General features: G+C 39.5%; 5 protein-coding genes across 5 annotated transcripts in view; 4 read left to right on the top strand and 1 right to left on the bottom strand.

Moving 5' to 3' along the window:
* Positions 1-32,774, top strand: part of cax1 (cation/H+ exchanger protein 1) — a gene marked incomplete at both ends in the record, with an annotated part of 39,104 nt that extends 6,330 nt beyond the window's left edge. The window contains 17 exons of the mRNA XM_079552200.1: positions 876-984; positions 1,059-1,175; positions 1,247-1,308; positions 3,223-3,402; positions 5,637-5,822; positions 6,938-7,037; positions 9,400-9,541; positions 9,602-9,785; positions 13,147-13,246; positions 13,314-13,432; positions 13,499-13,536; positions 17,095-17,333; positions 25,760-25,893; positions 27,051-27,145; positions 28,483-28,561; positions 28,647-28,755; positions 32,692-32,774. Coding sequence (XP_079408326.1) covers positions 876-984; positions 1,059-1,175; positions 1,247-1,308; positions 3,223-3,402; positions 5,637-5,822; positions 6,938-7,037; positions 9,400-9,541; positions 9,602-9,785; positions 13,147-13,246; positions 13,314-13,432; positions 13,499-13,536; positions 17,095-17,333; positions 25,760-25,893; positions 27,051-27,145; positions 28,483-28,561; positions 28,647-28,755; positions 32,692-32,774 — 2,076 coding nt within the window. The remainder of the gene's footprint in view (positions 1-875; positions 985-1,058; positions 1,176-1,246; positions 1,309-3,222; positions 3,403-5,636; positions 5,823-6,937; positions 7,038-9,399; positions 9,542-9,601; positions 9,786-13,146; positions 13,247-13,313; positions 13,433-13,498; positions 13,537-17,094; positions 17,334-25,759; positions 25,894-27,050; positions 27,146-28,482; positions 28,562-28,646; positions 28,756-32,691) is intronic.
* LOC306959946 (uncharacterized protein) lies at positions 11,216-12,797 on the top strand (the record flags this gene model as incomplete). Its single annotated transcript, XM_079552201.1, has 3 exons — positions 11,216-11,235; positions 11,434-11,537; positions 11,895-12,797. The coding sequence occupies 3 exons, from the start codon at positions 11,216-11,218 to the stop codon at positions 12,764-12,766; spliced, it is 996 nt and encodes a 331-aa protein (XP_079408327.1). The 3' UTR covers positions 12,767-12,797.
* Positions 32,775-37,743: 4,969 nt separating the features above from the next.
* klhdc10 (kelch domain containing 10) lies at positions 37,744-50,455 on the bottom strand (the record flags this gene model as incomplete). The annotated part of the gene is made up of 9 exons (XM_079552512.1): positions 50,213-50,455; positions 45,660-45,881; positions 43,546-43,700; positions 43,309-43,457; positions 41,657-41,741; positions 39,675-39,741; positions 39,557-39,604; positions 39,339-39,478; positions 37,744-37,953 (listed from the first exon to the last, which is right to left on the bottom strand). The coding sequence occupies exons 1-9, from the start codon at positions 50,304-50,306 to the stop codon at positions 37,744-37,746; spliced, it is 1,170 nt and encodes a 389-aa protein (XP_079408638.1). The 5' UTR covers positions 50,307-50,455.
* Positions 50,456-52,869: 2,414 nt separating this feature from the next.
* Positions 52,870-68,018, top strand: zc3hc1 (zinc finger, C3HC-type containing 1). The gene is made up of 10 exons (XM_079551779.1): positions 52,870-53,022; positions 55,394-55,484; positions 57,738-57,888; positions 57,970-58,053; positions 58,124-58,251; positions 58,336-58,475; positions 60,843-61,089; positions 62,684-62,863; positions 65,719-65,928; positions 67,365-68,018. The coding sequence occupies exons 1-10, from the start codon at positions 52,889-52,891 to the stop codon at positions 67,425-67,427; spliced, it is 1,428 nt and encodes a 475-aa protein (XP_079407905.1). The 5' UTR covers positions 52,870-52,888; the 3' UTR covers positions 67,428-68,018.
* A 397-nt stretch (positions 68,019-68,415) lies between these two features.
* ube2h (ubiquitin-conjugating enzyme E2H) lies at positions 68,416-126,045 on the top strand. The gene is made up of 7 exons (XM_079552544.1): positions 68,416-68,684; positions 106,657-106,733; positions 108,588-108,662; positions 108,746-108,785; positions 112,448-112,500; positions 122,081-122,209; positions 125,670-126,045. The coding sequence occupies exons 1-7, from the start codon at positions 68,632-68,634 to the stop codon at positions 125,792-125,794; spliced, it is 552 nt and encodes a 183-aa protein (XP_079408670.1). The 5' UTR covers positions 68,416-68,631; the 3' UTR covers positions 125,795-126,045.
* The last annotated feature ends 18,134 nt before the right edge of the window (positions 126,046-144,179 follow it).

Here is a 144,179-nt window from a genome sequence, read left to right as displayed (position 1 = left end):
AAATGATTATGTTAAAATGTATTCATGGTCAGTGGCTCGTCTACATTTATTTGTTCTGTAACATCAACCCGCCCAGAGACTAGGTGGAAAATAGCACTTATGCCATAATCTCGTACAATCTTTCCTTTTTAGTCAATGTTAAATTGCGCACCCACTGTCCCTGTATATTTAAATACAAATACAAATACCATACTATGATAATGATGTGTTGGCGAGGGCGGGTGGACATTGAGGATCAGGAAAGGTGGTCCTGTAGGATTTTCACTTCAAACTTTCAAACTTTGATCATTTTGAGTTGAATTTCTGAATCTTTCTTTACAAAGTCGAACACTGGGTACAAGTGGAGGATATTTCTTGGAAACACTGATTGTAATTGTTAGTTTATTTAGCATCTCGAAAGGCCATGGAAGAGAAACATGTAAGAAAATGACTCCATTCACACCTCGTTTCAAACCTCGTTCTCCTTCAAAGTGGAGCCGGGGATGAAACTCTTTATGTTTTCAGAGAAACTCATCACGTTTCTCAGAAAAAATAAAGAGACTTGTTTACGTGTAAAAGCTACAGAAACAGAAGGTGAAGAACAAAACAGACGTGTAACTTCACAGAGCTCTTCTCAGATCCTCCTGGTGCATAAAACTCCTGCCTCCTCATTATTCATGACAATAATCACCAAAACACGCAGAATGAATGAATGGTTTATTTTGGTTGATTGATGCTTTTAAATCAATACAATTTCCAGACAGGAACAAAAACTATCAACAATCACAAGTGTGTAAAAGATCCCAAACTATTAAATACTAATAATAAAAGATGGATAAACATATCCTTTATTTTAAAATGTCAGTGACGGCATAATGAGCATTGTTCCTTTTTAGTTTGGTTTCAGGAAATGGATGGGAAATGTGACGGAGAGACCGATCGAAGTTCAGTCCGACATCGACAAGGAGCTGCATTCAGACCTGAGCACTGTCCGGCTCCAAGAAGGTTTTCACTTCTGTTCCAATTTAAACAAATATATGTGTTATTTTCTTACACTGTGTTAAACGTTTGTGTCTCAGGCTCACCGGTCACTTGTGGGAACATTTTTTATGTCATTTTCTTCGGATGGTGGATTTCTTTAATCTACTTCCTCATTTGTCCCGTGATGTTTCTCACAGTCGTCGGGGGAGTTTACGGTCTGTTGCGTCTGAACGGTTTCATTTACTTTATGCTTCTGTTTAAATGTGCTTCTTTGTTTGTTGTTTAGGGAAACTCTGTTGGAAAATGGGCTGTTACTTTTTATGGCCGTTTGGCAAGTCGATCGAAAAGGTACTGACAGGTTTTGTGTTAATCATGTTACTAACTAACTAAGGCGGGTTAAATGCAGGGGTGGACTGGCCATATGTCCTGTATTCTGGAAGAGCACAGAAGGGCCACCGGTCTGGCCTCTCACTTTACCTTACCCCCGGACGTAACCGAGCTTAACTCCCGCCTGAACCGAGAGCATCTTTTTCCTCACGTCATCAGAATTTTTTTCCATCATTTTTTCGTTGGGTATTCAACTCATTTTTTGTCACATTTTTGTCATTTTTTGTCACATTTTTGTCATTTTTTGTCACATTTTTGTCATTTTTTTGGTCATTTTTTAGTCATTTTTTTGGTCATTTTTTTGTCACATTTTTGTCACTTTTTTGTCACTTTTTCGTCAATTTTTTGTCACTTTTTTGTCACTTTATTACATTTTTGTCACATTTTTGTCCTTTTTTTGTCTGATTTTTGTTATTTTTTGGTCAATTTTTTTTCACTTTTTTGTCACATTTTTGTCATTTTTTTTGTCATTTTTTGTCTTTTTTTTTGTCACATTTTTGTCACATTTTTGTCATTTTTTTGTCACATTTTTTGTCATTTTTTTGTCATTTTTTGTCATTTTTTTTGTCACATTTTTGTCACTTTTTTGTCACTTTTTTGTCTTTTTTTGTCACTTTTTTTGTCATTTTTTTGTCATTTTTTTGTCATTTTTTTGTCATTTTTTTGTCATTTTTTCGTCACATTTTGGTCATTTTTTGGTCATTTTTTGGTCACATTTTTTGTCATTTTTTTGTCACATTTTTGTCATTTTTTTGTCATTTTTTGTCACATTTTTGTCATTTTTTTGTCACATTTTTTGTCACATTTTTTTCACATTTTTGTCATTTTTTTGTCATTTTTTGTCACATTTTTGTCATTTTTTTGTCATTTTTTTTGTCACATTTTTTGTCATTTTTTGTCAATTTTTTGTCATTTTTTCGTCATTTCTTTTGTCATTTTTGTGACATTTTTGCCACTTTTTCATAAATGTTTTCTCACTTTTTTGTCACATTTCCATCATTGTTTTCGTCTCAGTTTTGTTGCTATTTTCACAGCTTTTTTCCAGAAGCTTTTGGACTGGGGTAAAGCCAAACTGGAGAAAATGTGCTCAGTTCAGGTGGGAGTTAACGGGTTTAAAGAAAAGCATCCCAAAACAAAAATGTGCTGGAAAAGCAACAAAAAAGTGACAAAAACACAACAAAATGTGACGAAAACGTGACGACAAAGCAATGAAAAAACAACAATAACATGAAAAAAAACCCTGAAAAACAAGACACGAAAACAGGCCAAAAGAAGCTTTTAGATTTGGGCAAAGCTGAACTGGAGAAAATGCTCTCGGTTAAGGCGGGGGATCAGAGGTTAACATGTGTCTTTGTGGAAGTGTCACATTTACGCTAATTTGGGCCAGACTGACCAGAGTCCAGGGCTGTTTTTCAGTCCCAGTCCGGCCCCTGGTTAAATGTCTTGCTCAGTGGCACAATTTGTGTGACGAAAGAACCCCCCCCCCCCCCCACACACACACACACACACACACACGTTTTTATCTGCGCCGTGAGTGCTCAGAGGAACTCACTACTGCCACCTCAGGTCTTATGTGTAACTGCAGCTTCTATGTTAAGCTCGTGCATGACGGCACTTCAGACCCGAATTAACACCTTTTTGAGTGACAGTTCATCATTTCAGAAGCAGTTGTTTTGAACAGGTCTGAGCTCATTCTACACATCAGGACAAGGCTGGAACATGTGGGGGGAGGAAAATACAGAATTTTAACATTTTTAAACTCCGTATAGTCTCTTTAACATGCACTGTCCCTACAAAATAAACCCCCAAAAAAGAGAAAGACCAAAAAATATGGTTACAACCAAATTGCAAGTAGTAAAGTGTTTGTGATTTCAGGCAGGAAATGTGATGAAAACGGCCTTGGCCAAAGCTCCGAGGTGTGACATCATCCATGAGGACAGAGACTTGGACGACAACAAAGACCAGAGCAGAGCGAAAGACTCGTCTCCTCTCATGGCGTCCTCTGTGGAGATCCCTGTCCCAGAACCACCAGCCCGGCGGATCTCAAGACACTGGGTAAAACGTCTCCCTTTTGCTGTTTTTAAGACTGACCAAACGTGAACCATCTGTTGTAGCCCCTCCTTCAGCTCAGGTCCTCTCACTTCAGCTGTTAGCGCTTGTGGTTAGCGCTCGTGGTTAGCGCTCGTGGATAAGCGCTCGTGGTTAGCGCTCGTGGTTAGCGCTCGTGGTTAGCGCTCGTGCGTCACAGGTAGAAGGTCCGGGTTCGGTTCCCACCTGGACGGGGCCTTTCTGTGTGGAGTCTGCATGTTCTCCCGGTTTCCCCTGCCACTAAAAACCAGAGATGGGAGAGTCGAGTCTAGTCAGAAAAGGCAGGAGGAAATGTGTTTCTTTGGATGCATTAAAAGTTTTCTAAAGACAGTGAAGAGGAGGAGATTTACGGACAGGAAAACGTTTGAAACAATGGGCTGGACCTACAGCGCAGACGGAGCCTCCAGAACCACCATGTCAGAGCTGATTCATCTACAGGAATCTTGGGGCTTTTCCATGTTTTAAGGCGTTCACACAAAGTTTACAGCATTTAGAGGTTATTTTACACATCCACACAGCCCAGTGACAGCGGGACTGAAGGCTACACGGGATCTACTGTGAGCAGGGGCGAATCCAAGTATACAGGGGCTGGGGCAGTACAGGGGAACCAGAAAAACGGCCAGAAACTAACAAAAATAAAAATGTTATTTGATATTTATCTTTCAGACTGCAAGGAAAAGCAGCTCATGTTTAAAAGACTCTGTTTCCTTTTTTTTTTTTTACTCGGTCCACCCAGGCCCCCTTCCTTAAAATGCTGTGCTATATATATTTTGAATTTTGTGTCGAAATATTATTATTAAATATTAATTTGACTTTAAATCCAAAACCATGAGATTTTAAAAAGTTTGATTTCAGCCTAAATTCAAAATCGCTGTATCTTGAGAAAGCACTTGTTATTTTCAAGATTAAACAAATTTTGAAAAGTCGACACGCTGGCGTTTGTGACTTGAGGAGACTTGTCGGTTAAAGCAAGACTTGACTTGACTTGACCCCATGACCGATTGACTTGGACTTGCATTTAGTGACTATAGGGCAGGATGAATGAGAGTTTTTTTTTTCAGAGTGCATATTACTTTTTATATTTCAGGATTTTTGACATCCAGAGTGTTGCCGATACCTGGAGATATTTTGATTGTAATTCATAGAGTTCTTATGTTTGAAGAGTTTCATGTCTATGGTATCAGCTAGCCTGCATTAAAAACAGTCTGACCCGCTCCACCAGGGGCGGACTGGCCACATGTCCATTCTGGAAGAGCACAGAAGGGCCACCAGTCCCGCCTCAACCAAGCTTTACCCAAATCGAAAAGCTAAAAATAAATTAAAATAGCGAGAAAAAGAGGATGAAAGCATGAGGAAAACAGGGAGAAAAAAACACAACAAAAAATGTGACAAAAATGTGACAAAAATTCAACAAAAATGTGGCAAAAATTTAACCAAAAAGTGACAAAAAATGTCACAAAAATGAAAAAGAAAAAAAAAACATACAAAAGGTGACACAACACAGCAACAGCGCGAGGAAAAAGGTCAGTTTTGTGGGACTTAGCTTTCAAATGAGGTGTTAAACAGCCAAAAGAGGACAGAATGCATTTGGTTTAGGCGGGTGGTAAGAGGTTAAAACATGTATTTGTGGAAGTGTCACAATTACGCTAATTTGGGCCAGGCTGGTCAGAGTCCAGGGCTGTTCTTCAGTCCCAGTCCGGCCCTGGGCTCCACAGAGCACCTGAGGCAAATCACTTATAACACCAGACTAACCATATAATGTCTGTGTCCATAGAGTCATTTTAACCATTTACATTTAAAAGAACTTATATTTGAGCAGCTTCAGCTTCGTGGTTGTATAAGCTACACGGCGGCGGAGTGATCTGCTAGAAAATAGTCCCTCAAAATGCGATCATTCATGTGATGCAGGTCAGTTATATTCCAAACATGATTCTATCGACACAGACATTTATATGGTTAGTCTGGTGTTATAAGTGACTCAGGTGCTCTGTGGAGCGGGTCACACTGTTTTTAATGCAGGCTAGCTGATACCATAGAAATGTGCTAGCCTTGCACTAGCCTAGCGCCACGAAACTCTTCAAACATAAGAACTGCGTGAATTACAAAAAATATCTCCATAAATCAGCAACACTCTGGATAACTAGTATAGGTACTTCTTTCATGTTTAATTCTGTCCTATTTGTTTGTGTTTTTGACCCCAGTGTCACCCAGGTACCTATGTGTGGCTCCTGTCGGGATATCCCGTGCTGGTGCTGGTGCATTTCCTGGCCTGTGTGATCTCTTGGCTGCTCGTCTTCACCATCCCCGTCGCCAAACTCAGCGCCCGGACCGTCACCACTGTCCTCCTCATGGCACCGGACGACATACTAATAAGCAAGCTGGACAAAGTGAGTATAATGATAATGATCAACAACAACAAAAACTTTCATCCATGGGGTTTTAAACTGGTCTTAAACTTTTGATAGAGACTGTAAATGGCTTAGTATGAGGCTAATATTATTACCATATTACCGTAAATTCTCTAATACTGGCCTGTAATCCATTAGCGGCCGGGTCTCCGACAGGGGCCGGGTCTCCGACAGGGGCCGGGTCTCTAACAGAGTCTCTAAAACAGGCCGGGGCTTTTATTAGAAACTATAGCAGTAGAAATATTCCCCATGTTAGGAATTTGTCTCATACTGGTGTAAATGAAAACTCAGGTGCAGGAAGTAACAAACGGAACCCGGGCCGAGGGGGACGCTGCGGAGGAGCTGATCCAAGCGTAACTTTGACACAGATTTAGCCACTTTTCAAACCTCCTGTGACCATATTTGGAAACAGGGCAAATGTTGTGTGACCCTCCAGGGTTTTAATAAAGTCTCCATCGCGTCTTCAAAGCACGTCCAGCTGCTCCGTGTGCAGGTCAGTCCCACGCCTCAAAATAACTCCTCCCATCAGCGCGAGCGTCTCGTCTTCTCTCGGGTCAGTCTCATGATCGATCACAAACACAAACGCTCTGTCTAAACTCGCCTTTTACACAAGATAACAACAAATAATCCGGTCCACGGTAAAAACGAAACAGAAACCTGCAGTGACATTGATGTCAAAGCTCCGCTAACAGCAACGAAACACTTCCTGTTGTCCCGACAAAATAAAAGGCGTCAATGTTCCAGCCGCTGGGAGAGGGTTTGAAATGTTCATTAATAAATGAACCTAATATTTTAGGTGCAAATGGACACAAATCTCGTTTTTCTTCGTTTTCCTGGTCGTCCGTTTTGCTCAAATAGAAATAAAGGCCTGTCTCTAATCGTGGCCTGGTTCCAATAAAGGCCTGGTCCTGATGCCCTTGAGTAAATAAAGGCCCCAACTTATATTAGAGCATTTACGGTAATTCAGCTGTATATTGTATTTCCTTTCTTCTTAGACCAGAAAGGATTAGTTTGATCCCAACATTGTGTGTAAATGTGACCGATCCTTTGTTTTCATCTACACAACACTCTCTTTGTTTTTCGGTTCGTTACAGACGTTATCGTGTGAGACCAGAGTCGTCTTGTGTTGTAACAAGGCCATGAACATTCACTACTACAAGTACACGGTCCAAGGAATCAACATATTTGCCCTCAGTATCCTTTGACTCCAATATTTGATAGTTTTTTTCTAATAAGACCTGTTTTTAATACCCTTGGACACACACTGATGTTTGTGTGGTCACTAATAATTAACGAGGTCACGATCCAATGCAGTCTTTGTGCCAGTTTTGACAACATATTTTAGTTTAGTTTTAGTCTTTTGACAAAAATGTGATTTAATTTTAGTCAAGATTTAGTCAAAAAAAACATTTTCAATTTTAGTCTAGTTTTAGTCGACTAAAACTAAGACTAATTGAGTGGACTTTGCATTGATAATATTGATTCTAATCATGTTTAATGTTGTTCCTCTGCTTCATGGAGCTGCTCCACATGAACAAAGCTCAGAGCTGATCCTTTAACAGAGGATTTACATGATCTGAGGCTCTTTCAGACGCTCAATAGAAGTTTGGATGATTTTAGTCTCTCCTTTTCAGTTTTATTTAGTCTTATTTTAGTCGACTTAAATATCTGGACATTTTAGTCACAGTTTTAGTCTCATGAACAACTTTTAATTTAGTTTTAGTCCAATTTTAGTCGTCAAAAATATCACTTTGACTAAAATTAAGACTGAATATTTTAGTCGACGAAATTAACACTGGTGTACACATGTCCAGCAGAGGGCACTGACATAATAAGAGCTCAGGATATGAACAACACATGATATAACCACGTGGTAGATGGACAGTCTGCCCCAGGGCGGCTGTGGCTTCAATAACAGCTTACCACCACCGAGTGTGGAGTGAATGAATAATGACTACTATATAACACAGGCTTGTAAAGGGCAATACAAGTGTGAGCCGTTGTGATTAATGAAGCTACAGTCAAAGTTGGGGCTTTGACCAAATCACAGCTGATTATGTTTCATTTATAATAATATTTATATTTTTCATTTATATATAAAAAAAGGAGCTGAATTTTGGCCCAAAATGAGTTTGACACCCCTGCTTTAAACCAAGTCCAATCCCAGGCGATATTAAACTACATGCAGTGATGTAGAGCCAGTAACTCAATCAAGCACCTGAGCAATAGCAATGAATCTGAGTGAAGTCTGCGAAGCTTCTCTTGTTCACAGGATGGAAACACCGGCCATTCTCAGTAATACAGCAGCTTGTGACAAAACGACTGCTCATTGGGCTTCTCTTTACTTCGGGAAAAACATTCCTCCGATGATGTTCCACTGCCGTCACATGACTCGAGTCAGACTTGAGTTGCAATTTTCGGGACTTGAGACTTACTTGACCAAAGCTCCAGAGACTTGAGACTTGGACTTGAGGCCAATGACTCTCAATGACTCGCTGTGACTTTATAGTTATTATTTATTTCAGTGAAACTGGTGAAAGAACAAGATTCATTGCGTAAAAGTGGTGCATCCATATTTACATGTGGTAATTAGCCACTTGCTTTTTCCCGACGGAGCGTCTAATACAGCGCGAAAAGGCAGGAGGAAATGTGTTTCTTTGGATGCATTAAACGTTTTCTACAGTGAGTGAAGAGGTGAAGATTCATAGAAATTTATTAAGGAAAAGAACATTTTCGAAACAATGGACTGAAGCTCCAGCGCAGACGGAGCCTCCAGAACGATGATGTGTAAGAGCTGATTAATGACAGAAATCTTGTGGCTTTATGGTGTTTTAAGGCGTTCTCTCGAAAGTTATAGCATTTAGATTCTATTTTCTGCATCCGCACACAGCCCAGTGACAGCGGGACTGAAGGTGGAATCTACTTTGAGCAGGGGCGAATCCGAGTATACAGGGGCTGGGGCATCACAGGGGAACCACTGACAGAAAAACTGCCAGAAACTAACAAAAATAAAAAATATTATTTTAAATTTATCTCTCCGACTGCAGGGAAAAGCAGCTCATGTTTAAAAGACTCTATTACCATTTTCTCTATGTAGTCCCCCCGGGCCCCCTTCCTTAAAATGCTGTCCCAGTTATTTTGTACATAGACTGGAGCATTTAAAATATATATATATTGAATTTTGTAGTGATTTGAATATTAATTAGACTTTAAATCCAAATCCATTATATTTTTACAAAATACAACTGCCGTTTTTTCACTTCTACTGAACAATCTGCTGTGAGAAAATATCCATATGGGCCCGATTTACACTTGACTTTATTTATGTGATAAATAAGTTCATATTCCACCAGAAAATGGCTAAAAAGAGGGAAAATGGTGTTTCTCTAAAGATTCTTTTTTCCCCCTCGGTGAAGCCACGCCCCCTTCTATGACGAGATGCGTCTGTATTCGATGGTTGTCATGGGAACCTGCTTGCCATCCCAAACTCCGGCTCCTAGACGTAGATCTCGTCCACATCAGCCGTGTTATTGTGCTTAAGCCTGTGCCCGACCAGACCTGCTCCCTCTGGTCATCACCAGCCTGGTGATCGGCTACACGGACAACGACCACGTGTACTTCAGCGCGGAGACCAAGTTCGCCACCGCCATCACCGCCATCATTCCTCTGTCCTACTTCATCGGCATGGGCATCGCCAGGTGAGCTCCCTGATGCTGTGTGAAACGTCGGCGCAGTGTTTGACTTCGTTTGCCCGTCAGTATTTCAGCGCAGAGTAACTTCGCCGTGGGGGCCGTGGTCAATGCCACGTTCGGCTCCATCACAGAGATGACCTTCTACATCACGGGGCTGTTACAAGGCCACAAAGCAGCCACTAAGTGTTACGAGGAGATCGTGAAGGCGGCGCTCACCGGCACGTTACTGGGCTGCATCCTCTTCATACCCGTGAGTCGACTTTTCCCTCAACATCCTGGTACTTTACAATAGGTATTTGAAGTAATACAAGTCATATAAGTGCGACGTCTGTGGCTAAATTCATAATATCATTATAGAGTTCGGGAATGTGAAGTCATATCGCTAAGCATTATGGGATTAGCAGCCATTGTAAACTAATGGAGATTTTAAAAGTTAAAATACTGGAGTTATTGTTCACATTAAAACACTTGGACCACAGTGAGTTAGATGTTTTTACCAACAGTAACTCAGCAGCTTTTTTCTCCACTTTTTATACTGTTTTTAGCTAAGGTTAGTCTATGGAAATGCATGCTGCAAAGATGGCGGATCTCCATGGTAACTGTGGACATTCCCGAACTCTATTACAATTTATACCATAGATACAGACGGCATCTCTGGAATCGCCCATATATGGTCATGTTTGAAAACAGTTAAGGGGGAAAACAATTTTGAAAAAATCGAAACTTTCTCTAATTATTCAAAAACTACTTTAACAAATGCAGAATTATGAATATAGTTTCTACTAAATAAAGATACAAAGACATTGAGACGAGCAAAGTGGTTCAACAGCCCATAAATACAAAAATAATGGAGAATGCCAACTTGATGCTTCATGTTAGCATCGGGCTAATGCTAATGGTTGGCTAGCGTTAGCTACAACTGCCGTTTTTTCACTTCTACTGAACAATCTGCTGTGAGAAAATATCCATATGGACCCGATTTACACTTGACTGAAGCCACGCCCCTTCTATGACGAGATGCCGTCTTTATCTGGGTGAATACTCGATTCTGATTGGCCGGTGGGTTGAATCGCGTTCTATTGCAGGTGACATCACAGCGTTCTAAAGGCCTATACTATTATGTAGAGGAAAAATAACTTTGTTTTTGAGGAAATATTTGGTCTTGTACAGAGAGATCATGGACCCAGTGACTGAAATTAATGATATATTTTAAAATTCATATATTTTCTTTTTAGCTACGGGCGGCGCCATGAATTGTGCCCGCCCCTTTTCTCCTATCAGTTAACATGGGACTGGAGAAGTCAATATAAAATCAGTTACTACACGAAAACAAAGCCGATTTTAGGCCGTGCAGAGAAACGGTGCAGTGTTGACCTGTCGGAGCAAGTGAACGTTGGTCATTTTACACAAATCAATCGACTAAACATCAGATTTTAGCGGCGGACATTTTCCCTCGTTCTCCGTTTATACTTTGCGCTCGACTGTCAATACAACGGAAGTGCAGAGAAAAAGCAAAAAGAGGCAAAAGTGGGCGGGGCGGAATAAGGGGAATGTCACTCCACTGCAGCTGTTTCCATAGTAACGATAAACAATTGAGCTGGAACTAGCTTCAGTTAAAACAGCTTAAAAAGTGAAATAACTCCTGCCTGGGACTTTAAAAGAAAAATCAAACAGGCCCCAATGAACAGTTTCAGTTTGTGGTAAATGATCCTGACTTCATACAGCGCTTTCCCACCTCCATTACCCACTCACCCATTCACACTCTCATTCATGCACCAATGTACACAGACACTGTAGGCAAGGTGGGTGAAGTGTCTTGCCCAAGGACAATGACAGTGTGCACCTTCAGGAGGCGGGGTTTGAGTCCCGACCTTCCGATCGTGAGGCGGCCCGACTAGTTTACATCGGGGTTGGACTAGTTTGGACTGGTTTAGATCAGGTTTGGACTGGTTTAGATCAAGTTTGGACTGGTTTAGATCAAGTTTGGACTGGTTTAGATCAGGTTTGGACTTGTTTTTGATCAAGTTTGGACTGGTTTGGACTGGTTTGGACTGGTTTAGATCAGGTTTGGACTGGTTTAGATCAGGTTTGGACTGGTTTAGATCAAGTTTGGACTGGTTTAGATCAAGTTTGGACTGGTTTAGATCAAGTTTGGACTGGTTTAGATCAAGTTTGGACTGGTTTAGATCAAGTTTGGACTGGTTTAGATCAAGTTTGGACTGGTTTAGATCAGGCTTGGACGGGTTTAGATCAGGTTTGGACTGGTTTAGATCAGGATTGGACTGGTTTAGATCAAGTTTGGACTGGTTTAGATCAGGATTGGACTGTTTTAGATCAGGTTTGGACTGGTTTAAATCAGGTTTGGACTGGTTTAGATCAAGTTTGGACTGGTTTAGATCAGGTTTGGACTGGTTTAGATCCAGTTTGGACTGGTTTAGTTCAAGTTTGGACTGGTTTAGATCAAGTTTGGACGGGTTTAGATCAGGTTTGGACTGGTTTAGATCAAGTTTGGTCTGGTTTAGATCAAGTTTGGACTGGTTTAGATCAAGTTTGGTCTGGTTTAGTTCAAGTTTGGACTGGTTTAGATCAGGTTTGGACTGGTTTAGATCAAGTTTGGTCTGGTTTAGATCAAGTTTGGACTGGTTTAGATCAAGTTTGGTCTGGTTTAGATCAGGTCTGGACTGTTTTAGATCAAGTTTGGACTGTTTTAGATCAGGCTTGGACTGGTTTAGTTCAAGTTTGGACTGGTTTAGATCAAGTTTGGACGGGTTTAGATCAGGTTTGGACTGGTTTAGATCAAGTTTGGTCTGGTTTAGATCAAGTTTGGACTGGTTTAGATCAAGTTTGGTCTGGTTTAGATCAGGTCTGGACTGTTTTAGATCAAGTTTGGACTGTTTTAGATCAGGCTTGGACTGGTTTAGATCAAGTTTGGACTGGTTTAGATCAAGTTTGGACTGTTTTAGATCAGGCTTGGACTGGTTTAGATCAGGCTTGGACTGGTTTAGATCAAGTTTGGACTGTTTTAGATCAGGCTTGGACTGGTTTAGATCAAGTTTGGACTGTTTTAGATCAGGCTTGGACTGGTTTAGATCAAGTTTGGACTGTTTTAGATCAGGCTTGGACTGGTTTAGATCAGGCTTGGACTGGTTTAGATCAGGCTTGGACTGGTTTAGATCAAGTTTGGATTGGTTTAGATCAGGTCTGGACTGGTTTAGGTCAGGTTTGGACTAGTTTGTGATGGTTTCGACCATGTTTGGACTGGTTTAGATCAGGCTTGAACTGGTTTGTGTCGTTTTCGCCCAGGATTGAACTGGTTTAGATCAGGCTTGGACTGGTTCAGACTGGTTTGGACTGGTTTAGATCAGGTAACCAAAATATCTATTTCTAGGGGGGGTGTAGCGGGTAACATTAAAGGTTAGGAAAGCGAAAAAAGCAGCAACAATTAGGTCAAAACTGGAGAAAATGCACCCAATTTGGCGGGAGGGAAGAGGTTAAGAATAAAGAAAAAACAACTTTCTGAACCCACTGTGGCAATTTAACGATAAAGTGCCGGAAATGGTGATAATAATTCCTTTGTTTTCGTTTTCTCTTGTGTTTCTGTGAGTGTGTAGGGAATCTGCATGATCATCGGAGGCATAAAGCACCGGGAGCAGCGGTTCAACAGCCGCTCGGCCGGAGTGAGCTCCGCCCTGCTCTTCATCTCTATCGGAGGTACAGTACGCAACATCAAACACCATCGACTTTAATCAAACATACATCCACGTGTTCCTCCGTTCAGGCGTGTTTGCTCCGACGCTGTTCTCGAAGACCTTTGGAAACCTGGTTTGTGAAAGCTGCACGAGTGTTCCAGGAAACACCAGCGTCCCCTTCATCTGCAAAGACTGTCACTACGACTCTGTAAGGTCACTTTGAGCTTTCGGAAAGACTGTACGCTGAGTGAAATGATTGTCCTTTCCTAAACAGAGTCAAACAGATCCACAGCTGATTCTGTCCCACATTGAGTAAGTGCACTTTATATATATAGTTCTATGTATAGTTCTGTCACAGAAGGACACCAGCTGCATAGCCGTGGGAAGATGTTTTAGTTAGGGGGCGCTGAGGGACAAAATTTACCCCCAAAATACTTTTTCTGTGCATAAATCCTATTGATTAACCTCTTAACTCCCGCCTGAACCGAGAGCATTTTCTCCAGTTCAGCTTTACCCAAATCCTGTCGGCCAGTGTAACGCCTCATTTGAAAGACCTACAAAACTAAATGGATCTTTTTCCGAACGTCAGATTTTTTTTCATCACTTTTTTTGTTGGGCAGTCGACTCATTTTTGTCAAATTTTTGTGACTTTTCTGTGACTTTTTCGTCAAATTATTCGCATTTTTTTTGTCAAATTCTTTTCACTTTTTTGTCAATTTTTTGTCAATTTTTCGTCAAATTTTTCTCACTTTTTTGTCAATTTTTTGTCAATTTCTTCTCAATTTTTCGTCAAATTTTTGTAATTTTTTCGTCACATTTTTGTAATTTTTTGTAATTTTTTTGTCACTTTTTGGTCAAATTATTTGCATTTTTTTGTCAAATTTTTGTGAATTTTTTTGTCAATATTTTGTCACTTTTTCGTCCATTTTTTGTACATTTTTTGTCACTTTTTCGTCAAATTATTTGCATTTTTTTTGTCAAATTTTTGTCAATTTTTGTCAAATTTCTGTCCATTTTTGTCATTTTTTGTCAATTTTTTGTCACTTTCTCACCAATGTTTTCTCACTTTTTTCACATTTTCATCCTTGTTTTCGTCTCAGTTTTGTTGCTATTTTCACACCTTTTTCCCAGAAGCTTTTGGATTGGGGTAAAGCTGGAGAAAATGTGCTCGGTTCAGGGCCCTCAGCACCCTGGGTTCCCACGGCCTTGACCGGCTGGATTTTACCGAGCTAATAGGTAGTAGCCTCTCATTTGTTCAGTAGTTATGGGCCCCTAAATGCTGTTCACTGGCTTCCTGAATGAGCATTGTCCCTCTGATCGCACAGGCATGTTATCTTGTCTTGGGAGATTTGATTCATCAAACTCACAAAAATCCATCTGCTCGGGTTCAGTGGTTAACGTGAACTTTACAAAAGAAGCTACCGAGCTCCAGTTACTGCACCAAATACAGTTACGAGAGCCTTTACACAAGCCAAGTCTAGTTACACAAAATGAAACATGTCGATTTTCTAAGCGGATAAAAAGGGGAACTATATTGTGAGGCGTAATAACTCCTGGAGCACTTTGACGTCCGCGCATTAATCTCGTCAAAGTGCGCCAGGTGTTATTACGCCTGAGCGACGCACAAAGACCAGACCAGGTCTAAGCTCAGGTAAGAAAGGTCTGAAACCATCAAATTATAGCCCCTAAGTCAGAGGTGTCAAAACATCCGGCCCGCGGGCCAGACGATTTAATGCGGCCCCGGCCCTGCAGAGCTTAAATTCCAGAGTATGTAGGAAAAAAGTAAGCATCGAGCCCATTACCTGTGCGGAGTTATGCATTTTTAAAGAAACACCAGAATGCTAATTCTAGCCACTAGGGGGAAAGAGTTCCACACGTGTCCAGCAGAGGGCACTGACATAATACAAGCTCAGGATATGAACAACACATTTTTTGCCACTTGGTAAATGGACAGTCTGCCCCAGGGCGGCTGTGGCTTCAATAACAGCTCACCACCACTGAGTGTGGAGTGAATGAATAATGACTATGTAGTCCTTTGAGGAACTTGTGACACACATTATTATTCATTTATTGGCTGTGGGAGCTGAAGTTCGGGCCCTCGACCCAAAAAGAGTTTGACACCCCTGCTCTAAGTTCTTTTCTTCTTCTTCTTTAAAGTTATTGGTGTTATTGGAGTGCAGACAAAACAAAAGCACATGTCACCCCCTACTGTACAGTGTCCAACAACATAGTGTCCAAATAAAGACATTTAAGGAGGAAAAAAAACAATTAATCCAAATGATCCATCACATTTCCCTTAAGCCACATGGATCATTTGCTACTGTAGCTTAAGTTTCTACTAAATGAAGCAAAAGCACAAACTGCCTTCATTTAATCTGTTTCCTGAGTTTCCTCTTTAACACTGACTGTGACTGAGCTGTGGTGACAACAACATTTTGTTACTTTTATAAAGTTTGGCTTGTGCAGAATCTTATTTATTTGTATTATTAAATGTGCTCCTGTCAGTCAACAGTCGAGCATGAATCACTGAGGGTGGGGCTGAGGGGGGTGGGGGGATTGTGGGACGGCACATAGCTCCTAATCACCGGTCAGTTAGCATCAGAGGTCCCTATGCTAAAGTGGCTATGATAGTTAGCATCAGAGGTCCCTATGCTAAAGTGGCTATGATAGTTAGCATCAGAGGTCCCTATGCTAAAGTGGCTATGATAGTTAGCACCAGAGGTCCCTATGCTAAAGTGGCTATGATAGTTAGCACCAGAGGTCCCTATGCTAAAGTGCCTATGATAGTTAGCACCAGAGGTCCCTATGCTAAAGTGGCTATGATAGTTAGCACCAGAGGTCCCTATGCTAAAGTGCCTATGATAGTTAGCACCAGAGGTCCCTATGCTAAAGTGGCTATGATAGTTAGCACCAGAGGTCCCTATGCTAAAGTGCCTATGATAGTTAGCACCAGAGGTCCCTATGCTAAAGTGGCTATGATAGTTAGCACCAGAGGTCCCTATGCTAAAGTGCCTATGATAGTTAGCATCAGAGGTCCCTATGCTAAAGTGGCTATGATAGTTAGCACCAGAGGTCCCTATGCTAAAGTGGCTATGATAGTTAGCACCAGAGGTCCCTATGCTAAAGTGGCTATGATAGTTAGCATCAGATGTCCCTATGCTAAAGTGGCTATGATAGTTAGCATCAGAGGTCTCTATGCTAAAGTGGCTAAAGTTAGCATCAGAGGTCCCTATGCTAAAGTGGCTATGATAGTTAGCATCAGAGGTCCCTATGCTAAAGTGGCTAAAGTTAGCATCGAGGCTCCTTTTCCTAACTCCTTCCTAACTGACAGCCCAATTTGGACGCTTCTTATCATGGCGGACGCTGACGCACATCCGGTTTGGCGTAAGAGCTCTTACCAATCTGCTCGTTTTGGACGGGGCCAAAAAGGCCTGTTCCTTAAAGGGACTATACAGAGTTTAAACATGTTCAGATTAAGTATTTTCCTACATGTTCCAACCATGTCCTAGTGTGTAGAATGAGCTCAGACCTGTTCACCACAACTGCCTCTAAAGTGCCGTCATGCACGAGCTTAATATAGAAGCTGCAGTTACACATATGACCTGAGGTGGCAGTAGTGAGCATAAAATGGCGAACTTGCATCAGAGATTAAACCAGTGGTTCCCAACCTTGTAACAACTAAAAGTACTGTCTATTAACTTTAAATTCACCTAAACCTAACACTGGCTTAAACAGTCCTTTTTCATGTGAAGTCGATGAAAACGCTTGGTCCTATTTTGCTCATTATAAACCCCGGTCGTGTCCTCGTTAGTGCCTGACGGCTTTAAGTGACTCGTTGATTCCTGACCTTTGACCCCTGTGACGCGGCAGACCTCTTGTGTACACCATCGCGGTGCTGCTGCCGGCGGCGTACCTCATCGGGCTGATCTTCACCCTCAAGACCCACTCCCACATCTACGACATCCACATCAGCGACATCCAGGGGGGCCCCGCACACGGTCAGTACCAGCAGGAGGCGCTCTCCCCCCGCCTCTCCGCCGCCGGGCCGCTCCTCGCTGCCGACTCGTGCATTAACGCCAGCGCTGTAGCCAGCCGCCGCGCCGGGACGGGTGTGACGGGTGTGACAGGCGTGACAGGTGTGTGGGGTCTGCATGTGTGTTGGACGGAGCACTGACCGCCTGCTGCCTGCTCTAACCGCGTGCATGTCGGTCACCGGAGGAGCCGTCCCGTTGGGGTAAAGTAGAGCCCATAGATGTGTGTATAGAACCTGCAGTGACCGCTCTGGAGTTCTATATAACGCTATGGGAGAGCCTGTGCATGAGCTCTGAGGACGGTGCATTCAAAGAGCGTTCACATTCACTTTAAGTCTGTCGATGGGATTATGTTGCAGTTAGAGATTGAGTTGGTGAGTCAAATCGATTCATATTTTCAGGTCATAATTGAAATCACGATTATGCAAACGATTATTAAAGGAACAGGCCACCGTTTTTCCATCCTGAGATATGTTCTTACCTGAGCTGTGACGAGTTCTTTAGGACCTGTCTGATCTTCAGTCACGTAAACACAGCGCAGACGGCGTTAGCATTTAGCCTCTCCCTCTCTCCTCTATAGCTCCAAAACAGGTCAAGATAGAAGCTACCGAGCTCTTCCACGTTTTCCCTATTTAAATATGGTTACGTGAAGTGTTTTACTACAAAGTATAATTACACAAAATTAAACAATGTGGATTTTCTAAGCGGATAAAAGGGGGGACTATATTGTAAGGCGTAATAATACCAGGGGTAGTTAGAAATCCGCGCAGTGATCTTCACTTTACTGTGCGGACGCCAAATTACTCCTGGTATTATTACGCCTTACAATATATATATAACCATATTTAAATCGGGAAAACGTGGAAGAGCTTGGTAGCTTCTATCTTGACCTGTTTTGGAGCTATAGAGGAGAGAGGGAGAGGCTAAATGCTAACGCCGTCTGCGCTGTGTTTACGTGACTGAAGATCAGACAGGTCCTAAAGAACTCGTCAAAGCTCAGGTAAGAACATATCTCAGTATGGAAAAACGGTGGCCTGTTCCTTTAAGAGCTTAATCACCTGGCTTTGATATTGGAGATTCTTCAATCTGGAACTGTTGGGACGCTGTGAGTTCTTTTTTTTGTTATTTAAGTATTTATTTGATTTTTAACATAATCAAAGCAAAAAAAACAAAACAAAAACAGCACAGACTGAACAAAACAGCAAAAGTATACATCACAAAAATAAATGCAGACTTTAAAGTGTCTGACCTTTCAAATAAGACATAAACACATCCCATACTTGAAAATAAGACTCCTTCCGATTCTGTAGCTTGGCAATTAATAACTCGTATGATGTAGTATCTGTCATGGATTTAACCCATTCCCTATAGAGAGGAGCTTCTGGATTTTTCCATTTGCGGAGAATCACTCTCGCAGCTAAGATGAAACCTGTTTGGACCAGTGCAAGTTTACTCTTAGATATATTCGGTAAACAGGATCTGTCACCTAACAGGCAAAGTTGAGCAGACTCAGGGATAGGTGTACCTAGCCATCTCCGTATTGTTGAAATAATTGCTCTCCAAAATGGCTGAACCACTGGACAATCCCACATAGCGTGAATAAATGTGCCTTCGTGACGGTTACATTTCCAGCATAGATTATTCTGAAGGATGCCCATTTTAAAAAGTCTTGTGGGTGTGTAATAAAAACGATGGAGTATCTTATAATGAGTGAGCTTTCCTCGAGCCTCTCTAGTAAACCATCCCATAGAGGAAATTATTGTAAGCCACGTGTCTTTATCGATGTCCAAACTCAGATCTCTCTGCCAAACAAGTCTCAGACTCTCACTTTTGTCATGCACTTCTCTAAATGACATTTTATAGAACATAGAGGCTGATTGGCATTTTCGGGGCAGTTTAAAATAAGTCTGTACCACATTGTCCTGTTCTGATAGTTGTTTAATTAATTTGCTCAAAACACTTCTTAATTGTAGATATTTCCAAAATTCTGATTTATCTACCAGGTCAAATTGTGATTTGAGATCTTGGTAAGATTTAAATATTTTATTCTCAACAAGATCTGCTATATTTGTAATGCCCTTCGACTGCCAGGACCCCCAAAAAATAACTTTTCCCCCCTACTTTTATTGCTGGGTTATTCCAAAGTGAAGAATACATTTGTTTGTAAGGTGAAATCCTCAATAACTTGTGAAATTTAGTCCAGACGTTTTTAGAGTGCTGTATAATTGGATTAAACTCCTGGCCTCTCTTTGAGAGTCTTTGGGACAGAACCTCAAATGAACTAAACGGGGCAGTAATTTCTTGTTCAATAGTCAACCATCCTAAATCAGAACCCTCACTTTTGCAGTGCTGCGCAAGTTTACTCATTTCAAAGGCCATGTTATACAGTTCAACATTTGGTAATGAGAGCCCGCCATCCCTTCTTGTTATGTACAGCTTCTGCAACTTTATCCTTGGTTTCTTGCCATTCCACAAATAATCTTTCACCATTTGGTTATATTGCTTAAAATACTCTCCAGGTATTGAGATAGGAAGCATCATTGACAGATAGTTGAATTGCGGGGAAATAACCATTTTCACGGTGTTTATCTTTCCCCATAGGGTTAAGTTCAACTTTTTCCACTTTTCCAGGCTATTCTTGATTTTAGTAAGGAGGGGAGTCATATTAGCCTGCATTATATCTGATAAGTTGGCACATAATTTTACCCCTAAATACTTCATACCAGACGAAATCCACTTAAAATGACCAGCACCAACCATTGCAGGATGACATACTTTAGATACAGCCATAGCCTCTGATTTATGCCAATTAACCTTATAGCCAGAAATTTGAGAGAATAAATCAACCTTATCAAGAAGAGCCTGGGTAGAGGATGCCGGGTCAGACACCAAACAAAGAATATCATCGGCATAAAGAAAAAGTTTATGTTCTCTCCCACCTGCTACTACTCCTTTAATACTCTCCTCCTTCCTTATTGCTGCAGCTAATGGCTCGATAACCAGTGTAAATAAGATTGGAGACATTGGATCACCCTGTTTTGTACCTCGAAATAGCCTAAAAAAGGGTGAAATCAGACCATTTGTCACCACAGCTGCACTTGGTTTTTCATAAATAACCTCAATCCAACGCAAAAAATCCTTCCCAAATCCAAATTTTTCCAGAACACATAATAAAAACTTCCACTCGACTCGATCAAAAGCCTTCTCGGCGTCAAGGGAGAAGGCGGCCACGGGTACATCTTTTTCATGGTTTTGCCAAAACAAGTGAAGCAGTCTCCTAAGATTGTCAGAAGAGGACCTCCCTTTAACAAAACCCACCTGATCAGAATGAACAAGCAAAGGTAAAACTTTTTCCAGTCTCACTGATAAAATTTTTGTAAGAATTTTACAATCGACATTCACTAAGCTAACTGGGCGGAAGCTACCAGGATCTAATGGGTCCTTATCTTTCTTAAGAATCAATGAAATGAGGGCTTCATGGAAAGTGTCAGGGAGACATCCAAGCGCTGCCGCCTCACTATAGAGCTCAGTTAAAATAGGTGCCAAAACATCTAAATTATATTTATAATATTCTATCGGGAGTCCATCAATCCCTGGAGACTTTCCCACTTTCATGGCCTGAACTGCTGACCTAACTTCCGCTTCAGTTATTGGTGCATCTATTACCTCAGCTTGCTGTGTAGACAGATGGGGGAGGTCAAGCTGAGCTAAAAAGTCTTGCACTTTTCGAGTGTCGATTTGCGTATCTGAGGAGTAAAGGTTTGAATAGAACTTCTGAAAAGAGTTATTGATTTCACGTGCTTTCGTTACTACTTCCCCTTGTTCATTCCTGATCCCCGGGATAACAAAAGATGCCTCTTGTTGTTTCAATTGTCTTGCCAAAAGCTTACTTGCTTTTTCCCCATTCTCAAAGAAATTTGCTCTTGTCCTAAACAGAGCATATTCTGCTTTCTTGTTATAAATTTCATTCAAATCGATTTTCAATTTACAAACTTCTTTTAATAATGACTCACTATAGTTTAAAGATAAGCGTGTTTCTTTATCTTTCAGCTGAGATTCTAGAAATATCAGTTTTGCTCTTTCAACCTTTTTCTTCCTGCTTGAGTATGCAATAATTTTCCCCCGAATAAAAGCTTTAGATGCATCCCAGACAGTGCTGAATTTCTCGGTGGATCCTGTATTAATCTGGAAAAAGGATTTAATGTTTTCATTTAACATCTCTGTAAATTCTGGGTTTTGAAATAAAGAAGTATTTAGTCTCCATCTACTGCTCTTAGTTGGCTCCTCCCCAATGATCATATCCAGTACCACAGTTGCATGATCTGTAAGCGCAATGGCCCCAATCTTACAATCCACACAGGAATCACTCATACTAGTTGAAATTAAAAAATAGTCAATTCTTGAGGCCGATTTGTGTTTGTGGGAAAAAAAGGTAAATTGTTTTTCCCTGGGGTTAATAAGCCTCCATATATCCACCAAGCCAAGATCTTCAAGTAGCTGATGAATTGCCTGCCTATCCCTAGGGACCCGTTTGATAAAAGTGGATTTATCCAAAACGCCATCTTGAACTTGATTAAAGTCCCCACCCAATAATATTTTCCCCTCACCAAGCGCTCCCAAAATGCTATTAATTTTGTGAAAAAAGTTGGCATCTTCAGAGTTAGGTGCGTAAATATTACATAAATTTACTCTACTCCCGTTAATTTTAGCTTCAACACAAATGATCCTTCCTGCCTCATCCTTATGCTGGTTTAATATTTCAAAATTCAACCTCTTGTGTACCAAGATTACAACGCCTCGTTTTTGGCTATTAAAACAGCTGTAAAACACGTGGCCTACCCACATACATTTGAGCTTAGCCACTTCAGTATCTGTTAAATGCACTTCCTGGAGATACGCTATGTCTGTCTTTTGGGTTTTAAGATAACTGAGACATTTCTTTCTTTTAACAGGGTTTGACAAACCATTTACATTCCAAGTAACCACTCTGAGGTTTTTAGCCATTGTACCTCTTTTTATCAATCCGCTGAGTGTTAAGAAGTGCAAATATCTCAACATAATCATCAATAGAAGTCACAATACAATAGTAGCATGCTGTAATAGAACTTAAGTCTGTGCAAAACAACCAAACAACCCAACATGAACACCTGAACACACACAAATAAAAAAAGAACTGTGTGGATAATCTGAGATGGTCAACCCCCCACCCACACACTCCCAAAAAAATAAAAACAACCAACCATCTCATCCACCCCCACTCTCTATGGTCCGTGAGGCGCAACCACGGATAACCTCCACAAATCCCCCCAACCCCCAAATCCCCTAAATCAAAATTTTACTTCCTACTGTCTATATCAACTTTCGATCCCCTTCAAAAAATAAAACCACAAGGTGCTTTGGAATTCAAAACAAAATGTAACAGCTGTAATAATAATAATAATAATAATAATACTAAGAAGAAAAGGCAATATTCAAAAAAATAAATAAATATATATATGTATATATATATATATAATAATAATAATACAGAAACGCACCGGGAGTACCTTGCTCCAAAAAAGTACCTTGTGTATCCCCTCTCGTGTTCAGTTCAGAGTCATGTTCAGATCCAATGTTCCTTCAGGAATAACGGAATAAATTCCGCTCCAGTCCGGGCTGTTCCCTATGGAAGAGCGTGTAGGTTTTGCTCGCTTGACCTACAGTCTGTTAACAAACTCCCTCGCCTTACGGGGATCTTCAAAACTTAGCCTTTCTTTTTGCCATGTAAAACGGAGAACAGCAGGGTAAGCCAGCGTAAATCTTACATCCAACTGGTGAAGCTTCTTCCTGACGTCAGTAAACAGTTTCCTCTTCTCCACCACATCCCTGGTAAAGTCAGGGAAAAAGGAGATCCTGCTGCCGTTCCATAGAATTCCCTCTCCGCCTCGAGAAAGTTGTCTTGCGGCCGCAAGAACTCTCTCCTTCTCCAAGTAGTTGTGAAAGCGCATGACGAAAGGCCTCGGTGGTTTGCCCTCATCCGGTAGCGGACCCGAGGTGCGGTGTACACGCTGGAGCTCCGTCTCCGATAAGTCAATGCCAAGTGCCTCTGAAATGATGGTTCGCACAAGCTCCCTCGGTTTACCGTTCTCCAACTGCTCTTTGATCCCCACAAGACGAACATTTACTCGTCTGTCTCTGTTCTCCATATCTTGTACAGTTCTCCTAAGTTCCTCATATTGACGAGTCTGCTCCCTGGAAGCCTTATCCAGCCGCTCGTTATCTCTTTCCAGATCCATGATGAGTGCATCGGCTTGCTCCAAACGGTCAAATAGCATGGAGACATCCGTTCCCATTTTAGCCTGAGTGGCTTTAACAGCTGAAACATCTGCCTGCACATCTTGTAGAATGCTGCTCACCTGAGCCATTTCACGCATAGCCTTTTCCAAAGTAGACTGCAACTCCGCAATTGCATCCATTGCCACGGGTTTAGAGGGACCCGCGTCTGGTCCGCACTCGTCTTCGGTAGTTAGCATGCTACTGCTAGCCGCACTAGCATTAGCAGCCGCCTGCTTTGCTGCATGCCTCGTTGTAGTCGACATTGTGCCGTCTTTCCCACAAAATCCAGTTGCAACGATGCTCTCACCAAGTGAGATGGCTACTGTGTAGTAGAAAGTAAGGTCTCACTCCAAAAACTTAGGGAAAAATGGGTAATTTGTCGGGAGGTCTGCTCAGGCGGCCATCTCGGTCAGCGGTCACACGTGACTCCCGACGCTGTGAGTTCTAAGCCAATAACTCCCGCCTGAACCGATCTTTTTCCTCACGTCATCAGATTTTTTTTTCCATCATTTTCTTGTTGGATATTCAACTCATTTTTGTCACTTTTTGTCACATTTTTGTCCATTTTTTTATCATTTTTTTGTCTTTTTTGTCACATTTTTCATCAGTTTCTTGTGACATTTTTGCCACTCTTTCATCCACGTTTTCTCACTTTTTTGTCACATTACCATCATTGTTTTCGTCTCAGTTTTGTCACTATTTCCACAACTTTTTTCCAGAAGCTTTTGGATTGGGGTAAAGCCAAACTGGAGAAAATGTGCTCGGTTCAGGCGGGAGGTAAGGGGTTAAAAGAAAAGCATCCAAAAACAAAAACGCGCTGGAAAGGCAACAAAAATGTGACGAAAACGTGACGACAAAGAAATGAAAAAAGCGATGAAAAAACAACATGAAAAAGCAACAAAAACACAACAAAAATGCAGCAACAACGTGACAAAAAGTGACCATCACTTTTCTAGATTTTATCTTTCAAATGAGGCGTTACAGTGTCGCTCTCCAGCCAAGAAGCTTTTAGATTTGGGCAAAGCCGAACTGGAGAAAATGCTCTGGGTTAAGGCGGGGGGTCAGAGGTTCACATGTGTATTTGGGCCAGACTGACCAGAGTCCAGGGCTGTTTCTCAGTCCCAGTCGCCCCTGCACAGCTCCTCCAATCAACCACTTGAGTTTTCTGATGAGTGCTTTCTCCAGACCAACATAACCTTGATAAGTTCTTCCTCCTCCACCTCTTCCAAGAAACAAGAAAAGGCAGATTTTTTTTAGATGAAATTAGCTAAAAACATATATTGTATTGTTGAAAAGAAGTTACATGATGCATCCTTGAAGGTCTGATGGAACAAGAGCACGTCACATTGTAGGGATTCTGTTTACCATTGAGGACAAAGAAAATGACGAGCAGTTTTAATTGTTGAAAAGAGCACCAGAAGAATTTATAAGAATGAAAAGTCGGACGTTTGAGCTCAAAAGTGAGGACAAAGCCACAGTGGATGTTGGTCTCCCACAGCGGCTGTTTGGCGGCAAGTCTAAATGAATGACTACACAAAAAAATAAATAAGAAAAAACAATTATGCTTCAGACTTAGACTTACTCATACTATACAATATAATATAGATAATTGATGTAGTTTAAGCTAAATTAATATATAAAATAAAGAAATAAAGTAAAAATCATGAAATCAACTGGAGTTTTATTCATAGGGTGCTAAACTTAAACCTTGACAAAATAATCATAATCTATGTGCAGATATACCGTACCCGTGTTTTGTATTAAACAAAAAATAGTGTAGCAGTGTATTTTTCTTGATTTTCCAAAGGTTTAAGGCACAGCAATTAAAATGTATGATTAATTGAGCAAATCAAACAAACTCATGCGTTCAATGAACAGAGAAAAAAAGTGCTGCTGCAACATTTTCTTTTCGATTCAGTATCCGGATGCAACATAATCAAATTGACGTCATGAATGGGTTTGAATACTTTCTGAATGCACCATACGGGGTGGAGCTTTACAGGCGGCTCTCGTCCCTCCAGGAGTTTCCCATCGTAGCAACGGTTTTGGAGAATTAGTCGTTTGAACTGCTTTGTTCAGAAATGTTCTAAACAAGGCTGTGTGACTACTTGTTGAAAACCTTTGCTACTTTCGAGAGGTAAGTCTCGTCTCCTGTTTCTGTCCGTCCTCTGATGGCTTCTTTCCCCCAGGAGACCCTGTCGTCCACTGGCCGCGCTGGAGAGCTCTGGCTGTGCTGATCACGGCCACTGTGCTCATGGCCTGCTGCGCCGACCTCAGCATCGAGAACATCGAGCCCATGCTCACACACTCCACCATCTCACAGGTATCGAGATAACTATACCTTAAAGAGGGGGTATTCTGCTTTTTTCAGTCCCACAGCACCAGTCTATATCACACTACAATGATGACAAACCTTCTGTTGGTCTGTAAATGCAGTAAATTAGAATAACTGCCTTGTATAAAATGTCTCTCTCAAAATGGCTGTAGTGAATGTCTTGAAATAGGCCTCTGTCTCTTTAACCCCCTTAACTCATTGACGAAAACAATGATGGAAATGTGAGAAAAAAGTGACACAAAAGTGACACAAAATTGACGAAAAAGTGACAAAAATGTGACAAAAAAATTACAAAAATTTGATAAAAATTTGACCCAAAAAATGACAAAAATTTGAGAAAAAATGACAAAAAAGTGACAAAAATGACGAAAACAATGATGGAAATGTGAGAAAAAAGTGACGAAAAATTTATGAAAAAGTGGCAAAAAATGTCACAAGAAATTGACGAAAAATTGACGAAAAAGTGACAAGAATTTGACAAAAAAAATTACAAAATTATGACAAAAATTCGATAAAAATGTGACAAAAATTGATTAAAAAAATGGAAGAAAAAATGACAAAAAATGTGACAAAAAATGAATTGAATACCAAACAAAAAAAAATGATGGAAAAAAAATCTGATGACGTGAGGGAAAAGATCCTTTCGCTTCAGGCGGGAGTTAAGAGCTCACGAACCTCTGAGCCTTTAGACACGCCCCCTCCACACGCTGTCTGTGGCATCAGTGGGGAGGGGGTTCTGCTGAGGAGCAGTGGTCGGTTACTCGGCTGGTGACCAAAGCTCGGAGGCGTCTCCAGGAGGTGGGGGCGTTCCTAGGAGGACTCAGGCAAACCTATCCCTAAAATGGCCGCCATCAGAGTTTTTACAGATTACTCAGAAATACGTGAATGTGCCAAGGCAACACTTCAGGCATGTTTTTAATGAGGGAGTGACAGAATAACATGATGGAAAGCTTGAAAAAGTCAATTTTGCTTAAAATACGACTCAGGCAGTGGTTTTTGAGTCGAAAACGAAGGCAACAATACCTGGTGGTGCAAATACGTACAGCAGTGCAAGTAACAGGTGGAGGAAACCATGTGGTGCTACAGGGTGCGTTTTGTTGTTCATCTGTTTTGTTGCTTGATTTTACTCTACATTCTGTCCACAGTATTTTATTGGAGTCACGCTGCTGGCCATGGTTCCTGAGCTGCCTGAGATCGTCAACGGGATTCAGTTTGCCCTGCAGAACAACATCAGCTTGAGGTCTGAACTTTTAGTAAAAAACTTTAGGGCTGCGCAACTTTTTTTGCATAAAGAGGACGAGTGTAATGTCAGAACATAGGCAGCGTTCACGTGACATCACAACATCCTAAAGAGGCTATAGTTAAACATTGAGGTGGAGCAACTGACCCCTAACCCCTCATTCACTACATAGGCCCGCACTATATTGTCACTGATTCTGTTGGCGATTCGGACACAAGCCACGACTTTCTCCGCGCTGCCGCTGCAGATATGTCTTTTTTTTTCCTTTTTTTTTAAATCTGAATTTATTTATTGTTACAAAAGTTTATTTTATGAAACAGAACGACTGTTTTGGCACTTTTACAGGCGTTACTATCATCACAAAAAAAGGGGGGAAAAAAAATATATCACCCCAGCGTGAGCTCAGAGTAGTTCAGAGCCCGGTGTCCGATGCGGCAGCAGATTGAGTGACGACATCTGCTAAAAGTTCACTAAACTCCGGGAATAAAGTATTTCTGTGATAAAAACCAAACTCAGAGACAGTGGAATATTTATGGATAAATACGAGTCAGATACGCTTTTACTTCACATGGATTTTACATGAATGACTTGGATTATTCGAGAGGAAGCTGTCGGTCATTTAACAGCTCCAGCTAAAGGTTAGCAGCTAACGTTAGCATGAAGCTATCGGTCATTTAACAGCTCCAGCTAAAGGTTAGCATGAAGCTGTCGGTCATTTAACAGCTCCAGCTAAAGGTTAGCATGAAGCTGTCGGTCATTTAACAGCTCCAGCTAAAGGTTAGCAGCTAACGTTAGCATGAAGCTGTCGGTCATTTAACAGCTCCAGCTAAAGGTTAGCAGCTAACGTTAGCATGAAGCTGTCGGTCATTTAACAGCTCCAGCTAAAGGTTAGCGGCTAACGTTAGCATGAAGCTACTGGTCATTTAACAGCTCAAGCTAAAGGTTAGCAGCTAACATTAGCATCTTTTCACCGTAACCGTTTATATTTAGGTCGTTTATTCATGAGAAACACAGACACTCGACTGAAACAGCTGATTTACTTCAGTCGTGTTTAGTTCACAGACCTGTCTCTGTCAGGCTCTTCTCCCACTCTCGCAATGCATTGTGGTTTATATTGACCCGTTTAGCGACCATCGATGCTCACTACTTTTCCAGATGCATTGTGGGAAATTTCGAGTGCACTATTTTGCCCTCTGTCCCTTTGTCTTTTCTGTCAGTTTAGGATTTACTCTCACGGACAATTAATGAGTAAACAAACGCAACATGCTACGACACCTAAACAAAGTATGATAAGGCCCCTTTAGGCTCTAACTGTGCTGGTCTCTTTTCTCTTTCAGCCTGGAAGTCGGCAGCTGCATCGCGGTGCAGGTTTGCATGATTCAGATTCCACTGCTCATTCTCTTCAACGCTTTTTATGTGAGTCAGAAAAGACACAGCAGTTTTATTCTAAATCCTTTGGCTCGATTTCACAGAGATTTGTAATTTGTGTGTTGTTTTCCAGGATGTGGGATTCGTGCTTCTGTTCAGCGACATTCACCTTTGGGCGAGCATTTTCAGCGTCATCCTCGGCAACTACATCTTCATGGACGGGAAATGTGACTATTTTCAGGGTGAGTTCCAGAAATGGAGCGTTGTCGGTTTCCCAGAGAACAATTCTGAGATGGAGGGAAGGTTGAGATTGATTTATTTTTAATGTCAAAACGCATTAACCTCTGAACTCCTGCCGGAACCGAGCACGTTTTCTCCAGTTTGGCCAAAATGGCGACAAAAAGGAGACAGAAAAGTGAGGAAAATGTGGCAACAACGTGAGGAAGAAAATCTGTTGGATGAGTTTTGCTGGCCTTTAGACTCTGGAGAAACTTGGCTAACCTCTTAAACCGAGCACATTTTCTCCATTTTCAGCTTTACTCAAATCTTGAAGTTTCTCGACTGGACGGTGAACAGCCTATGGGCCTATATGCCTCATTTGAAAGCTAAGACGCCCCAGTTAACCGGTCGTCACGTTTTTGTCACATTTGGGCCATGTTTTTGTCATATTTTTGTTCCATTTTTGTCACATTTTTTAAAAAAATTTTGTTCCATTTTTTTGTTCCATTTTTTTTGTATTTTTGCCAAGTTTTTGCTAAATTTTTGCCATGTTTTTGTCATGGTTTTTGTCACATTTTATTTATTAATTTTGCATTTTTGCCAACATTTTTTTGGGTATTTTTGTCGTATTTTGAAGTTCCATTTTTCCATATTTTTGTTGCATTTTTGTCACATTTTTTTATTTTTGTTCCATTTTTGTTACCATACCAACTTTATTTATAAAGCACTTTAAGAACTGTACAGTGGCCAAAGTGCCGCACACAGAAACAGATACAAATATTTACAGTAAAAAAATATGAGGAAAAAAGTGCAACAACAACAGCAGCAACATCAATTGTTCCGTTTTTTCATATTTTTGTTGCATTTTTGTCATGGTTTTGTCACTTTTTTTTTTTTTTTTGTTGCATTTTTGTTCCATTTTTTTTTTAGATGGAGGAAGGTTGAGATTGATTTATATCTAATGTTAAAATGCATTAACCTCTGAACTCCTGCCGGAACCGAGCACGTTTTCTCCAGTTTGGCCAAAATAGCGACAAAAAGGAGACAGAAAAGTGAGGAAAATGTGGCAACGTGATGAAAAATAACCTAAAAATCAATGAAAAGAAAAGATCAAATATGTGACGACAACATGGCAGCAACGTGAGGGAAAAGATTTGTTAGATGGGTTTTGCCTGTAGGCTTTAGATTTGGGTAAAGCTGAACTGGAGAAACTTGACTAACCTCTTAAACCGAGCACATTTTCTCCATTTTCAGCTTTACTCAAATCTTAAAGTTTCTCGACTGGACGGTGAACAGCCTATGGGCCTATATGCCTCATTTGAAAGCTAAGACGCCCAAGTTACGTCGTCACGTTTTTGTTGTATTTTTGTTCCATTTTTTCATATTTTTGTCACTTTTTTTTTGTATTTTTGTTGCATTTTTGCCAAGTTTTTGCTAAATTTTTGCCATGTTTTTGTCATATTTTTGTTGCATTTGTCATTTTTTTTGTTTGTATTTTTGTTCCATTTTTGTTCAATTTTTTCATATTTTTGTGCCATTTTTTTTAGTATTTTTGTTACATTTTTGCCAAGTTTTTGTCATATTTTTGTGTATTTTTGTTACATTTTTGTTGTATTTTTGTTTAATTTTTTCCATGTTTTTGTTGCATTTTTGCCAAGTTTTTGCTAAATTTTTGCCATGTTTTTGTCACATTTTTGTCACATTTTTGTTGCATTTGTAAAAAAAAAATGTATTTTTGTTCCATTTTTGTTCAATTTTTTCATATTTTTGTGCCATTTTTTAAAGTATTTTTGTTGCATTTTTGTCAATTTTTTTTGTATTTTTGTTACATTTTTGCCAAGTTTTTGCTAAATGTTTGCCATATATTTGTCACATTTTTGTCACATTTTTTTTTAGTATTTTTGTCGCATTTTTGTTGCTTTGTTGCGTTTTCATCCATTTTCATGTCTCGTTTTCATCATTATTATCGTTCTTATTTTCAAGAATCTTTTAGAAAACGCCAACTGTAGAAGATGTGCTCGGTCCAGGTGGGAGTTAAGGGTTCAGGTGGGAGTTATGGGGTTCAGGTGGGAGTTATGGGGTTCAGGTGGGAGTTAAAGGGTTCAGGTGGGAGTTATGGGGTTAACTAAACTAAAGAGTCTGTTTTCACATTTAAAAAAGCATCACGTGTGCCATGAATGACCGAGAGAGAGTGAGGATTTTGTGCTGCAAACCCCAAATTGTTTTGGGATTTTAGGGTCTCATCAACCGAGAAAGAACTAACCCAATCCACACGAAACAAAAACTGGGACCAAGTTAATTCCGTGTCTTAATTCTGTCTGAAAATGGTGTAATTATTCAAACACACATACACGATTATGTGTTGAATAAGCTTTAAAATGGCTAGATGCAAGTTGGCCATTTTGTGCTCACTACTGCCACATCAGGTCAAAGGTGTAACTGCGCTTCGGACCCGAATTAACACCTTTCTGAGTGACGGTGCAGGATTTTAGAGGCAGGTCTGAGCTCATTCTACACATTAGGACATGCCTGGAACATGTAGGGGGATGAAAACACAAACTTTTAACAATTTTAAACTCTGTATCTTCCCTTTAAGCCATGATTGATATTGCAAGTTTGTGGACCAAGTCGCTAACAAACATTAAAGAAGCACTGGCTCCCGTCCTCCATCCGTTATTTTGATCTGACCAAACAAAAAAGTTGCCACAAAAAAGGGTCACACACCGTAATATTTAGCTGTAGCGCCTTTAGCTTTGATTAACTTTGAACCCAACCATAACATCCATGTGAAATGATGATTTGTTGTTTTCATATTTTTGTCCATGTTTTTGTCATATTTTTGTTTCATTTTTGTCACTTTTTTTGTATTTTTGTCGCATTTTTTTTGTATTTTTGTTGCATTTTTGCCAAGTTTTTGCTAAATTTTTGCCATATTTTTGTTGCATTTTTGTTCCATTTTTGTTCAATTTTTTCATATTTTTGTGCCATTTTTTTGTATTTTTGTTGCATTTTTGCCAAGTTTTTTTCATATTTTTGTCCATTTTTTTAGTATTTTTGTTTCATTTTTGTCACATTTTTTTGTATTTTTGCCTAGTTTTTGCTAAATTTTTGCCATGTTTTTGTCATATTTTTGTTGCATTTGTCAATTTTTTTTGTATTTTTGTCGCATTTTTGCCAAGTTTTTGCTAAATTTTTGCCATATTTTTGTTGCATTTGTCAAATTTTTTTTGTATTTTTGTTCCATTTTTGTTCAATTTTTTCATATTTTTGTCCATTTTTTTAGTATTTTTGTTTCATTTTTGTCACATTTTTTTGTATTTTGCCTAGTTTTTGCTAAATTTTTGCCATATTTTTGTTGCATTTGTCAAATTTTTGTCGCATTTTTGCCAAGTTTTTGCTAAATTTTTGCCATATTTTTGTTGCATTTGTCAAATTTTTTTTGTATTTTTGTTCCATTTTTGTTCCATTTTTTCATATTTTTGTTCAATTTTTTCATATTTTTGTGCCATTTTTTTTGTATTTTTGTTGCATTTTTGCCAAGTTTTTGTCATATTTTTGTCCATTTTTTTTGTTTGTTTTTTCATATTTTTGTTACATTTTTGTCGTATTTTTGTTTAAATTTTTCCATGTTTTTGTTGCATTTTTGCCAAGTTTTTGCTAAATGTTTGTCATATATTTGTTGCATTTTTGTGAGTCTGTTTTCACATTTGAAAAAGCATCACGTGTGCCATGAACGACCGAGAGTGAGTGAGGTTTTTGTGCTGCAAACCCCAAATTGTTTTCCAGGTTTCCAAGAGTCAGTGTTTTGGGATTTTAGCGTCTCATCAACCGAGAATGACCTAACCCAATCCACACGAAACAAACAAACAAGTTACTTCCACGTCTCCTCTGTCTTTGATTAACTTTGAAACCAACCATAACATCCATATGAAATGATTCTGATGATTTGTTGTTTTCAGGCACTGCTCTCGTCGTGGTTTACCTCATCCTCATGGCTCTGTACTTCTTCGCTCCGTCTCCGCGCTCCTGTCCGTCCACTTGAAGACAAAGTGCCGGGACTTTTATAACACACATTAATAAGCGTTTTGTGTTGACGTTATTGCATTTAATACTATTTTGCTATTTAATTTTTGGCTGTGATGGTGTATTGTACGTTGTATTGGGAAAATAAAGTCATAGATTGTTGACCTTTCAATAATTTTAGCCACACTATTGTACTTTTTATTGAAGAGGAAACTCGAAAATCAGAGAATTCACTCAGACACCAAAGAACAAGTAAAGAAGGTCCTATCGTATTGAAGAATTCTAGACCAATTTTGTCCACAAGGGGTCGGTAAAGATCACGAAGTTGGCCATTTGAATTGACAGTTCACACCCACTGCCCGTGTGAATGGAGTGTGTGAGTGAGTGGGCGGGTGGTGGTCGAAGAGCCCGATGGCGCAGACTGGTAGCCTCCCTTCCATCAGTCTACCCCAGGGCAGGTGAGCCGCTGAAGTAGCTCGCCACCTCAGAGTGTGGAGTCAATGAGTAGCAAGTGTAAGCCTTTAGACTAGTATTATTTTAGTGAAACAAAACCACAAAGTATTTCTTTTGGAGAAATGTGTCCTCTGCATTTGGCCCAAATCCTCGACCCTAGAATAATTTTAACCATTGTGCATTTAAAATAACTTATATCTGAGCAGCAGCTTCGTGGTTGTATAAGCTACGCGGCGGCGGAGTGATCTGCGAGAAAATAGTCCCTCAAAATGCGATCGTTCATGTGATGCAGGTCAGTTATATTCCAAACATGACTCTATGGACACAGACATGTATATGGTTAATCTGGTGTTATAAGTGATTTACCTCAGGTGCTCTGTGGAGCGGGTCACACTGTTTTTAATGCAGGCTAGCTGATACCATAGACATGCACTAGCCTTGCACTAGCCTTGCACCACGGAACTCTTCAAATATAAGAACTGCATGAATTAGAAAAAAAAAATATCTCCAGAAATCAGCAACACTCTGGATAACTAGGAAATGAGGCCCTGTGTGAAACATCCTGAAATATCCCTTAAACTGAGCTAATTTTCTCCAGTTCGGCAACAGTGTAATGACTCATTTGAAAGCTAAGGCCTCCACACTGCAAAAAGTATTAAACTAGATCAGTATAAACATCTCAATCTGAGCACAATAATCCAAATTTTAGTTGTTTTGACTAGTTAAGAAGTTGTTGTGCATTTGTCCTGGATTATTTAACTTGTTCTGAGATGTTTCTGACTCGTTTCGATACATTTCGTCCTTATTTCAGGTCATTTTCTTTGCCAATGGGGAAAGAAAATTGTTCTTATCTCATTGGCGATTTTACTTTCTTATTTCCAGCGAGATTTACCCTAGAACTGGTGTGAAATGTCCTCAAACAAGCAAAGGAAACTCGGTCCGATCAGGAAAAGTGTCGAAATGAGTGAAAACCGCTGGACGCTTTTTCCAAGAAGCTTTTAAATTTGGATAAAAGCCAAACTGCAGAAAGCGAGGGTTAAATCCCGAATAATCTTAGCTCAGTCGGCCACTTTAGGGGGGTATGAATGACCAGCTCAAAGGGGACACACACAAAAGCTGGGAACCCCTGCACTGGAAACCAACTGTGAAATACAGAAGTGTTTTTAAAGGCGTTTAAAAGTAACATTTATTTGTACAAATGGCAGTAAAACAACTCAAAGAAACAAAACATGTCATGCGTCCTTTCACAACTTTCAACTGTTTCAAGAAGTGTTTTTTTTAAATATATTCTCACATTCACACCCCTCAGAGCGGTTTCCAGCTAAAAAGGGGTGATTATCTCCGGGATTACTGGGCCACATGAAAGAAACACTTACATGATGTGGTAAAAGTATTCCCCGTCAACTAAGGTCAAAGTGTCGCCGATTACGGAAGGTTTTGTGATTCTAACTCCGCAAAACCTCAGCATTTTCTGTCGTTTCATTCATAAAATCACATCATCGAATACTAGAACATGTCATGAACCCACTGATTATGAAAGGATTTAAGTAACCAGTGATGAAAACCTGTCAAAGACCGTGTAGGAGGCGGAGGGAATCACAAAACATACAAGATTATTATGATTTTCAATAAATTACTTACATTTTCACGTGGTTTGTGCTGCTTTAATGTCTCGATCCGGCCCTTCGTCTCAAGCATGCGATGGAGCTCCCGTAATGCAGCACTCAAAGTTCACCCCTAAGCACAAACTTCCACGTCTGAAGCGTCAAAGTCAAGGCCGTGGGAAGCCAGGGTGCTGAGGGCGCTGCAGCACCCACTGGTGGATAGATATTAACCCCTTAACTCCCACCTGAAACGAGCACATTTTCTCCAGCTTTACCCCAGTCCAAAAGCTTCTGGAAAAAAGGTGTGAAAATAGCAACAAAACTGAGACGAAAACAAGGATGAAAATGTGAAAAAAGCGAGAAAACCTTGACGAAAAAGTGACGAAAAAGTGACAAAAAATTTACAAAAAATGACAAAAAACTGACGAAAAATTTAGAAAAAAATGGACGAAAAAGTGATAAGAATTTGACAAAAAAATGCAAATAATTTGACGAAAAATTTGACGAAAATGGACAAAAATTTGACTAAAAAGTTACAAAAATTTGACAAAAAAGTGATAAGAATTTGACAAAAAAATGCAAATAATTTGACGAAAAAGTGCCAAAAAAAATGACGAAAAAGTGACAAAAAAATAGGAAAAAATGACGAAAAAGTGAACAAATTTTGAATAATTTGATGAAAAAGTGACAAAAAAGCCACGAAAATTTGACATAATTGAGTCGACTGCCCAACAAAAAAAGTGCTGAAAAAAAATATGACGTGAGGAAAAAGATCCATTTAGTTTTGTAGGTCTTTCAAATGAGGCGTTACACTGGCCTACAGGATTTGGGTAAAGCTGAACTGGAGAAAATGCTCTCGGTTCAGGCGGGAGTTGAGAGGTTAATAAATAGGATTTATGCACAGAACAGTACATTTTGTCCCTCAGCGCCCCCTCACTAAAACATCTTCCCACGGCTCTGGTCAAAGTCAATTAAAATCCGTGCACAATAAGCCGTACGCGCGTCACATTTGTGCCTCATTTAAATACGATTTTTGTTTTGCTTCTAAAAACACATTTCTTAATAAATCAAACATTTAAAAAAAAGGACAGAATATTTTCACTCATGATGGCACTCTCTGAAAGGCTTAACCCCCACCGTAACCGGGCACGTTTTCTCTAGATCAGCACTACCCAAATCTAAAGCTTCTTGATCTAAGAGCTCACAGTATAAATACAGACGGCATAGAAGGGGGCGTGGCTTCGCCGAGGGGGAAAATAGAATCTTTTGGGAAACTCAATTTTCCCTCTTTTTAGCCATTTTCTGGTGGAATATGAACTTATTTATCACATAAATAAAGTCAAGTATAAATCGGGCCCATATGGATATTTTCTCACAGCAGATTGTTCAGTAGAAGCGAAAAAACGGCAGTTGTAGCTCGTGCTAGCTAACCGTCAGCATTAGCCCAATGCTAACATGTAGCATCAGGTTAGCTGTTGAACCACTTTGCTCCTCCCCATGTCTTTGTATCTTTATTTAGTAGAAACTATCGTCATAATTCAGCGTTTGTTAAAGTAGTTTTTGAATAATTAGAGAAAATTTAATTTTTTTCAAAATTGTTTTCCCCCTTAACTGTTTTCAAACATGACCTTATATGGGCGATTCCAGAGATGCCGTCTGTATCTATTGGTTTGAGTCTTTAGTGGGCGGGACTTAGAGATGAGGAAGGAGTTGAAGAGTCAAATTGAAGAACTTTGATTGGTCCCTTGCAACGTTTGCTGATGAACCAGGATTTGGTTTTCAATTTTTTAGTTCTGTGTGTGTTTTTCGCTGCGAATTTCAGTCTCTGAATTTCTACTGTTGAATTTAAGGGCTTGATTTTTTTAAACATTGAATATTTTTAAGGGTGATTTTTTTTTTCCATTTAAATTTAGAGTGAAAAATGTGCTGTAGAAACTGTTGAATTTGAAATATTTAAAAACAATGCAGTGCGTATTATCAATGTGATTTTTTTTACATTTTGAATTTTAAAGCAGTACTAAGTAACTCTTCCCCCTACAGGCCATAAGCGCAACTGCAGGTGTCGTAGCAAGTTACGATTTTTTAACTTATTAATCGTCTTGGAGAGTAAATACTACACTGACAGGAAAGGCGAAGGGAGAGAGGGTCACTGTGCATCCAATTATACAATGGAAATATTTTTTTTCACTCAAACTTGGCTGTAAATACTGTTTAAAGTGACGCTAGCCCACAGTTAGCTTTGCCTGCTAGCATGTTAGCTTCTTCTTCGTGATTCCATTAGTGTGTATTGCTTTCTCTGGTCCGGTGGCAGTCAAGTTGCAAACATGGTTTTCTGGCCAGAGACACCAGGGGGCGATGAAAGACCCTCCAATCATCCCATACACACTTGTTTCACCCCCACAGGGACTACGGAGAGGATTTATTAAGGTAAACACGTTACTTAGTACTGCTTTAAACACTTTGAATTATGTGTTGAATATTCAGGGTCTGAAATTCAACATTTGGAGTTGAGCTAAAAACATTTAAAATTCACATTCTGATGACACACAAAAAAAATCTTCCATAGTTTTACCCTGGTCAATAAAGGCTGTGAGCTCTCTTTTAGAAGTGGAGAAAACGTGCCCGGTTACAGTGAGGGTTAAGAAGTTAAGGCTATGTTTCATGACACTGTGAGGAATGGCATTGGAAAGTGGGCTGGGTTAAATGAATTCACATTACTTACTATCTGCTATCATCACCACTACAACAGTCAAACGACCCAGAGAAAGGCATTCTTTTTGGTTTTAAGGCAGGATATGTTGGAGAAATGGAGTGGGGTAATTTCATAATGAGAGATGTGCTCCGTCAAACATTCTTCTTCGTCCTATTGCGAGTCCATCCCTTTTGTTTTGACTCCTTTGTTTGTTTTAACGTCCGAGCTTGTGCGTGGGCCTATTTCAAGCGTTCGATGAGTTCCTGTGTGAGGCCCAGGTTGAGCAGTTGCATCGTGGGAAGCGTCGTCAGGTGGGGAAAGGCTTTGAGCAGCTTCTCCCAGCACAGCTCCAACAGACTGGGAACTGTCAGCCATATTTTAAACAAAGAACCAGTTCTCTTGTTCTCGTGGATGTCCACCACTCCGCCGTGAATGTACATACAGCCGGCCTGAGGAAAGAAAAAAGAGAGGAGAGACTCACTATGATGGGTTTGGGAATGTGAAAGGTCTAAGCCTGGGTTATAAAATGCAGTATGATTGAGAGTCGCTGTTCTTCTACATGTTTTTGATACTTGCTGCTTTTAAAGATACTTTGTTTTTGATACCGATACCTGAAAGATACTTTTTCTGATGCCTAAAATATTTGCCATCTTCAACCAGAAAACAGACCAATGTGTGGAAGATCTGCACGTTCACAATATCGGGTTCATCTCCAATAGGCTGCGTTCACGTGACATCACAACATTCTAAAGAGCCCATAGTGTAACATTGAGGTGGAGCAACTGACGGTAAACTATGGTAACTGCAGTAACTGACAAAATGCATATTTTTCTGTGTTTGTTTTTTGGCTCATATCTCAGTCATTACTGGCGGAATCCACATGAAACAAAAACTGTCTCCTCTGTCAGCACATATGAACTAATGTCCAATTATTTTCTCTGAAAAAAAAGAAAAAGTGGTGACAATAAGCTGCCATTCTGGTCCACAGTCTTGTCACATCCCGGTTATATTACTGTAACTCACTCCTTTTTGGTCTCCCCCAAAAATCACTCCACAAACTTCAGCTCGTCCAAAACTCCGACGCCCGAATAATCACCAGAACTCCGTCCAATCATCACAACAGCCCAGTTCTTCAGCAGCTCCACTGGCTCCACATCAAACATGGCATTCAATACAAGATCCTTCTCCTCACCTTCAAATCTCTGAATAACCTGGCCCCTCCTTATCTCACTGAGCTCCTTCATGTGCCTCCTCCCTCCTCACCCTCCGGTCCTCCTCTGCCCCTCAGCTGTCTGTACCTACTGCCCACTTAGCCCCCATGGGTGCTCGAGCTTTTAGCCGATCAGCCCCAAACCTCTGGAACTCACTCCCCGCTAAACTCCGTCAAACGACCTCTCTGCCCCTTGTTAAATCTCGCCTCAAAACCCACTTATTTAAAGTTAGCTACTTACTTTGATATGTTTTATTTTGTTATGATTTTATCAATGTAGCTCATGTAAGGTGACCTTGGGTGTTTTGAAAGGCGCCGACAAATAAAATGTATTATTATTATAAGTTTACAATATTGGGTTCATCTCCAAAATGTGTAAAACTGGGGAATAATTGGGGGGGGGAAATGTGTTCAAAAATTGGGGAAAATGTAGCAAATATTGGGAAAAAAAAAAAAAAAAAGAGGGAAAAATAGAAAGAAAAAAGATTGGCAAAAATAATAGTGATTTGATAATGATTTGATACCAGTAGTACCTACACTTTTCTGATATACTGGTATCGTTTAACCTACAGAGTCACCGTCTTCACTTTTTGATCTAAGGGTCACCGGTTTCCTTCCACTCACCGGGGTGACGGCTGCGCAGTGGAAGTAAGCTGGCTCGGGCATCACTGCTGGAAGTTTCATCCACTGGAACGTGTGAAGGTTGATGTTCCACAAATCGGCTAAAATCACTTCCCCGTTGTAGCCTCCACATATAAACACATCTATGAAAAACAAAGGGAGCCTGTTACGAGCAACACACTCAGCAAGCGACAATGTGACACTTTGGTGATTTTACTCACTATTCTGAATCTGCACACAGCTATGGCATCTCCTCGGAGCTGGATATCCTGTGAAAATGCATTTAAATCACTGAATAAATGATGAACTAAGTATTCACTACCATCTCTGCACACGTACCTATTTTGTCGTGAGGTTTTGTCGCAATCTCCTCCCACGAATTGGTCTCTAAATTATAAGCGTGAATCTAGAAGATGTGAGAAACAAACATGGAAATGAAGCAGAGGTTTTAGGTTAGTTTTATAAATTATTCAAGGAAACTGTTTCGATAACCTTAGGCAATGTCACAAGATTTATTTACGTCCAGTGTTGCCAACGTAGAACCCTGATATTCTGTTCTCACGGAGGCAGTTCCAGACCTTAGCTGCATGAAACTGAAACGCAGCCTCACCATGTTTCGTCCTGACTCTGGGAACCACCAGGAGACCCCCAGTGGCTTTAACATGTCAGAGATGTACTCTGGTGTCTGACCCTGAGGGGACTTGTACACAAGCCCTATTTTAAAGTCTATTTCATGAGGATGTGAGACAGGCCTCAACTCTGACAATGTTCAAATCCAGGCTGAAAACAGTTTTTTTTTGCCCGTGTATATGACTGAAAGTATTTTATCTGCACTCTTGCCTCTTACTGTAATTGATTAATTCTATGTTGATGTTTTTTATTGATTGTATTTGTTTTCTTATATTTATGCAACTGTGAAGCACTTTGAATTGCCTTGTGTATGTATTGTGCTCTACAAATAAACTTGCCTTGCCCTATTCTCTGAGTGACAGGAAGCCAGTGCAGAGACCGGAGCACTGGACTAATGTGGTCGTATTTCCTGGTTCTGGTCAGGACTCGAGCTGAAACATTTTGGATAAACTGCAGTTTTCTAACAGCTGATTTAGAGAGGACAGGCCGTTACAACAGTCTAACCGGCTGGACACAAACACATGAATTAATCTCTCCAAATCTGGTTTACTATGTTTTTATTTAGCCATGTTGCTTTAGGTGGTAACAGGCCGCTGATGTAATTGACTTATATGACTGTTCAAATTCAGGTCTGAGTCCATGATTCTAACTTGATTTTCTAGTTCTAGTGTGAGAGCCTCAAGATGACCAATGACAACCTGTCTGTGTTTTTGTGGGCCAAAATGATCTCCATTTTATGTATTTAACTGGAGGAAGTTGTTTTGCGTCCACACACTAATCTGATACAATGACACAGTGTATCAGTTGGGCTTTAAAGAGGGGGTATTCTGCTTTTTTCAGTCCCATAGCACCAGTCTATATCACACTACAATGATGACAAACCTTCTGTTGGTCTGTCAATGCAGTAAATTAGAATAAATGCCTTGTATAAAATGTCTCAAAATGGCTGTTGTGAATGTCTTGAAATAGGCCTCTGTCTCTTTAAGAACCTCTGAGCCTTTAGACACGCCCCCTCCACACGCTGTCTGTGGCATCAGTGGGGAGGGGGTTCTGCTGAGGAGCAGTGGTCGGTTACTCGGCTGGTGACGAAAGCTCGGAGGCGTCTCCAGGAGGTGGGGGCGTTCCTAGGAGGACTCAGGCAAACCTATCCCTAAAATGGCCGCCATCAGAGTTTTTACAGATTACTCAAAAATACGTGAATGTGCCAAGGCAACACTTCAGCCATGTTTTTAATGAGGGAGTGACAGAATAACATGATGGAAAGCTTGGAAAAGTCCATTTTGCATAATACCCCCCCTTTAAATGTTTTGTTCATATCTCAATATCAATACGATAACGATATATATCTTTCAACCCGAGCCAGTGTAATTATTTATTGTGTGTAAATTTTGTAACAAATACTTTAACTGAAGGCTCCAAACTGATTAAAACTAATCATGATTTGGTTTGATGACCTTTGGTTTTGCATAAAAGGCGACGGGGAACATGTGGATGACATCTGGACGTTCTATAGTCCTACAGTGGGAAAGCAAAAGTACTGTTGTTGGTGAGGTTGGATAAATATAGCTGATGCCTCGGTTTGTGGATTATCTGCTTGAACATTTCGTAAGATTTTTGTTAAGGAATACTCGCTGCTGTAAATATTTACGAGAGGAACATTATATCATTAAGAATCTAAAACCCAAACATACCTTGTCTAAAGGGTAAGACGTCCAGGTTGTGCCTCCTCCCAAAAGATAAATTCTCTGTCCGTCATGTGCTATTTCATGCCTGTACCTAAAACACAACAACACATCAACACTGACATCAACGGGTGAAGGCAAAACGCACCGAACAGACTTGTTTTAAGATTAATTGTTAAAACGATATGTAATAAAAGTATATAAAAGGTTTTTATGTTTTTCTAATCATTAGTTTGATGGGAAACCGCCTGTGGTAAGAATGAAGCCACATTCAATCTTCATCAACATGATTTCTGCGTTTATGTGCTACGATATTTAAAACTGTCCTGAGAAAAGCTTCTGTTGTGACAGAGACTTAAGTCGTACTCTGACTAGTCTCGTCTCATTGACGTAAAACTCAAAACCGTCTGGTCATGTTTCGGTCCCCACAGTCGGACTGGGCGATGTGGCCAAACAATTCAATCTCGATTATTTGACTCAGTTTGGACGATTACGATTTTAATGGATTTTATTGGATATAAACTTAAAAAGGTCTCCTGATCTTTTATATGAAGAAAACTGCTCAGAGTCCTGCTCATTAATATTTCATAATGTAGACACAATAGGCGGCGTTCACGATTTAGAATGTGATGATGTCATGATGTCAGGTGGAGGGCGGGGCCAATACAACTCTATAGATACAGACGGCATCTCGTCATAGAAGGGGGTGTGGCATCGCCGAGGGGGAAAAAGAATCTTTAGAGAAACACAATTTTTCCCTCTTTTTTGCTATTTTCTGGTAGAAAATGAACTTATTTATCACATAAATAAAGTCAAGTGTAAATCGGGCCCAGTTAGCCCGAGCTAACCGCTAGCATTAGCCCGATGTAGCATCAAGTTAGCATTCTCCGTTATTCATGTATATATGGGCTGTTGAACCACTTTGCTCCTCTCCATGTCTTTGTGTCTTTATTTAGTAGAAAACTATATTCATAATTCAGCGTTTGTTAAAGTAGTTTTTGAATAATTAGAGAAAATATACATTTTTTCAAAATTGTTTTCCCCCTGTATCTATGGCGGATCTCCATGGTAACTGTGGAATTTCCCGAACTCTATTAGGCCCATCAAGATAAGATAAGATAAGCCTTTATTAAAAAATATATGTATTTCTTAAATATTCCTTGTCTGCTCTCAAAGGTAAAACCTCTTAATAAGCCATGGATTTTTCAAAAGTGTTTTAGTTTTCTCGTCTTCATGCCTCTGCTGTGATTGACGACCGTCTCCATGGAGACTCAGAGGAAAGGGGCGGAGTTAAATGGGTGTTCCGCTCACAGCAGAGTGCGAGAAAGGCACAGGAGCAGACCGGAGGAAAGTCTGTTCTAGCGGAGGAAAACTCCACCGCGTCCTCTTAAAACACAACACTTTACAATAGAGCCATTTTCCAAATCGTCTGTGTTTAAAACCATGAATTCATTGAACTCATTGGATTTATCGCCCAGCCCTTCCCCACAGACTTATTTTCAGCTCGTCATTGTTATGTTATTATCATAAAAAAAAGATGCGTCAACAAAATGATATCGTCTTCGTTGATGAAAAAAAACCACTGCAGCTGATCCACTATTATTCTGCATGTGAGCAAACAGTTGGTAAACGCCCCCCTTTAGAATGACATGACGCATTACCGCTCCTCTGGAAAGTCATCTGGAGGATTGTTGGGTTTGAGATAGATCCACTCCCTCGTGGTCAGGTCTAGTCTGTGCAAATCCGTGTTGTAATTGTATCCCGTCGTTCCACCGAACACGAACAGAAACCCGTTTATAATGACCATCGCCTGGAAAGAAAGTCACAAACATCGCATTCAAATGACCTGAGGCGAATTACAGGAACATACTGGGCTTAAAGTCGTAAGACGCTCCAACCTGTCCGTAGATTCTGCTGGGCTTCTTCCCCCGACAGTTGAGCAGTGACCAGCGTTTGTACTTAACGTTGCAAACATGGACGTCATTGCTGTTGTTTTCACCAAAAGGGATTCCGGTGCCGCCGAACACGAGGAGATTGTTCCCGTGCAACACAGCTGAAAGTACAACGACCAAGCTCCCTTTATATTAAAACAATACTGGTGTGAGATGTTTAGTGTAGGGATGCACCGATACCGATACCGATACCAGTGTCAGACCGATACCACACGCTTGTACTCATACTCGTACTCATTCCTGAGGTCCCGATAGATACAGACGGCATCTCGTCATAGAAGGGGGCGTGGCTTCGCCGAGGGGGAAAATAGAATCTTTAGAGAAACACAATTTGTCACTCTTTTTAGCCATTTTCTGGTGGAATATCAACTTATTTATCACATAAATAAAGTCAAGTGTAAATCAGGCCCATATGGATATTTTCTCACAGCAGATTGTTCAGTAGAAGTGAAAAAACGGCAGTTGTAGTTAGCATTAGCCCGATGCTAACATGTAGCATCATGTTAGCATTCTCCGTTCTTCATGTATTTATGGGCTGTTGAACCACTTTGCTCCTCCCCATGTCTTTTTATTATTATTTAGTAGAAACTATATTCATAATTCAGCATTTGTTAAAGTAGTTTTTGAATAATTAGAGAAAGTTTACATTTTTTCAAAATTGTTTTCCCCCTTAACTGTTTTCAAAAAGGACCATATATGGGCGATTCCAGAGATGCCGTCTGTATCTATACTAGAAACCGATACCATTTGACGTGTGGGCAGCGCACCTACGAGGCGAACCTACGAGGCGCAGCTACGAGGCGCTGCTCTCAGCTGAGGAGAGAAGAAGCAACAAACTGGAGAATTGTTTAGTGGAAATGGTGGAAATCCAGCGCTACTTCAGCTCGGAGTCTGAGGTCTTCAGGTCAAAACCTGCTCATGGTTCCTCGGACCCTTTACAAAACCCGAGGAGACGGGTCTTTCAAAGCCGTCGCACCCCGTCTCTGGAATGAACTTCCTCTGTCATTGCGTTCCCTCGATTCTGTGGAGACTTTTAAAAAGCAACTTAAGACTCATCTGTTTAAAAAGGCTTTCGAGAGCAAATAGAGCTGCCTCTTTGAAAACATATTTTTTACTGTCTTTTGCTGTTTGTTTTAGTTGCTGTCCACTGTAAAGCACTTTGTGACCTCTGTCTGTGAAAAGCGCTATATAAATAAAGATTACTTACTTCACTTACTTTACTTACTTTACTTTACTTACTTTACTTAAATACAATAATCCACATAGAGCTGACTTTATTACAGACTGCGTTCTCTAAACCAGAGTCTGAGCTGGATTTAACCAGAGCTTAATGTTGTTAGTGCTGCAGCGTCTGCAGTGTTTACAACATACAGGCTAACGATGCTAACTCACGGCTAGCAGTTTTGGCCATTCTGACGCCGTTTTATGCCCAGGGGTTTATTCATCTGAAAAACTAACCCAGCGACTAAAAAGTCCTCAGAAAATCCACATTAAAGACATACAGCATGTTTATATTGAGAGAAAATGAGCTGCAGCAGAACAATGAAAACGCTGTAGCTACTCGCTAAGTTGCTACAAACACATGAGAAAATCTACAGGAGCTGAAGTAAAGACGAAAAGAGACCATTTAAGTCACATCTCAATACTATTGTCAAATAAAAACACATAAATGAATAAAGCTCAGGCATTGGGAGCTTTAGGACATGGGCTTTTCTGTCTATGATGGACAGAGACATAAAAATTAGATTGAATGAAAATAAAAATAAATAAATGGCATCAGCACAATTCTAATATAACTGCTCTTAAATGTGTCGCCTACTTTACTTAAGGAAATGTACATGAGTAAAATAACTAATTACAAACCAATCTGCTGTGGAAATAGTAAGAACGTTGAAGAAAATGCCTTGTACTCGTATCGGTATTCGGTATCGGCGAGTACTTAAATCAAAGCACTCGTATCGGTTTTAGAAACAGTGGTATCGGTGCATCCCTAGTTTAGTGTGAACAAAATTGGATATTTTTCATAGTCATTCAAGCGACTGCATCGTAAGTCGTGTTACCTGACATAGACGCCAGCTCCGTGGGCATATATCCCTCCGTCTGAATCTGCTGCCAGCGTCCAGTGGCGAAGTGGTACCTCCACAGCTCCCTGAACAACGGATAGTCTTCGTTCTCCGAGCCTCCGGACTCATCGTAGTCGGGGTTGTATCCTCCAAATACATAAAGGTTGGTGTTGTCGGCCACGCATCGATGCCCACTCCGCGCACTTGGAGTACGAGGACCTGGAGACACGAGCCATCCATCATTCAACATAATAAACAGGGGGTGGATATTTAGTTCGTTTACGCAATTGTGCCGTAACTTGCTCCTAATTCGACAATTCGTATCACATGATTAAATCTTCCTGTTTTCTTGATGATTATTGCCAGATTTTCAGTTTTTCATGACACAAATTAGGGCTAGAGCCAGAGATGTCGTTAAGGTTAGGGTTAAAATTAGGGTTATTGATATTTTCTGACAAAAAGATTAGCACTAACCACGGTATATGTCGAGCATAGTAGGGGCGGGCCATATTGTAACGCACATCGCTATCGTGATATGATTTTTGGATAGCGTTGTAATTTTTGATATCATTGTCGCCTGAGCACATTACTCCCATTCTGTCCTCTGTACATACCAGTAGGGCTGTGCAATTAATCGAAATTCGATTACGATTTCGATTACAACAGTAAGCGATTACAAAATTAGCATAATCGCAAAAAATCGATTATTATTAATTTTTTTTCCAATTTTTTTTTATTTTTTTTTGCAAAGCAGACTTGTTATTTCACAGCGCTGGGATTATTTTCCCTTCGCTTTTCCCGTGCCACGGCTCATGCTTTTGTCTGGATTTTTTTTAATTTTTTTGCTTGATTTTTGTCTTTTTTCTGCTGGATTTTTGTCACTTTTTTGATGGATTTTTGTCATTTTTTTGATGGATTTTTGTCATTTTTTTGATGGATTTTTGTCATTTTTTTTGATGGATTTTTTTCACTTTTTTGATGGATTTTTGTAATTTTTTTGATGGATTTTTGTCATTTTTTTGCTTGATTTTTGTCTTTTTTCTGCTGGATTTTTGTCATTTTTTTGATGGATTTTTGTCATTTTTTGATGGATTTTTGTCATTTTTTTTGCTTGATTTTTGTCATTTTTTTGCTTGATTTTTGTCTTTTTTTTGCTTGATTTTTGTCTTTTTTCTGCTGGATTTTTGTCATTTTTTTGCTGGATTTTTGTCACTTTTTTGATGGATTTTTGTCATTTTTTGCTGGATTTTTGTCACTTTTTTGATGGATTTTTGTCATTTTTTTAATGGATTTTTGTCACTTTTTTGCTGGATTTTTTTAAAGGCAACAAATAATCGTTTGAATAATCGTGATTTCAATTATGACAAAAATAATCGTGATTATTATTTTTTCAATAATCGAGCAGCCCTACATACCAGTTCCCTTTCGAATCAAGTTTAAAATTCTGCTGATTGTTTTTAAATGCCTACATTCGCTGGCACCTAAGTCAGGGGTGTCCAAAGTGCTTGGTCTCTTGCTGTATCGGTGCACATCGCCAGAGATGGACCTTTTTATCTGAAATGTAATAATTCTATACAATTCTAACCGAACAACTAACATTTTACTGTGAGACTGAGCTGGCATGAAGGTTTTAAGCTTAAATAGAGGTGGGGCACAATTTAAACCTCTGCTAGTCGAAGGTTTTGCGGCACTAACTACCGATCTACGGCCCTTCACCCCGTGTACGCGTCAATATGCGGCCCCCCAAAAAAGTTTGGACACCCCTGGGCTAAGTATCTTTCAGAACTGTTGCAGCTCTACTGTCCTTCCAGAGCTCTGAGGTCTGACCAGCTCTACTGTCCTTCAGGAGCTCTGAGGTCAGACAGGCTCTACTGTCCTTCCAGAGCTCTGAGGTCAGATCAGCTCTACTGTCCTTCCAGAGCTCTGAGGTCAGACCAGCTCTACTGTCCTTCCAGAGCTCTGAGGTCAGATCAGCTCTACTGTCCTTCCAGAGCTCTGAGGTCAGACCAGCTCTACTGTCCTTCCAGAGCTCTGAGGCCTGACCAGCTCTACTGTCCTTCCAGAGCTCTGAGGTCAGACCAGCTCTACTGTCCTTCCAGAGCTCTGAGGTCTGACCAGCTCTACTGTCCTTCCAGAGCTCTGAGGTCAGACCAGCTCTACTGTCCTTCCAGAGCTCTGAGGTCTGACCAGCTCTACTGTCCTTCCTCTGAGGTCAGACCAGCTCTACTGTCCTTCCAGAGCTCTGAGGTCAGACCAGCTCTACTGTCCTTCCAGAGCTCTGAGGTCTGACCAGCTCTACTGTCCTTCCAGAGCTCTGAGGTCTGACCAGCTCGACTGTCCTTCCAGAGCTCTGAGGTCTGACCAGCTCTACTGTCCTTCCAGAGCTCTGAGGTCTGACCAGCTCTACTGTCCTTCAGGAGCTCTGAGGTCAGACCAGCTCCTTCTGTCTGTGTGTCCAGAGGTGACCGAGGCTTCTCAGTGACGGCCCCTAAACTTTGGAACCGCCTCCTCTACATGTGTGCTCGGCTCAGTCTGTAGAGGAGTTTAAAACCAAATTAAAAATCATCTTTTTGCTTTGGCCTTCGGTTCCATGTGGACCAGACACAGTTTGTGCCTTTATATCTGACCTGTGTTTAAGTTTTATTGTGTTTATTGTACATATTGTTACTGTTCTTGTCCAGCACTTTGGTCGACTATGGTTGTTTTTAAATGTGCTTTATAAATAACATTGACATTGACAGTGTGGACACGATATAATTTATGTTACGCTCAGCTCCATCAGAGCAGCATAAACATGGACTGTAGAACACGGGGACAGGTGCTCAAAAAGCAGGGCTGAAACAACGGATTAATCGACGACTAATCGATTATTGAAAGAGTCGACGACTATTTTAGTAATAGATGAATCGTTTTCTGGCTCACACAGACTCAAATAGAGCAAAAATTAAACGAAAATGTTGTATTTTTGATGAAAACTTACTTTGAGATTAATAGTTAGGGTCTGTAGTGTTTTGTACATTGTATATTTCATGAATTGTCTGTGTCTCATCCAGTCAGAAGCAGAATTAGCACTAAAAGCCTCAAAGAAACATTCACTTTAAAGGAACAGGCCACCGTTTTTACATACTGAGATATGTTCTTACCTGAGCTGTGACGAGTTCTTTAGGACCTGTCTGATCTTCAGTCACGTAAACACAGCGCAGACGGCGTTAGCATTTAGCCTCTCCCTCTCTCCTCTATAGCTCCAAAACAGGTCAAGATAGAAGCTACCAAGCTCTTCCACGTTTTCCCTATTTAAATATGGTTACGTGAAGTGTTCCACTACAAAGGATAATTACACACAATTAAACAATGTGGATTTTCTAAGCGGATAAAAGGGGGGACTATATTGTAAGGCGTAATAATACCAGGAGTAGTTTGGCATCCGCACAATAAAGTGAAGATTACTGCGTGGATTTCAAACTACTCCTGGTATTATTACACCTTACAATATAGTTCCCCCTTTTAGCTTCTATCTTGACCTGTTTTGGAGCTATAGAGGAGAGAGGGAGAGGCTAAATGCTAACGCCGTCTGCGCTGTGTTTACGTGACTGAAGATCAGACAGGTCCTAAAGAACTCGTCAAAGCTCAGGTAAGAACATATCTCAGTATGTAAAAACGGTGGCCTGTTCCTTTAAGCTAAGCGATTAATCGATTACAAAATAATCGCTAGTTGCAGCCCTATTAAAAAGTGAAATTAAGGATCATGTAAACTACTTGAGTAGATCAGATTTGCGAGGAAATTAGTCGCTGTTAAAAAGAAAAAAATATCACTGAATGAATCTTCCCAGTCGGCGTAAGGCTGGGATTTTGAAGTCATTTGTCCATTGTCAATTATATCGTCAAATATATCGTTATCGTGGTATTTCTTGTCTATACCATGATATAGATTTTACGCCATATCGTCCTGTCCTAGTAAAGTGAATATTACCACATGATACAGCAAAATAGCCAGTCCCTGACAAATATTAACCCACAAGGACAAAAGTCGGTGTACATTGGTGTATGATTGTGAATGGATGAGTGGTTCCTTGATGTAAAGTCAATATATAAGTTGAGATCATTTACCATTTAGCTTTGATATCAATCTGACACAACACGATTTTTGACGATACATTAGTTTATTTTTAAATTGAGGATTGAATGTTCCCATGACTGATACTTTCACGTTAGGCTTGATTGGCGGACATGACATTGATTCAATATTCAACATTTGGCTATGTGGTTCTGCTGTCATTAATCCTCCTCTTTGGTCTGATGGAAAGCGAGGAGCTTGGATGTAATAGCGTGCACAATCTATAAACATATCAACCCAGTGAGAATATATCTACTTTAAGATCAGTTACACCAACAAGCAGAGCAAACGTCTAAGCTAGCTCTTAGCTGTGTAGCAAAGCAGCACTAGCAACATTTGCAGTGCAGCACAAACTCTAAAATAAACCCTGCAATCTTAAATGTCTCTGTTTAAAGATAGAGACGAAAACATTTTGTGCATGTTCTTCGTCGGGTACCTGCTAGTTCTGCTCGGGGAAGTGTCGGCCTGCCTGACAGTTTCTCAAACGTGTTGAGCAGCTGCGGACTCCTGTCACCGAGAGCGCGCGACATCCTCCTCCCCGGCACAACAACGGCACGACAGAAAAGCGATACGTAAAAGGACGACCTAAGTGCTCATAAAACATCATAAAACATTTCGGCTTCGCCTTTTCGGGACGGTCGACATGTTGTTGCCGTGGTGGTGAGGCTCCGGGGCCAATCACATGAGCGGTTCTAGGGAGAGAGGGGCGGGGCTACGTGCGTGACGTCACCGACGGAGATCAGCAGTTCCGCCCGGTGCCGGAAGAAAAGATTATATAAAAATATATAAATAAAATAATTAAATATTAAATTAAATTAAATTATATTAAATTATTATTGAACATCAGTGTAATATCATACACATATCTATATATAATATGTTCATGTTCAAGTAACATAGAATCAGCAAAACAAGACGGTGGATTGGCTTGTTGCACGGTATGGCTATGCTAGTTCCTCTGACCTGAAGTTGTGAGCGCCAGTACTTCCTGTCTGTATTCTTTTCCTATAGAGATGAGCTCGGACCTCGGATAATAATCATATTTTCTAAAGATTACATGGTGGGCGAGTTGGTGAGTTTCTGGTAGATGATCATTTACTGTGTGTTCAAATCTTAATGTAGGATGTAACGAGTTCCGAGGAGACACCTGTGATCATAAAGGATTGATAGCTTATCTTGAAGCTAAAGGCTAACATGCTATAAAAAATGGACTAAAAATATATAGCGCTAAAAAAAATGTAAGTATTAATTTATATTTGAGGCACTATTTCAATTTGTATAATGCATGAAATTAATGTTAGCCTTTAGCTTTAAGACAAACTCACTGATCCTTATAAACATAGACGTCTCCTCCACAGAAATATTTACTCTGTGCAGCAACTCGTTCACCTGCAGGAAGTGATCGTCTACCAGGAACTCACCGTCCACCACAGAATCTTTAGGAAATCCGATGATTCGAACGGGTCTAAGCTAATCTTAATGGTAATTAATACAAACAGGAAGTACTAGCGCCCACAACTTCAGCTCAGAGGAACTAGCGTAGCCACATTGTGCAACAAGCCAATTTAGGCCAAGTAGGTTTTTAAATCTCATTTTTTTAATGTAACCATGAGGGTGTTTTTTCACTCCATTTCATTTTGTGGATATTTTACTTGTAGAAGAAGAAGAAGATCTTTATTCATATAGTGCCTTTCACAGACATAGTCACAAAGCGCTTTACATGAGACAATGTTTTGTCTAATTAAATGTATTATATATGTTTCATCTGAAGAGAAAGGTGGTCGTATCAAAGAAAAAAAAGAAATCTACTTGAAAATCTCATGGATGCATTGACGTAATTGGGTTATTTAGTTATTTTTTGTGTATTATTGGAAAATGGACACAACTCAACTTATATAGCACTTTCTCATCAGGCCCAAAGCGTTTTATAGGAAGGAACCAGTCACCCATTCACTCTCTCATACACCAACGGACGCAGGCACGAGCTAGGTGGGTAAAGTGTCTTGCCCAAAGACACAATGACAGTAGGCACCTTCAGGAGCCGGGATTCGAACCCCTGACCTTCCGATCGTGAGACAACTTGCTCCACCAACTATATAAGAAAATATATACAGTTAAAGACATGCTGGATGGATAGATCTATAATCGATCGATCAATAGATGTGTCCACTGGCATTTGTACAAGTTGCGTTCAACATTCTACTGAGCTGAGTAGGGTTAGGGTTAGGGTGGAGCAACTGAACATGCTATGACAGTAACTATGGTAAGTATGGTCACTGTGGTAACTGGCGAATTGCAGATGCTTTTGTCTTAGTTTTTGGTTAATATAACTGGAAGAATCAGCATGAAACAAAAACTGTTTCAAAGTTCATTGTCTCCACTGTCAGCACATGAGCGCGATGTTGTTCAGTAGAAAGGACTTTCAGACATAAAAATAATATGTCAGGTTTGTGCCCCTGCCCTCCACCTTATTTTATTTTATTTTGTTTTGTTTTGTTTTGTTTTGTTTTGTTTTGTTTTGTTTTGTTTTGTTTTGTTTTGTTTTGTTTTGTTTTGTTTTGTTTTGTTTTGTTTTATTTTATTTTATTTTATTTTATTTTATTTTATTTTATTTTATTTTATTTTATTTTATTTTATTTTATTTTATTTTATTTTGTTTTGTTTTGTTTTGTTTTGTTTTGTTTTATTTTATTTTATTTTATTTTATTTATTTATTTTTGTTTTATTTTGTTTCGTTTCGTTTTATTTTGTTTTGTTTTGTTTTATTTTATTTTATTTTGTTTTGTTTTGTTTTATTTTGTTTCGTTTCGTTTCGTTTTATTTTATTTTATTTTATTTTATTTTATTTTATTTTATTTGGTTTTATTTTATTTTATTTTATTTTATTTTATTTTATTTTATTTTATTTTATTTTATTTTATTTTATTTTATTTTGTTTTATTTTGTTTTAATTTATTTTGTTTTGTTTTGTTTTGTTTTGTTTTGTTTTGTTTTGTTTCATTTCATTTCATTTTTTATAGTTTATTTTCTTAGGTTTCCCTCCAAGCGGAACCACTTATCTCGGGACCAGTTTCCGCGGGGCATCTTGTGGAGGGGCACATTTTGGCTGAACATGGCGGCTCTCGGAGGCAACCGTGTCGAGCGCCTCGGCAACTCCAATCTTCACAAGTCTTCTCTCGCTTCTCCGGAGAAAGTGCGTGAACTTCTAAATGAAGGGGTCTCATCGACGGAAAACACGACCTGCAGGTGACGATAAATGTGTTTTTATATTCCGCTTTAAATCCTTGTGTGCAGTTTGCATCCTTACTTGGCGTCTCGGCACCACGCAGCTCATTACAAAACCAGATCAGAATGTACGAAATGTGAAAGACGACATTAATCACTCCTCAGGTGGACAGAATGTTTGCAAATGTTAATACGAAATACAGTGATTTTGTTCTCTTTTCAACATAGTAATTTGAGCACCATTTATTTACTTTCACACATTGTCTGCTTTATCTGATAACATTAAAACTAAACGACTTCACTTGTTTTCATTGTAGAAGATTGATTTGATGACCCGGATGCCTGAGAATTATCTACATCGTTTTATTGTTTTGTTTTTGAAGTAGCTTAATGTGTTTTACATTACAGTTTACAACGACACATGTGCAGACGTTACTGCTTTTAACCTCTTAACCCCCACCGGAACCGCGCACATTTTCTCCAGTTTGGCTTTACCCAAATGTAAAAGAGTTTTGAAAAAAGTGCTAAAATAAAGACGAAAAAACGAGGATGAAAATGCAACAAAAAAGAGACTAAAGCATGACAAAAATGTGGCCCAAACGCAGCAACGACCAGACCAAAAAGTTACGATCACTTTTATAGGTCTTAGCTTTCAAATAAGCCATTACCATTGTAGATCAGGGGTTGGCAACGTCAGGCCCGGGGGCCAGATCTGGCCCTCCAGCATAGAAGCTTTGGCCCACAAGGTGATTTTGAGAATTAACTTTACACAAATCAGAGACATCAGGCCTGTTAAAGGAACAGGCCACGGTTTTTACATACTGAGATATGTTCTTACCTGAGCTTAGACGAGTTCTTTAGGACCTGTCTGGTCTTCACGCGTGTCCTCAGTCACGTAAACACAGCACAGACGGCGTTAGCATTTAGCCTCTCCCTCTCTCCTCTATAGCTCCAAAACAGGTCAAGATAGAAGCTACCAAGCTCTTCCACGTTTCCCCTGTTTAAAGCTACACCGTGTAGAATTTTACCCAAAAAATAAAATTGAAATACAATCTTTTCTTTTATGACAGATATTTTCAGCATTGAAAAAGACCTCAAACAAACATGTGATTTTGCTGTGAGCGGCTCAGCTCTCCTAAGACATGACATAACTTTACCGGGAGTGGGTGCGTCTCCAGCTCGTTTCCATGGAGATGTCGACTAAAGTCAGCCGAATTTGAGATTTAAACAGGTTCGGTTCCCATCCAAATCCATTCTTTGATTTCTGACTGAAGAAATAGCATTTTCTGTGTTCAGCTGGTCATTAGGAGCATGTTTTGTACTGATGGCAACAGTATAGTCCAAAATGTTACGCAGTGTGCCTTTTAAATATGGTTACGTGAAGTGTTCCACTACAAAGTATAATTACACAAAATTAAACAATGTGGATTTTCTAAGCGGATAAAAGGGGGGACTATATTGTAAGGCGTAATAATACCAGGAGTAGTTCGAAATCCGCGCAGTAATCTTCACTTTATTTTGACGCTGAACTACTCCTGGTATTATTATGCCTTACAATGTAGTCCCCCCTTTTATCCGCTTAGAAAATCCACATTGTTTAATTTTTTGTATACTTTTGTCATGTAACACTTCACGTAACCATATGTAAATAGGGAAAACATGGAAGAGCTTGGTAGCTTCTATCTTGACCTCGTTTGGAGCTATAGAGGAGAGGAGGCTAAATGAAAAAACGCGGCAGCAACGCGGTAAGAAAGTCACGATCAGTTCTCAGCTTTCAAATGAGGCTGGCCTGGCCTATCGCTGTAAAAAGTAAACTTTGGATTTAGGTGAAAATGCGCTCCGCTATGGCCTAGTCCAAAAGCTTTTAGATTTGGGTAAAGAAAATGCACTTGGTTCTGGCGAGCGGGAAGAGGATATAAAAAGGTGCTTGAGTCTCTGAGTTTCACCCTCATTTCTGACGGGCAAATCTTAATTTTATCATTTTAATTCTGTTTTATTCACCGGAACAATCCCTTTGAGATTTCCGATTCTTGTTCAAGGGAGCAGTGTTAATTTCGTCGACTAAAATATTTAGTCTTCATTTTAGTCAAAGTGATATTTTTGCTGACTAAAATAGGATTAAAACTAAATTAAAACTTTCTCATGAGACTAAAACTATGACTAAAATGTCACAATGGCACATACTCATTGTCATGGAGAGCGAGCATGTAAGCTCAGAAAGCTCAGAAATGGCTTATGTGACCCAACCCTCTCCCGCTCTCCCCTACCTCAAAGAAACCTATGCAGACTGGAAACCTGTTCATCCAACTGCACTTTTATCTCGACGTGTGTTTCTCTCCTGTAAAATGTCGTCTTTCACTTGTGTAATTCTTGCTTTGTTTATCTCATCCAGGCCACAGGAAGAGTCTAAGGTCGAGAGCAGCCAAACACCGTGCGAAGCTATGAACAAAGAAGCCTTTTTCTCGAGAGTGGAGTCCTATTCAATATCCTTTATGCACCAACTCAAAACTTGCTTCCCCCACACATTTACGATACGATGTGCTTTATTAATCCCGAGGGAAATTCAGTTCATCCGCTGCACACGCGTCAAGTCACACATACAAACATCAGATTTAAAATAACTAGGACAGTGCAGAGAATAAATATATCCTCCAGCTCAGGGGGTGGTCTCTGTCGTCCATCACAGAGAGCAGCTTCTCCAGGGTTCTCTTCTCCGAGACTGACACTACAGAGTCCTGATCGGCCCCAATCACAGAGGAGGCCTTTCTGAGTCTCTGAGTGTCCCTCTGTCTGATGTTTCCCCCACAACACACAACACCATAGAAAAGAGCACTGGACACGACTGCCTGGTAGAACAGTGGAAGCACTTTCTTACAGATCTTAACCCCTTAACTCCCACCTGAACTGAGCACATTTTCTCCAGTTTGGCTTTACCCCAGTCCAAAAGCTTCTGGAAAAAAGGTGAGAAAATAGCGACAGAACTGAGACGAAAACAATGAAGATGATGTGACAAAAAACTGAGAAAAAACTGACAAAAATTTTACAAAAATGACAAAGTGACTAGGGCTGAAACGACTAATCGATTATTGAAATAGTCGACAACTATTTTAGTGATCGATTAATCGTTTTCTGGTTCACACAGGCTAAAATGGAGCAAAAATTACTTTAAAAATGTAGTATTTTTGATGAAAACCTACTTTGATTGTATATTTAGGGTCTGTAGTGTTTTGTACATTGTAAATTTCATGAATAGAGCCTTCAAAAAACATTTCCCTTTAGTTTACTCCATCAACACATCCTCAAGCAGCGCCATTTAAGCTATAATGTGATAAAAAAAAATAGAAAAAATAATAATTTCCTACACCATTCACAGCCAATCGATTAATCGTAAAAATAATCGATTACAAATAATTGTTAGTTGCAGCCCTAAAAGTGACAAAAAAATGACGAAAAATTTACAAAAAATGATGAAAAAGTGGCAAAAATGTCACAAATTAAAAAAAAATTGGCAATTTCCCCCCCCCCCAAAAAAATGATGAAAAATTGACCCCAAAAAAATGATGAAAAGATGATAAAGTGGCAAAACTGTGACAAAAAATGTACAAAAATTTGACAACAAAAGGACAAATGTGACAAAAAGTGACAAAAAAATGTACTATTTGACAAAAAATTTACAAAAATGAGTTGAAAACCCCCCAAAAAATGATGGGAAAAAAAATCTGATGACGTGAGGAAAAAGATCCATTTAGATGAGTTTTGTAGGTCTTTCAAGTGAGGCGTTACACTGGCCTACAGGATTTGGGTAAAGCTGAACTGGAGAAAATGCTCTCGGTTCAGGCGGGAGTTAAGAGGTTAAGAGGCTCCTCATCCACCTGCAGCCCAAGATATTTATAGGAGGTCACAGCCTCAATCTCCTCGCCATTCATGGTCAGGGGCGGACTGGCCATATGTCCGTTCTGGAAGAGCACAGAGGGGCCACCGGTCCCGCCTCAACCGAGCTTTACCCAAATCTAAAAGCTAAAAAGAAAAGCATCAAAAGAGCGAGAAAAAGAGGATGAAAACGTGAGAAAAACACGGACAAAAAATGATAGAAAAAATATGACACAAATGTGGCGACGTGACGAGAAGTTTCCATCACTTTTGTGGGTCTTAGCTTTCAAATGAGGCGTTACATTGTTGCTCTTCAGTCGAGAAGCTTTTAGATTTGGGTGAAGCCCAGTATTAAAAAAAAACATGAATCTAAAAGGAATGGAGTATGGTGCACCACAAGGTTCAGTTTTGGGGCCGCTATTATTTATTATTTATATGAATGATTTTACTTCTGTTTCTACGACCGCCTTTCCCGCTCTTTTTGCTGATGATGCCGATCCAAAAAATAATAATAAAAAGCCGAACTGGGGAAAATGCACTCGTTAATGTTAAGGCGGGGGGTCAGAGGTTAAAATATGTATTTGTGGAAGTCACAATTACGCTAATTTGGGCCAAGCTGCTCAGAGTCTAGGGCTGTTTTTCAGTCCCAGTCCGGCCCCTGTTCATGGTCACAGACTGAGGAGATGGGCGGCACCTTAAAAGTCCAGGACCATCTCCTTTGTCTTGTAGGTGTTCAGCTGCAGGTGGTTCAGGCGACTCCAGGTGGTGAAATCCTTTACAAGGGGCGCAACAATTAACACCAACAAAACCACAATGTCACCAGTGAATTACCTCGCAAACACTTGAGACTTTCCTTAGCCGGTCACTGCCTGAAATGGGCCGGGAAACCTCGCTCCTTGTCCCCGTTGATTTGCGCCCGATATGGATGGATCAACGTTGGCCCCGACATGCTCAAATGCTCCAGCTGCCAGGCGTTCCTCTGCGCGACAGTACAGCCAACCCTAGACTTTGAAAAATGTACGAAAATACAACAAAAAAACAACACAACGCCATCACCGGTTACTTCATTTTACTGTCTTTCTTTCTTTCTTCTCACAGATGAATCACGCATCGCAGAAATATCCAAACAGCTGCAAACGCAACATGAAAAGTTTTGCTCTTGGCCGGACTTCCCCTGCCCTGGTATTGCAACTTTCTTACTCACGATGTTATAACAGTTTGATCTCTTTAAGAACGGTTTGTCTCGTGTTAGAGCGGATTTGGGTCGTCCCCGCCTGTGAGCCGTCGGCGCTTCTCTCCTCCTTCCTAGAGCGTTTTCAGAGCACATGCCGCCTCGCACATCAGCTCCCCGCTCTGAAGACCGAACAGTTGAAATCCATGGTATGTTGCACAATGTCTTGCTCTATCCTCAGGAGGTGTGTTTTGTCTGATGCGTAATAACCAAACCTGATGCCTCTCTTGTAGTGCTTGACGGAAGATGTGGTCAGTGTTATATTGCAGTTAATTGAAGAAGAACAGAAAAGGAAGGGGGGAGATGTGTGTTCTGAACCCTTGGCGATCCAGGTGGCAGCGTGTATTGTGGCTCTGTGTGGCTGGAGCGCCAGGTAAGGAATACAACAATGTGTTTTTTATCATTTTATTATTAATTTATGGTTGGGTGTATGGACTTTTGTTACCAGCAGTTTTGCCATTAAAGGCTGTATCTCAGGTTTTGGTAAAGGGGGGGTATTATGCTGAATGGACTTTTTCAAGCTTTACATCATGTTATTCTGTCACTCCCTCATTAAAAACATGCCTGAAGTGTTGCCTTGGCACATTCACGTATTTTTGAGTAATCTGTAAAAACTCTGATGGCGGCCATTTTAGGGATAGGTTTGCCTGAGTCCTCCTAGGAACGCCCCCACCTCCTGGAGACGCCTCCGAGCTTTTGTCACCAGCCGAGTAACCAACCACTGCTCCTCAGCAGAACCCCCTCCCCACTGATGCCACAGACAGCGTGTGGAGGGGGCGTGTCCGAAAGGCTCAGAGGTTCTGAAAGAGACAGAGGCCTATTTCAAGACATTCACTACAGCCATTTTGAGAGAGACATTTTATACAAGGCAGTTATTCTAATTTACTGCATTTACAGACCAACAGGAGGTTTGTTATCATTGTAGTGTGATATAGACTGGTGCTATGTGACTTAAAAAAAGAATACCACCTCTTTAAATGAACAGGCCACTGTTTTTTCATACTGAGATATGTTCTTGCCTGAGCTTGGATGAGTTGATCCGTATCTGTCTGGTCTTTGTGCTTGTGGAAGAGCTTGGACGCTTCTTACTTCACCCCTGTTTGGAGCTATAGGAATATGTTGGCAGAGACCAAATGCTAACAACATCTTTGGTCGTTTACCGTGACTGAGCGCACGCACAAAGACCAGACGGGTACACATCAAACTCGTCTAAGCTCAGGTGAGAACATATCTCGGTATGTAAAAACGGTGGCCTGTTCCTTTAAGGCAGGGGTCACCAACGTTAGAGATGCGCGGGTCGAACCGAAACCCGCGGGTTCGGTCGGGTCGGGTACCTCAAAATTACGGCAAACTTCAGGTGCGGGTGGGTCGGGTCACAAAGCGCCCTTTTTTGTTTTTTTCTTATATTGTTGGCTTACTACATACAGTGTATTCTTATCCATAAATGCCACAAAAGTCGACTGTGTTTAGTTGAATGTTTAGTTTCAGGGGTAAACGTGCCAGAGCATGTTATGTTTAGAGTCACCTGGACGATCGCTTCTGTATGACTTTGATCACGGCTACAAAAGCGTCACAATAGCCGAGCACATAATGACACGCACATGTGATGAAAGTAATGCATCGACAAGAAGCAAGGTGAAACTAAAATCATAGACACAGCATCTTACTGACCTGAGGAGGGAAACTTCTGAGCGTCAGGTGAAGCTGCTCCACTTTAGTCCAAACTCCGTTTACTTTGACAGAAAGACTCGTCCATGACGTGGTGGAAGTAAAGCCTCATGATAGTTTCTGCTTCTCGTTTCCTGATAAGTCCATTCGTGATTTCAAAGGTTCCTCAGCGGAGCAGCAGCAAAACAAAGCATCAAGTGCTAATTCTCCTGTAAACTCGGCGTCACGTGCTGCGCTCGCGTTTGAGTGACATCCAGCTGCAGCGAGACTCATGCAGCAGTTTTTTAATGTGCGCGGGTCGGGTCGGCAAACTGAGAGGCTTTTCTCCGGGTCGGGTTTAAATTACAGCGGGTCGGGTTGGTGCGGGTCAGAAAAAAAGCCGACCCGCGCATCTCTAACCAACGTGGGGCCCTTTGGGACATGCCCAGTAGCCCTTGAGACTTTTTAAAAGGTGTAAAACACTTAATTTTCCTGAATCTGATTCTTAAAAATACAATTATTTATGTTCTTGTGACTCAGTACGAGTTTAAAATAAAGCTATTGATATAATATGGGGTTAATATCCTATAAGTAAAAAGTGTATGTTTAAGTTTTTAGGATTTGTTTTTAACTGGTAGCTCTCAAACAACTCGATGCTCTTGAAGTAGCCCTCGGCTGAAATAAGGTTGGTGACCCCTGCTTTAAGGGGACAGTGAGTTTATATATTTAAACAAATTACGCACAGAGTCCCTCCGGCGTTGTCTAATGAAAAGTTGTAATCAAATCTGTGCAGAAATGTACGGGGTGTTCTCACTTATGTCAGGTATTGTAAGCTGCCTGGTGAGGGTTCTGTGTGATGAGGATCAGGGTTGCTGCCCTGGTGCCTTCAAGGAAAATCAAGTAGCATCCATTAAATCATTTGGTTTGTGCACGACCAAGTTAGTAGTGCTCTGTCTGCAGCCCTGTGTGCCTTATGAACTCTCCCACTCCAGAACCATTAAACCAAAAAGGTTGAATTGCAAAAGACCGAGTTTGCCCCGTTAGATTGAAAACTGACCTGAAAATAATTAAGAACTTCTTCTCCCTCCCGTAGCCCAGCACTGCGAGCCATGAGCCTGCCCATCCTCACCTGTTCATTTTGTAAACGAAAAGTCGGGCTGTGGAATTTTCACCAAATGGAGGAGTCGTCCTGCATCAACTGGGAAAATGTATCGCAGCCTGTTTGCACATCTGCCCCAGGGGCCGCACAAGAAGACCAAGGGGACTACACAGTTTCCCCCAACACCGCGTCTCCCTGCCGAATGAAGCTGAGGAGCCAAGACTCGACTCGATCGGACCAGGTAAGTCCTTTGATTAACACGACTCCCCCACAGAAAGTAGATCCTGGGTTTGATTCTTAAACTCTACAGATTTTCCATGTTTTCCCCCATGGCCAATGTTCACTGTGTCTGAGCGAGCACACCTGAGCATTCCTTTGGGCCACTGTGAGCGACCTGCACTCTGGCCACACCAGCATGACCCTTAGCGGGGTGTTGGGCGGTCCTCCCCGGCGTTATTTAGATTAGATTAAACTTTATTGTCCCTTGTGGGAAATTTGTCTTTGGCTCATTAGACAGCGATGCAACATGTTTATTTGAAGAGGACAGTGCACATTAATGAACACTCAGCACAGCAACTTTGTGTAAATGTGCCAGATTTAGCCATAGGCTACTTTCCATCCGTAGTCCTTGTACATTTAAGACAACAAATGTTTAAAGGGGGGGTATTATGCACAATGGACTTTTTCAAGCTTTCCATCATGTTATTCTGTCACTCCCTCATTAAAAACATGCCTGAAGTGTTGCCTTGGCACATTCACGTATTTTTGAGTAATCTGTAAAAACTCTGATTAGATGGCGGCCATTTTAGGGATAGGTTTGCCTGAGTCCTCCTAGGAACGCCCCCACCTCCTGGAGACGCCTCCGAGCTTTCGTCACCAGCCGAGTAACCAACCACTGCTCCTCAGCAGAACCCCCTCCCCACTGATGCCACAGACAGCGTGTGGAGGGGGCGTGTCTAAAGGCTCAGAGGTTCTTAAAGAGACAGAGGCCTATTTCAAGACATTCACTACAGCCATTTTGAGAGAGACATTTTATACAAGGCAGTTATTCTAATTTACTGCATTTACAGACCAACAGAAGGTTTGTCATCATTGTAGTGTGATATAGACTGGTGCTATGGGACTGAAAAAAGCAGAATACCCCCTCTTTAAAACAAACAAACATGGATATATAGTATTTGTCCATCGCCTAATGATAGCTTAAAAAACATTTTGAGGTTCATTGTTAATTTATATATATATATAAAAAAAAAAGAACAATCACACACGCAGCCAATACAATACAACTGTGTTGCGATTTATTTAAAATAACAAGTAAGTGAAAAATCTAAAGGACAAGGTTGTGTTGAGTGAACAGCGTGTGGGCCGGGGCGTCTGTGACTGTGCAGCTCCAGTATCTGAGTGTAAAATGCTCACTTTGTCTACACCACAGTCTACACAGCGTCTTTCCCCTGGACTTCAGCACTTTGTAGTGAATCATCTGTCATTGCCACTGTAGAGGGAGAGAATAAAAGCTGAGAGACGGGCCGACAGTGTGAACTCTCAGGGCGCGGTAGAGCCGGGTGACTCCCCCCAAAACAATCTGTTTTTCTTATCGATTAGGTCACAGCCCTTATTTAGAAAAGCACCATCTAAGAGTGTGATCCCTTAGTGTTTACGATCAGGATTATTTTCAGTATTATTATTTATCACCATTCACCGCACGTGACAATGTGTTACCAAGACCTTTGAGTCCTGAGCAATATCCTGGGTCATGGATCATGATCTGGAGAGACAGCGTGATGGATGGATTAAATAACCCAAACCCTTTAACTAGTTATTTTTCTGTTTTCCAGGGTGAGGGCACAATTTTCTCCCCTCAAGCTTTGAGAGCCAAAAGTAGAGATTCCACCAGTCCCACCGAAGACCTGCCGAGTCCCAGAGGAAAGAGACCGGCGACCCGCACTAAAGGACAGGGGGACGGCTCCGGTACACAGCCCACAGCCAAGCGCTTGTGCCTGTCATCAGCTGGTCCTGTAAGAGCAAAACAAAACACTCAAGAATTATAGCTATTTCACTATATGCAACACACTGTAATTCAAATGTATTTTTTACACTGGATGTCAGATAAGGGGCTGCAATGACTAATTGGATTTGAATTTATTAATAATTTTATTAGTTCAGGTATTTATCAAAGGGGAAAGGGGCATTTTTAAAGGAATAGGCCACCGTTTTTACACACTGAGATATGTTCTTACCTGAGCTTTGACGAGTTCTTTAGGACCTGTCTGATCTTCCCCCGTGCCTTCAGTCACGTAAACACAGCGCAGACGGCGTTAGCATTTAGCCTCTCCCTCTCTCCTCTATAGCTCCAAAACAGGTCAAGATAGAAACTTTGTAGTGGAACACTTCACGTAAACCATATTTAAATAGGGAAAACGTGGAAGAGCTTGGTAGCTTCTATCTTGACCTGTTTTGGAGCTATAGAGGAGAGAGGGAGAGGCTAAATGCTAACGCCGTCTGCGCTGTGTTTACGTGACTGAAGGCACGGGGGAAGATCAGACAGGTCCTAAAGAACTCGTCAAAGCTAAGGTAAGAACATATCTCAGTATGGAAAAACGGTGGCCTGTTCCTTTAACCTCCAACATACCTGGATTGCTCCTTCTTTCACTCGAAGTGTGTTCATCATGGCTGCTAACCACATCTGCTTCATTTCAAACTACTCATTCCTGCTGCTTCCTACAAAGGGAGCCCCAGGCAAACTTCTCACCATCTTTGCGTCAGTGTGTGGACCTTACATAGGCATTATTTGAAATTATAAAACGCATGCAGAGGTACTCAAATAAATGTTCTTAAACCTCACTTATTCAAGATTGTTATGTTACAGCATTTTGTAATCTATAATTATCTGGTGGATATATTGGTATATTTTGTGCTTTTTCATAAACATAAATAATCTCGACCAATACTCCTCAGTTGGGTTTTTCCCTAACTTGAACCTTAAAATGTAATGAAGCATTTCCAAAAGGCAGATTCTAACGCTGCCCCCAAGATGAACAATCCTGGGTCGACGAAAAGGGTGCGTGTCATGGTGCTGGCAAAACTACAACTTCTGAGACCCAAACTACTCATAAAACATAAAATCACAGGGACTGTAACTACTATTAATACAGAAAAGAACTGGTAAACGGCGTATTTATGTGTAATCCAATCCATGTAATCCAAATTAGGGCTGGACCGATGAGGATTTGTGTGGTCCGATACTAATATCGATATGAAGGGCATGGCCGATAACCCAGTTTAAGTAATGTAATTTGATGTATTGTTTTTCTCTCAAATAGCCTATAGTTTAACATTTATAATTATAGAAAAGGTTTAAATCATTGAAATATATACAGAGGTTCACCGATATGGGTTTTTCTGATTATTGGGGATTTTGATGGGCCAATCGCATATTTCGGGGAAAATGTTTTTAATGGCTCAATTGGAGCAGTTTGAAGGGGCGGGCCTAACGCGCACAGATTGTCAGTGAAATAAACCAATCAGCCATTAGGGGACGTGACCACAGCTGTAGTCCAATTCACAAAATATAAACGAGAATGCGGAGGCAAAATCCTCGACTTCATCCATGTTTAGTTTTGGCTAATAACTTCTGCACGTGTCACTGTTGATTGAACTACATTATAGCGGCGCAGCGAGCGACGTAACCTTCTCAGTTATCTGTGACCGTCGTGATTGGTTCGGTCTCAGCCGCCATTCAGCCACTTGTTTACTGTGTGTTTCCAGAAAAGAAGTAGGTGTAGTTTACTAGGCTATGTGTCAGTGTGTGTTCACATTCAAAAACAAACAAAAAAACGGTAAGGCTCTCTAACTATCTCTAATGGTTCTGAAATTATAAGCAAAAGTCTACAACATTAAATCTGTGTACAAACTTGAGACCAGTTTTCAATCTTGCCCCGGAAAAAGCCTGAATGAAGCTGAGAAAGACGCAGCCGGTCCAAGTACAGCTGCGCCTGATGTTATACTTTTGTTTTCAATCTTCCACATGTGTCTCCTCTGGTGTTATGTGCATCTAGTCAAGCAATGAAAATTGTTGTGGACTAAAACCGAATTGACTAATTTGTCGACGGGGAGCTTGTCCAGTTGACTAAAATAGTTGCAGCCATATTGGCCAGTTGGGGCCAGGCCATGACGACTCCAGTATGATAAATTATTAACATATTTTAATTTAGTTTTAGTCTTAGTCTTTTGACTAAAATGGAATTTAATTTTAGTCGAGATTTAGTCAAACAAATCGTCTCAATTTTAGTCTAGTTTTAGTCGACTAAAATTGGAAGTAAAGTTAGTCGACTAAATTTAAGACGAATTTGCATTGATAATATTGATTATAATCATATTTAATGTTGTTCCTCTGCTTCATGGAGCTGCTCCACATGAACAAAGCTCAGAGCTGATCCTTTAGCAGAGAATTTACATGATCTGAGGCTCTTTCAGACGCTCAATACAAGTTTGGATGATTTTAGTCTCTCCTTTTCATTTTTATTTAGTCTTATTTTAGTCGACTCAAATATCTGAACATTTTAGTCACAGTTTTAGTCTCATGAGGAACTTTTAATTTAGTTTTAGTCCAATTTTAGTCGACAAAAATATCACTGACTAAAATTAAGACTAAATATTTTAGTCGACGAAATGAACACTGGTATGTTGTATGCAGAATCTTCATAAATGGTCGGCTCATAATGTGGCACTGGTTCCTGCCCTACATTAATAATATTGGTTTTCTATTTGTGTTTTTGTCTTGTGTATTTGCACAGTTCAGTTTATTTAATAAGAACGCCACTCCGTTTTATTAATGTGTTCTGATAACATTTTGCGTGACGTGTATCTTCAGGATGACCTTCTGCAAAAGACTGCGTTCGACCCTCTGGCCCAGCACAGAGACTGGTGTCCCTGGCTCGCGATGGGAAAAGAGATTCGAGGCCCCGGGTCCGCTCCCTTTTTGGACTGTGGCTCGGCGTATCAGCAGGGCTGGAAAGCCGCTCTGAATCTCCTCATCCCCATGAAGAAAAATGGAAACACAGCCGTAGGCAGCCCGGCACAGGTAACTCACCGAGTTCTACGTTCACCTGATGTCACAGTTTAAATCTGTTGGGCTGAGTCTTTTATCAGATTACAACTAGATGTTAGTGAAGGCTCTCATTCATCCAGGGAGTTTCCATAGTAGCAAAGGTTAAATCATCAACTGGACAGGGTTTTGGTCTTGTCTTTAGGATGGACTAACTTCTGTCTCAAAGTGTTAACTGGTTTAACCTTTTCTACTTTTACAACTAGATATTCTGTCTCTGTATTTTAGGGGCGCTCATTAATCACAATTACTGTGGCAATTGGTTAATTGACTCAATTACTTAACTACTATGCTATAATGTGCTCTGAAAACACCAAAATCGGTCTTTATTGTGTATAAAGGCACGGTGGCGCAGCGGTTAGTGCTCGTGCCTCACAGCTCAAAGGTCCCGGGTTCGATTCCCACCTGGACGGGCCTTTCTGTGTGGAGTTTGCATGTTCTCCCCATGTCGGCGTAGGTTAGTGGTAGGTTATAAAAACATGTGCAATAGGTTTATCCTCCAGCCAGGTGTTTCTGACCACCAGCCTGGCTCCACATCATGGAGATGGGTCCCCGAGCGCCGGTGCTCACTGCTCCTACAGTTCGCCCCATGCGACACTGAGGATGGGTCAAATGCAGAGAACTAATTTCTCTACAGAGATTAATACAGTATAACTTAACTTAAAAACTGCCTAAACATCCCCCATAGTTTAGACTTCTTTTAACGGAATAGGCCACCGTTTTTACTTACTGAGATATGTTCTTACCTCACTTTAGCCGAGTTAATATATCCCCGTCTGGTCTTTGTCCGTGCGCTCACACATACGCAGCCTCTCCCACATGTCACATAGCTCCAAAAAAGCTCACGATAGAAGCTACCAAGCTCTTCCACGTGTTCCCTATTTGAATAAAGTTACGTGAAGTGTTTTCATGCGAAGTATATTTACACAGAAATGTAGCATGTCGATTTTATAAGCAGATAAAAAGGGGGACTATATTGTGAGGCGTAATGATACAGGAGCACAATGTCCGCGCAGTAACTCCTGAAGGTTATTGACGGAAGTGAGCGGGGGAAGTGTTTAGGAGTTAGGAGTCTTGTTGCTTCTATCGTGAGCTTTTTTGGAGCTATATGACATGTGGGAGAGGCTGCGTATGTGCTCCGTTTGCGTGACAGAGCGCACGGACAAAGACCAGACGGGTATGTATTAACTCGACTAAGGTTAGGTAAGAACATATCTCAGTATGTAAAAACGGTGGCCTATTCCTTTTAACTTCTGAAACCAGAGTGAGGAGGTTTGAAGGTGGGCCATTATAATACCCGTCAGAACAATCATAATTGGACAGATGACTCAGCCTTACTTCAGCCAGACTTTTTTTGTCTCCTGAAATGTGTCCTCTTCATAATGTTGTTCTTGTGTGTTTGTGTTTTTCAGGCACGTGACAAGTCTAAAAGAGTATTTGCTATATTTCAGCAGTGGCAGGTAACGTCCCTGTAACGTCTCTGTCCCAGTAGGTGGTTTCCGGCAGTGAATTCTAGAATTGAATCTGTCAATCTTGATTTGACTGTCACTCTTATAAAAAAACATTAAACTTCACAAACCATGGGCTTTGTCAGTGTTTTGATGGAAAGTTCTTAATGTGAAGGAGTCCCATTTAGATTTAAACATGGGTGTGGGTATTTGACTACAGTATGTTTGGGCAAATGTAACCGCATGTTATGGTTTATTAAAACCAAAAGGTGTCTTTTAAATGTGCTTTCATAGTTTCATATGATTGTGATAAATACACAAAAGTATAGACGACGGACCGCGAACATGTACTGGTCTGTGTGCGTTGTTAGAGTTTTTTAGGTAAAAGTCTGTACTAGGCAGACTTTGAGAATGTGTACATGTAGAAAAGTCGTGTTGATTTGTTATCCACTGAACAAACGTGATTTTAACCTAAAGATTGTTTACAGGCCGACAGAAACCATGTGCCATACCTTTCTATGTTTCACACTGGAATCTGGATAGCCCTTTTTCTTTCATGCCTTCCTGTGATATACATATGCAGTCATTTATAATGTGATTTTATCTTTCTAGGTTTTCCAGAATAAAAGTAAATATTGCATTACTGCTGGTATGTTTCATTTAATACTTATAAATGTTTAAAATAGTTTGGAATTGCCTCTGTGTATTTTCTTGTTGGGATCATTCACAGCTGATACAGTAACTGGTCTGAAAATATTCACATAGAAAAAAGGTCGAGTTGCTCATTATGATGAATGTCAAGCCTCACACACTTGTCAAACTTCACATTACTTTCTGTCACCGCTTCAGACCTGATTATTTAGCTCATGAATACTTTATTTCACTTCTTTGTGGGGGAAAAAGCTTTTGACTTCGATGTAAACAAATCAGAACAGGACTACAATGCGGGCCTCCTGTGATGACGCGCGGTCGCCGGTTGATGACGTCGCCCGCGGAGTGATCGGAGCTCGCCTCACACAACCATGGTCAGGACAGAGGCAGCGAACATCCCACAGCAGAAGACCAGCGCTCCAGCTCCTCATTAGGACAGACTGTAACCGAGAAGACACTTGGCCCGCGACATTTCTCAACGCCAATGTTAACCTCCGGATAATACTCATTGCTAGGTTTTCTAGCGCGTGTGAGGCTCTCCGTTTTACTAACAGGTGTTCTGCGGTGGAAATAGCAAAAAATGTCGTCTCCAAGTCCGGGCAAAAGACGAATGGACACCGATGTGGTGAAACTGTATCCTTTATTTTAAACAGTAGTGACTCTGGTTTCGCTGTTAACCCTGTACATGTTGACATTAGTGTGATATGAAGCGTTTGTCTGGGGGTGGTGGTGTGTTGTGGAAGCCTGTCGCAGTTTCATTGTGAATGAGCGTTTTGTGTAAACAAGATTTTGCTAGCAAGCACAGCCAAGTTGGCTATTTCTGTCCTGTGTTCGTTGCATGTCATAGCAGCTGTATTAGCGTCTCACATCGGCCTTAGGTTTGGTCTCATCAGCTTTTTACATGTGATTTTGTAGTTTAACGTTTGTCATCAAAACGATCGCTGTCGGTTATGACTGCACGGTGGAAGCTAACAAAGCTGTTTTTCTCAGCCCCAGTATTTGGCAGGGTGTAATAATTCAGTAGGATAGTCCTAATATAACCTTGTATAACGGGGTTGTTTGATATTTTAAGTATAAATGTGTTGTGCAGGTTGACACGGGCTTGTTTACATAACCTGGAGCTAGCGTCAGATGAAAAAAGCATTGTCTTTTGTTCTGGTTCTTCTAGTAAACGATAACGTAACTGCGGTGTTTTCAGCACATTCGTCCTGAACGCTCTGGCTTTGGAGAATTGTTCAAGGTTGTTCCACTGTTGTTGCATCTGTGTTGCAGTGTTTTTGCTGTAACGCTGCTGTGCTGACTGGCTCGGCTGCTGGTTAATTTCAGCATCAAAATGGCCACCTGATCTGTCTCTCACTGTGGTTCAGCAAGGAGACGTTCTAGGCCAAACTTCTGCCTCTTTGTGGTTGTTACACTTGTGTTACACTTGTGTTACAGTTGTGTTACAGTTGTGTTACGCCACGAACTTTTCAAATGGGAGATGCCTGCTGCTTTCACTAAGGGAAGTTAAATGCTAAAGTTGTCAGATCACTGTCTCTTTGTTTACTTTTACAGTAATGAAGTTTTCCAAACCCTACGGGAGGCGTTCACCCAAACCCAAGTGGGATAAAGAGTTCTAACTGAACATTATAAAGGGTTTGTTTTCCTCTTGCACTGTGGAAACCTCCATGATTGGATGGACTGTTACCAGCCGGAAAACAGAAGTGGGAGGGACTTGTACCAGGGTGAAGGGATGGCTTTAAACTGCGAGTCAAAAAACAGGGCTACAAATCATTTCAAAAACACTACCTTGTTTCTAGTTACCAAATCCTTGAAGTGTAAAATGTTAAAAAAAAAAAAAGATTCTTATACATTCATAGCACTAGAGGCGTCTGCTTTACACTACACCTCTATGTTCTGTGGGCTCTTTTTGCCAGTGCTTGTATGAACAGGCCTTTAACCCTCGCTCTTCTGCAACATGTGTTCGACTTATAGCACCGTCAACTGTCAGAGCGCGACAGACTTTATAACCACTGCTACACAAACCCACAGCTATGCAGCGCGGCCTGTGGACCCCCGGCTCCGTTGACAGGCAGCAGCAGGTCTGTACTTAACCACCTGCTCCACTCCACACAATGAGCTGTGTGTGTTTTTCGATGTTGGTCAGCAAAGAAGAGCCTCTTTGGAATGACAGAGTTGATTATTGACTTCAGATTTAGACTTATTGATCCATATGGGGAACTGTTGTGGTTCTTGGTCTAGAATTTGATGTTGCCTTTTCTGATTGAGGGCAAGGAGAGGAACGGGTTTTGATTAAATTCATGGATGTTTTCCCTCAATATTGTAACGCAACAACTTGCCATATTATCCTTATTCTGTAAATCATAAATCAAAGCAATCATAAAATAGATACAGACGGCATCTTGCGTGGCTTCGCCGAGGGGGAAAATAGAATCTTTGGGAAACACAATTTTTCACTCTTTTTAGCCATTTTCTGGTGGAATATGAACTTATTTATCACATAAATAAAGTCAAGTGTAAATCGGGCCCATATGGATATTTTCTCACAGCAGATTGTTCAGTGGAAGTGAAAAAACGGCAGTTGTAGCTAGTGCTAGCTAACCGTTAGCATTAGCCCGATGCTAACATGTAGCATCATGTTAGCATTCTCTGTTATTCATGTATTTATGGGCTGTTGAACCGCTTTGCTCCTCCCCATGTCTTTGTATCTTTATTTAGTAGAAACTATGTTCAAAATTCAGCATTTGTTAAAGTAGTTTTTGAATAATTAGAGAAAAATTGTTTTCCCCCTTAACTGTTTTCAAACATGACCATATATGGGCGATTCCAGAGATGCCGTCTGTATCTATGGTACATGGCGAATTCTGAACCATATAATTCTGGTGCCGCCTCCCACCTCAATATAGATACAGACGGCGTCTCTGGAATCGCCCATATATGGTCATGTTTGAAAACAGTTGAGGGGGAAATAATTTTGAAAAAATGAATATTTTCTCTAATTATTCAAAAACTACTTTAACAAACGCTGAATTATGAATATAGTTTCTACTAAATAAAGATACAAAGACATGGGGAGGGGCAAAGTGGTTCAACAGCCCATAAATACATGAATAACAGAGAATGCTAACATGATGCTACATGTTAGCATCGGGCTAATGCTAACGGTTAGCTAGCACTAGCTGCAACTGTCGTTTTTTCACTTCTACTGAACAATCTGCTGTGAATTAATATCCATATGGACCCGATTTACACTTGACTTTATTTATGTGATAAATAAGTTCATATTCCACCAGAAAATGGCTAAAAAGAGTGAAAAATTGTGTTTCTCTAAAAAAAATCCCCCTCGGTGAAGCCCCGCCCCCTTCGAGATGCCGTCTGTATCGATTGCAGTAATGTATGGGCTGTTATCACATGAATTCAACCTTTTGGGGTCAGTGAGTTTGAAGTTATGGCCGGGACAAGCGCTTGTTTGCCTCTAAATACACAAACTGCTTTGCTGCTGCCGCGTCTGTGGTCGCGAAACCAAAACCTGTAACAAAAGCCGCCTTTTAGACGACACGCAAGGCGCGTTTCTCATGCGCTGACGCACTCGGCCCTCGCGCATTCATTCGGCGCGGCCTCTCGAGAGCCCGGTTTCTGGAGCAGGGGCCATTTAGGGACTCGTGAAAAAGAGTGTCACAGTGGCCGCTGCATCTAAAGTAGATTTCCAACTCTAAACAGGAATGGGTAATTCATTCCTTTTATTTAAGTGACGTTTTAAAAGGAAAACAAAAAAAAGATAAGGATAAGTTTAGTTGGAGGGTTGTTTGTTCTGTGGATAACTCTTTCGATGCGTGATCCAAATGTAAGAATCAATCCCTTTTTTTTTTTTATTCAGTACATTTACAAAGGATATACATACACATATAAGAAAAATCAACAGAGAAAAGAGAAAGAAAAGGAGAAAAATACTAAATACCCCACACCCAATCCGTTTTTTACAACATACATTTTTACAAAGCTATAGAGAAGACATGTATACTAAGGGACTCAAGTAAACAACAGACATAAAACACAAGAACAATAACGATATGTGTACATGTATATAGACACACACACACACATATATACATACACGTACATTCATACATAAACACATATATATATATATTAGGGCTGAAACAACTAATCGATTAATCTAAAATAGTTGTCAACTATTCCAGTATTCGATTAATCGTTTTCTAGTAAACACCGACTAAAATTGAGCAAAAAAGACAAGACAATTATTTATTTTGGATGAAAACCTACTTTGTTTTTTAAAGTTAGGGTCTGCAGCAGTGTTAATTTCGTCGACTAAAATATTTAGTCTTAATTTTAGTCAAAGTGATATTTTTGTGACTAAAATTGGACTAAAACTAAATTAAAAGTTTCTCATGAGACTAAAACTGTGACTAAAATGTCCAGATATTTTAGTCGACTAAAATCAGACTAAATAAAAATGTAAAGGAGAGACTAAAATCATCCAAACTTGTATTGAGCGTCTGAAAGAGCCTCAGATCAGGTAAATTCTCTGTTAAAGGATCAGCTCTGAGCTTTGTTCATGTGGAGCAGCTCCATGAAGCAGAGGAACAACATTAAATATGATTAGAATGAATATTATCAATGCAAAGTCCACTAAATTAGTCTTAAATTTAGTCGACTAAATTTACTTGCAATTTTAGTCGACTAAAACTAGACTAAAATTGAAACTTTTTTTGGACTAAATCTCGACTAAAATTAACTTACATTTTAGTCAAAAGACTAAGACTAAAACTAAATTAAAATATGTTGTCAAAATTAACACTGGTCTGCAGTGTTTTGTACATCGTAAATTTCATAAATATCTGTCTTTGTCTCGTCCAATCAAAGCAGAATTAGCACAAAGAGCCTCCTACAACTTACTTTAAGTTTACTCCATCCACGTGTCCTCAAGCAACGCCACTTTAGCTTTAAGTGAAAAAAAAAAAATTGAATAAAATATAATTTCCACGCACCTTTCACAGCCAAGCGATTAATCGATTAATCGATTACCAAAATAATCGTTAGTTGCAGCCCTAATATATATATACATACATACACACATACATATACACACAGTCATAAATACATATATAATGAACAGCAGTAAAACTTTCTACTAACAGTGCCACAATGACTCCCATATTCTTTTTCTTTTTTTTTCCCTTTCGCTACAACCACCCGCAACAATATTTACAGATGATAATATCAACATTAATATTAGTAAGTACAATTCCATTCACATAAAAATAAAAGAATCAATCCCCTTTTGATAATAAAGCCCGGTATGGCTATGCTAGTTCCTCTGAGCTCAAGCTGTGGGCGCTAGTACTTCCTGTTCGTATTAATTTCCATTAAGATTAGCTCAGACCAGTGAGTTCCTGGTAGAGATGTTTCCATAGAGGAGACGTTTATGTTTGTGAGGATCAGGGAGTTTGTCTTGAAGCTAAAGGCTAATTTAACCTCTTAACCCCTCCCGCCTGAACCGAGAGGATCTTTTTCCTCACGTCACATTTTTTCCCCATCATTTTTGTCACTTTTTTTTTCTTTATTTGTTTGTCAAATTTTTATAAAATTTTTGTAATTTTTTTGTAGGTTTTTTTTGTCACATTTTTGTCATTTTCTTGTCACATTTTGTCAAATTTTTGTCATATTTTTTTTTTTCATTTTTTCGTAAATTTTTTATCACATTGTCATTTTTTTGTCACATTTTTCTTCATTTTTTGTGACATTTTTGCCACATTTCCATCATTGTTTTCGTCGAGAAAATGTGCTCGGTTCAGGTGGGAGTTAAGCGGTTAATGCATTACACAACTTGAAATAGTGCCTTTTATATATATTTTTCATAGCATGTTAGCCTTTAGCTTCAAGACAAACTATCCATCCTTCATGATCACAGGCGTCTCCTCTGAACACGTTACATCATGATTTTAACACAATAAATGATCATCTACCGGGACTTCACCGCCCACAACATAACCTTTAGAAAATATGATTATTATTCCAGGAAAAGAAAACAGACAGGAAGTCCAGGCGCTCACACCTTCAGGTCAGAGGAGCTAGCATAGCCACACCGTGCAACAAGCCAATTGCAGGTGTTTTGTTTTCATTACATAAAGAGTATTGCAGTAATCCTGTCCGCTGATACGCGTTTCCTTCTGCTCTGAGTGATGTGCGTGTGACGCGACTCTGGACGGCACCAGCTCACAGCCTTTTGTGTCGTCCAGGTTATATGAGGAACATGACCCTCACCTCCTGCGGTGCCTCTGTCACACACTCCAGGGGTCCGACTCCGCTGCTCCACAGACGGGAGCCGCTCTCGGTGCAGTGCAGTGAAGATCAGCCTATGATTAAGGATTTAGAGTTGCCGTTTTGGAGAAATGTTCAAATGTTCAGTATTGAGAGTGTATGGCAGAGCTTCTCACGCTTTGAGGATGCTTTAGTATTGGGACGGTTAATAGTTAAGATATTTCTACCCGAAAATAAAAGGAATACTTAAAGGAATAGGCCATAGTTTTTACATACTGAGATATGTTCTTACCTGAGCTTTGACGAGTTCTTTAGGACCTGTCTGATCTTCAGTCACGTAAACACAGCGCAGACGGCGTTAGCATTTAGCCTCTCCCTCTCTCCACTATAGCTCCAATACAGGTCAAGATAGAAGCTACCAAGCTCTTCCACGTTTTCCCTATTTAAATACGGTTACGTGAAGTGTTCCACTACAAAGTATAATTACACACAATTAAACAATGTGGTTTTTCTAAGCAGATAAAAGGGGGAACTATATTGTAAGGCGTAATAATACCAGGAGTAGTTCGAAATCCGCGCAGTAATCTTCACTTTACTGCGCGGATGCCCCCTTTTATCCGCTTAGAAAATCCACATTGTTTTATTTTGTGTAATTTACGTGACTGAAGGCACGGGTGAAGATCAGACAGGTCCTAAAGAACTCGTCAAAGCTCAGGTAAGAACATATCTGTGTGTAAAAACGGTGGCCTGTTCCTTTAAGATAATTCAACCCGAAAATAAACTGAATACTTAATACTTGCATGAAATCCACTTTAGTGCTTGCAGACAGTATTCAACATGTTCATCACTCACTTATTGGTGCGCTAAAGGAAAAAGCATGTGACTCGATGGGCTTAATATTTTTCCCCAGGACAAATTTGACTCATTAAATTTATGCAAAAATGTAGAAAAGCCTTTGGGGGGACGACTCACACCGAGCTGCAGAGCGACTGGTTTTAGGGGTAGATGGAACTAGGGCTGAAACGACTAATCGATCATTGAAATAGTCGACAACTATTTTAGTAATTGAAATAATCGTTTTCTGGTTCACACAGACGCAAATAGAGCAAAACTGACATGAAAATGTAGTATTTTTGATGAAAACCTACTTTGTTTTTCATAGTAAGGGTCTGTAGTGTTTTGTATATTGTAAATTTCATAAATATCCGTCTGTGTCTCGTCCAATCAGAAGCAGAATTAGCACAAAGAGCCTCCAACAAACGTTTACTTTAAGTTTCCTCCATCAACATGTCCTCAAGCGGCGCCATTTTAGCTTTATGTGATTTTTTTATTTTTTTATCCAATTTTCCGACACCATTCACAGCCAAGCGATTAATCGATTAATCGGAAAAATATTTGATAGATTAATCGATGACAAAATAATCGTTAGTTGCAGCCCTAGATGTAACAAATAGGCCCAACCTTTTTGTGTAATCTTCTCCTGAAGCTGCATTCACATCTAACGCGGATCCCGCGGCTGGTGCGGGTGAATACGGTGTGTTGTCGATGGGAAACACGTGCACAAGTGTGGGTGATGACTGTGTTTGGCGGTGGAGTGGACAGTGGACAGTGGATCCAAGAGGCCGACATTCGGAATAAATGATACAGATAATCTTAATTTGGAGCAACATAACCTCACCTCTACTACGTCATAAAGACACAAGTGAAACGAAAACGCTGAAAAGAGGAGGAAAAGCTTTGTCAACGCAGCCGCTGTGGTTTGAAATGCCCTCGGCTTTCGGATCAGAGGAATCAAACTTCTGAAAACACGGCCACGATAAAGAACGCACAGGATGACAAACATGTTTTAAACAGGATTTTATCGTGACATGAGGCAGGACGGACAGACTGTACACTCCAAACCCACACATGTAAGGGATAATGTACAGAGCGCTGGTCATTACCGGGAACATAATGACCAGGGTGAACCGGACTTGTTTAGCCCTGAAGGTGCTTATTTTCCCGATAATGACCACCGTTCTGCACATTATCCGCTTATCATTCGGCTATTTGCCAACGGAACACACACAATAAACTAAATACACTTTTACGAAGGCCGAATGTTTTTTTTAATGATTTCCGTGGCAAATAGTTTCTAAAGGTTTGCGCGTTGCTTGGCAATGATTGTTGTGATTCCAGGCAGGGTGGCTAGGCTAGCAGTAGCAAGGCTAGCCACTTATGGTGGTGAATCTCAGTTGAAAGTCAGACTCCCGTTAACTTCACGAGCGATTCCCCCGACTTCTCTCACAGGGACAGATCGTGTCCTCGACTACTACGTGTGGAGTGATATGAAAGACCTGTATTACAAGCACGAGCTCCGTTGCCATTGGCAGTGGTCATTATTATTTCAGGGGTCCTCCAGCAGGAAATAATGACCGGTAGAGCGTTCTACTTCTACTGAAGAGCCGTTTAATAAATCGAATTAATGTCCAGGAGAGGCAGGAGGGAGAAGAAGGGGATAGGGAGAAGTGTCAGAGAAAGGCAGGCTCGTGAAACTATCCCACTGCCACCAAAGCACAAGCAAAGAATCAGAGAAACCATTTTCCTTTAGATCTTAGTGCTCAGCCATAGTGGTTAGGTGTGTAGGTAAATAACTAATGTCTGTGAGATGCTAGACTAATGTTCTGTTATTATAGGTTCATTAACATGCCCCACCAATAAACCAGCTTTGTGCTAAGAAAGGAGCTGAATGGGTTTTTTGGGGAGTCATAGCAGGTCAGTTTTCTTTCGCTGTAATTGTGCCGCTTTTGGCCAAGGAAACATAAAGCAGATGTTGCTTTTGAATACATATACTGCAGTGAAATGATACAGTGTCTGCTGTGTTTATGCATGGCTTTTGTCTTTTATGCTTTTTCCCTCGAATCTTTCAGCAATGGTTTAGTTTGTAGTACATTTTTGTCATGGATCGGTTAATTTCCAATTGAATCTGAATCTTCAACATGCATAGATAACTGTTTTTAGCATACAGTGGATTTGCTGTTTATATATTATAGCTATAGAGGCTTTCTAAATACTTTGTACCTTTGACACCACCACATTTACTGTAGCAAGTTCAAAACCCTCATGACTTAAGGAACAGTTTCAATGTTGGACGTTTGTTACATTATGCTAACGTGTGGATCCTTCTCCAGATCGATATAGTTTGGCTCAAAGAGTACCGGGAGGATTGGCCCTGTTGTGCATGTTTTAGGCGCTCACTGCAGTCGATCGCCGTCCCTTGACTGACACGTTCGAGGCGTCTTTTGAGAGCCGGTGCGTTAATCCCGCGGTACAAACGGGGAAGCTTCTCGCACGCATGGCTGAGCTCCCTTAGAAAAACAGATGGACTCCAGTTCCTCTCTTTGTTTCACATGATTTTTTTTTCTTTTTTTCTCTCTCTTCCCCCCACTTAATCTGGCTCGGAGAACTCGTCCTGCCTCGGCTCGGACACGGTGGGCCCGCTTTTGTGTGGGGAATGAAAAATGAGGCGCTGGAATACGCTCGGCCGTGTTGGCTTAAGTCCGCTTTTATTGTTGCGACGTTTTAATTAGCGCTGACTGAGGCTGTGGGAGCGAAATCGGCCTTATCGTATTGGAACAACCTGCCCCGTCCAGGCAGGGACTAAACCTATCCAGCGACTGTGTGCATTTGCGACTTCTGTAACTCATTGATAAACCTAAACAGGCGTCTAAGTCGCCACTGCCCTGATAAGAAACATAGAAAACAATACACGGAAAACCTCCACATGATGAACACAGATGTTTTGACTGTGATACACCTTATCCTAAAGCAATATTTCACTAATTGCCTAAACTAAAGCAAGAACGATGTATATTTTTTACCTGCTTATAGAGATTTCATTGGTTATTTCGTTGTTTGCGATCAGCTAATATCGACCATGCACTTAAAGGAACAGGCCACCGTTTTTACATACTGAGATATGTTCTTACCTGAGCTTTGACGAGTTCTTTAGGACCTGTCTGATCTTCAGTCACGTAAACACAGCGCAGACGGCGTTAGCATTTAGCCTCTCCCTCTCTCCTCTATAGCTCCAAAACAGGTCAAGATAGAAGCTACCAAGCTCTTCTACGTTTTCCCTATTTAAATATGGTTCAAAATCCGCGCAGTAATCTTCACTTTACTGTGCGGATGCCGAACTACTCCTGGTATTATTACGCCTTACAATATAGTTCCCCCTTTTATCCGCTTAGAAAATCCACATTGTTTAATTTTGTGTAATTATACTTTGTAGTGGAACACTTCACGTAACCATATTGAAATAGGGAAAACGTGGAAGAGCTTGGTAGCTTCTATCTTGACCTAGGGCTGCTCGATTATTGAAAAAATAATAATCACGATTATTTTTGTCATAATTGAAATCACGATTATTCAAACGATTATTTGTTGCCTTTAAAAAAATCCATCAAAAAAAGTGACAAAAATCCAGCCAAAAAGTGACAAAAATTCAGCAAAAAAGTGACAAAAATCCAGCAAAAAAGTGACAAAAATCCAGCAAAAAAAGTGACAAAAATCTGGCAAAAAAAGACAAAAATCCATCAAAAAAAGTGACAAAAATCCAGCAAAAAAGTGACAAAAATCCAGCAAAAAAAGACAAAAATCCAGCAAAAAAGACAAAAATCCAGCAAAAAAATTACAAAAATCCAGCAAAAAAATTACAAAAATCCATCAGAAAAAGTGACAAAAATCCAGCAAAAAAAGACAAAAATCCATCAAAAAAAGTGACAAAAATCCAGCAAAAAAAGACAAAAATCCATCAAAAAAAAGACAAAAATCCAAAAATTAGAAAGAAAAAAAATTATAATCGATTTTTTGCGATTATGCTAATTTTGTACTCGTTTACTGTTGTAATCGAAATCGTAATCGAATTTCGATTAATTGCACAGCCCTATCTTGACCTGTTTTGGAGCTATAGTGGAGAGAGGGAGAGGCTAAATGCTAACGCCGTCTGCGCTGTGTTTACGTGACTGAAGGCACGGGGGAAGATCAGACAGGTCCTAAAGAACTCGTCACAGCTCAGGTAAGAACATATCTCAGTGTGTAAAAACGGTGGCCTGTTCCTTTAATGATTTTGATTCAGTGGATGGATCTTGCGTCCGTGTGTTTATAGTTTGTGTGTTTTGGGGTTAGAAGCCAGTGCTCGCTCGTGTACGTACAGACTCTGCAGGCTGTAAATAGACGGTGGATTTAGTTTGGGGCGAGGAGGAGGAGGAGCAGAGCTGACAGTGGATTGCAGTGGGTGGGCCTCGTCTCTCAACAGAAAAAACAAAGAGCTGGTGCAGAGTGTTTGCTTCTCCTGTTGCCCATCTTTTTGCTATGGAGCCTTTAAAGCTGTTTTCCCCCGGGTATTTGGTGATCAGTTCAAACACTTCCAAACCTCTGTCTGACGTTTTGTTGGAAGGAAGATGCTATTTTTATCTTAAAGTTCTCTGTGGCCTGACTTTTGCTCGATATGCTTTGCAAATTGTCCCTTTAACACGCCTTCCCTCACTGCCTTTAGTCGCTCGTGTCAGAGGGAGGTCCAGCGTGTTTTGTAGATGCAAAGCTCTGGTAGCTGTTTTTTGCCACTCGCTCCTCTGCGTAGAAGGGGTGAGGTCAGTACACAGCTGAGTGGCTTCCCTTTAACTTGAGCGTTGACATTTCTATAATGAGAGCTCGACAGTGCTCACGCCTTAGGTTCCACCACCGAGTGTGACACAAAAATGTGACAAAAATGTGACAAAAATTCAACAAAAAGTGACAAAAATTCAACAAAAATGTGACAAAAATTCAACAAAAATGTGACAAAAATTGAACAAAAAGTGACAAAAATTCAACAAAAATGTGACAAAAATGCGACAAAAATTCAACAAAAATGTGACAAAAATTCAACAAAAATGTGACAAAAATTCAACAAAAATGTGACAAAAATTGAACAAAAAGTGACAAAAATTCAACAAAAATGTGACAAAAATGCAACAAAAATTCAACAAAAATGTGACAAAAATTCAACAAAAATGTGACAAAAATTCAACAAAAATGTGACAAAAATTGAACAAAAAGTGACAAAAATTCAACAAAAATGTGACAAAAATGCGACAAAAATTCAACAAAAATGTGACAAAAATTCAACAAAAATGTGACAAAAATGTGACAAAAATTCAACAAAAATGTGACAAAAATGCAACAAAAATTCAACAAAAATGTGACAAAAATTCAACAAAAATTCAACAAAAATTCAACAAAAATGTGACAAAAATTCAACAAAATGTGACAAAAATGTGACAAAAATGCGACAAAAATGTGACAAAAATGTGACAAAAATTCAACAAAAATTCAACAAAAATGTGACAAAAATTCAACAAAATGTGACAAAAATTCAACAAAAATGTGACAAAAATGAAAAAGAAAATAAAAACATACCAAAGGTGATACAACACAGCAACAGAAAATCATTTTTTTCATTGACTTTGAAATTGCCGTTCAATGGAGGTTAAATGATATAAGATAAGGTTTGTATAAGATTAAGGTAACTCCTCCTTCGATGCTGCTTGGGGGAACTGTAAGACGTCCCTCCTGACTTCGCTCAGCCCGATCCCGTCAGAAATCGGAAGCTAAGCAGGGCAGGACCCGGTTGGTACTCGGATCGGAGACAGTTTGGGAACACCAGGAAGTCTGGGTGAATGTACTGTGTGAGTGAGTGGCTGGTGGTTGGCAGCCTCCCCAGGGCAGCTGTGGCTACATAACTAGGTTTACCACCACCGAGTATGGAGAGAATAAATACTGCATGAAATTGTAAAGATGGAAACTAGCACAAGATCTACAACCTGGTACATCTCTCCTTTTCCAGGTTAATGTATATTATTCACTGTCCCTGTTCAAGTAGATAAATAAACACAAAGATTAAATAAACTATAGCAGCTTTGAGCGTCTGGGAAAGCTCCATATGAGATCAAGGCATTATTATTATGCGCAGCCAGGCTAATCGTCACAATCACCTGGCTGGAGAATAAACCTAATTAACCTATGGTGCACGTGTTCTAACCTGGTAAGAGTCAGATTGATATCACAGTGCCAGTAACATTTGCTCTGACGTCAGCTTGAATCGCTCTGAGAGAGGTCGCGCGTTTGCTGCTGATCGGATAAAGAACATCGCAAATTTGTGTTTTTGTTGGTCTGATTCTGAACGGTGAAGACGGGAGCGGTTCAAGATGGGTTATTGTGTGTTTGTAATCTCACAAAAAAACGTGAGACTTCAGCTTGTTGGCAAGGTAACGATTCGACACGGCAGACTCCGCACAGAAAGGCCGGCCGGAAATCAAACCTGGAGTCTCTTTTTGTTTTTTCTTTCATTAAAGGAATAGGCCACCGTTTTTACATGCTGAGATATGTTCTTACCTTAGCTTTGACGAGTTCTTTAGGACCTTTAGGACTTTTGGCATCCGCACAGTAAATTGCGCGGATTTCGAACTACTCCTGGTATTATTACGCCTTACAATATAGTTCCCCCTTTTATCCGCTTAGAAAATCCACATTGTGTAATTGTGTGTAATTATACTTTGTAGTGGAACACTTCACGTAACCATATTTAAATAGGGGAAACCTGGAAGAGCTTGGTAGCTTCTATCTTGACCTGTTTTGGAGCTATAGAGGAGAGAGGGAGAGGCTAAATGCTAACGCCGTCTGCGCTGTGTTTACGTGACTGAAGATCAGACCGGTCCTAAAGAACTCGTCACAGCTCAGGTAAGAACATATCTCAGTATGGAAAAACGGTGGCCTGTTCCATTAACATAGTGTCATCGGCTTGTCGAGGCCTGGTTGTGAATAGTTAATAGCTCCTCCTAAGGCTCGTTTTTATTACCCATACATTAGCGATAAGGATTCAAGTAACGCCGGCTTTACCTGATGCGGTTTTGCTGAGAAACTCTGTGCTGTCTCCCTGTGAACCGTTACTATTGATCTGTTTTTTTACATACAGATTAAAAGGGGGTCAATCAATGAAGGAAACGAGTTGAAACACGACATCCTTAGTTGATGCAAAAAAAACAGAAAACACAAACTGCTCACAGCAAATGGGTCATGGGTTCAACTCCTGGACTTTACCATTTAGACATTTACAATATTATATCTCTACAGGGGCGGACTGGCCATGTGTCCCATTCTGGAAGAGCACAGAGGGGCCACCGGCTCGAGGGCCACCGGTCCCGCCTCAACCGAGCTTTACCCAAATCTAAAAGCTAGAAAGAAAAGCATCAAAATAGCGAGAAAAAGAGGATGAAAACATGAGGAAAACACGGACAAAAAAACACAACAAAAAATGATAGAAAAAATAATTAAAAATTCAACAAAAATGTGACAAAAATATGACAAAGATGTCATAAAGATGTGACAAAAATGTGAAAAAAATGCGACAAAAATGTGAAAAAAATGCGACAAAAATGTGACAAAAATTCAACAAAAATGTGACAAAAATGTGAAAAAAATGCGACAAAAATGTGACAAAAATTCAACAAAAATGTGACAAAAAATCAACAAAAATGTGACAAAAATTCAACAAAAATGTGACAAAAATTCAACAAAAATGTGACAAAAATTCAACAAAAAGTGACAAAAATTCAACAAAAATTCAACAAAAATTCAACAAAAATTCAACAAAAATCAACAAAAAATCAACAAAAATTCAACAAAAATTCAACAAAAATTCAACAAAAATTCAACAAAAATCAACAAAAATTCTACAAAAAATCAACAAAAATGTGACAAAAATTCAACAAAAATGTGACAAAAATTCAACAAAAATGTGACAAAAATTCAACAAAAATGTGATAAAAATTCAACAAAAAGTGACAAAAATTCCACAAAAATTCCACAAAAATTCCACAAAAGTTCAACAAAAATGAAAAAGAAAAAAAAAACATACCAAAGGTCAATTTTGTGGGTCTTAGCTTTCAGATAAGGTGTTCCACAGCCAAAAGAGGACAGAATGCATTTGGTTTAAGGCGGGTGGTTAGAGGTTAAAACATGTATTTGTGGAAGTGTCACAGTTACACTAATTTGGGCCAGGCTGCTCAGAGTCCAGGGCTGTTTTTCAGTCCCAGTCCAGCCCCTGTATCTCTAAAAAGTCTTGAGTTTAAAGTCAGTTTCTTCTTTTTTTGCACCGTCTGCAGTTCTTCAGGGCCGGACAGTTTGTGCTTGGGCAGTGGTGCTTTAAGAAAAAGGAGGAAGTGGCAGCAGCTGACTAAAGCCGGCCCTCTGTCGTGTGCGCTGTTTGTTTACGCCGTCACTAAGGCTCCATCACCTCCAACACGCTCAGGATGAATCACCAACAATAGATGGATATTTCACCTCCGCTCCTTTGATGCCTTTCCCATGAGGTCGTTGGCAGGTATTTGTCACTCCCAAATCCCATGAAGTCCAGAAAACTACATCACGCTGGCAAACTTCGAAGTGCATTATGTGTAAAAGTAGAGAATATCTTGGAGCTTACGGCCTCATTTGAAAGCTAAGGCCTACAAAAGTGATCTGACCTTTATCCTCACGTCGTTGCTTTCTTCATCGCTTTGTATGTCGTGATTTTGTTGCTTTTTTTTAGTTCTTTTTTTTTTCAAAGAAGCTTAACCTCTTAACCCCCACCTGAACCGAGAGGATCTTTTTCCTCACGTCATCAGATTTTTTTTCCATCATTTTTTTGTTGGGTGTTCAACTCATTTTTGTGGCTTTTTTGTCATTTTTTTGTCACATTTTTGTCATTTTTTTGTCACATTTTTGTCACATTTTTGTCATTTTTTTAAATAATTTTTTTATCACATTTTTGTCATTTTTTTTGTCATTTTTTTGTCATTTTTTTTGTCCAATTTTTATCACATTTTTGTCGTTTTTTGTCACATTTTTGTCACATTTTTGTCATTTTTTCAACCATTTTTTGTAATTTGTCATTTTTTGTCACATTTTTATCAAATTTTTTGTCACATTTTTTGTCACATTTTTTGTCACATTTTTGTCATTTTTTGGTCAAATTTTTTATCACATTTTTGTCGTTTTTTTGTCATTTTTTGTCACATTTTTATCACATTTTTGTCATTTTTTGGTCACATTTTTGTCATTTTTTTGTCAAATTTTTGTCATTTTTTCATCAATTTTTCATCACTTTTTTGTCAATGTTTTCTCACTTTTTTGTCACATTTCCATCATTGTTTTCGTCTCAGTTTTGTTGCTATTTTCACACCTTTTTTTCCAGAGGCTTTTGGACTGGGGTAAAGCCAAACTGGAGAAAATGTGCTCGGTTCAGGTGGGAGTTAAGGGGTTAAAGGAACAGGCCACCGTTTTTCCACACTGTTCTTACCTGAGCTTGGACGAGTTGATGCGTACCTCTCTGGTCTTTATGGCCATGTTAGCGCTTTGTAGCTTCTAAACTTCACCCTTGTTTGGAGCTAAAGGAATATACTGGGAGAGGCCAAATGCTAACAACATCAACAACATCTTTGCTCTTTTTGCGTGACTGAGGGCACGCAGTCCAGACAGGGTACGTATCAACTTGTCTAAGCTCAGGTAAGAACATATCTCAGTATGGAAAAACCTTGGCCTGTTCCTTTAGCTCAGGGGGAGGCAAGTTTGCGTCGAACCTCAACACTGTAGCCTAATGTAAAGAACAATTTTCTGCAAATGCCAATGTTTTATATCAGTGGTTTAAAGTGGCAGGCTTTGTCATATGTCGTATAATATATTGTATTTTCTATGCAGGTTTTTGTTGAACAAGCAGTAGATTTCCCTTTAAGACTGAAATTATGATCAAAACAACCCAGTAACATTCATTTGAACAGACACAGTTAGTGTTTCCAGGCAGTTTCAGATGGAAAATATTGAATAAAAGTTCCCTATAGACTCGCGACCCACTCAAAATGGCTCCGTGACCCACTTTTCGGTCCCGACCCACCAGTAGAGAAACACTGTTTAACATTACATATGACTAGGGCTGGGCACCGTTACATTTTTTCCGATACCGGTACTTTAACGATACTTAGTTTTCGGTACCAATACTTAAAACAGATGAATAATGTTAATGTATTCTTTTCCTTCCATTTAATTTCTTTTACATTTGTATTAGTTGTTTGAGATGAAGCTTCCTTTAACAGCAGGCGGAAAACAACCTTTCCACGTTTATTTTTCCCCCCATTTTTAACAATTTAAATGAAAAATGTCCACCCTAAATTTTACTTCAAAATTTTTCCCCAATTTTTTTTTTTTCTAATTTTACCCAAATTTACCTCCCAATTTTTTTCCTTCCATTTTTTCCCACGTTATTTCCCTTTTTGATATTTTTGATTCCCCAAATTTTTCCCAAATTTAACCCATTTTTTCCCACTATTTGCATTTTTTTTTTTTGTCTTTCCCTTTTTTTAATTTTTTTTTAATTTGTATAACCAACAGCATAAAAACTTTATATATTTCTTTTCGTTACCTGCTTTCGATACTTTTATTTTTCCGATACCGGTAGTACCTAAACTGGTATCGTTTAACGGTGCCAGCACTATATATGATCAAGCGTGACATTTTTTAAATACTGACGCTATTTCTCGCATTTTAAGACTACTTTAAACGGTATGTAATCTCTCATTTGCATATTAATATTTCTCAAAATCACCTCGGGGGCCAGAGATTCTGCGCTGGAGGGCCGGATTTGGCACACGGGCCTGACGTTGCCCACCCCTGCTTTAAAGACTTGGGTAAAGCCAACCTGGAGAAAATGTGCTTGGTTCAGGAAAAGGAAATAAATGAAACATCTCTTAGTCTTGGTGCTAATTCTAGGTTAATTTTGGATCAGATTGTGACGAGTTGTGACGAGCTTGTAGTTTAAGCAGAGCCGGGTCGTTCCGTTTTACCGGCACAAGTTCCTTTTGTAGAGTCTTCCTATGTCCCGATGTGGCAATTATCGGCCATGGATATTCCCGTCCTTCCCCGTGTGCTCACTCAGTCAGCAGTTCATGCCTTATTTAAGAGCCCTGATCTCGTCTTCATTTGTGACATTTGGAGGAAGCTGTGTCCTATCTCAGACAGCACGAGGACAGCTGCGACATTTCCTGCCCTTTCATCTGCAAATGCTTTGATTTCAGACTGCCGCTAGTGCCGTAATGCAAGAACAACAAAGATGGCCTTTCATTCTGTCCTCAAACTCGTCAGATGGGTTGATTTTGTTCGTAAAAGCTCTGACGCTCTCGCCGTCGTCAACAAGACACCTGCGTTCAACCAGTTCTTTTGTCTACGTTTCAATTCTGAGCAAACTCCTTGTGTCAAATTCAAACACTTTGAACGTAGTTTTTAAGGTAATGCCTTTTGCAGATTAAGCTGCTCTACTCCATATGTTTGAGACCTCTGCAAAAAACAAGCTCTAAAATGGGCTTATGCACTGTTTTCTTTTGAATAAAATGTTGTCTAATCACAGAAAAAGAAGCCGTTTTATACATTTTATCAGCCTATTTTTTATATTATTAATGGGGCTGTGAGTCCACTTAGAGTTCTCTTTTTCTCAGAGCAATACTAAGTAACTTGTTTACCTTAAAGAGGGGGTGTTCTGCTTTTGTCAGTCCCATAGCACCAGTCTATATCACACTACAATGATGACCAAACCTTCTGCTGGTCTGTAAATGCAGTAAATTAGAATAACTGCCTTGTATAACTTTCCCTGCACCAGGTCGGAGTCACCAATACACACTAATGGAATCAGGAAGAAGAAGCTAACAGGCTAACGGGCAAAGCTAGCTGCGGGCTAGCACGGTTGTCTTTTCTGTCAGCGAAGTATTTACTCTCACGGACAGTTAATAAGTAAAAAAAAACGTGCTACGACACCTGCTGTGGCGCTTATGGCCTCTAGGGGCATGAGTTGCTTAGTTCTGCTTTAACTTCTTACCCTAGTTCAGCTTTACCCAAATCTAAAAGCTTCTTGAAAAAAGCGACAAAAACGTGACACGAGTGGCAAAAGTGAGACGAAAACGAGGATGGATAAACCCACTAAAACACAGCAAAAAAGTGACAAATACGTGATGAAAAAGCGACACCAACACGGAAACAACGTGAGGAAAAAGATCCATTAACATCAGTGTTTCAAATTAGGCGTTTCTCTGGCCTATTGTCAGTAAACTCCAGTCCAGAAACTTTTTGATTTGGGTAAAACCGAACTGGAGAAAATGCATTCGGTTATGGCAATGGGTAATGGGTTAAATGTGCATTATGCAACTTTTTGTGCAAATAAATAGTGTGTATTTTTCCTTGCAGTCACCCAGAGTATGTATGGGTGAGTGTGTGAGTGGTCAGCATGGCACCTTTACCTTAGATCACGGTGGTCTCGAGCTCCAGGATCAGTTGTTTTGTAGGTTAGAGGGTTTGTCAGTGGAGAAAACCTTCCAAGCGATTGATCCTGGACCGTCCTCGAGAGAGAGAGCACTGTGACCCAGCGCCATGTTGTCCACTCACACAAGGTCAAATACACACACTTTTCTTTCTTCATGAAAAGTTGCATAATGCAGCTTTAATGTTTTGCTGATGACATGTTGGGAGAATAAAGGGGGTTAGTTCAATCTTCAGGCCGACTAAAAAGAAGAGTCCAAAAAAAGCATTTTCTCCAGTTCGTCATTACCTGGATCTAAAAGCTTCATGACCGGAGAGCTTGTGACACCTCATTTTGAAAGCTAAGGCCTACAAAACTGATCGTAGCTTTTTTGTTGTGTTTTTGTCGTTTTTTTTTTTTTTCCGGCTCGTTTTTGTTGCATTTCTTTTTGGTGTTTTCATCCTCGTGTTTGTCGCTGTTTTTGTCGCTTTGTTTTAACTTAACTGCCACCTTAGGGTTAGGGTTAACGATTTACACCCAAATCTCAAAGCGTATTGACTGGAGAGTTAGTTAGAATACAAGCATTTACTTCATATGTTTTTTATTGTTCGAAAATACATAAAGAAGCTGTTTTTACACGCTGAGATGTGTTCTTACCTGAGCTTAGACGGGTTCATTTGTACCTGTCTGGTCTTACACAAAAATTACACAAAATACCAGGAGTACTTCGGCGTCCGCACAGGAAAGTGAAGGATGTCGAAGTACTCCTGGTATTATTACGCCTGTGTTTACGTACAAATGAACTCGTCTAAGCTCAGGTAAGAACTATCTCATTATGTAAAAGCGGTGGCCTGTTCCTTTAAGCATCCACTGGATCACTGAAAGGTCAAATATGTAGTAATATCAACTTTTTTTTTTACATAAGAAGCTGCATAGTGCCTTTTTAAATAAACCCTGTTTATAAACATTCCGGGCTTCGCTGGAGGCAGGAAGTTAGATTCTTATCTATCGGTGCGTTCATGTGGTCCTCGGGAACTCGGGCAAACGACTTCCCCAGTTGGGGAAATCACGTGAACATTCACTGAACTGGGGAAAATGTCTGGGGAACTCTGTTAGAAACGAGCTTCCCGACTTCCGCACCTGACGGCGGAAATCAGCTCATTTGTTCTTTAATCGTCTATTGTTCAGCTTTTTAGTTAAAGGGGCTAGATGCAAGTTTGCCATTTTATACTCACTACTGCCACCTCAGATCTTATGTGTAACTGCAGCTTCTATATTAAGCTCGTGCATGACGGCACTTCGGACCCGAATTAACACCTTTTTGAGTGACTGTGCAGGATTTAGAGGCAGTTGTGGTGAACAGGTCTGAGCTCATTCTACACATTAGGACATGGAGGAACATGTAGGGGGAGGAAAATACATAATTTTAACATTTTTAAACTCTATATAGTCCCTTTAAACACTGCTACTCTGTCGTCATCCTCGTAGTAAAAAAAAATTGTGAGTGAAATGCCCGACATCAACGTTTGCAAAAAGTACATTTATGTGATTTTTTTAAACTAACAAACTAACGTTTAGCTTTTGAGATGCTAACACGTTTAAATGATTAGCTCAGTGAAGCGCTAAACAATGATATGGCATCTATCCTCATGGCATCTAAATCCCCAGTTTCCCACATAAAAACCACATGAACACAAACACGGCACATCTCGGGAAAACCAGCTCCCCAGTCCGCATGAATGCACCCTATTTCCATTGTAACTGTTGTCATAGTAACGATAAACAACTTTCTAACTGTGGCTGGAAATCTCAGATAAACCTTATTTAATCGTCTCAAATGTCGTTCCTCTTGTTCTTGTACCTTAAGCCACAACAGGACCACATTTCTACATGTAGTTTTACACTTATCGCTAGTTTTAGCTTAATCTTTAATCTTTAATCACTTCCTGCCTCCAGCTGATGTCACTGATGACGTCAGCAGTGAAAAGGTCTATAGGAAAGGTCTTCCTCCAAGTCCATTGTTTGATCACCCACTGCCTAAATATATGTGTTCATGTCTCCTTGGTCATTAGGAGCATGTTTTGTCTTCCTGGTAACAGTATTGTACGAAATGTTACGCCGTGTGCCTTTAAGTGCCCCTCATGAGTTATATGGTGGTGACTCATGTCTTTGTGCAGGCATGTGAGTGAGGTCATCATTGCTTGTCATTAGTGCTGAGCGTTTTTGAGAAAAACACAATCGGGAATACTCCTGCAGCCCTGTACTTTTATGATATATATAGTACTTTCTTTTATGCTGTTCATGTCACGGATGGGGATAGATAGGGCACTGCTAAACTACTGTATTTTAGGGATGCACCGATACCGATACCAGTGTCTGATATCGGGCCGATACCACATACTCGTACTCATTCATGAGGTCCCGATACCAGAAACCGATGCCATTTGACGTGCGGCCAGCGCAGCTACGAGGCGCAACTCTCAGCTGAGGAGAGAAGAAGCAACAAACTGTAGAATTGTTTAGTGTAAAGACAATTATTACATTATTACAGACTGCGCTCTCTAAACCAGAGTCTGAGCTGGATTTAACCAGAGCTAATGTTGTTAGAGCTGCAGCGTCTGCAGTGTTTACAACATACAGGCTAACGTCGCTAACTCGCGGCTAACAGTTTTGGCCATTCTGACGCCGTTTTATGCCCAGGGGTTTATTCATCTGAAAAACTAACCCAGCGACTAAAAAGTCCTCAGAAAATCCAAATGAAAGACATACAGCATGTTTATATTGAGGGAAAATGAGCTGCAGCAGAACAATGAAAACGCTGTAGCTTCTCGCTAAGCTGCTACAAACACACGAGAAAATCTACAGGAGCTGAAGTAAAGACGAAAAGAGACCATTTAAGAAACATCTCAATACTATTGTTAAATAAAAACACATACATGAATAAAGCTCAGGCATTGGGAGCTTTAGGACATGGGCTTTTCTGTCTGTGATGGACAGAGACATAAAAATTAAAAATTATATTGAATGAAAATAAGTAAATAAATAAATGGCATCAGCACAATTCTAATATAACTGCTCTTAAATGTGTCGCCGACTTTACTTAAGGAAATGTACATGAGTAAATCAACTACTTACAAACCAATCTGCTGTGAAAAAAGTAAGAACGTTGAAGAAAATGCCTTGTACTCGTATCGGTGTTTGGTATCGGCGAGTACTTAAATCCAAGTACTCGTATCGGTTTTAGAAAAAGTGGTATCGGTGCATCCCTACTGTATTTAGTGTTGTTTTTTTGTTTTTTTTTGCATGATTTCTTTTGGACACATTAATAATTCAATCTGTCATATTCAGTAAAGGTCCACAACGCCTTAAAAGTCTCCTCCGTTCTCCGCTCGGTGCGATTTCCCCAACAAATATATCTGTCTCACAATGACTTCAGTTGTGCCTTTTCATGTGCGTCCACTTCATGCAGTATTTATAGTCCACATTTAGCTCAGTGGAGGAGGATATTTTGATGTAGGGTTTGTCCTGGATCGTGGCCTGAATGATGCAGAAAGAAAAGACTGGTCTGGACCGCAGGCCTGTGCACGTTGTTCCGCCTTAAAGTGAGATTTAGAGTAGCTCACAGACCACATACTGCCTCCAGTCACTGTAATAACTAACTGGATATTCTGTGTGCACTTTAGCACCGTGGTTCTCAGACTGTGCTGCGCGGACCTATTCAGACTGAAATATAAAATGCCTAAACCGACACAAGAAGCACATTTCGGATCAGGATATTGAAGCTTCTGGGTTAGTCCGTTTTCTTCAGTTTTCCTCCAAATTCGAGCTCTATTTTAAGCCGCCGTGGCCCGCAGTCTGATCTTACACCTCCATCTTAAAGCCACTAATCACACCTTTGATGACGGAAAGGTTAAAAAAGCTTCTGCTAAAGAGAAGAGTTTTTCCCCTGCCACAGACAAAGACTATTTAAATGCGTGAAACTTGTTCTGCGTGAAAATGGGTGGGGTTGTGACTGTCCTGTCTTCTCTCAGGAGAAACCGCAGCTTTAAAGGCCTCCAGCTTAGCGTGTTTACTCCGTGTCAATTGACTTATTCGTGACAGAAGCCTCTGAGGAATTCATAGTTAACCTCTTAACTCCCGCCTGAACTGAGGGGATCTTTTTCCTCACGTCATCAGATTTTTTTGCCATCATTTTTTTTTGTTGGGTGTTCAACTCATTTTTTGTCTTTTTTTGTCATTTTTTTGTCCATTTTTTGGTCACATTTTTGGTCAATTTTTTGTCATTTTTTTTGGTCAAATTTTTGTCATTTTTTTTGGTCAAATTTTTGTCTTTTTTTTTTTGTCACATTTTTGTCATTTTTTTTGTCATTTTTTTGTCATTTTTGTCATTTTTTGTCATTTTTGGGTCAAATTTTTTGTCACATTTTTGTCACATTTTTGTCATTTTTTAGTCACATTTTTGTCATTTTTTTGTCACATTTTTGTCACATTTTTGTCATTTTTTGGTCATTTTTTGGTCACATTTTTGTCATTTTTTGGTCATTTTTTTGTCACATTTTTGTCACATTTTTGTCACATTTTAGTCATTTTTTAGTCATTTTTTTGTCACATTTTAGTCACATTTTTGTCACATTTTTGTCATTTTTTGGTCATTTTTTGGTCACATTGTTGTCATTTTTTGGTCATTTTTTGGTCATTTTTTGGTCATTTTTTAGTCAAATTTGTGTCATTTTTTGGTCACATTTTTGTCACATTTTTGTCATTTTTTGTCATTTTTTGGTCATTTTTTTGTCATTTTTTTTGTCAATTTTTTGTCATTTTTTCAACATTTTTTTTGTCAATTTCTTGTGACATTTTTGTGACATTTTTTCCAGAAGCTTTTGGATTGGGGTAAAGCCAAACTGGAGAAAATGTGCTCGGTTCAGATGGGAGTTAAGGGGATAATCAAAATTGTAATGTGTTTGACCAGAAGAAAATGTTCTCTCTCTCTCTCAACATGAGATTCATATGTAAAGATGTAACTTGATTAGACATGGTTAAAACAAAGGCCCCATTAGCCATGATTAGTTCTTAAGGTTCCCGGAGGGGGGGTCGAGGGGGGGTTGGTGGAAGGGCCTTTTGCTTGTTTTCTCTCTCTCCGGTCTTGGCTGCTGCCGTGTGCTGCCTCCTGTGACCGAGGGCAGTTGATCAGATTATCTGTGTTACAGGGCATTGACCTGATGCAGTCCAGATTATTATGTATCCATATAATCCAATGGGGGGATGGACAAAGGCACTATGGTGTCATCGGAGTGAAGTTTGCACAGATATAGGCTGGCACTGTTCTGTAATCATCAATTATTAGTACGCTAACCTCGCCAGAGCCAGATTGATATTACAGCGTCTGTCCGGAGCGACTCCCATTGAAATGGTTCAGAAAGAGGAGGCACTTTTACCAGAGCGTTTGTGGAAAACAGAAAATTAATACAATATTTTCTTTGCGTAGCAGTATAGCTCACTTTTCCGTTGCCATTCTGTTGTAATTATGAAGCAATTTCACAGTAAAAGGTCTTTATCAGGAGATTAAAAATGGATCAATCCAGTTTCTCAGTCTTATGTACCACTGTTTTAATCAAACCGATACTTTTTTCATTTTTCGATACTGATACTGGCCATTTCATAAGTGTTTTTCTATTGGATGTATTAATTAAAATGATGTTGCTTTAACCTCTTGACTCCCACCAGAACATGTTTTCTCCTGTTCTCCAAATTCTCCAAATCTAAAAGCTTCTTCAAAATGGCGACAAAAAACGAGAAGAAAATGAGGATGTAAATTGACAAAAATTGACAAAAATCCAGCAAAAAAAGTGACAAAAATCCAGAAAAAAGTGACAAAAATCCAGCAAAAAAATGACAAAAATCCAGCAAAAAAAATGACAAAAATCCAGCAAAAAGTGACAAAAATCCAGCAAAAAAGTGACAAAAATCCAGCAAAAAAAATGACAAAAATCCAGCAAAAAAAATACAAAAAAAAACAGCAAAAAAAATGACAAAAATCCAGCAAAAAAAAAGACAAAAATCCAGCAAAAAAAGACAAAAATCCAGCAAAAAAATGACAAAAATCCAGCAAAAAATGACAAAAATCCAGCTAAAAAGTGACAAAAATGCATAAGGGAAATAAAAAGTGACGACAATGGCAAAGAGGAGAGAATGCATTTGGTTTTGGCGGGTGATAAGAGGTTAAAAGGGCTAGATGCAAGTTAGCCATTTCATACTCACTACTGCCACCTCAGGTCATACGTGTAACTGCAGCTTCTATATTAAGCTCGTGCATGACGGCACTTCTGATCTGAATTAACACCTTTTTGAGTGACAGTGCAGGATTTTAGAGGCAGTTGTGGTGAACAGGTCTGGGCTCATTCTGATGATAAACAGAATCTAAACTAGAATGATGGGTCAGTTCAATGCTCTGGGACTGTGGAGAGTTTTGGTTCAAAACAATGATGTAAATTGTCCTTTTGTGTTTATAATTGGTGCTGTGCCTTCTTTTTACACATGCAAATTAGTATCTACACTTTCTTTTCCCAGTATCGATTGAAAAAAAGTCTGTGGGTTTGCAGTGTAGTTTAGCTGCTGCCGCTCATCTGTTTAAACAAGCCTGAAATATTCTGAGCTTCCCCCGTTTCAAAGACCGTAAAGTTAATTCTTCAATTAAAACAGATTTCTGGAGATATGTATTTTTTTTTAGTTCATTCAGTCCTTATATTTGAAGAGTTTAGCGGTGCTAGGCTAGTGCTAGGCTAGTGCATGTCTATGGTAACTATTAGCCTGCATTAAAAACAGTCAGACCCAAGCACAGAGCACCTGAGGCAAATCACTTACAACTCCAGACTACCCATATAAATGCCTGTGCTGACTGAATATAACCATTTTGCATTTAAAATAACTTATATTTGAGCAGAATCAGCTTCCTGGTTGTAGCTACGCAGCGGCGGAGTGATCTGCTCGGTTACCGGATCTACAGTAGTTTGTTTAAGGTCAGCACACAACACACGACTTCTCTAGTCGTAAACGATGTTATATAGAATGGGGGTCCACACTACACGACTGGATTCAGTGCGATTTTCGATCGTCTGGGGGTTCACACTTAACGACTGAGAATCGTAAGAGCGACACACGATTCTGACAAACAGCTGATGTTTTATAACACAGCGCGTCTGTCGTCTCTACGGCTTCAAAACTGACCCCAAATCCACAAAGACAGGCCTGTGTTTGTGAGCGTGGGATAACGTGTGTGTCCCGATTGGTCAACGGTGTCAACAATGTCACAACACCGCAGCGCTAGCTTACTGCTACTACCAAGCTTCAACTGGGCTATAGTTCTGTCAAATGGAGATAAAAGTCGGCGACAGGAAGAAGCGGGACGTATTTCAGTGGATTTAATAAGAAAAGGAGACGGACCTCAGCCCAGAGACGGAGGAGAAAGCGGGGAGGCTAGCCACTGTTAGCAGATGTTAGCGGGGAGGTGAAGCTAAACAGTTCGTCTCCAAACTCAGTAAGAGCCGCTAAACTCTGTTCGTGGTTGAAATGTAGCTGGAAAAGGTGGTTGTCGTGAACTTTTGGTGATATAAAGTCGTGCTGTTTCGTGTGTGGGGCTGTGGCCATGAAATGAGTCGTTTGTGCCACTGGTTTAACAGAGAAGTGAAAAAAAGGAGGCGCGGCGGTGTTTTTCCGTCTTTATATCACTCTGTCATTCACATTTGTGTCGGTAAAATCACCCACGTTTCTCCCGTGCGTCCAAAATCGGGCTCGCGGAGACTCGGCACGACTGAGAACTAGAGCGAAATCGGGCATAAAAGTCGTGTAGTGTGTGCTGACCTTTACCTGCGGGCGGCCATTACTACACGTGGAATTCACAAAGGAGTTTTCCACAAATCAGATATGGCAACGTTTGGGAGGACGAGCCCATGATTTTGAAGAGGTTTTTAAAGCAGGCTACTAGTTACCATAGACTTGCGCTAGCCTAGCACTAGCCTAGCACCACTAAACTCTTCAAATATAAGAACTCTAAGAAATCTCCAGAAATCAACAACACAAAAATGAGCTGAGAACAAAGATGAAAAGGCAGTTCAGGGGTTAAGTTGCAAATACTTTGATAATAACATTGTCACACAGCCCGACTACTACTTGATGAAATTAGACCAACCCTAATCAAGGCTACTATTGACTTTGGCGATTATATGGTAAACGTTTGTGATCCTATCTTTGACGTTCGCCCACACTGCTCTGCCTGAAATCTACTTTGACCTAATCAGGGCTTAATCTCGCTTGTTGATCATCCAAACACACCAAAAGGAGTGCTCATGATGTGGGCAAACAAACTTTAAGCTTTGACGACACAGGCCTGAGGAAATCCTGACGCTTTCTCAGACCCGTGACCCGGAGCGCTGTTGACATGGAGGTGCTGTTGTTTATGAGCGGGAGGAATGAGCACTCGGGGACACGCAACTGTTCACGCTGTTGTGGCAATGACAAAGCAATGGCGGTCGTGGGTAGTAATACATTTGCACTGTGGGTGTCTTGTTCTTCTTGAGGTTTAAATATGTAGAAAACCTGCAGGATGAGTTCTTCTAACGTGTTTTTCTGATGCTTCGGTTTAGTCAAGAGCATTTAGTTAACCCACACATGAGCACATTTTCTCCAGTTTGGCATCACCTAATGTTTAAAAAGTGGCAAATGACGGACAAGAATGTGCTGGGAAAGCAACAATAACACGATTAAAAAAGCAACACGACTACAGAGAGATGAAAAGGCAACAAAAAATGTCAAAAAAGTGGCGAAATATGACAAAAAGGCAACGAAAAAGCCACAAAAACATGACCATAAAAAGCAACAAAAACACGACTGAAAATGAACAACAAAAAGTGACCAAAACTACGCAAACACGACAGAAACACTTAAAAATTTGACAGAAAAGCGGCGACAATGCGGCAAAAAAGTTATAATTCGTTCTGTGGATCTTAGCTTTCAAAAGAGGCGTTACCCTGGTCCGGGGCGATATGGCCAAAAAATAAAATCGCAGTTTACTCAGTTTATTGGAAATAAACTTAAAGTCTCCTGATCTTTCACTGCTCATTAATATTTCATAATGTAGCCTCCAATGTAGCCCACTAATATAACATAACCATCCATCAATTTTCTTCCACTTGCCCATTGCCGGGTCGTGAATCACACTGCACCAGCCCCCTTATGGCTCCCCCTGCAGGTGGTGGGTGGAAGGACGGCCTCACGATCACCATCATTTTTTGTTGGGTATTCAACTCATTAAGTATTCAACTCATTTTGTAACTTTTTTGTCACATTTTGCAAATTTTTTCGTCAATTTCTTGTGACATTTTTGAAGAAGAAAAAGTTGCATTTTGTTATTTTTTTGTCAATTTTTTGTCATTTTTTTGCCACTTTTTCTTACATTTTTTGTCATTTTTTAAGAATTTTTTTATCACATTTTTGTCACATTTTTTGTCATTTTTTTGGATCATTTTTTGTCACATTGTAATTTTTGTTGTCAATTTTTTGTCAATTTCTTGTGACATTTTTGAAGAAGAATAAGTTGCATTTTGTAATTTTTTTGTCAAATTTTTGTCATTTTTTTGCCACTTTTTCATAATTTTTTTGTCATTTTTTTATAATTGTTTTATCACATTGTTGTCACATTTTTTGTCATTTTTTTGGATCATTTTTTGTCACATTGTAATTTTTTTCGTCCATTTTTTGTCAATTTCTTTTGACATTTTTGAAGAAGAAAAAGTCGCATTTTGTAATTTTTTTGTCAATTTTTTGTCATTTTTTTGCCACTTTTTCATCCATTTTTCGTCACTTTTTTGTCAATATTTTCTCACTTTTTTTGCCACATTTCCATCATTCATCTCAGTTTTGTCGCTATTTCCACACCTTTTTTCCAGAAGCTTTTGGACTGAGGTAAAGCCAAACTGGAGAAAATGTGCTCGGTTCAGGTGGGGAGTTAAGGGGTTAAACAAAAGAATAATACAAACATATCAAGTCTAATCATAATACTTAGTCCGAATAGTCCAAGAAACCGCCTTATGGATATTTTAATTTTGTTTCTTGAATGCGAATACTCAACAGGACGCACTTCTCCCTCCGAAGCGCATGAGACGGGTCATTATGAGTGTTGATATGAGCGTAACAGAATGCCGCAGTCACACGTTGCCATCCGAGCTCCCCCGACTCTCGCACATGATCGTCCGACTCCCGCCTGTGTGATTTACATGTGTGTGGCCGCCGCCGGGAAACATTTGCTTTTGCTTCTCAACCCAAACCGCACGAGTCACGCCCATCAAGCCAGCGCTCGGTAAATCTTTCATTCGTCCACCTTTTTTTTAGATGTTTGTGCGTACGATTACAGTCCACACGGCACACAGGCCTCATTGCCCACACTCGTCACAGCAGGGGCGGGACTGGGACTGAAAAACGGCCCCTGACTCTGACCAGCCTGGCCCGAATTAGTCTAAATGCGACACTTCCACAAAGACATGTTTTAACCTCTTAACCCCCGCCTCAACCAAAGCGCATTTTCTCCAGTTCAACCCAAATCTAAACGCTTCTTGACTGGAGAGCGACAGTGTAACGCCTCATTTGGAAGCTGAGACCTACAAAAGTGATTGTAGCTTTTTGTCACATTGTCGCCGCGTTATTGTCTCACTTTTGTCATGTTTTTGTTGCTTTTTCATTATTGTTTTTATGGCTTTTTGACATTTTTTCGTCACGTTTTCTGTCACTTTTTTGTGGCTTTTTGACATTTTTTCGTCACATTTTTGTCATGTTTTTTGTTGCTTTTTCATTATTATATTTATGGCTTTTTGAAATTTTTTCGTCACATTTTTGTCATGTTTTTTGTTGCTTTTTCATCATTATTTTTATGGCTTTTTGACATTTTTTCGTCACACTTTCGTCATGTTTTTTGTTGCTTTTTCATCATTATTTTTATGGCTTTTTGACATTTTTTCGTCACGTTTTCTGTCACTTTTTTGTTGCTTTTTCGTTATTATTTTTATGGCTTTTTGACATTTTTTCGTCACACTTTCGTCATGTTTTTTGTTGCTTTTTCGTTATTATTTTTGTGGCTTTTTGACATTTTTTCGTCACACTTTCGTCATGTTTTTTATTGCTTTTTCATTATTATTTTTATGGCTTTTTGACATTTTTTCGTCATGTTTTTTGTTGCTTTTTCATTATTATTTTTATAGCTTTTTGACATTTTTTTGTCACACTTTCGTCATGTTTTTTGTTGCTTTTTCATTATTATTTTTATAGCTTTTTGACATTTTTTTGTCACACTTTCGTCATGTTTTTTGTTGCTTTTTCATTATTATTTTTATAGCTTTTTGACATTTTTTTGTCACACTTTCGTCATGTTTTTTGTTGCTTTTTCATTATTATTTTTATGGCTTTTTGACATTTTTTCATCACGTTTTCTGTCACTTTTTTGGCCTTTTTTGTTGCTTTTTTATTGCTTTGCTGTTCTGTTTTCGTCTCTTTTTTTTGTCATTATTTTGTGATGTTTTTATTGGTTTTTCATTGCTTTTTGTCATGTTTTCACCTCGTTTTTTGTTTTGCTTTTCCGGCACATTTTTGTTCTGTTTTAATCCTCATTTTCGTCACTATCTCGATGCTTTTCTTTTAAGCTTTTAGATTTGGGTAAAGCTCGGTTAAGACAGGGGTAAGAGGTAAAGAGACTATATTTGTCTTTATTACTGAAGGCTGATATGACGGCTCAAGTGAAAAAGTGCACCAAGTTGGTCATTTTATGCTCACTACTGCCACCTCAGGTCTTACACGTAACTGCAGCGTCTATATTAAGCACTTCGGACCTGAAATAACACCTTTTTGTGTGCCAGTGCAGGATTTTAGAGGCAGTTGTGGTGAACAGTACTGGACTCTACACATTAGGACATGGCTGGAACATGTAGGGGGAAGAAAATCCTTAATTTTAACATTTTTAAACTCTGTATAGTCCCTTTTAAGGAGAAAACTGAGAGGCCAGACCGGTGGCTCGAGAGCATGTGGCTCTTCCAGAATGGACATATGGCCAGTCCACCCCTGAGTCATAGCTTGTTGTCAGGAAGATCAGTGTAGAAAATAGAGTATTTATACGATCGTGCAAACAAAAACCAACGGAAGAAGCAAAACATTTGAGAATTGAAAACGTAGAATAATAAAGTTTTCAGCTTCAGATTTTAGATTTAAAGCAGTACTAAGTAACTCTTCCCCCTAGAGGCCATAAGCGCAACTGCAGGTGATTTTTTAACTTATTAATTGTCTTGTAGAGTAAATACGACGCTGACAGAAAAGGCGAAGGGAGAGAGGGATATTGTACAACCAATTATACAACGGAAATATTTTTTTTTCACTCAAACTTGGCTGTAAATACTGTTTAAAGTGACGTTAGCCCGCAGTTAGCTTTGCCCGTTAGCATGTTAGCTTCTTCTTCGTGATTCCATGAGTGTGTATTGGCGACTCCGGTCCGGTGGCAGTCAAGTTGCAAACATGGTTTTCTGTCCAGAGACACCAGGGGGCGATGAAAGACCCTCCAATCATCCCATAAACACTTGTATCACCCCCACAGGGACTACGGGGAGGGTTTATTAAGGTAAACACGTTACTTAGTACTGCTTTAATCCAGCTCCCTACACATTTTAACAGTTATAAAAATGAAGTCTTGCAATGTCAAAGTCAACGTGGGGAAAAAACACAATCTGAAAACCACACGCACACACAAAAAAGGCTCATTATTCATGTGTTTTTTTTTATAAAAGCTCGTCATACAGAGCCGTGCCCTTCATGAGGACAGCTCTGCACCTACACAGCCGATAGTGAAAGCACTCGTGTGTGTGGAGGGGGAGGGGATGCATGTTGTAACCTACAGCACTGAGCCCGAGTGGGGGATAGAGACCGAGTTCACACGACGTCACATAATGGAGGAGAAAACACACGAAAGGTTGAAGTTTGTCAATGGTTTACTGTGGTTAGTTTTTCTGTTACTAATCGGCCGAGACAATCAATATTAAATAACCAAAAAGTGAACTGAGATGACGTCCAAAAGCGACTCTACGCCATAATATTAATCAGAATCAGTCTAATCTAGATAAAAATAAGCTATAAAACTTTAAACTCTAAGGCTACTTTTTCTAAAACCGATGCGAGTATGAGTACTTTTATTTAAGTACTTGCTGATACCGATACGAGTACAAGGCATTTTCTAACCCTAACATACCTTTTGAAGTGAATAGACAGTTTATAGAGTGACTTTTTCATAGCAGATTGGTTAGTAATTAGTTATGGGGAGACACTACAGGCAAAACTCAAATTTTTCAGTTTTCAGGTTTTGGGCCAAATTGGTCTCTGAACATATAAGATTTCACCCAGAAACATACAATATGCCTAATCTTCACAATAACATGTTTAAATATTGCGCTGATTCAATGTTCCCCCATAGACTTATATGGGAGAACGCAATTTCAAGGGCCTTTTTCTCACAACACATTTTCCTGTCATTGTGGCGACACTATGTCCACGTCAGTCGGACCTAAAGACTTCACATTTTCCAGCCTCGGACCGAACAATATTTGGAAGGTTTTTTCAGAGGGATTTTTTATTATTTAATCCCTTAAGCCCCATTTATTGAGTTTTGAATGTCAAAAAATAAGGCGAAAATTACATTTTTACACATTTTTCCACTAAAAAACAGCTTATTTTAAAACTAAACAAGAAATCCAAAATCCCCTCTGAAAAAGTCTTGGCAACTCATTCATCAATAAAATGAAACCATACATTTGAATGTAGCTCTATCCGTTATTCAGATTTCGTCGCCGAAAAGATGGGAAATTTGGGGCATTTTTAGGCAAAAAACACCTTGTTCTTATATGAAAAGATTTAAAGATTTAAGACACATTTATGCCAGTGATCGACAGCAACAGTTTCAAATTGATATCTGTAAATATACATTTTTTCCCTCTTCACCTGCAGTGTCTCGCCTTAATTTACTCATCTGCATTTCCTTGAGTAAAGTAGAATACACTTTTAAGAGAAGTTGCATCAAAATTGAACAGCCCATGTCCAAAAGCTCCTCAACGCTTGTGCTTTATTCATTTATGTAATTTTATTTAACAATAGTATTGAGATGTTGCTTGTTACTGCAGCTAAATGGTCTCTTTTAGCTCTGTGTAGATTTTCTTGTGTGTTCATAGCAGTTTATCCAGTAGCTTCAGCATTTTGGTTGTGTTGCTGCAGCTCATTTTCCTCAATATAAACATGCTGTATGTCTTTATTTTGGATTTTCTGAGGACTTTTTAGTCGCTGGGTTAGTTTTTCAGATGAATAAACCCCTGGACAGACTGGCCACATGTCCATTCTGGAAGAGCACAGAAGGGCCACCGGTCCCGCCTTAACCGAGCTTTACCCAAAACTAAAAGCTCAAAAGAAAAGCATCAAACTAGCGACAAAAAAGAGGATGAAAAGAAAACAAAAATGTGCCGGAAAAGCAACACAAAAAGTGACGAAAAATGTGATGAAAAGGCAACAAAAACACGACAATTAAGCAACGAAAAGGCCACAAAAACACAACAAAAAATGATAGAAAAAATGTGACAAAAACACAACAAAAAGTAATGAAAAAACAAACAAAAAAAGAGGTTAAAAATTGTGGTGACTTGACAAAAAGTTACAATCACTCTTGTAGGGCTCAGCTTTCAAATGAGGTGACATTGTTGCTCTCCAGTCGAGAAGCTTTTAGATTTGGGTAAAGCCGAACTGGAGAAAATGCGCTCCGTTAAAGCGGGTGCTAAGTGGCACATTTACGCTAATTTGGGCCAGGCTGGTCAGAGTCCAGGGCTGTTTTTCAGTCCCAGTTCGCCCCTGGACATAAAGCGGCGTCAGAATGTGTCAGAAAACTGTTAGCCACGAGTTAGCGGCTAGTTTAGCAACATTAGCAACATTAGCCTGTATCTTGTAAACGCAGCAGCACTAACATCATTCAGCTCTGGTTAAATCCAGCACAGACTCTGATTTAGAGAGTGTCGTCTGTAAGAAAGTCAGCTCTATGTGGATTATTGTATTATCACTAAAGAATTCTCCAGTTTGTTGCTCTTTTTTCTCCTTAGTCCCGTCTGAGCACTGGCCACACGTCAAGTGGTATCGGTTTCTGGTATCAGGACCTCATGAATGAGAACGAGCATGATTACAAGTGCGTGATATCGCCCCGATGCCTGATACTGGTATCTTTGCATCCCTAAAATATGGTAAGACGACAACAACAATTGACATAGAACAGCAGCGGGATTGTATTTACAGATGTGTAGGTATATAAAGTGATAGCAGCTGATCTAAGTGTGGGCCCACCACACAGTGCAATAGGGCAGATCACACCCATGAGTCTGTGCCTCAAGGTCAGCTCACACTACACGACTTTTATGCCCGATTTTGCTCTAGTTCTCAGTCGTGCCGAGTCTAATCGAGTCGCGTCTAGTCGAAGGCGGTCACACAGAGTCGGGTCGTGTAGCGTGGGCGGTAGAAAGACGCGACTAGACTCCAGTCGTAGGAAATCAAACATGTTTGGGGAGAAACGTGGGTGATTTTACCGTCCCAAATGTGAATGACAGAGTGATATAAAGACAGAAAAACACCGCCGCGCCTCCTTTTTTCACTTCTCTGTTAAACCAGCGGCACAAACGACTCATTTCATGGCCACAGCCCCACACACGAAACAGCACAACTTTATATCACCAAAAGTTCACCACAACCACCTTTTCCAGCTACATTTCAACCACGAACAGAGTTTAGCGGCACTTACTGAGTTTGGAGACGGACTGTTTAGCTTCACCTCGAGGCTAACGGCGGCTAGCCTCCCCGCTGTCTCCTCCGTCTCCTCCGCTGTCTCCTCCATCTCTGGGCTGAGGTCCGTCTCCTTTTTTTATTACTGAAATACGTCCCGCTTCTTCGCGTCGCCAACTTTTATCTCCATGTGACAGAACTATAGCCCAGTTGAAGCTTGGTAGTAGCAGTAAGCTAGCGCTGCGGTGTTGTGACATTGTTGACACCGTTGACCAATCGGGACACACACGTTATCCCGCGCTCACAAACACAGGCCTGTCTTTGTGGATTTGGGGTCAGTTTTGAAGCCGTAGAGACGACAGACGCGCTGTGTTATAAAACATCAGCTGTTTGTCAGAATCGTGTGTCGCTCTTACGATTCTCAGTCGTTAAGTGTGAACCCCCAGACGTTCGAAAATCGCACTGAATCCAGTCGTGTAGTGTTTGCTGACCTTTAGTTACGGATGTTCAGATTTGTGAACATAACATAACTTTTTGGGGTATTTCTTTCAAAAACAGAAATGCCCAGAGTGTAATATTGGTCCCTCTCTTCAGTTAAACCCCTATGGAGAGTTTGCCGTGTCTCGCTAAAATGAATAAATATATAAACTTTAAATAGCTGAAAACATGCAGCAGGTTCGATGGTGGATACTTCAGTGTTAAAGGCCCTACGCCTGATTTTCTTTTCTTTTCTTTTTTTTGAACAATGAAAGAGAAAGCTACTATATTGAAAGCTGTGGTCCAAACTCATTCCTAGCTCACCTATTTGTAGCCTCCCAATTCTTCACAGGGACAAGTTAATAAGCACATTTCACCACTTACGGGGTCACTTTTCAGGGTCACTGTCACATAAATTGTAGAAACTGCCCTACAGAGTCGTAAAATGGGTACAAATGCTTTATAATTAGATGCTAAGTGTTCTTCCCCACAAGTTCCATTCCACTATAGAAAACAAAACCATGTGTAGTGCCTTTAATGTGAATATCCTGCTTCTATGATGTCGTATTATAAGGTTCAAAGGCCCTGTTTCTTCCTTCTAGTCAAATTAAATTAGTATTTTCTGCCGTCACTATGTTGTAAAAGCAGACATTTGTGGGGAAAGAACGCTGGATTATTCAAAGAAGCAAAGCAATGGTGTGTCTCCGGTGTTTTGGCGAAGTGTCCCGGTACGCTGCCCCGGTGTGCTTTAGTAATAGTTTTTGGATTGTCGGTGGTGTGTTGTTGACTTTGCTGCATTTGTGTGATGAGTCTGACGCTGACACGTTTGTGAGCTGAAGCCAAGGATTCGTTGCGTCGTCTGAAACTCGTCCAGCGCTTAAAATAACCTGCTGTTTGATTTAACCCTTTGGGGTCACGGCTAATGGGATACAGAACTGACAGGCCAGCTGCTGCGGCACCACATCCTCAGGACGAAGCTCTCGATATGATTTGCCACCAGGTGAAATTTAACGTCATAAGTGGAGGAAAAAGAAGGAAAAAAAGCATAATTGTTGGCGGTAACTTGTACTTTGATCTTGAGCTGGGTGCTCTTCAATTCTATTCATGTACTAGAACTTAAGCAATACTTTGATTCCATGAAGATACATTTGTCAGTACTAGGGATTGGACGATAAACAATATCGTAAATCCACATTTTTTTATTATCATGATTATCGTGCTGGAAGATAATCTCTAAATCCATCAGAGAACCAGTGCTGGTAACTTTACCTAGAGTGGGTACGTCTCCATGGAGGTGTGACTAAATCAAAAAAGTGACAAAAATCCATCAAAAAAGTGACAAAAATCCATCAAAAAAAGACAAAAATCCAGCAAAAAAAGACAAAAATCCAGCAAAAAAAGACAAAAATCCAGCAAAAAAAGACAAAAATCCAGCAAAAAAAGACAAAAATCCAGCAAAAAAGTGACAAAAATCCAGCAAAAAAATTACAAAAATCCATTAAAAAAAAGACAAAAATCCATCAAAAAAAATGACAAAAATCCAGCAAAAGAGTGACAAAAATCCAAAAATTAAAAAATTGAAGAAAAAAAAAAATTTGAAAAAAATATTAAAAAATAAATTTATAATCGATTTTTTGCGATTATGCTAATTTTGTAATCGTTTACTGTTGTAAAAAAAAAAATCGTAGAAATCGTAATCGAATTTCGATTAATGCACAGCCCTAGTCAGCAGTGTTTAAAGGAATAGGCCACCGTTTTTCCACACTGAGATATGTTCTTACCTGAGCTTTGACGAGTTCTTTAGGACCTGTCTGATCTTCAGTCACGTAAACACAGCGCAGACGGCGTTAGCATTTAGCCTCTCCCTCTCTCCTCTATAGCTCCAAACAGGTCAAGATAGAAGCTACCAAGCTCTTCCACGTTTTCCCTATTTAAATATGGTTACGTGAAGTGTTCCACTACAAAGTATAATTACACAAAATTAAACAATGTGGATTTTCTAAGCGGATAAAAGGGGGGACTATATTGTAAGGCGTAATAATACCAGGAGTAGTTGGAAATCCGCGCAGTAAAGTGAAGATTACTGCGCGGATTTCGAATTAACACCTTTCTGAGTAACAGGTGAACAGGTCTGGGCTCATTCTACACATTAGGACAGGGGTGGAACATGTAGGGGGAGGAAAATACAGAATTTTAACATATTTTGAACTCTGTATAGTCCGTTTAAGCTTTAACAGACTTGTAACCGATTTTCATTGCGTTGTTTCTTAGTTAGGCCTAGGAAGTTGTTGGAGGAGTCATTTTAAAGTCTCTATCACGTTTGGTTCCGTGGGATATCCCGTTTATCAGCATTAGATCAGGCTGATGGTGGATATTGAAAAATACACCATAGTCAATACCCTATGTTCCACAATATTTTTAAAGAAGTACATTTCTTCGACCAAACCTTTTCCCTTTTTTCTTAGCTTTTCTTTAATTATTTCTCTCAGCATAAAGGTACCGAGCCCTGTTGATGAAAAATAAATAAATATGTACCTTTTTGTAGGTTTATGTAAATTAAACATAATCCCAGTCAGTATGAGCTCATCGACCGGTGTTTTTGGAAGTTGTTTTTAGACCATAATGTGTTTAAAGTGTTGATTTTGTGCATCGTGTATATTTCCTTAACAGTCTCTCCAGCATCGAAAGCAAACATGAAGTCACAATCCTCAGCGGACTCAACGAATTTGTAGTGAAGTTTTTCGGACCACAGGGAAGTGAGTATTTGTGTCAGTTCAAATAACTCCCCGCTGTCATTTAAGTATTTCAGGTGTCCATGAAAGACTTGGTTGTAAACTGTACCTGACGTCAAATCTGCACCCAGTGAACCGCTGACCTTTGTGATTATGGACAGAACAGAGGAATTTCTTTGCAACTCATTTCATTCAGGCTTTATTTTCGTTGGCCTTAAAGGAGCCTCATCACTGAAGGACTAAACTTGTGCTGGAGACAAAACCTGGACTGAAGGCACACATTGTTTGAGGAGAAGAGCACGGCTGCGGGGAATTCCCATCAGAGGAGATTCTAGTGCTGGAAATCTACACAAAAGATGCTTTCCTATTGTTTCTTTTTTTAGCACATACCACAGATGAAATCACTGAGTAAAATCACAAAGCAAAGTAGAATATACCACAATAACAATACGTATAAAAGCACAACAATGTATGTCAACCAAGACAATAGAAACCAGTCAGCTAAAGGTAGTAAGTACTCTTCTGTTTAATTGCCTGGTAATTGTGAGCAAGCTTTAACATGTCACATACAGTAACATGTTTTTTGAAAGAAACCCAATTGCAATTTTTCTGACATATATTGCGATTTCATTTGCAGGTCAAAGAACATATTCTTGCTCAAATTGCCCCATATTAGAACAATGCCCAATAATCTACTTTACTATTAATCTACTTTTACAAGTGTTTCAGAGTAACACGCTTTCGATTCACTTTGTGCTTTACATGTGGTGGAACAGACAGTAAAGCTAACTGAACTGAAACTGAACTGAAAAGTGAAAACTGAACTGGACTGAAAACTGAACAGAAAACTGAGCTGGACTGAAAACTGAGCTGAAAACTGAAAACTGAACTGACCTGAAAACTGAACTGAAAACTGAAAACTGAACTGACCTGAAAACTGAACTGAAAACTGAACTGGACTGAAAACTGAACTGTAAACTGAGCTGACCTGAAAACTGAAAACTGAACTGAAAACTGAACTGGACTGAAAACTGAACTGAACTGAAAAGTGAAAACTGAACTGAAAACTGAACTGAACTGAAAAGTGAAAACTGAACTGAAAAGTGAAAACTGAACTGAAAACTGAACTGAACAGAAAACTGAGCTGGCCTGAAAACTGAGCTGACCTGAAAACTGAACTGAAAACTGGACTGAACTGAAAACTGAGCTGAAAACTGAACTGAAAACTGAACTGAAAACTGAACTGAAAACTGGACTGAACTGAAAACTGAACTGAAAACTGAACTGAAAACTGAACTGAACAGAAAACTGAGCTGGCCTGAAAACTGAACTGAAAACTGAACTGAAAACTGAAAACTGAACTGAAAACTGGACTGAACTGAAAACGCAAAAAACTGAACTGAAAACGGAAAACTGGACTGAACTGAAAACTGAACTGAAAACTGAGCTGAAAACTGGACTGAAAACTGGACTGAACTAAAAAACTGAAAACTGAACTGAAAACTGAACTGAAAAAACTGAGCTGAAAACTGGACTGAAAACTGGACTGAACTAAAAAACTGAAAACTGAACTGAAAACTAAACTGAAAAAACTGAGCTGAAAACTGAGCTGAACTAAACTGAACTAAACTCTTGCCCTTATTTTTGAATTAAGTGTTGACTTTTGGCCCAGGAGTCAAAGCTGTATTTTAATCTGTTGAAACGTTCCTCCCTCTCATGATTCTTTGTGAAACCCTCAGTTTTAACACTGGGTCACTGCGTGGGTGACCTCGGGGGCCCTCATTTGGCCCCTGGCTGCTTATTCATGGACTCTGCAGTGTGCACTGACTGAACAGAGTTATTACCTCTCTGTTATTAACCCCCTCTTGTCTCGAACAGCGCCATACGAAGGCGGCGTGTGGAAGGTGCGAGTAGATCTTCCAGACAAATACCCCTTCAAATCGCCATCAATAGGTAACAGGACGCTGCTGCTTTTACCCCGGGGCTTTTGTTGAAGTGGCATCTAAGCACCACTTGTTCTTCTGCTTTCTTCTCAGGATTCATGAACAAGATTTTTCATCCCAACATCGATGAAGCGTAAGTCGAACACCATCCTAATATTCCAGCTCATAATCAATCTAGAAATGTGGTCGGGCTGCACAATATCTACGCAATACAGTGTTCTCAAAATAATAACACGCAATATTCACCCAAAACCCAAATTGCGTGGTTGCTTAAACCTCTTAGCACATTATATCCAGTTTGCTGTTACCCAAATCTAAAAGCTTCTTGAAAAAAGTGTCAAATGAACAACAAAAACGAGACAAAAAAACAGCAACAAAAAAAAGTAAGAAAAGAGACAAAAAAATTATGAAAAATGTATGAAAATGTGATGAAAAAGAGACCCAAAAAATGACGAAATAGTGAAAGAAAATTATGAAAAAGATAAAAATGTGAGGAAAAATTTATGAAAAAGTGACAAAAAAATGAAAGAAAATTATGAAAAAGAGATAACAATGTGAGGAAAAATTTATGAAAAAGTGACAAAAAAGTGAAAGAAAATTATGAAAAAGAGATAAAAATGTGAGGAAAAATTTATGAAAAAGTGACAAAAAAGTGAAAGAAAATTATGAAAAAGAGATAAAAATGTGAGGAAAAATTTATGAAAAAGTGACAAAAAAGTGACACGAAAAGTGACAAAAAAGCAATGAAACAAAACAACAATGCGAGGAAAAAGATCCTTCTAGATGAGTTTTGTAGGTCTTAGCTTTCAAATGAGTTGGTACACTGGACTATAGGCTGTAAACCTTTTATATTTGTTAGGTCTGGGCGATCTGGACCAAAAGTCATATCCTGATATATTGAGGGCTGAATATACAGTGGGGAAAAAAAAGTATTTGGCCAAAATCCAATACAATGTCTATGTGAAACTGACCAAATACTTTTTTTCCCCACTGTATGATATATATCCCGATATTGAGATATAAGTGAGAGCTGTGAAATGAAATGTTAAGTCAAAGTAAAATACAAGTAGTTTTATTTAAAGCTCGTAAAATGTAAACATTAACACTGTATAACAAAGCTCCGTAAGGTGCACATTTAAATAAAAAAATATCTGAAATAGCAATAGCTTATAAAATGAAATAGGTCAATCTTTTTCTGAGGGCAGCATTTACATATAAAGAGATGATAAAGTAAAGTGCCCAGTTTAAGATAGACTTTTTTGAGATTACCTGTTTCTTTTTGTTAACTTAGCTTATCTAAACAGTCTCAACCAGTTGCACAAGAAAAAGACTCAATAAACATGTTATTTTTTTTACTTTGAAGAACAGTAGTGTTGTCTTGAGATAGACCTTAGAAGGCAGACATATCTATATCTCATTTAAAATATATCGATATATCTTAAATATCGATATATCGCCCAGCCCTAAGATTTGGGTAAAGCTGAACTGGCAAAAAAGCACTTGGTTTAGGCAGTTTAAGAGGTTAATGAGTAAAAGTTCAGTTTTAGTCATTCATTTGCTTATTTGGCTCCAATTTATTCTTTTTTTGACTAAATCTGATGGGGGAAAATGTACTTGCTTATGATGTTTTATGAACCGTATTACGATAATGTGTCATGTTCCTCATTCTGTGCAGCCCTGAAATGTGCTCAATGCTTTGTTAACAGGTTGCCATTGTGCTGATTGTGGTTTTGCCCTGCGACCCTTTTTTGAACCCAGTGGTTTTTATTGCTTTGCCCTCAGTTACCTTTGAGCACACACACACACACATGCACACACTTGTACTGCTGTCTTAGTGAGGACACTCATTGACATAATGTATTACCCAGAGGCTAACCCTGAATCCAATTCTAACCTTAACCCCAAAATGTCCTCACTCTGTTGGTTAAAAACTCAGGTCCTCATAATGTTGTAAGTACAAGAACACACACACATGCAGACACTTGTACTGCTGTCTTAGTGAGGACACTCATAGACATAATGTATTACCCTAACCCTAAAACCACATCTTGACCCTGAAACAGTCCTTCAAATGAGTGAGGAGCCCCCAAAATGTCCTCACTTTACAAAAATCTCCTCAATCTGTTGGTTAAAAACTCAAACTGGTCCTCATAATGCCGTAAGTACAAGCACACGCACACAATCTTGTACTGCTATCTTAGTGAGGACACTCATAGACATAATGTATTACCCAGACCCTGACCCAATTATAACCTTAATATAACCCCAAAATGTCCTCACTGTTGGTTAAAAACTCAAACTGGTCCTCATAATGTCATTAAGTACAAGCACACACACACAATCTTGTACTGCTATCTTAGTGAGGACACTCATAGACATTGGCTGTATCCGAATGTCCACACTAGTCCCTAACCCCTCATTCACTACATAGGCCCACACTATATAGTCACTATATAGTCACTGATTCTGTTGGCGATTCGGACACAAGACACGACTTTCTCCGCGCTGCGTGAAGTCAGGCGCTGCAGCTGCAGATATGTTTGTTTTATTTTTTTAATCTGAATTTATTTATTGTTACAAACGTTTATTTTATGAAACAGAACGACTGTTTTGGCACTTTTACAGGCGTTACTATCATCACAAAAAAAGGAAAAGAAAAAAAAGTCACCCCAGCGTGAGCTCAGAGACGCCGAAAGTCGATCAGAGCCCGGTGTCCGAAGCGCCAGCAGATTGAGTGACGACATCTGCTAAAAGTTCGCTAGACTCCGGGAATAAAGTATTTCCGCGATAAAGACCAAACTCAGAGACAGTGGAATATTTATGGATTAATACGAGTCAGATACGATTTTACTACACATGGATTTTACATGAATGGCTTGGATTATTCGAGAGGAAGCTGTCGGTCATTTAACAGCTCAAGCTAAAGGTTAGCAGCTAACATTAGCATGAAGCTGTCGGTCATTTAACAGCTCGAGCTAAAGGTTAGCAGCTAACGTTAGCATCTTTTCACTGTAACCGTTTATATTTAAGTCGTTTATTCATGAGAAACACAAACACACGACTGAAACAGCTGATTTACTTCAGTCGTGTTTAGTTCAAAGACCTGTCGCTGTCAGGCTCTTCTCCCACTCTCGCAATGCATTGTGGTCTATATTGACCCGTGTAGTGACCATCGATGCTCACTACTTTTCCAGATGTATTGTGGGAAATTTCGAGTGGACTACTTTTTCTCTCTGGACATTCGGACACGCCTACAAAATGGCGCGAGCACTATATAGTCACTATATAGTGACTATATAGGGAATAGTGTGGACATTCGGATACAGCCATAATGTATTACCCAGAGCCTAACCCTGAACCCAATTCTAGCCTTAACCCTAAAACCACATATTGACATTCAGATAAGTGAGGACCACCCAAAACGTCCTCACTCTGTTGGTTAAAAACTCAGGTCCTCATAATGTCGTGAGTACAAGAACACACACACATGCACACTGAAAAAGACTTGCAGTTCATGACACAAACTACACTTCCTGACGCTCTAATATTTGTTTGGAACACACATTGTGAAGATGATGGTTCGAAACTATAGATTTATTTCTTAGAGATGCTTTATCGCCATCCTGCCCCATCCAAGGTCACGGTACGGCGATTTTGTGAAAATAAGATGGCGCACATTGCTCCTCCCACAGCGTGTACCTAAAAAGGGCCAAAAGGCGAGAAGCCCCCGTGCGTTCAAATCCCCTGTGACAGATTTGTTCCTCTGTGGTGATTTCACTCTCGTGCTGTTTCCAGGTCGGGGACAGTTTGCCTAGATGTCATCAACCAGACGTGGACGGCCCTCTACGGTGAGTGCCTGAGCCAGCGTCCTTTAATCCGCAATATACATTCATTTGTGTTCATAACCCTGTTCCAACATGGGGACCTGTTTTTAGATTAAAGACTGCGGATCGTTCCAGGTCATATGTAGATGTAATATTTCTGATACAGTGTGAGCCCGATCCGCACTGGGGTAGAATTACCTCGGGAACTCTGGAAATCATTGTCTCTATTGCACCATAGATACAGACGGCATCTCGTCATAGAAGGGGGCGTGGCTTCGCCGAGGGGGAAAATAGAATCTTTAGAGAAACACAATTTTCCACTCTTTTTAGCCATTTTCTGGTGGAATATGAACTTATTTATCACATACTAATAAAGTCAAGTGTAAATCAGGCCCATATGGATATTTTCTCACAGCAGATTGTTCAATAGAAGTGAAAAAACGGCAGTTGTAGCTAGCGCTAGCTAACCGTTAGCATTAGCCCGATGCTAACATGTAGCATCAAGTTAGCATTCTCCGTTATTCATGTATTTATGGGCTGTTGAACCACTTTGCTCCTCCCCATGTCTTTGTATCTTTATTTAGTAGAAACTATGTTCATTTTTCAGCATTTGTTACAGTAGTTTTTGAATAATTAATTAAAATTGTTTTCCCCCTTAACTGTCTTTAAAAATGACCATATATGGGCGATTCCAGAGATGCCGTCTGTGTCTATGTCGGTAATCCCTGACTTTTACCTGAATAACTCTTCAGATAATTGAAAGTGTTAAGAAAACTTTGATTAATCATGACAACATATTTTAATTTAGTCTTTTTTGACGAAAATGTTTTTTTTATTTCGTTTTATCGATATTTAGTAAGTGTTTAGTAATTTTCTTTCATTTTAGTTTTTTTTTTTAGTCGACACAAATTACTAGTAAATTTAGACGACTTTACATTTATATTATTTATTATAATCATATTTAACCCTGTGACGCCTGAATTTATTTCCAATTATAATAAAATATAATATTAGTGTTTTTAGGTTTAGGTTTAAACATTGACATTGCAGGAAAGAAATAGAGGTTAAACCTGAAATGTGCCAATGATAATAGAATAAACAGCAATAGAAGAAAAACAAGTGGAATAAAACTTCAATGAAGGTTTTCAAGTCGTCGTCTGTACTAGTGGAGTCTCGAACGTTTCGCCTCTTCATCCAAAAGGCTTCGTCAGCGAAAACTAAAGTTCTGTTTATCTAGGCTGCGAGCTGAACAGAGCTTTAGTTTTCTTTAGAGAACAGAAGATGACTTGAAAACCTTCATTGAAGATGGACAACTCCTGTACGACTGAGAGCTTACACAGACAAGTGGGATAAAAGATATTCTCACGACCAGTTTTTTTTCACCCAAAAAATAACTATTATTTATTTTATTAGATATTTGCCTTACTAAGCCGACTTCTGATGAAAATATAGTTTTAATTCTGACTATGAATCAAGCTTCCCTCCTCCTCTGCCTCTCGAGCCGCCGCCCCTCCCCGTGTCCCCGTGTTTCCCCCGTTTGAGAAGATGGTACAGCCCATCTCTGAGCGACGCGGGAGGAAAGTAAACAGACTAAATTCGATAACTTCATGAATGAACTCGCGTGACATGACTGGATTATTAAGGGGAATGGAAACGTCAGCGGTAAGAAGTCCGTCACTTTAGCTGTTCTGTTTATCGTGCTATAAAATGGTCTAAAATGAACCCTATTATTCAGACTGGCCCTTTTGTCTCGGTCGAGAACCTGTCCCTCAAAATGTCTGTGTCACTGGTCTTCGGTGCCTGAGCTGGTATCCAAGGAGGGAGGGGGTCCTGAAGGTGTGCAGAGGAGAGGAACTGTCCCTCAGGAGATTCTGGAGGGTCTGCAGTGTGGCCATGTCCCGCCTCTCACCCAGAGAGTGGATTTGTTTTTGCTTTGAAGCTGATGCTAAATTCTTGCAGGAAGTGGTACGTCGTAAATTAGCGACACACGGCGTTTAGGGGTTAATCCAGGTCCTCCCAAATGCACAAAGGTCTGACCTGTTCCTTTGGCAGTGGATTAATGATATGAGGCTCTTTCAAACTGTCATTGGAAGTTTGGATGATTTTTGTCCAGTGTTGTTTTTGGCCCTTTTAGTTTTAGTCTTAGTCTTTTGGACGAAACTGCTTTTAGGTTTAGTCACATTTTAGTCATTTCAAAATGTGATCGTTTTAGTCACGTTTTAGTCAGACAAAAATTAAAAAGGTTTTTGTCAAGTTTTCGTCTGTTTCATTAGAAGAAGTTATAATTAATTTCGATAAGTCTTGGAAATTGGGATAAATAAAAGCTTCTATTGGCTTTCTAAAGCTTTTGACAAACAGATGACACCACGATCGGCACTGGCAGGAGTGGTTGGCCGACCGTGAACAGGACTTTTCCCAAAAGCGCCCGCTCTCCTCGTCCTCTGATCATCGCTTCCAGATAGGGCTGTGCAATTAATCGAAATTCGATTACGATTTCGATAACAGTAAACTATTACAAAATTAGCATAATCGCAAAAAATCGCTTTTAATTTTTTTTTTCAAATGTTTTTTTATTTATTTTTTTCAAAAAAAAAAAGATTCAATTTTTATTTATTTTTTTCCTAATTTTTAATTTTTGGATTTTTGTCACTTTTTTGCTGGATTTTTGTCACTTTTTTGCTGGATTTTTGTAACTTTTTTGCTGGATTTTTGTCTTTTTTTGCTGGATTTTTGTCACTTTTTTGATGGATTTTTGTCACTTTTTTGCTGGATTTTTGTCTTTTTTTATGGATTTTTGTCACTTTTTTGCTGGATTTTTGTCTTTTTTTGATGGATTTTTGTCATTTTTTTTGATGGATTTTTGTCACTTTTTTGCTGGATTTTTGTCTTTTTTTGATGGATTTTTGTCATTTTTTTTGATGGATTTTTGTCACTTTTTTGATGGATTTTTGTCTTTTTTTATGGATTTTTGTCACTTTTTTGATGGATTTTTGTCACTTGGATTTTTTTAAAGGCAACAAATAATCGTTTGAATAATCGTGATTTCAATTATGACAAAAATAATCGTGATTATTATTTTTTCAATAATCGAGCAGCCCTACTTCCAGATTATTATATTTTTTACCAACAGCGCTGTCTGCACATACGTAGCTACATCAACGTGCTTTCTGCGCTCATACGCCACGGTATTGAAAACTGTCCCTGTGACCTAGACGTCAGACGCTCTGAGGAGGATGTACGCGAGCAGTGACCGCACGCCACGGGGAGAGAGAGAGAAAGAGGCGCCGCTGCCCGGGCGCATCATGAGCAGCACGGCGCCGCTCCAGGTCACGTTTACCGTGTGTTCTCTCACTCCGCGCTCAAACTGTTTGTGAACGATCTGACCAAAAACCTTCTCCCATTTTTGTCTCGTCTCGTTGACGTAAACTCGTAAACGTCTCGTCCTGTTCTCGTCCCCAAAGAGCTCATTTTAGCTCGTCATCGTTACGTTATCGTCATTAAAAAAAGGGGCGTCAACGAAAAGATATCGTTATCGTCTTCGTTGACGAAAACAACACTGTTTTAGTCTCTTCTTTTCAGTTTTGTTTAGTCATATTTTAGTCGATGATGATATCTGGACGTTTAGTTTTAGTCTCATGAAAAACGTTAGAATTTAGTTTTAGTCCGATTTTAGTCAAAATATTACTTTGACTTAAATTTTGACAAATATTTTAGTCGACGAAGTTAACGCTGATTCCATTTACATCCGTATATAACCTGTATTAATCGCATCATGCCTCTATAGTCGTACTCCAACCCAAAAGTATTAAACTGAAAACAAAACACAACGTTACAGAGAGAGCTCCTCCTCAATCAGGAATATCATGTCCCCAAAAAGCATTTGGATGAGGACCTACTGCTTTAAACGCCTGCTTGAAATGATTAAAAGGGGGGGTATTATGCAAAATGGACTTTTTCAAGCTTTCCATCATGTTATTCTGTCATTCCCTCATTAAAAACATGCCTGAAGTGTTGCCTCGGCACATTCACGTATTTCTGAGTAATCTGTAAAAACTCTGATGGCGGCCATTTTAGGGATAGGTTTGCCTGAGTCCTCCTAGGAACGCCCCCACCTCCTGGAGACGCCTCCGAGCTTTTGTCACCAGCTGAGTAACCAACCACTGCTCCTCAGCAGAACCCCCTCCCCACTGATGCCACAGACAGCGTGTGGAGGGGGCGTGTCTAAAGGCTCAGAGGTTTGTGACCTCTTAACTCCCGCCTGAACCGAGAGGATCTTTTTCCTCACGTCAACAGATTCTTTTTCCATCATTTTTTTTTTGTTTGGTATTCAACTCATTTTTGTAACTTTTTTGTCATTTTTTGTATTTTTTTCTTTTTTTGCCAAATTTTTATCAAATTTTAGTAATTTTTTTGTCACATTTTGTCACATTTTTGTCACTTTTTCGTCAATTTTTTGTCATTTTTTGTCACATTTTTTGTATTTTTTTGTCAAATTTTTTATCGAATTTTTGTAATTTTTTTGTCACATTTTGTCACATTTTTGTCACTTTTTCGTCAATTTTATGTCAATTTCTTGTGACATTTTTGTGACATTTTTGCCACTTTTTCATACATTTTTCGTCACTTTTTTTCTCACATTTCCACCATTGTTTTCGTCTCAGTTTTGTTGCTCTTTTCACAGCTTTTTTCCAGAAGCTTTTGCACTGGGGTAAAGCCAAACTGGAGAAAATGCGCTCGGTTGAGGTGGGAGTTAAGGGGTTAAAGAGACAGAGGCCTATTTCAAGACATTCACTACAGCCATTTTGAGAGAGACATTTTATACAAGGCAGTTATTCTAATTTACTGCATTTACAGACCAACAGAAGGTTTGCTCATCATTGTAGTGTGATATAGACTGGTGCTATGGGACTGAAAAAAGCAGAATACCCCCTCTTTAAGGTTGTACATTCTGTCCATTGTGCCCCCCCCCCCTCTGTACATCGTGTTTAAGTGCTTTCTGAGAACACTGCGTCTTCACCGGCGGGCGGGGGGCAGTGGAGGCTACAGAGACCATTGGCCCTAATCTTCTTAGTCAGGGGAGAAGTGGCCACTAATGAGGTAATGTCCTCAGCACAGCAACAAGGTCACAATAGATCCCCCTTCTCCACGGGGCAGCCACTGTCAGCTGCACGGGACGGGACGGGCCCCGAAGGCAGCAGTTGTTCCTGTCTCTCCCTGACATTGTCCCCGAGCTGCCGGCCAGAGCGTCGCAGGATGTGCATGTGTGACACCGGGCGGGAACAGAAACAACAAGTCCACGAAGCAAATGTCAAACGAGCTGCTGGAAAGTTCTGAGGAAGAACTCGAATGCACATCATGATTTAGATTCTGCTGTATGAGTTGGACTGATTGATAGATTCACTGAGTTATTCCTTTGTTTTGGTTGCGGTTTATTATTCTACATTTCATTAACCTAATGTTCACAGTTTCCTGATTCTCTGGGAAAAGCCTGACAGCTGCAGAAGTCGCTCTCTGTGGCTTTTGTTACATAAAAGTATGTGATGATGTCATAATGTCAGGTGGAGGGCGGGGCCAATACAACTCTATAGATACAGACGGCATCTCGTCATAGAAGGGGGCGAATCTTTAGAGAAACACAACTTTTCCCTCTTTTTAGCTATTTTCTGGTGGAATATGAACTTATTTATCACATAAATAAAGTCAGGTGTAAATCGGGCCCATGTGGATATTTTCTCACAGCAGATTGTTCAGTAGAAGTGAAAAAACGGCAGTTGTAGCAAGCGCTAGCTAACCGTTAGCAATAGCCCGATGCTAACATGTAGCATCAAGTTAGCATTCTCCGTTATAAGATAAGATCAGTGGGGGGGTCCGCCCCCTTCACTCTGAAATGAGTACGTGCTAGTGGCAGGCCGTGGTATTGCAGCCAGCAGCCCAAAAAGCCCTTTTTGTCATAGACACTCATGTAAAAGGAGCAGCCTGTAAAATGGTCCACAGGCATCTGGAGTTTCAGACTGAGGCAAATATATTTCTTTAAAATTACTATTTTTAGGACATGGACTTTTTTTCTTCGTAAAAAAATTGTAAAGCATCAAAAATACATTTTTAAAAGTGTTCTAATGACGTGACGTCACCAGGGCCGCAGACGTGCGCGAGCGTGTGCGTGACGACTCATGAACGAGCAGATTCTCCCTCGTGTGATTTAGCGGCTGAAGTCTGAGCTAAACAAATGAACGGACTGGACTAAAAACAAGGATAAACGCGAAATAACGAACATCTCAAGTAAGTTTAGCCAAAAACTAAATACGAAATGTATGATGAATATAGCATGTGTTTATAGCATTGGATTATGGTTAATAAGAAACAACTAGTCTACATGTTATTAAACTCATTTCTGCAAATTAAATAATGGCACTAATAACCTGTAACTGTTTTATTAATTTAAAAAATACTAGCAGCATTTAATGTACTTATGTACTTACACCATTATTTGTGTAAGTAGAATGAAACACAAAAAAATGCATGATTTCTGCATCTGTCCTGGATACAGTACAGTACAGTACAGTACATATAAATGCTATGTAAAAAACATTTTACCAATGAAAATGTAATATAAAACACTTTTGCAGTGCTCATTCTTTGTATTTCAGCCAAACAATTCTAGTTGTGATGTTATACTAGCAAATACAGTGAAGTAACAACTCGATTTTTATCAATTCTACCACAATATCAAGACTTCCAGCACTTACGAAACTTCCCAGAAAAGTGACCGAGCGGAAGTTCATGAGCGCGGCTACGTACGTCCGAAGGGCCGCTAAGCGCCCGGTTGTTCAAAGAGCGGCTAAACTAGCTTTTTAAGCCCCGCACTGACAAACTAACCCCCAAAGTCATCGTAGCATGGTAGCTTATTCGCCTGAAATGGCCTTAAAAAAACATTTTGTGTTTAAAGAACGATGATATTAAGAGATTTGACTTTTTGCGTAATGGCGTCCGCTCCGCTCTGAAGCTTCGTCGGCAGCCGTGCGCGCTCCCGCTGCTTTCACCCACTTGGGCCGTGGGAGCAGAGATACAGGTGACGCGTCATACGGGTACTTTGGGCCGCAATGGCGGACGAAACTGGTTTCATGCGCCACTGAGCACCCCTATGTAAAGAGATAGGAGCTGGGACAGCATGCCTTATCCAGTTTATAATAGATCCATGGATAAGATAAGATGATACTTTATTGATCTCACAGATGGAGAAATTGCATTCATGTATTCATGTATTATTCATGTATTTATGGGCTGTTGAACCTCTTTGCTCCTCCCCATGTCTTTGTATCATTATTTAGTAGAAACTATGTTCACATTTCAGCGTTTGTTAAAGTAGTTTTTGAATAATTAGAGAAAGTTTTCATTTTTTCAAAATTGTTTTCCCCCTTATCTATAGATACAGACGGTATCCCTGGAATCGCCCATATATGGTCATGTTTGAAAACAGTTAAGGGGGAAAACAGTTTGGAGAAAAATCTAAACTTTCTCTAATTATTCAAAAACTACTTTAACAAATGCTGAATTATGAAAATAGTTTCTACTAAATAATGATACAAAGACATGGGGAGGAGCAAAGTGGTTCAACAGCCCATAAATACATAAATAACAGAGAATGCTAACTTGATGCTTCATGCTAGCATCGGGCTAATGCTAACGGTTAGCTAGCACTAGCTATAACTGCCGTTTTTTCACTTCCACTGAACAATCTGCTGTGAGAAAATATCCATATGGGCCCGATTTACACTTGACTTTATTTATGTGATAAATAAGTTCATATTCCACTAGGCAAAAAAAGAGTGAAAAATTGTGTTTCTCTAAAGATTCTATTTTCCCCCTCGGCGAAGCCACGCCCCCTTCTATGACGCGACGCCGTCTGTATCTATGGGAGAAATGCAGTTTTTGTAAGAAATCTCCAAAACGAAAAATGACAAATGTTTTCCCTCATCGGTATCTGATCGTGATCGGATTCAGAAACATCACGCTCATGTTTTCACATATTGTCACCACTTTTTTGACGTTTTTTTGGAGAAATTAATTGGACATTAGTTCATATGAGCCGACAGAGGAGATTATGAAGTTTGTGACAGTTTTTGTTTCACGTGGATTCCTCCAGTAATGACTGAGATATGAGCCAAAAAACAAAGACATAAATATGCATTTTGTTGCCATAGTTACCATCAGTTGCTCCACCTCAATGTTAAACTATTGGCTCTTTAGAATGTTGTGATGTCACGTGAACGCTACCTATATGGAGTTAATACAAATTGATTACATGTTCGATCAAAACATACAGTTCTGCTCATAAATGTACAGCCGTGCGGATTGTAAAAGTCTGGTTTAAACCCGGCCCTCAGAAAACTATAGCTGACCAGCCCTTTTATTCTCCTTATGTGCCATTTACTCGTTTGGAATGGCCTCAACAGTGCCCCCTTGTAGGGTAAAGCAGAATTACAGTACATTCCCTTAACCTCTTTACCCCCGCCTTATTCTCCATTTCAGCTTTACCCAAATCTAAAAGCTGCTTATAAATAGAGACAAAACGATGATGAAAATGCAACAATAAAGCAACAAAAGAGCGACAAGAATATGACAAAAAAAATAGATGAAAAAGAGACAAAAACATGACAAAAAACAATGAAGAATTGGAAAAAAACATGACAAAAAAGAAGAAAAAAAACATGACAAAAAAGAAGGAAAAAAATGACAAAAAAGAAGGAAAAAAATGACAAAAAAGCGATGAAAAAGTGAAAAAACATGACCGAAAAAAGATGAAAAAGTGACGAAAAAGTGACTAAAATATGACAAAAAAACTATGAAAAAGTGACAAAATCATGACAAAAAAAACAATGAAAAAGTGACAAAAAAATGATGAAAAAGTGACAAAAACATGACCAAAAAAATGATGAAAAAGTGACAAAAACATGACCAAAAAAATGATGAAAAAGTGACAAAAACATGACCAAAAAAATGATGAAAAAGTGACAAAAACATGACCAAAAAAATGATGAAAAAGTGACAAAAACATGACCAAAAAAAAGATGAAAAAGTGACAAAAACATGACAAAAAAATGATGAAAAAGTGACAAAAAAATGATGAAAAAGTGACAAAAACATGACCCAAAGAATGATGAAAAAGTGACAAAAAAGTGACAAAAACATGACCAAAAACGATGAAAAAGTGACAAAAAAATGATGAAACAACATGAAAATATGACACACAAAATAAAAATGTGGTGAAAATGTGACTAAAGTGAATATGGAAACACACACAAAAAACACGAAGCAAAAAGTGACCAAAATGTGACCCAAAAAAAAAGACAAGACGGAAGCAATGTGAGGAAAAAGATCAGTTTAGATGACTTTTGTTTGCAAATGAGGCTTTACTCTGGCCTATAAGCTGTATCCTTTTAGATTTGGGTAAAGGAGAAAATGTGCTTGGTTAAGGCGGGGGTTAAGAGGTTAAAGCTGAGGCATCCTCCTTTCGATGCAGAACGGGGCAGTGTGGTTTGATGAATCTTGATTGTTTTATGTGTGGAGTTAATGTTTAAAGACGGCGCTGTCGTTGTTTTTCCAGATCTCACCAACATCTTCGAGTCGTTCTTGCCGCAGCTGCTGGCGTACCCGAACCCCATCGACCCCCTGAACGGAGACGCAGCCGCCATGTACCTGCACCGGCCCGAGGAGTACAAGCAGAAAATCAAAGGTGCTCGTCACCACACTCATCTCTCATTTTTCAGAGGTGACATCGTTTAAAATGGAGGAGAGCGAGAGAAGGCAGATTCATCCTGATTGGACCTGAAAGCCACTCTCGAGTTTGCACAGTGACAAGAGGGAGAAAAGGACTTCGACAGTAATTGATCGTGAGGCGCCTCGTTTTAGAAGTGCATAAAACCCGTCTACAATATTTGAATCCTTTAGTTGTCGTCTGTCAGCTCCGGCAGCAGCAGAGCCTCTACGTCAGGCCCGGGGGCTAAATCCGGCCCTCCAGCACAGAATCTCTGGCCCTCAAGGTGATTTTGAGAAACATAACGACTCAAATCAGAAAGTACTTTAACATTTTTAGGGTTAAATGGGAGAAATACTGTCAATACATCCGATTAGGTCACATCATTTGTAGAAAGTGCACTGGAAAAAATAAATACAAAGTTATAGAAGGAATGACAGAAACCTACTTGAATTAAAGGAACAGGCCACCGTTTTTCCCACACTGAGATATGTTCTTACCTGAGCTTTGACGAGTTCTTTAGGACCTGTCTGATCTTCAGTCACGTAAACACAGCGCAGACGGCGTTAGCATTTAGCCTCTCCCTCTCTCCTCTATAGCTCCAAAACAGGTCAAGATAGAAGCTACCAAGCTCTTCCACGTTTTCCCTATTTAAATATGGTTACGTGAAGTGTTCCACTACAAAGTATAATTACACAAAACTAAACAATGTGGATTTTCTAAGCGGATAAAAGGGGGGACTATATTGTAAGGCGTAATAATACCAGGAGTAGTTTGGCGTCTGCACAGTAAAGTGAAGATTACACTGCAAAAAGTCAATATCAAGCATTGGCTTAAATGACTTGAATTGAGGAAATGTATCTTGTTTTGAGCGGTTTTCACTCATTTAGACACTTTTCCTGATCGGACCAAGTTTCCTTTGCTTGTTTGAGGACATTTCAGACCAGTTCTAGGGTAAATCTCGCTTGAAATAAGAAAGTAAAATTGCCAATGAGATCAGACCAATTTTCTTTCCCCATTGGCAAAGAAAATGACCTGAAATAAGGACGAAATGTATCGAAACGAGTCAGAAACATCTCAGAACAAGTGAAATAATCCAGGACAAATGCCCAACTACTTCCTAACTCGTCAAAACAGATAAAATTTGGATTATTGTGCTCAAATTCAGATGTTTATACTGATCTAGTTAATTACTTTTTGCAGTGTAATCTTCACTTTACTGCGCGGATTTCGAACTACTCCTGGTATTATTACGCCTTACAATATAGTCCCCCCTTTTATCCGCTTAGAAAATCCACATTGTTTAATTGTGTGTAATTATACTTTGTAGTGGAACACTTCACGTAACCATATTTAAATAGGGAAAACGTGGAAGAGCTTGGTAGCTTCTATCTTGACCTGTTTTGGAGCTGTTGTTGTTTGACTATTACTTCCACCATAAATGCATTGAAGATCAGGGCCGTGGGAAGATATTTTGGCTAGGGGGTGCTGAGAGACAAGATTGCCCCCCCAAAACGCTATTTCTTTGCTTATTTCCTATTTATTTAACCCCTTAACTCCCGCCTGAACCGAGCACATTTTCTCCAGTTTGGCTTTACCCCAAGTCCAAAAGCTTCTGGATAAAAGGTGGGAAAATAGCAACAAAACTGAGACGAAAACAATGATGGAAATGTGACAATGAAGTGACGAAAAATTGATAAAAAACTGAAGAAAAAATTGATTAAAAAATGACAAAAATTTGATACAAAATTTACAAAAAATGACAAAAATGTGACAAAATGTGACAAAAATTTGATAAAAAATTTTTCGAAAAAATTACAAAAATGTGACAATTTTTTTTCCAGAAATGTGACAAAAAATGACAAAAAATGTGACAAAAAATGTGACAAAAAATGACAAAAAATGACAAAAAATGTGACAAAAAATGTGACAAAAAATGACAAAAATGTGACAAAAAATGACCAAAAATGTGACAAAAAATGTGACAAAAAATGACAAAAAATGTGACAAAAAATGTGACAAAAATGTGACAAAATGTGACAAAAAATGACAAAAATTTGATTAAAAATTTTTCGAAAAAATGACAAAAATGTGACAATTTTCCCCCCAGAAATGTGACAAAAAATGTGACAAAAAAATGACAAAAATGTGACAAAAAATAACAAAAAATGTGACAAAAATATGACAAAAATGTGACAAAAAATGACAAAAAATGTGACAAAAAATGTGACAAAAAATGACAAAAAATGACAAAAAATGTGACAAAAAATGTGACAAAAAATGACAAAAAATGTGACAAAAAATGACAAAAATTTGATTAAAATTTTTTCGAAAAAATGACAAAAATGTGACAATTTTTTCCCCAGAAATGTGACAAAAAAATGACAAAAATGTGACAAAAAATAACAAAAAATATGACAAAAAAATGACAAAAATGTGACAAAAAATGACAAAAATGTGACAAAAAATGTGACAAAAAATGACAAAAATGTGACAAAAAATGACAAAAAATGTGACAAAAAATGACAAAAATGTGACAAAAAATGACAAAAAATGTGATGAAATGTGACAAAAAATGACAAAAATTTGATTAAAAAAATTTCGAAAAAATGACAAAAATGTGACAATTTTTCCCTCAGAAATGTGACAAAAAATGTGACAAAAATGTGACAAAAAATGTGACAAAAAATGACAAAAAAATGACAAAAAATGTGACAAAAAATGACAAAAAATGTGACAAAAAAATGACAAAAATGTGACAAAAAATGACAAAAAATGTGACAAAAAATGTGACAAAAAATGACAAAAAATGACAAAAAATGTGACAAAAAATGTGACAAAAAATGACAAAAAATGTGACAAAAAATGACAAAAATGTGACAAAATGTGACAAAAAATGACAAAAATTTGATTAAAAAATTTTCGAAAAAATGACAAAAATGTGACAATTTTTTCCCCAGAAATGTGACAAAAAATGTGACAAAAAAATGACAAAAATGTGACAAAAAATAACAAAAAATGTGACAAAAAAATGACAAAAATGTGACAAAAAATGACAAAAATGTGACAAAAAATGTGACAAAAAATGACAAAAATGTGGCAAAAAATGACAAAAATGTGACAAAAAATGACAAAGAAGTTACAAAAATGAGTTGAACGCCAAACAAAAAAATGATGGAAAAAAAATCTGACGACGTGAGGAAAAAGATCCCCTCGGTTCAGGCGGGAGTTAAGAGGTTAATATTGCCTGTAATGCACAGACGATCCACCAGGGGGTTCTGCAGCGCCCTCAGCACCCTGGGTTCCCACGGCCTTGTTGAAGATGAATCCATCGAAGAGGCGGATGGTTTCGAAACAGGAGAGGAGCTGTCGTCCCCGGACTTGGAAACAAAACAAAACAAAAACAACCTAACCCTGTCTTCTCTCTCTCGCCCCCCAGAGTACATTCAGAAATATGCAACGGAGGAGGCCCTGAAGGAGCAAGAGGAGGGCGCGGGCGACTCCTCCTCCGAAAGCTCCATGTCGGATTTTTCAGAAGACGAGGCGCAGGACATGGAGTTGTAGTAATCACCTTGAACCCCCCCCCCCACAGAGACTATATTTGATTTCCTAACCATGAGAAAAGCAGACTTATAATATTCATATTTAAACAAGTTGATTTTTTTTTTTTTATTGTTATTATTATTATTATTATTATTACTAAACAAGGACTTTTATGGATATCTAGCCTTCTGGTTTTGTTTGAGAGACACCATTTTCTCCCGTTCTTTAGCTTTCTCTCCCACTTTCTTTCACACAAATGCAGCTTTGTCACAGGTTCTCCGCATTTCGAAGGTGTGTCGCCTATAGCGTTAGCCAGAGAAACCCCCCAATTTCTCATTTCTTCCAGGGATACGGCAGATTTTTAAATATTAAACCTATATGAAACCTATTGTTTTTTATCTCCAATTTGTAGCCCCCTCCAAAAACATATATATATATCCTGCTTAAGCATCGTATAAAGTCTGAAGGGGAAAGTTACTGAGCGGCGTCGTCAGCGGTGGGTCTTGAAATGTATATAAAGAATCGATGTTGAATGCTGTGAGTGTCTTTATGATTTAAAAAAGACCCTTTAAACTTTGAGATCGACATATAAGACCACAGACGAGAGGCGTTCAAAGGAGGGGCCACTCTGGGGATTTATTTTGACCTGTCGTGAGAGAAATATGGCCGCTCGGTTTGTGCTTTTGGTCAATTATTTATTGAATTCTTCAGTGGTTTGAGTCTGTCGTTACAAAAAAAAGAAAAAGCTGTGTTATTGAGGCGTTAGCGCTCCACGATCTGAACTGGCTCTGGCATCGACCCCCCGTAGTGCTGGGGTTTTCCAAATCAAACTTAAAGGGATGTTTCAGGGTTTTTGACACTCATTTCCAGAGCGTTGTTGATTTCTGGAGATTTTTTGTTTTAATTTAAATTCATGCAGTCTTTATATTTGAAGAGTTTAGTGGTGCTAGGCTAGTGCTAGGCTAGTGCATGTCTATGGTAACTAGTCGCCTGCATTAAAAACCTCTTCAAAATCATGGGTTCGTCCTCCAAACGTTGCCATGTCTGATTTGTAGAAGCTCCTTTGTGAATTCCATGTGTAGTAATGGCGGCCGCAGGTAAACAAACTACTGTAGATCCGGTAACCGAGCAGATCACTCCGCCGCTGCGTAGCTACAACCAGGAAGCTGCTCAAATATGAGTTCTTTTAAAGCAGTAAGTAACATGTTTACCTTAGTCAAAGTGATATTTCTGACGACTAAAATTGGACTAAAACTAAATTAAAAGTTTCTCATGAGACTAAAACTGTGACTAAAATGTCCAGATATTTTAGTCGACTAAAATAAGACTAAATAAAAATGAAAAGGAGAGACTAAAATCATCCAAACTTGTATTGAGCGTCTGAAAGAGCCTCAGATCATGTAAATTCTCTGCCAAAGGATCAGCTCTGAGCTTTGTTCATGTGGAGCAGCTCCATGAAGCAGAGGAACAACATTAAATATGATTAGAATGAATATTATCAATGCAAAGTCCACTAAATTAGACTTAATTTTAGTCGACTAAAACTAGACCAAAATAACTAAATCTCGACTAAAATTAAATTACATTTTAGTCAAAAGACTAAAACTAAAATAAAATGTGTTGTCAAAATGAACACTGGTCCCTGTGGGGGTAATACAAGTGTTAGTGGTACGACTGGAGGGTCTTTCATCTCCCCCTGGTGTCTCTGGACGGAAAACCATGTTTGCAACTTGTCTGCCATGAAGCTAACAGGCTAATGGGCAGAGCTAACTGCGGGCTAGCATCACTTTAAACAGCATTTACAGCAACGTTTGAGTGAAAAAAAAACATTTCCATTGTATTTCTCTCCTTTTTCCTTTTCTGTCAGCGTGGTATTTACTCTCACGGACAATTAATAAGTTAAAAAATCGCGACTTGCTGCGAAACCTGCAGTTGCGCTTGCGGCCTCTAGTGGGAAGAGTTACTTAGTGCTGCTTTAAATGCAAAATGGTTTTATTTCAAAAAGTATTCAGTCAACACAGACATTTATATGGGTCGTCTGGTGTTGTAAGTGATTTGCTTCAGGTGCTCTGTGTCAGACTGTTTTTAATGCAGGCTACCAGTTAGCATAGACATAGCCTAGCACTAGCCTAGCGCCGCTAAACTCTTCAAATACAAGGACTGCATGAATAATAATTAAAAAACTTTCTGGATAACTAGGAAATGAGGCCCTATGTCAAAAATCCTGACACATCCCTTTCAATATTACCCATTGAATGTATCACCTTTTCACACAATCGAAAGAGACATTTCTAAATCCAAATAAAAGGACTGAGCAGAGACAAAACAAAAGATAAAAGCCAGGACTAAAACGGAGCTAAACGTAGGATCTAACTCCCTGAAATGTGGCTTAAGCTTCTGGGCCTGTGAGTTAAACATAATAACACTCACTTATTAGACTGACAGAGCAGCAACAGCATGTGAGCAAACCTCTTCAGCCAATCGTATATAAAACACTGCAATAATCTATCTTAAAGCGTTACTCTTTAAACCCAGTGACCGAGCAAACGTGGGGGAATGCCTGTTTTATCAAATCGCATCGACAGAATGAGCCAGACGTGGCCAAATAAGCCATTTACCGAGTCAGAATGAAGCCTTATTCGTTCGTTTGATTCTAATAACGAGATATCTGCACCACTAATAAGAGTCTAGTATATATAATAAGGTCCAAATCAGTCCCTGAACGAATCCCTCTTTGCTCTGGTATCGACAGCCATATGGTTAGAGTGCGTCTGGGCTGTGGCTTAGCACGTAAAACAAAGTATTTTTCTACTCCTTATTTCTTGTACATTCAGGCTTATGTAAATATGCCATCTTCCCTTGTACAGCGATCAGAAACGCAGCCTCAACTCTTCGGATTTTCTTCGGTAAAGCGAGTTGAGTTATTGTTTTGATTTGATTTGAGCGTCCACATCTAGATCACCCGGCTTGTTTCGAGAGGAAGGGTTCAGCTATTCCAGCGCAAACAAACGGGAGGATAAAATATGAAATCCGTCTAAATTCAGAAGTTTTTTTTAGCTAGTGTCTGATAAACTTTTCCCAGGCAACCTCCGAAAATGTGACGACTCTTTAGATTAGATCGTGGTGGCGGGTTTCTTTCTCTTTTCTCTGTGCCTCCTTCACCGGAAAACAAAGTGAGCCTCGTTTTTAACCCAACGTCGACATCAGCAGTCAAACAACAAAGACAAGCACACGTTTCACGATATAAAGTGTTTAGTTTAGGAGTCGAGGGAGCCGGGGGGTGGGTGGAGTAGCAACAAAAAAGAAAAAAGAAAGAGATAAATGTTAGAGTAATCGATGAGAAATGCACTAGTCACGCTTATATGTCTTTGCAGTGCTCACTCCAGGGCAGTAGGGGGCGGTGTGTGGGTGTGCCGTCAATGCCACTGACTGGAGAAAGGTTTGTCCCCGTTGTGTTGCTCTACAGGTGGTGTGTTCGGATTCAAATGTCGTATTTTATGAGCGCCCGGTTATTTAGGCACCCGTGACCCTTGATTAAACTGATTTTTGCTTCTACTTTGAAGTGTTTTATTCTGCAGATAGATACAGACGACAGCGCGGTAAACAAGGAGACGGAACTGAGGAAAAGCTCTCATTGGAGTCACATTTCCCCCACGTTTTTAACCTGTTAACGCTCACCTGAACGGAGCACATTTTCTCCAGTTTGGCTTTACCCTAATGTAAAAGTTCTTGAGAAAACAATAGCCACAAAAACGAGATTTAAATGATGCAAATACAACAAAAATGTGGCTAAAAAAAGTGACAAAAATGTAGAAAAAAGTGACAAAAATTCAATGAAAAGGTGTCAAAAAATTAGAAAAAATGGACAAAAATGTGGCAAAAAAAGTAAAAAAAAAAAATCTGTGAAAAAGTTAAAAGAAAAAGGACAAATGACAAAAATGTGGTCAAAAAAGTGACACAAATTTAGAAAAAAGTGACAAAAATTCAATGAAAAAGTGTCAAAAAATTAGAAAAAATGGACAAAAATGTGGCAAAAAAGTGAAAGAAAATTCTACGAAAAAATGACAATTTTGAAAAAGGTGACAAAAATTGGACAAAAATGTGGCAAAAAAGTAAAAAAAAAAATCTGTAAAAAAGTAACAAAAAAAATAGAAAAAGGACAAATAAGTGACAAACATGGACAAAAAAGTGAAAGAAAATTTGACGAAAAAGTGTCAACAATTTTGAAAAAAGTGACAAAAATTGGACAAAAATGTAGCAAAAAAGTAAAAAAAAAATCTGTAAAAAAATTAGAAAGAAAGGGACAAATAAGTGACAAAAATGTGGCCAAAAAAGTGACACAAATTTAGAAAAAAGTGACAAAAATTCAATGAAAAAGTGTCAAAAAATTAGAAAAAATGGACAAAAATGTGGCAAAAAAGTGAAAGAAAATTCTACGAAAAAATGACAATTTTGAAAAAGGTGACAAAAATTGGACAAAAATGTGGCAAAAAAGTAAAAAAAAAAATCTGTAAAAAAGTAACAAAAAAAATAGAAAAAGGACAAATAAGTGACAAACATGGACAAAAAAGTGAAAGAAAATTTGACGAAAAAGTGTCAACAATTTTGAAAAAAGTGACAAAAATTGGACAAAAATGTAGCAAAAAAGTAAAAAAAAAATCTGTAAAAAAATTAGAAAGAAAGGGACAAATAAGTGACAAAAATGTGGCCAAAAAAGTGACACAAATTTAGAAAAAAGTGACAAAAATTCAATGAAAAAGTGTCAAAAAATTAGAAATAAGTGACAAAAATGTGGCAAAAAAGTAAAAAAAAAAAATCTGTAAGAAAAAAAAAAAAGGACAAAAAATTGACAAAAATTTGGCCAAAAAAAGTGACAAAAATGCAACAAAAATACTTTAAAAAGTCACGGCAACAACGATAAGGTGTTTCACTGGCCTATAGGCTGCAAGCTTCAGTCGAGAAGCTTTAAGATTTGGGTAAAGCTGAACTGGAGAGAGAGTGCTGGGTTAAGGCGAGGGGTCAGAGGTTAAGCCGTTTTCATATTACACACACACATAAAGTCAAGCCAAAACTGTGTCAATATGGATGTTTTTATTCAGTAGAAGCAGAAAAAAAAAAAAAAACGCACTTGTTGCTCACGTTAGCGTATGTAGCATAAAGCTAGCGTAGCTTCCTGGTTAGCATTAGTATTTTGTTGAACCACTTTGCTCTCTGTATTTTTATTTGAAATTCAGCGTTTGTTTGAAGCAATGGCGGAGAAACGGGAGGAAGTTCTTTTTTTTCCTCTCTTTGTTTTCCCTCCACCTGCTTCGAACGTGACCATATACGGGCAAAGATGGCGTCTGTATCTATACTTTGCACTTTCACGCGAGTAAATATTCGAGCGACTTGTCCTTGTGTTGGAGTTTTCTGTCCCTTTTCTCGAGCACTTTCAACTCCAAGTCTGGTCGCACGGTAAAAGACACAAAAAAAGAGTCTCAGGTTCGATTCCCGGACCGAGCGGGGCCTTTGGCTTTCATCAAGGTATCAGAAGGTGGTCGATTTGAGTCCAGTCTGAACACATGCCGTCTTTGTGCCCATGAGCAAGACGTTTTATCCCTGTTGCTACGACTTCTGGCACAGTAATTTGGCTGTTAATGAGGCCATGAAAGTCACCATGATGTGGAAAAAGTTTACATCCAAAAGCACCAACAATATATCAGGTTTTCGTGTTACTGACCTGAATTCGAGCAGTGCTTTGTACAAATCAGTGTTAATTTCGTCGACTAAAATGTCTTAATTTTAGTCAAAGTGATATTTTTGTGACTAAAATTGGACTAAAACTAAATTAAAAGTTTCTCATGAGACTAAAACTGTGACTAAAATGTCCAGATATTTCAGTCTAAACTAAAATCAGACTAAATAAAACTGAAAAGGAGAGACTAAAATCATCCAAACTTCTATTGAGCGTCTGAAAGAGCCTCAGATCATGTAAATTCTCTGTTAAAGGATCAGCTCTGAGCTTTGTTCATGTGGAGCAGCTCCATGAAGCAGAGGAACCATATTAAGGCGAGACACTGCAGGTGAATAGGGAAAAAATGTATATTTACAGATTTCAATTTGAAACTGTTGCTGTCGATCACTGGCATAAATGTGAGAAAAAAATCCATGGCAAGTTTTCTGTCATTTCATCTTTTCATATAAGAACAAGGTGTTTTATGCCTAAAAATGCCCCAAATTTCACATCTTTTCGGCGACAAAATCTGAATAATGGATAGAGCTACATTCAAATGTATGGTTTCATTTTATTGATGAATGAGTTACCGAGACTTTCTCAGAGCGGATTTTGGATATTAGGCTGTTTTTAGTGTAAAAATGTAATTTTCGCCTCATTTTTTGACATTCAAAACTCAATAAATGGGGCTTAAGGGATTAAATAATAAAAAATCCCTCTGAAAAAATCTTCCAAATATTGTTCAGTCCAAGGCTGGAAAATGTGAAGTCTTTAGGTCCGACTGACGTGGACATAGTGTCGCCACAATGACAGAAAAATGTGTTTGGAGAAAAAGGCCCTTGAAATTGTGTTCTCCCATATAAGTCTATGGGGGAACATTGAATCAGCGCAATATTTAAACATGTTTTTGTGAACATTAGGCGTATTTTCTGTTTCCGGGTGAAAGCTTGTATGTTCAGAGACCAATTTGGCCCAAAACCTGAAAACTGAAATAATTGAGATTTGCCTGTAGTGTCTCTCCTTAAGTATGATTATAATGAATATTATCAATGCAAAGTCCACTAAATTTACTTGCAATTTTAGTCGACTAAAACTAGACTAAAATTGAAAAAAAATATGTCAAAATTAACACGTGTAGTAACGCCGGCCACAGTTAAACAAACTACTGTAGATCCGGTAACATCGCAGATCACTCCGCCGCTGCATAGCTACAACCAGGAAGCTGCTCAAATATAAGTTATTTTAAATGCAAAATGGTTATATTTCAAAATGTATTCAGTCGACACAGACATTTATATGGTTAGTCTGGTGTTATAAGTGATTTTCCTCAGGTGCTCTGTGCTCAGACTGTTTTTAATGCAGGCTACTAGTTACCATAGACATGCACTAGCCTAGCACTAGCCTAGCACCGCTAAACTCTTCAAATATAAGGACGGCATGATTTAAAAAATACATATATCTCCAGAAATCAACAACACTCTGGATAACGAGGAAATGAGGCTCAAAAATCCTGAAACATCCCTTTAAGTTTTCTTGTACAGTGACGGTAAATCATTTGCAGTAAACCGTCAAAGTCGACACATACCAGGGTTTCCTGCAGGGCATCGAAAAGTATTTAAAGTCATTGAATGAAATGTCAAAACTCAAACTGGCTTCAGGATTACAAGTCTTGGAAAATAATGACGTCACAACTAACACTGATAACTGAAAAGCACATGAAAAAAAGACAATTTGAGGACAGAAAGCTACTCTACCCACCTCTCCATGTTAGCAGCAGTCGTCCTTTATAGCTTTAGTTTCTCTGGGCGGTGACTTGAACTAAACATGCTGATATATAAGTGGCTGTACAGTTTCACATAGAGAGTAGAGATAGTTTTGTACGAGAATAGCATTCACGCTCCCTGTGGTCGGTGTCCTTTCTGTATAATGAAGATGTTATGACTTCCAGACCAGAACAACACAAAGGAAATACACTGAAAATATCATTTGAATTCAGTTTTAGTTTAGTTTCTCCCTCCCCCCCAAAGCCAAGACATTAATTTTAACCTGACTTAAACTTGAAACATTGAGTAAATTGAAAAATAATGGCGATGTCTAGCCAAGGCCGTGGGAACCCAGGGTGCTGAGGGCGCTGCAGCTCCCCCTGGTGGATATAGTTTGTGAACTGCAGGCAGTATTAACCACTTAACTCCCACCTGAAGCGAGGACATTTTCTCCAGCTTTACCCCCAGTCCAAAAGCTTCTGGAAAAACGGTGTGAAAATATTGACAAAAAAGTGAGAAAAAATGGACGAAAAATTGAGAAAAAATGGACGAAAAAGTGATTAGAATTTGACCAAAAAATGCGAATAATTTGATGAAAAATTTACAAAAAATGACAAAAAAGTGAGAAAAATTGACGAAAAATTGACGAAAAATAGACAAAAATTGACATAAATTTGACATAAAAGTGAGAAAAAATGGACGAAAAATTTAGAAAAAATGGACAAAAAATGGAGAGAAAAATGGACGAAAAAGTGATAAGAATTTGACAAAAAAATGCGAATAATTTGATGAAAAATTTACAAAAAATGACAAAAATGGACACAAATTTGACAAAAAAAGTGAGAAAAATTTGACAAAAAATTTAGAAAAAAATAACAAAAAATTTAGAAAAAAGTGACGAAAAAGTGACAAAAAAATGACAAAAATTGACGAAAAATTGGGGAAAAATGGACGAAAAAGTGATAAGAATTTGACAAACAAATGCGAATTATTTGACGAAAAAGTGACCAAAAAGTCACAAAAATTTGACAAAAATGAGATGACTGTCTGACAAAAAAAGTGCTGGAAAAAAATCTGACGTGAGGAAAAAGATCCATTTAGTTTTGTAGGTCTTTCAAATGAGGCGTTACACTGGCCTGCAGGATTTGGGTAAAGCTGAACTGGAGAAAATGCTCTCGGTTCAGGCGGGAGTCAAGAGGTTAATAAATAGGATTTATGCACAGAAAAAGTATTTTGGGGGTAAATTTAGTCCCTCAGCGCCCCCGAACTAAAACATCTTCCCACGGCTCTGTATCGAGCTCACAACCTCTGGCCCCCAAGATGAGTTTGAGAAATATTATTGGGCAAATAAAAGATGAAATACTTGTTGAAGTCTAAAAATGCGAGAAATAGTGTCAGTATTTGAATGTCCTGTCAGAACGTCCCGCTTGGTCGTGTATAATGTTACACAGTGATTCTCTGCTGGCGGGTCGGGACCCAAAAGTGGGTCGCGAGTCTATTGGGAACTTTTATTCAATATTTTCCATCTGAAACTGCACGGAAACACTAACTAATGAATGTTATTGGGTTGTTTTGATCATAATTTCAGTCTTAACCAGCGCTTGATTTGTAAATGAGTATTTTCAGGTTTGGTCTGATGTGATGGATCGGGGGAACACTCTCATTAGACACCATTACTGCAAAAAGTAATGAACTAGATCAGTATAAACATCTCAATTTGAGCACAATAATCCACATTTTAGTTGTTTTGACTTGTTAAGAAGTTGTTGGGCATTTGTCCTGGATTATTTCACTTGTTCTGAGATGTTTCTGACTCGTTTCGATATATTTCGTCCTTATTTCAGGTCATTTTCTTTGCCAATGGGGAAAGAAAATTGGTCTTATCTCATTGGCAATTTTACTTTCTTATTTCAAAGCGAGATTTACCCTAGAACTGGTCTGAAATGTCCTCAAACGAGCAAAGGAAACTCGGTCCGATCAGGAAAAGTGTCTCAATGAGTGAAAACCGCTCAAAACAAAAAACATTTCCTCAATTCAAGTCATTTAAACCAATGCTTGATATTCACTTTTTGCAGTGCATCAGATACTTTTTTTGCCGGATCCTCCAAAACATTTCCCGGATCCTTTACCCAGAATAAAATTTAATCCAGAAACGGGAGATCAAATGAAGCACTGGTCTTAACCTGTGAACTGCCACCTTAGGGTTCGGGTTAACCACTATTTCTATCCAAATCTCGAAGCGTATTGACTGGAGAGCTCACAGCCTGTATGCCGGTGTGATGCCTCATTTGAAAGCCAAGACCTTCTAGTGTCTGAAAATATGTGTGAGATCTGTGCGAGTGAAACACGACTTACGTAACATTAACCTTAGTCATGTCCTGATTAGAGTTCACTAACCCAACCCTCGCTCCCTGATCAGGCAGGTTTCATTCATTTAAAAATGCAACAACAGCATTTAGCATGACTGAAAAGGAGCGGAAAGAAGTAAAAACTTATAATGTCTGCACCTAATTAACACAAAATCATTTACAGTTCCAGCTCATTTAAATGTTAAACTGTCTCATGCAGCAACACAAAACACAAAATACATAAATAAAGTTGATCTGCTTCTTAAACACATCAATGGACTTAGAAGTTTTAACTTTACAATCAACACTGTTCCACAGAGCGACATCTTTCCTTTGCTGCCGATTGAAACCTTTTAGTTCAGATCTGCTTTTTCTCTTATTGAATCTGTTTTGTAAATTATTTGGTAAACTTTCCAGGTGAGCTTTATACGTGGTTTTTAAAAGGTTAAACTCTACTAATTCACAAAATGTCAGGCAGGTGACAGGGTAATCGGAAATCTGCGGCTTGTTCAACAAAAACGTGCCTGGAAAATACAATATTTTATGCGATGTATGACAGATGACAGTTTTATTTGGGTCCTGGGCTCGTCGTCCGGGGGTGATGGCGGGTCCCGAAAGCCACCGGAGAACCACTGATGTAAAACATGCAGAGAATAGTTCTTTACTTTCGGCTACAGCAGGGGTGCCCTCGGCCTCTTGCTGTATCGGTGATGAGACCAGAGATGGAACTTTTTATCTGCAATGTAATAATTCTATACAATTCTAACCGAACAACTAACATTTTACTGTGAGACTGAGCTGGAATGAAGGTTTTAAAGGAACAGGCCACCGTTTCTACATACTGAGATATGTTCTTACCTGAGCTTTGACGAGTTCTTTAGGACCTGTCTGATCTTCAGTCACGTAAACACAGCGCAGACGGCGTTAGCATTTAGCCTCTCCCTCTCTCCTCTATAGCTCCAAAACAGGTCAAGATAGAAGCTACCAAGCTCTTCCACGTTTTCCCTATTTAGATATGGTTACGTGAAGTGTTCCACTACAAAGTATAATAGAGTTCGGGAATGTCCACAGTTACCATGGAGATCCGACATCTTTGCAGCTGTTAGCATACATTTCCATTGACTAACATTAGCTAAAACAGTATAAAAAGTGGAGAAAAAAAGCTGAGGGAGGACTCCGTTAGCTGCTGAGTTACTGCTGGTAAATACATCGAACACACTGTGGGGTCAAAGTGTTTTAATGTGAACAACAACTCCAGTACTTTAACTTTTAAAATCTCCATTAGTTTATAATTGCTGCTAATCCCATAATGCTTAGCGATATGACATCACATTCCCGAACTCTATTACACAAAATTAAACAATGTGGATTTTCTAAGCATCCGTGAAGTGAAGATTACTGTGCGGATGCCAAATTACTCCTGGTATTATCACGTCTTACAATATAGTTCCCCTTTTATCCGCTTAGAAAATCCACATTGTTTAATTTTGTGTAATTATTCTTTGTAGTGGAACACTTCACGTAACCATATTTAAACAGGGAAAACGTGGAAGAGCTTGGTAGCTTCTATCTTGACCTGTTTTGGAGCTATAGAGGAGAGAGGGAGAGGCTAAATGCTAACGCCGTCTGCGCTGTGTTTACGTGACTGAAGATCAGACAGGTCCTAAAGAACTCGTCAAAGCTCAGGTAAGAACATATCTCAGTATAGAAAAACGGGGGCCTGTTCCTTTAAACTTACATAAAGGTGTGGGGCACAATTTAAACCTCTGCTAGTCGAAGGTTTTGCGGCACTAACCCCCGATCTACGGCCCTTCACCTTTTTGGGAATGATGAAAATCCACGACGCAAACTCGCCTCCTCCTGCTCTAAACTTCCTGAATCCAAGTCAGCCTAACTCATAGATGTGTCTTTTCCTTTTTCGCAGTACGTTTTATACACACCGACTCCTGCTAAACCTGCCCTTCAGAGCCATAGCGCCCCCCGTAGGTGAATGCGCGCACACCCCCCGCCCGCTCACACACTGGATGTAGTCGACCTCCTCGCGACGGGACATTCGCTCGTATTGCACAAAGGCGGCGGCGCGACCCTACGTTCCCCCCCCCCACCTCCACCTCCACCTGGCCACTTCTCGTGCACTTGCATGCTTTGGAGTGAGGATGCTCCGGTGCACACTTCCACTCTGCCGATATAGTGCCCCCTGCTGGCTCATAGGACGCGTTCGTGACACGTTTAGTTTAGTTCAGAATCGTGAAACGCTTTGGCTGAAATGCAGATGTTCTGAGCCTGAGATTTGCACATTAGCCGGCTGAAAATATGGTTTGACCCCCAAAAAAATAGCGACATAAGGTTTTTTTTCAATGGTTTTCTGTAGTGTCCGGTGTGCTTATTAATTAAAAAGTATTGATACTAATTTGCATATGTTAAAGGAAGGCGAGGCAGCAATTATCAACACAAAAGGATGATTTGTTTCTTTGTTTTGAACCAAAACAGTCGCAACAGCAAAGGATTGAACTGAGCCGGGCTGATCGTCCTGGTTTAGGTTCTGTTTGTCATTGAAGTTTTAATTTGAAATGTTGTTTGTGTGTTTAATTTCACATTAACATTGTTTAATTAACCAGTTAAAGTGATATGATTTTAATGGAGCAGTTAACCCCTTAACTCCCACCTGAATCGAGCACAGTTTCTCCAGTTTGTGAAAAAGCAAAAAAACTGAGACGAAAACAATGATGGAAATGTGACAAAATAGTGGCAAAAATGTCATAAGAAATGGACAAAAAATGGTCGAAAAAGTGGCAAAAATTTGACCTAAAAATTTGACCAAAAAATTACAAAAAATTAACAAAAAAAAGACAAAAAATGGCAAAAATGTCACTAAAAATGGTCGAAAAAAAGACAAAAAATTGACGACAAAAAAAGACAAAAAGTGGCAAAAATGTCACAAGAAATTGACAAAAAATGGTCGAAAAAATGAAAAAAATTTAACCAAAAAATTACAAAAAACTGACAAAAAAAAGACAAAAAATGGCAAAAATGTCACAAAAAATGGTCGAAAAAATGACAACAATTTGACGGAAAAAAAGACAAAAAATGACAAAAAATTGCAAAAATGTCACAAGAAATTGACAAAAAATGGTCTAAAAAAATGACCAAAAAAATGACAAAAATCTGACAAAAAAATGTCAAAAATGGGACAAAAATGAGTTGAACACCCAACAAAAAAACGATGGAAAAAAAAAGTGATGACGTGAGGAAAAAGATCCTCTCGGTTCAGGCGGGAGTTCAGAGGTTAATTATATAAAATAACCAGTTTTAGAAATGTATATTGATTGAAATACATTCACCCGTATGAAATGACCAGCATCGGTATCGACAAAAAAGACCCCAAAAGTATCGGTATCGTATCGATTCCAAAAAACGTGGTATCGCCCGTCCCTCCTTTCCAGTGGTCAGATTTAGTATGTTAATAATCACACCTGACACTACAGAAAACCACTGGAAAACCCTTTTGTAGTCATTTTTTTGTTTGTTTTTTTCATATATGCAGCCGCCTGTATCAACATGAACGCCTCCTATAGCAGCACACACACACACACACACACACACACACAGACACACACACACACACACACACACACACACACACACACACACACACGCATGGAAATAGTTCTTTTGTAATAGAAACTCCTGTGTTTGGTACTTTGGTGTGTAACCCTGACCCGCAGAGTTCTGATCTTTATTTTCCAGTCTCCTGGTCTTACTTCGATCGCCCTCCTGTTGGTTTTTCTTTGCAGTTGTGAGGTGGGCATGCTGGTCCCGCGGACAAATGCTCTCCATGAATAGGCGTATTATAACCTCATGAATAGTTGTGTATAAAATAAACTGTTATAACTTCTTTTCTTTTTTTTAATAAAATATTAAATGTGTAAACAAGTGCTTTCTGGGAGGTTTTTGTGCAGTCCTGAAATGTGCCGTGACTTTCAGAAGTGCTTATGGAGGTAGAGTTTCTGAAATTATATATATATATTTTTTAATTTTACTTGGATTTGATGTAGTTTCTCTGCAGAGACGCTTCCCCTGGAGGCGCAACATTTACAGGAATAGATACAGACGACATCTCTGGAATCGCCCATATATGGTCATGTTTTAAAACAGTTAATGGGAAAACAATTTGGAGAAAAATCTAAACTTTCTAATTATTCAAAAACTACTTCAACAAACGCTGAATTATGAATATAGTTTCTACTAAATAAAGATACAAAGACATGGGGAGGAGCAAAGTGGTTCAACAGCCCATAAATACATGAATAAGGGAGAATGCTAACATGATGCTACATGTTAGCATCGGGCTAATGCTAACGGTTAGCTAGCGCGAGCTACAACTGCCGTTTTTTCACTTCTACTGAACAATCTGCTGTGAGAAAATATCCATATGGACCTGATTTACATTTGACTTTATTCATGTGATAAATAAGTTCATATTCCACCAGAAAATGGCTAAAAAGAGTGGACAATTTTTTTTTCTCTAAAGATTCTATTTCCCCCTCGGCGAAGACACGCCCCCTTCTATGACGAGATGCGTCTGTGTCTTAGGTCAACTGACGGTAACTATGGTAACGGCGGTAACTGACAAAATGCATATATTTGTGTCTTTGTTTTTTGGCTCAAATCTCAGTCATTACTGGAGAATCCACATGAAACAAAAACTGTCACAAAGTTCATCGTCTCCTCTGTCGGCTCATATGAACTAATGTCCAATTATTTTCTCCAAAAAAAACGTCAAAAAGTGGTGACAATAGAGTTTGGGAAAGTCCACAGTTACCATGGAGATCCGCCATCTTTGCAGCTGTTAGCATACATTTCCATAGACTAACATTAGCCAAAAAACGGTATAAAAAGTGGAGAAAAAAGCTGCTGAGTTACTGCTGGTAAATACATCTAACTCACTGTGGTGTTTAAGTTTTTTAATGTGAACAAAAACTCCAGTGTTTGAACTTTTAAAATCTCCATTAGTTTACAATGGCTGCTATTCCCATAATGCTTAGCGATATGACGTCACAGTCCTGAACTCTATATGCAAAAACATGAGCGTGATGTTGTCCAATAGAAAAGACTTTCAGACATAAAAATAATATCACAGGTTTGTGAATCCAATCACTGTCAAACACTGATGAGGGAAAACATTTGTCAATTTTCGTTTTGGAGATTTCTTCCAAAAACTGCATTTCTCCCATAGAGTTGTATTGGCCCCGCCCTCCACCTGACATTATGACATCATCATCATATCGTGAACGCCGCCTATTGCTTTTTGGGTCTGAAAGCACAAGCAACTCTTGATCCCAATATTCATTATGAGATAGCCTAATACAAACAAAAAATTAAAACAATTCAGTGGATTCCTGGACTTTAGATCAAGTCAAAGTATCAAAGTCAAGAAACTCATAAATAGTAGGGGAGGTGGACCAATATTGGACCGGTCCCTAAATTGGACCACCACTCGTTCTCCTTTCCTTAAATAGTTAACACATCAATGTGCGATCAAAATGACGTGCCTGAGATGATTGACGGCGAGAATTATCAAAATGAGTAAATGGTGACTAAAAAAGTGTTTTCACACATTTCTTTGTAATTTTAGATCATCTTTGGGAGTGAGGTGTGACCGCAAACTTTAGGCGAACTGGCTGGGACGGCCTGTGCGGGTTGTTTGACATATAATTAATGAATACAATGAGGAATGATGACTCGTATGTACAGTATAAGGTTGCAAACATATACATCCCAGAACTCAAGTGGGGCCGGCCCGATGTTGGACCAGTTCAGTCCAATGTAATGCAATGGACTCTCTCCACGCATTAACATGATTAAAACATCTGCACACATTTCAGAGCTATAATGGCATAAATGAATAAATAACTAGATTAATTAATAAATAAATAATAAAATTAAATGTATACTCATTGTACTTGCCATTTGAAACAAAGCATTCATACAACACATACACTCAGGGAGACAAAAGGCATAAACAGTTGGTTACAGGTCAGGATTGTGAATGTGTGTGCTGTGAGTAAGTACGAAAGTATTTAATCCAATTTTTATTTGTTTAGGCCAAATTATACACAGTTTTACATGTGGTCCAATATTGGGATCGACCTGGTCCAGTATAGGTCACCGTGTCCCCAAATTGGACCACTTTCAAAAAAAAGATTTTTGGATTTTACTGCAATAATATAATATTTGACAAGCTCATATCTTGCATGCATAGAGCACTTATTGTAACTCATTCACTGAGGCACACATGCTTTTGATGCACTTAATTAGAAAGGGATATACGAATATGTTCTTAGGGGGTCCAATATAGGTCCATCTCCCCTAAGTAGTCTTTACATGAGTTCTTCAGTGGAACGGACAATCCCAATATAGCCCCGTCCTTCTGCAGTGTAAACACCTGCCTCGGCCACTGGGCTCATCACACAGGCGCATTTTCTCCACTGGGTGTCGCTAAAGCCCCATTACTGCAGCTGAAGTGGGACAATCCGGCCCACTGTTCAGAGTGCGCACAGTGAAACACGAGCTCAAGGTGAGGACCCAGAGTACAGTCAGTGCTGGACAGTCTGGAGCAGGGGTTCCCAAGTGGAGGCTCGGGACCCAAACGGGGGCCACTAAAGGGAACTCTTCTGCAGTTTTAGTTTCAATCCTGTTCATTGCTGGGCTGCAGGCGACACCACAGCGTTCTAAAGGCCTGTGCTAATATATACATGGGAAAATTATTTTGTTTTTGAGGAAATGTTTGGTAAAAACTGGCCCCTCCCCCTCGCTGGGCCCGGTGACATCATCACACTCTAGAACCTGCAACCACAGACTGTATATATAAACTGCAACCCACCAATTGGAAGGAAGCCTATACTGGGCTAAATAATGATTATGTTTGTTTAGCTCGACTATTACCAGGAAAGACCCACTGAGATTAAGAATCTCTATTTCAGGGGAGTCCTGGCCCCAGAGGGGAACCTATTGTACATGTTTCTAACCCCTTAACTCCCACCTGAACCGAGCACATTTTCTCCAGTTTGGCTTTACTCCGAAAGCTTCTGGAAAAAATGTGTGAAAATAGCGACAGAACTGAGATGAAAACAATGTGACAAAAATGACAAAAAATTACAAAAAAATGACACAAAAAATTGATTAAAAAAATGACAAAAAATGTGACAAAAAATGACAAAAAACTGATTAAAAAAAGACAAAAAAATGACAAAAAATGATTTAAAAAAATGATTAAAAAAAGACAAAAATGTGACAAAAAATGACAAAAAAAATGACACAAAAAACTGATTAAAAAACGACAAAAAAATGACAAAAAACGGATTAAAAAAATGACAAAAAAGGACAAAAAAATGACAAAAAAATGATTAAAAAAAGACAAAAATGTGACCCAAAAAAAAGACAAAAAAAATGGATTAAAAAAATTGATTCAAAAAATGACAACAAATGTGACAAAAAAAATGACCAAAAATGACAAAAATAACAAAAAAAAATTACAAAAAAAAAATTACAAAAAAATTGATTTAAAAAAAAGACAAAAAAGTTTAGATGAGTTTTCAAATGAGGCGCTACACTGGCCTACAGGATTTGGGTAAAGCTGAACTGGAGAAAATGCTCTCGGTTCAGGCGGGAGTTAAGAGGTTAATGGTTGGAGAAACCGGAGGACTCGGAGGAAATCTACACAGACACGTGGAGAACATGCAAACTCCACACAGAAAGGCCCCGTGCAGGTGGGAATAGAACCCGGGAGAACCCCCTCATGGCCGACCCAGGAGGTGCTCGGAGTGGATTGTCCTTAAAGAGGGGGTGTTCTGCTTTTTTCAGTCACATAGCACCAGTCTATATCACACTACAACGTGACTGAAGGCACGGGTGAAGATCAGACAGGTCCTAAAGAACTCGTCAAAGCTCAGGTAAGAACATATCTCAGTCTGTAAAAACGGGGGCCTGTTCCTTTAAACACAACATTAATGTGTCGTCTTATCTTTATCAAACAACAGAAGCATCTACCATTTCAAAATTGGTTCATAAGAAATCCAAAAATGAAATAACTCGGTTAAAGTCTCAGGTTCGTCGAGTTGAAGACCTGACACCGTCGTAACAACACCCCCTCCTGTGTTTACCAGGAGGGGGCGCACTGTTTCTGCCTCCGGGTCTGCAGTTTTGCTTGTAATGCGCACGTCCCTTCAGAAGAGGGCGCCGCTTCACTGATCCTCCTCATCCACAGAGCCGCTGCCTCTCGTCCAACCCCCGAAATAATCACATCGGAGTAAACGCAGTGACATAAGGCCGTTTAATCCTCTGCTGGAAGGAAAAGAAAAAAAAATGTATTCTGTCACGCAATCTGCCTCCTCCTCCTGCCTCGGCCTCAGCCATGACGGAGAGCTGTGTCTGCGCCGCTGTTCCAGGTTTACTGTCAGGTTAATTCAACATTTATTCATAATTAGGTCATCGTGAGTTCAGCGTTTCTCAGTTTATCCTTTAGAATAAATGCATAAAGGCACCAATGTCTTTCCAAAAAAACAAACAAATCCTGGAACCAG

Source organism: Gobius niger (assembly GCF_951799975.1).
Source record: "Gobius niger genome assembly, chromosome: 2".
Taxonomy (NCBI): Eukaryota; Metazoa; Chordata; class Actinopteri; order Gobiiformes; family Gobiidae; genus Gobius; species Gobius niger.
The sequence above is the reverse complement of the archived record's forward strand: the minus strand, read 5'-3'. Positions and strand labels throughout refer to the sequence as shown.

Coding starts and splice junctions, on each gene's coding strand:
- zc3hc1 (XM_079551779.1), top strand. CDS start 52,889: ATGGCGGCTCTCGGAGGCAACCGTGTCGAGCGCCTCGGCAACTCCAAT. Junction 58,476..60,842: donor CTGTGTGGCTGGAGCGCCAG/GTAAGGAATACA, acceptor TCCCTCCCGTAG/CCCAGCACTGCGAGCCATGA. Junction 61,090..62,683: donor ACTCGACTCGATCGGACCAG/GTAAGTCCTTTG, acceptor TCTGTTTTCCAG/GGTGAGGGCACAATTTTCTC.
- ube2h (XM_079552544.1), top strand. CDS start 68,632: ATGTCGTCTCCAAGTCCGGGCAAAAGACGAATGGACACCGATGTGGTG. Junction 106,734..108,587: donor GTTTTTCGGACCACAGGGAA/GTGAGTATTTGT, acceptor TGTCTCGAACAG/CGCCATACGAAGGCGGCGTG. Junction 112,501..122,080: donor GACGTGGACGGCCCTCTACG/GTGAGTGCCTGA, acceptor TTGTTTTTCCAG/ATCTCACCAACATCTTCGAG.